Consider the following 143,246-nt stretch of genomic DNA (forward strand, 5'->3'; position numbering starts at 1 on the left):
GATTTTAAGTGGTGTAAAAATTATGAGGATCTGAATCGGTTTAAGATTTGAAATTAGGATAGTCATTTTCCTGAGTCCCATCTGGCAGATCATTGTTCCCTATTAAGTAGCAATTTGGAAAGAAATGCAGGGGAAAAAGTCAGATTGAAATATTTAGAAACATATTTCTGAAGCGTTTAAAGCTGTCTTTGAAGTCTTTGGGAAATTTATCAAATACATCTTTTTTTTTTTTTTTTTTTTTTTTTAGGACAACAACAATTCAACAACAATTGCATAGAAAAGTAAGGCATTGAGAAGATGAAAACTGATCCTTTATAAATACAAACCTTAATCCAAAAGTTGTTGCATATTTGGTCAGATAAAAAGCACAGTCACTTTTGTTGTAAAGATACGGATTACAAAATGCACTTTAAAAAACATTCTAGCTACTTTGAGGACTGGTCTAGATATGTAATGAAGCAGCAGCTTTTTATACACTGGAGAATAACATAGTGCTGGTTCTGGAAATCCTCTACATTCAGGAAATGCTGTATTCCTATGGGGACAATGGGGGAATACATATTTACATGGATACAAATAAAGCAAGTGCAAAACCCATGACTCTCCTACATTCTTTCTCCCAGTAAAAACAACATACATGAGACACTTTCACTCCTCTGCTGTTGCTCAGATCTCATTTTTTGCTCATTCTCATGGAGAAAAACAAAACCAGGACTTTGTATTTCATTGCAAGTATCTTCACAAGCAATTCCTCTCCTGGCAAACTCGACTTCCAACACTCATAACTGACAAAAAAAAAAAATCTGCCTGATATCTGCCCACTCCCACTGCACTCTCAGACTGTTTACATATCATGAATGATGATTTTTATTCTACGTATATTTGATGCAGAGTTTATAGAAGCTCATCCTGTATTCGCAGCCAAAGCTCGGGTGGAAAAATGGAAGTTAAAAAAAATACACACATACACACACAAAAGACAAATAAAAAGAGATGATCTTTGAGTTCCAACATGAACTTCACATGGTGCATCTTTGATGGAAAATGCATTAGAGTTGTTCACCCCGCAGACAAGATATTTGTAGGCCTTTGGTACAATGGCAGGAAGGCACTGTGGTGAAACATTCAGATAACTGAGGAAAGAGAGAATTTCCTCATGTGCAAATATGGCTATCTTCCAGATAAAGTGAGAACAAATTGCTCACAAAATGCTATTAACTCTTCCAAGGCTAAGCTCGTGCTTCTACAGAGAGAAATTGTACTAAGGAACAGAAATACTAATACTGGAAAAACTCTGCTCAGCAAGGACAGGAAATAATTTAGTGCTGTATATATTGAAATTCTTCAGCCTAGCTATATATTTTAACATATCAGTTTCCTTTTTAAAGAGACAACAATGCACAACACTACGCCTGAGGATGCTCCTTTTCTCCGGAAATAAATACAAAGGTGGTTGAAGCTGAATTATTTAACTACTGTTGCACGGAAAAGCAGGTGGGGCAGCAGAGCCTGAGCTCGTGCAGCTGTGGCTGCACCCCTAAAATTCAGAATACACGGGGTGAAGGCTCCAAGCTGAGCTGCTGGGAGGCAGCACAGGAGGGACCCAGCTCTGCACGGGGTGTTCCTTTCTAACGTGGATAAAATAAAAAATGCAGCCACAGAGAGCAGGGCATGGCCTGGGCTGGCAGGGACCTCAGGCACACCCAGTGCCACCCTGCCATGGCAGGGACTGTCCCACTGTCCCAGTGTCCAGCCTGGCCTTGGGCACTGCAGGGACCCAGGGGCAGCCACAGCTGCTCTGGCAATTCCAGATTCCAATTCCAAAATTAGGATTTTTATCCTAATTTCTGATTTAAAGCTGTTTGAAGCCATGCCCCCCTTGTCCTGTCACTGCCAGCCCGTGTAAATAGCCCCTCTCTGTGTGGGTGCATTATATAAATGACATTGTGCGCTGTATGTACACAGATTAATACCTATGCATTAAAGAGGAGGAGGGAATACAGCCAGTGCAAGCATGGCTAGAGCACCTGTAGCATATTAAAAACCCCTTCCCCAAAAAAACCCCAAACAAAAAAAAAAATCAGCCCCAAAAAATGGAAAAAAACCCTCCAAATCCTAAAAAAACAACTTCCAATCAAACAAACAAACAAACAAACAAACAAAAAAAAAAAAAAAAGAGGAACTCCCCAAAAATAAATCAAACAAATGAAAACCCAACCCTCTATAGCAAAGGGCCTGAGGAACACATGAGCACAGTGGAAATCTGGGGTATTTTGGCTGCAGGGCTGTGCCTGCCTGGCTCCCCCTGGGCCCTGAACAGCCTTTGCTCCAAGGTTTCAGCTACTCCTTCCTTTGGAGGTTAATTTAATTAATTAAATTTCAGCCTCAACAATCCAGAAGGCAGAACTTTAACACTGACCTTTTCCTTTGCTCAGATCCAGCACTAGACTTTACTCCCAACATCCTTTTCTAAATTGATAGTATCCAAAAATAAATATGCAAAAATTATTTCCCTAAATTGATGAATTGCTGCAGACAATCACCAGAGCAGCAGCAGCAGCACATCACAGATCTGAAAAGACCTGCCTGGGCTTCTTTGAGCTTCTATTTAAAATCCAGCAAAAGAGAAGGTTCTGCCACTAATGTGAAGATTTTTTTTTTCTGTGGATGGGTTTCTGGGTTGTTTTTTAAATTTGTCCTATACTTTACAGGTTGGATCATGGAAAACGTTTGAAACATCCAAGTGTGAATCTGGGAGATGCATTTGGTCTGTTCTTTTACTCAGCTATAGCACAGAACTTCTGACAAGGCAACTTTTGGCCTTTAGAATATGTCAGAATTGTCTCATTCATCAGACTGCACTAAAAACCCCTAATATGTGTCAGATTCTGGCCCAGTGACAGCTTTGGACAATCCAAAATAGCTTTTTGAGGCGTGTGAGCCAGTCAGTCCTGCTGAGAGCTCTCTAACAGGAATTCCCCTCTTCAGCGAGGCTGGGCCTCACTTTTGTTTCTGTAAAAATCAGCAATTAGAAAATTAAAATGAAAAAAGGCCATTTTTAAGGCTTGTCCAGGGCACCTGCAGGGCAGAGCTCACCAGAGAGGCACCCCAGGAGTTCTGGGGGCTGGGATACAGGAACTCATTCTGGGGTGAAAGATCTGAACCTCACAAAGCAGGGACAGGGGTGCCATTAATGCCAGGGATGTGCAGGGCTCTGGATCTGAGCTGGGCTGAATCTGGAGTCCAGAGCTGCTCTTGTGACATTCAGATTTCTGTTCAAGAGCCAAATTTCAGCTGAGCCCCAGGTCAGGTGTTCTGAAGAATCTCATGCTTCTGTCCCCACTCTAACCCCAAGACCTTGCAGAGTTTAAGCACCAGTTTTTAGGGGCAGAAAATACATTCTTCCGATGGTCCTGAAGAGATTTCTGTTGGACCAAGCCATGCTCTGCAGGGACTGTGCAAAATCTTCCTTGAGACATTGGGGAACCAATTTTGAGGCTGCTCTGCTGTATTCCCATCCCCTCATTCCTGCTGTTCACGCTGGTGCTCTGCCAAGTTTACTGTGACACCACTGAAAACTGGATGAATTTCACTGTGCTCTAGAGCAGAGCTCAGGCTCTGCATTCCCAAAAATATCAGCATTCTTTATTTATAAAACCAGGAAAGATTACTATGGAATTCCTAAAATATTATGGCTATCTTTTACTGTACACTGGTTACCCACTCAGAAGCCTTTTATCCCTGACTCCCCTAAATATTCTAACTTGTACAACTGCAGGTGGCAGTGGTTACCTGGAATGTGCTAAGCAGGAGTCAGGACAGGATATTCTAACACACGAAGCAAAACATAACAAAATGCTAACTGCCATGGAAATGGACCCTTTCCAGGAATTGCTGGTAGCTTTGCAAAGCTAAAGAGGCCCGGTGAATATAAATAAGTGTCTATTTTCTCTGGAATGTATGGCTTCTGCAAGATGCAATTATTTTCCTCTGCAGCTCGGGTGAGTACATGTTCCAGCTGCTAAATGAGACAAGTTATGAGCCAAGAGCAGGTTCTACATGAAAAGAAACAGCAATGATTTGTTAGAGAGAAAATATCTAAGGTGTGTTAATCACTGCCTAAATACTAACAAGGATCAATCATAAAATCTTTGGGTTTACTGTGACTCCTATATATTAATCTCTGGTTTACCTGGGTTTATTTTACCTTAGGGCAGGCATTACAACTGCTGAATTGCTCTTTTCACTGGTTGGTTATGAGAATCCCTCTCCTTCAAATTCCTATCCAGTCTGACAAGAAAAATGAAGAAAACTCCTGGATTCAGCAGAGATCTCCTGTCTGAGACACCAACCCCAGTGCTCAGAGCAAACTGGCTTTGACCCTGGACTGGCTGAAGGCTGAGCGAGCTTGGCTGCCTCAGTTTCCTACAATAATAACATTTCTCAGGAGGGCTTTGAGACCTGGAGGGCAAATCCCTGTCAGTGCCCTGCAGGATGGTGTTATATTCCATGAATACATATAATATAACTCTGTTCCCACCCCCAGTGCCCAGCCCAGGCCCTGAGCCCTGCCCAGGGACGGCTCCTGTCTCCCCCCATGGATGGATGGATGGATGGATGGACGCACGGACAGATGGGCTGCAGCAGGCTTGAAGTGTTTCCTCAGACAGATGCTCTGTTCCAGGAGAACAATGAGGTCTCTGGATGGAAGGAAGGGTGTCCTGCGTGCTGTTTACACACAGAGGTGGCGAGCTGCTCAGCCAAGGCTGTCCTTGGTGCCAATTCATTGTTCCTTGCACTGAGTCTCTGCCTGGAGATGAACTGCAAAGGAAGCCAGAGGTTGCAGGGGCACTGGAAGGATCTAAGAGGTCACTTGTGGAAGGATTTGGTAAAAGTTGTCTCACAAATCTCTTCTTCTATGTCTGACTTCTGGCAGGGAGTCCAGAAAATTCCTTCCTGATAATTTCGTTAACTGGGAAATAAAAGAAAGAGGAGGAAACATTAAAGCACTTCCAACATCAGGACAAGTAAAAAGTAAAAGCAATCCTTGGTAAGTCAAGCTGCAAACATCCCCTCTGCATTCGTAACTCAGTTTTATTAAAATCTAAATAATAAATAATGGTCCTGTTTGCCCAGCTTACACATTTTTGGAAGGCAAGGGGGAAGGAGGGGAGAGAGGGGGTTTCACTGTGCTCAATGTGATTCAGGTGCCATAAAACAGAGAGAGGGGTGTGCCCAGGGCCTGTCACACACACTGCCTGTGCCACAGACACTGCCCTTAGCCCAGGGGAAAAGGAAGGAACAGCTCTAGCTATCCAAGCATTTCAACACTTCCACCGGGCTGAACGAAAAATACTTTAAAGAGAAAAAGGCCAGGTGTGGAGGAAATATAGGGAACAGTGACGAAAACACAGACACTGCAATTCAGGTGGAAATGTTTGCATTTGGGTGGTTTATGATTGGTATTTTTTAATCCCACTCTAGACTCTAGCTGCTTTACACCTTTATTATCATTTATTTGCAGAGTAGAGCACAAACACCCTGCACTGTTTGTGGGAGAGGCTGGGACAGGCTTGTCAATAAAGCTCAAGGGAAGACACTGAAGAACGCTGCTGTCTGTTCAAAAGTCAGAACAATATCACTTTAATTACCACAGCCAATGTCTCCTGGCAGCTTTTCACACTTGCCAAAAGCACCCTCTGGCACCTCCTGGAACAACAATTCTCTCTCTAGAATTCAGGTGCTCCCTAGAATTTAGGTGCAGAAATCTCTGCACTTTGATTAGGAGAGCCCTAAACCTCGAGCATTTGATGCAGAATCCAGAACTGCATTTTTGGGGCTCCATTTCACCTGCAGCCCTTTGGTGCTGTATCCATCACATGGAAACTGCTCAGTTACTCTGACTAATTTGCCTTTAAACAAGAACACTACATTTTCTAGGTTTCAGACCCCAGATCTAAATGATTTCTCCCTGCTGATATTTAAAGGCTGAAACAGGGACTAACAAACCAAAGCGGGCCCTCACCCAAGACTGATTAATCCTCAGGTTTGCAGCTCTAAGACTCCTCTATATTCTATCCAATTTCTAATAAATGTTTATGAGAAACGTTAATTAACACAGTGTTAATTAACATAGAATTTCCCTACTTCCCCCTGTCTAAAAGACCTGGTGCCCAGTCTCTGGCAAGTCTCTGGGAAGGGGAGCACATGAATTAGTTTTTAGTATTTACAATTCATGGTTTGAAATCCCCTTCCTCTCTGCATGCTGGGATTTGTCTCTGAGGAAGTTAAATCTGTATTTTTGCAAAGCTCCTGGATGTGGGGGGCTGTACTCCAGGAACTCCGTGCTCAGAAATGCCACCAGTAACAGTCCATGGCTCAGCTTTGCCTAACTCCAGCTGGAGATGCCTGATTGAGATGCCAGATTGAGATGATTTGGGCAAGAAAAGCAGAATTCCTGCCCAGCATCCCACCTGCCAGTGCCAGCTGCTGGCTCTGGGCTGAGCTTGGCACAGAAGGAAGGTTTGGGAGCTCGGGAGGGCTCTCTGCAGTGCAGGGCAGCAGCCAGAGGGAGGGGAGGTCGGTCCAGCCTGAGCAGAGCCTCCTCTGCTCGCTCACAGCTTCCTGCCTGCTCTACCCAGGAAATGACAGGAGCAGCTCTTCAATGGAAAGTTTTCACAGCCTCGGCTAAAAATAGCAGTGAGGTAAAAAGAAGTGGGCACCCACTCTTGGAGGGTCATTTCCTTTTGAGAAACAAGTGGGCTGAGGCTACAGGCAATTTATTTATCAACACACTTGTTTGTGCTACCAAAAATACCACAGATGAGTTTTACCTATTCCTTTTACCTATACAGTCATGGAAACAGCAGAGCCAGCAGTCATCTGCCTCTAGGAAGGGTTAAACATGAAGTGAAACACAGCATATAATTCAGTGGAGCTCCCTGAAGAGGCTCTGAGGGTCCAGCTTTGGTTGTTCCCTCTTTAGGGCCGGCTCTGGGCAGGTGGGATGCTGTGGTGAAATGCTGACTCAGCCTGCAAACTTCACTTTCCCTCCCCTGAGGCCAGCAGTGGCTTCTGTGGGCTGAGCTGACAGGGGGCTGCAGCCTGAGCAGGGCTGAAAGCTGCAGGGGAACAGTGTGAGCATCAACCCCATGGACAGGCACGCCCAGCACTGCTCCCTGCCAGCTCTCCCACATGGAAAACTGGGCTTTTTGTGAGAACCTGAGTGTCCAGAGCTCCCTGTTATCCCTGGCCTGAATGTCCCACAGTCACCCTGAGCTTCACCCAAATCCAGTCCAAGAGAGGAGTGTTAGGTGCAGGTGAGGCTGGGCCTCACTAGAGTGTGTCAGGGCTTGTCCCAGCACTAAACCCTACAACCAGAGTCCCTAAAGGCAAACAAAATGTGAATTAACAGCAATGATCCCAAGGCATGGCTGGAAATCACCACCAGCCCGAGGCCAGTGAGGTCACACATCCCTGGGGATCTGCTCCAGGACTGAGAGCACGTGTGCCCACAGCCAGGGCTGCCCCAGAGACCTGGGCTTCGACAGAGGGCTGCACCAAAGCAGGAACTGAGCCTGGAGCAAATCTGAACGGACCAAATCAGAAACTGAGCCTGGACCAAAGCAGAAACTGAGCCTGGAGCAAACCAGCAAACTGAGCCTGCACCAAACCAGAAACTGAGCCTGGACTGAATCAGAAACTGAGCCTGGACCGAATCAGAAACTGAGCCTGGACTGAATCAGAAACTGAGCCTGCACCAAATCAGAAACTGAGCGTGGACCAAGCCAGCAAACAGAGCCAGGACCAAATCAGCAAACTGAGCCTGGACCAAATCTGGCTTAACCAAACCAGAAACTGAGCCTGAACCAAACCAGAAACTGAGCCTGAACCAAATCAGAAACTGAGCCTGGACCAAACCAGCAAACTGAGCCTGAACCAGATCAGCAAACAGAGCCTGAACCTAATCTGGCTTAAACAAATGAGCAACCGAGCCTGGACTACATCAGAAACTGAGCCTGAACCAAATCTGCCTGAATCAAATCTGCCTGGAGCAAATCAGCAAACTGAGCTGTGCCTAAACCTCAGAGGAAGCCCAGAGCATGTGCTGAAGCTGCTCGTCTGAACTCCCAGCTATCTCTTCTTGGCAGTGTGGTTAAAATGGATCTCAAGTATCAGTTGTCATTATTTGCTCATTTCTAGCTGAGAGGAACAGGAGATGATGTGATTAATAAATAAAACATTGTTGTTTAAGGTGCCTGGCACTGGTTGCTCTGGAGCACACCACTATTGATCTGGTTAATGAGAGAACTGATTAAATGAGGCCACAGGCACATATGCAAAGATAATGAAAGATCAAATCATAAAGAAAGATATTGAAATCACAGCTGCCAGCAGCCATGCAGGTCAAGGAAACGCCTGCCTGGGCACCCTCAGCGTGTCCTGTGTCACCTCCTGCTGCTGTGGGAGTGGGACAGAGCCCTGGGGTGCCAGGGAGGTGACCCAGGGGCTGCTGGATTGTGGGGGCATTCTGTGTCCCTGGTGGGCACCAGCCCTGCCCCAGGCCCCACTGACAGCCAGGCCTCCCTCATCCTCCCAGCTGGAAACTGGGGTGTGTTCCTGTGGGTGACGCTGGGCTGTGTGCCAGCAGCCCAGGGACAGAGGGAGCCCCTTGAGGTGGCAATGGCACCCTGTGAAGGTGCCACACCCACACCCCTCTGCACCTGTGCCACCCCACGGATCCCTTGGGTACCAGGGATGCTGTGGGTGCCCCACACAGGTGGCAATGACCCTCTGGGGACAGCTCCACCTGTGCCACCCCATATCCAGGGATGCCCTGGGTGCCCCACACAGGTGGCAATGACCCTCTGGGGACAGCTCCACCTGTGCCACCCCATATCCAGGGATGCCCTGGGTGCCCTAAACAGGTGGCAATGACCCTCTGGGGACAGCTCCACCTGTGCCACCCCATATCCAGGGATGCCCTGGGTGCCCCACAGAGGTGGCAATGACTCTCTGGGGATCCTGCAGCAGTGAGGCTCCTCAGGAAGGCAAAGCTCAGCCCAGTGGCTCCTCCCTGCAGTGCTCCGTGTCCTGCCATGGCCAGCAGGAACTGGGACACGCAAAGCTGACCCTGGTTGGCACAGTGCCCTCAGACCTGCCCTGCCTGGAAGGATGGGATCCTTTAGCCCAGCATGCACAGCCCCACCTCTCCTTCCCTGCCCACCAGGCCCCAGCTCTGCGCTACACAAGTGGGGAAGAAAAAGAATATTAAAATTAAAAAAATTAAATATTTTAAACCCTCCACGCCAAATAAAAAGGGGCATGACTTCTTAATTGAAAAACTAAATAAATAAAGGTTAAGAGAAACACACAGCTGGAGAAAAGGCAGAAAAATACCAATTACCTTTCTTTTTGATTGCTTGGATCAAAGATCACAGTCATTCTTTTTCATATAATGTTTTGTATCCAGCTAAGGTGTGTATCTATCAGCTCTGAAAAAGATTTGCAAAACCATTTTTGAGAAAAAAGGTAACCTTTGACCTATGCTGCATGGCCAAGTGTTACAGCTTTCAGCTACTCTTCCATTTGTGGGTTAATTTCATAAAAGGACATTTCAGCATATACAACACACAAGGCAGAATTTAACCCCTGACCTCTCTGTTTGCTCAGATCCAGCACTAGATTTTACTTTTTTCCCCTCTTTTCTCAGCTGATATTATCTAAAAACGGATATTCCAAAACTTACAGTCCTGGACTGATGACAAAAGGTGAAAAGTTGATGATTTGGTCTGACACTCCAGGGGTGCCTGGGACCTGTGAGTCAGGTCAGACTCAGACTCGTCACTGCCTTTGCAAAATTCACTTCTGTTGTCACCCCAGTGCCCAAATAAGACCCAAAGTCAGTTCTTTTCAATTGAGAGATCCAACCACAGTGGCTGTGAAAATCAGACTTTGCCTTAATTGTACAGAACTGGACAAAGAAATCATGAAAGTTACAGTCTTTGCTTCAAATGCAAATAAGATGAATTATTTTCCTCAGGAAAAGGCAGTATTTAAAATTTTCTGCCTTTTTAAAATTGATTAATCTTTTAAGATTTCTTTTGAATTCACCATGAAAGCATTTGGCACTCCTGCAAAACCATGTGGAAAAAATAATAAAAATTTGCAATATTAAGGAGCAAAAAGTGCTTCTTAAAAAACTAAGTTTTGAGTGCAAGATTCAGAAGTGTCTTTGCTGCTGGATTTCAGGTGCCTATATATAGAAAAGCAGTATTTTGCTTGGCTCCCAGGGATTGTGCAGCCACGTATCATGCCCTGGAACCTCCCACTCAGGACACAGCCTATTTTATACTCCGCATTTGGAAAATCAGCTCCTGCACACAGGGAGAGCACAGCGACTCCCTGGCTGGGAAACACCACTTTGGGTGCTCCAGGCACAGGAGCCCAAACCAACAAACTGTGCTGGGGAAAGAACTGGGAGCGGTGGGGTTGTTTTAGAAAGCAACAGCAATTCAAGGCTTTGTTCTGGAAAATGGGGATACACAATCACTGAGATGTTCTCAGTGTAAAGGTTTAATTACACATCAAACCCAGGGCTCCCTCCTCACTGAAATAATGCCAAGAGATGCACCCTGCATCTGTGTTCTCACCTTTTCTGTAACCCATGGAGTCTGTGTCACCTGAGAGCCTCCTCCACACCCTCCAGCCCAGCAGCAATCAGCTCACCCCCATTAATTAACCAAACTCTTGGAAGAGGTTGCTGACCTCAAACTAAGTGGCAACTCATGTCCCAGGATGCATTTTTGCTGAGGGAGTATCAATAGACTCCAATCCCATTGGCATCTTTCCATGAATTTAGCAACATAATACAGATATCTGATGAAAACAGCATCTAAATAAAATGCATATTTTTGGCTAAAGCCCATCCCAACTGAAATCAATATCTGAACTGCTCTGGATTTACAGGATCTGGATTGCACTATGACATTTCAATATCCTTCCCTTATATTTGAGCACAGTGCCAGAGCGAGGTGCAAAAATCAAACAATTGGTATCTTTATATTGTCCTACCCAAATTTAACAGGAAGCTGGGTGTGCCTGCAAGAAAAGAGCAAAAAATAAAGATAGCATTTCTGCTAAAAAAAATGCAATGCCCTAAACACACTGTAGATCAAAACTAGCAGGAAGGAAGTACTCAAAACACAAATCTGTCTGTGACACCACCTCAGAAACACTAAGGGTTCTCTAAGCACTTTCATTATTGTCACTGTACTTCCAGACAAGATCAACAGCCTCAAAGCTGGCAGGAAAAGTGACCCAGAGGGGAACGGGGGGACTCCAGGCTGGGAGCTCTGTCATCATCCTGCCAAAGGGCCTGGCCAAGCATCCCTGAAGGACCAGACCTGCTGCAGATCTGCTTTGGGCTGCAAAACGCACAAAGGCTGTGAGGTCACACTCCTGGAACTCCAACAATCCTGCTCAGCTGAGAGAAAACAGCCTGAGAGGTGACAGCCTCCACAGGATGAACTACGCCCTCTGCAAATGCACTCTGCTGTGCGTGGGGATGGGGCAGAGAGCAGCATCCCCAGGAGCCCTGCAGGAGTGCTTTAAAGTCCTTAGGCAGGACTTGAGACCCTTGAGAGCCCAAAGCACCATCAGGTGCCAAGCTCACTCAGGCAGCAGGAGAGTTAGAGCACAAATGACACAGAAAAGGGGGCAGGAGGACAATTACAGCACAAATGACACAGAAAAGAGGCAGGAGGACAATTACAGCACAAATGACACAAAAATGGGGCAGTAGGAGAATTACAGCACAAATGACAAGTTCTCCTGCAGAAACAGCTGCCAAAGGCTGCCCTATGAGCTGGAGGGAACGGTGCTAAGGCTGATGGGTGCCATTTGTGGTGCTTTCAGTTATTTCACCCATTTGATCCCTGTTTGAATCTACTGAGTTAAGTTTTTGAGGCACTCTTCCATGCCCCAGGGAATTGTGATATTGCAGGACACGCATGCCCACACGAGCTGGGATTCTATCCTGGCTGCTGGCTGCAACAGCACCACAAAGAGCAGTTCCTGCTCCAGTGTGATTTCCTGTTTTCTCGATGGATTTCAGCATTTTGTCACCACTTTTTTCATCAGGCAGTTCTGAGACTGGTGCAAGCCCTGCCTACACATGGACTGGAGGAAGAAGGGAAGGGGCACCTTCAGGAACAAGTTCATGTCCTTTTCCTCCTGTCCCAGCAGGCTTCAGCAGATGCCTGTGGGCAGCCCTTGGAGCTGTTCTGCAGGCTCAGAGCCCCTGAGCTGGGTTTAGGGGGCTGTGTCAGACACTTGGAGCACAGCTGGGAGAGGCACCCCAGCAAACTGGGGTGTTTCTGCTTCTTTCAATCTCATTCTCTGCACCCTTTCTCTGCACAGAGCACTGCAGACACTGACACCAACCCACGGATGGTGCTCAGGGTGGCACCCAGGGCCAGGCACTGCCCAGGCCCTTCCCAGGTTACTGACCAAGGACTGGCTCTGAGTATCAATGTCAGAACTACGTGGCATGAAACGAAAGCTCCTGTATTCCTGCTTGCTAGGATGGTGATAAATATCCTGTGCTTTATCAGGCAAAGCCCTGAAGTCTGTTTGGTCACCACACAGGAGGCAGAAAGGGGCTGCAAGGAGCTGAGCTGGCCCTGTGCAGCTCCTCCACCAGTGTCAGCAGCTGCTTTGGGAAGAGTACCTTGAAAGTGGAAAACTAGATCAGCCTGGGTGTGATGAGGAACTCCAGGCCACCGTGGATTTGGTTTGTAGTAGCTTTCCATAACAAAGTCTTTTTTTAACTGACTTTCTTTCTGCTCACATATATTTAGATCTGACTTTCATTCTGCAGCACTCTGATGCCAGAGAGTTTTGGCTGCAATTGCAAGGGAAGGGACACGTGTTTGAGTCATGGAGTTGGCTCTCCCTCCTTGATACTTAGCGAGTTACTGAGAAAAGATGAAGTTTGTATTTAGCTTTAGTTTACATGCAACAAGACCAAGTAAAATATTCCAAGTAGAATGAGCACATAATAAATAAATACACAAAAACTTATACCAGAAGGGGATGGAGTTCATTTTATAAACCATGTAACTTGGCTAACCCATGCACAAATATGAGGCTGATGGACTGAAGCTTAGGAAGCACAAGGCAAGAGCCCTCATTTTGTCACTGCTAACTCTTGACTGTGCTGCTGCAAAGCACAAGGGTGAAGTTGCTCCTGTCTGGTTTATTGGGCATGGTTTGGACCGCAGGGATTGATCCAGAGCTGCTGAGATAAGCAGTGCCACTTGTACTAAGACACATTTCTTTTAGATCAAAACCAGCACAAGCAGAGGAGGCTGGTGATGCAGCAGCACCTCATGGTTTAAAACCTGATGAAATTGGTGTTGGACACCACAACACCTCTAAAACAGCAACTGCAGGAAAAGCACACGAGCAACACCTCTCTATCCACATGTCACTGTGCAGTTTCATCATTCTCCTAAAGTTAACCTATTTACTGGGGCAGGATGAGTCATTCAGCAAAGTGATTCAAAAACAGAGAGAGAAAAGGGAATGGATGCAAGAAAGGCATTTTTACAGGAAATAATTGGGGGGAGGGCAGAAGAGCTACAGCACGTTCAGGATTAGCTGAAAGTACATGATAGGCAATGCTGCTGCTTTTTTATTTCTGTCACAAAGGAACAACCAGAACAAATATTTAATTGAGGGGAAACAAACCATGTAACAAATGTTTAATTAAGGGAAAACAAACCATATTAAGCCTTCCCTTTAGGCAGTTGATGAACAGTCAATAATGGAATCTGTTTCCCTCCCTTGAGCTCTAGTGCTTATGTCTATTAATCCACAAAACTATTTACTGGCTCTGATTCTCTGGCATCTTATCTTGTGCTGTGTCCTCACTCTGACACGTCCCCTCTGAAGGGCTGAGAGCCCTGCAGAACCCCAGCCTCTCCCCACTCCAGCTTTCCCTCCTGACATGTCTGACCTGAATCCTGAGCCTGGTTCTCAGGGGAAGACAGCAGAAAATCCCTGTCCTAAGGTAACAGGGAAGATGCACAAGTGGCCTGTGAGGAATTCTGCCAAGCAAACCCAGACACGCAGATCTCCCTGTGCCTGCAATTCCTCTGCTGGACAAGCAGCCCCAGCCCAGAAACCTGCATGAGGCATTAGCTCCCATCTGCCTGATTGTCAGCAGGGCCATGGGCACAGCACCACTCTGAGCAGGGGAACACACAAAATCACTTTCACACACAAATTATTTCTTCTATCATGTCCCCACATCCTTCCACAAATGAATATTTGGGGGAAGATCCTTCCCCCCTTTGGAAGTGCCTCCAAGGGCAGAGATGGGCAGCAGCTCTGCAGTCCTGCCAACAGCAATCCAGCATTGGGGGCTGCAGTTACTGCTCCCAAGGCAGCTGGAAAGCATCCAGACCATGAAATATTTAACTGCTTACTGACAAGAGTGTTACAATTCACATCTAATAATGTCAAGGAGGTGCCACATACAAGATACTGTGTGTCTGCCCACATCCAGCTGTTTGCTCTTATTTTGCACTCTGACTGGAACTCCTTTGAGGGAGGAACTGCTTTTTTAACTTTAGAGTCAAAGCAGCATCTGCCACAACAGAGTGCTGGGGTTTCTACCATAAAATAATGCACTAATAAAAATACTATACAATACTATGGGGTGTATGTATAAATCAGAGACCACGAGACAGACCTAATTATAAGAGACAGGGATAACTGGAAAAAGGAGTGCAAAAGACCAGATACTGTAACTGGTTTTACATCTTGCCTCAAGAAGGCCAGGAACATCTGACAGTAAACAGCTTGAGAGAACAAGAAAAATGTTATCTGCATCATCCAAAGCCTTCAAACTTTCAATCTGAATCAATGGCATGAACAAGAAAACTTTTGTTTTCAATATGAAGAGAAGATTAAAGAAAAGAAAAAGCATTAAAGACAAGAGAAAAGAAGAGCTACCAATTACCAGAAACAGAATGAGCTCCTCCATGTCCAGCTGAGGTTCACCTGCAGCTGAAGTGCAGCCCATACTGCTGAGGTTGGGCAATTCCCAACCTCACCACAACAGCAATAACCTACATTTGCTCAGAAATTAGCCCTCAATTATTTCCAGATCTCCCTCAATTAGTTCAGATATCCCAATTCCAGATCAAGATGTAGGAACCACCACCCAAAGAGACTGCCCCAGGGAATCCTGCCTGGGATTTCATGATGAGCCATGCCCAGTTTTCCAGCTGTGAGGTCTGGGAGCTGTGTGGACCCCAGGCCAGGCAGGAGGAGGTGAATCCTGTGCTCAGGCAGTGTCCCAGGGGCACGCTGCAAGGTCTGGGGTACCTGGCAGGCCCATCCTGATCCCTCCCCAGCTGTGTAACCACGTTCTCCTTTAAATACAAGTGTGCTCAGCCAGCTCACAGCTCTGTGCCTCATACTGAACCTATTACTCTGCATTTAACCATGCACTGCTACACTTCCTGGGAGAATTCCAACCCACCAACAGCGGCCTTGGAACCACAGCATGATAAAACACCCTCTGCCCAAGAGAAAGATCAAACTTGCTTAGGTCTGACATGATCTCATTGGAGCCCAGCACACACTCAGCAGCAGTTGGCCGGCCAGGAATGGGGATTCAATGGGAATGCTGTCTGTCCTGCTGAGGGAACCAGCCATGGACAGCTGGGGCACACAGCAGCAGCAGGGCCAAGGGCACATCCCCAGCCATCCCTGTGAGCAGTGCTGGCAGGAGAAGGGCTGCCAGCAGGACAGAAATGGCCTGGTCACACACAGAGCAGGGCCAAGGGCACATCCCCAGCCATCCCTGTGAGCAGTGCTGGCAGGAGAGGGGCTGCCAGCAGGACAGAAATGGCCTGGTCACTCACACAGGGCAGGGCCACCACACGGAGCCTGCAGCAAGGCCATGCTCCTGAAGGGACCTGGGAGCTCATTCTGAACTGGAGCACTGGGGTCACACACCCAGCCATGTGTCACATCACACACACACAGGGACAAGCACGTGTCACCCTCAGGATGGGGCACAGGCTGTGCCCAGCACCTCCAGGAACACCACAGGGAGTCCTGAGCAGGACTGGGAATGGCCTTGGGATGGCCTAAGGGAACAGCTTTGGGATGGCCTAAGGGAACAGCTTTGGGATGGCCTAAGGGAACAGCTTTGGGATGGCCTAAGGGAACAGCTTTGGGATGGCCTAAGGGAACAGCTTTGGGATGGCCTAAGGGAACATCCTTTGGGATGGCCTAAGGGAACATCCTTTGGGATGGCCAAAGAAAGCAACAGGGCGTGTCCATCCTGAGCTGTGTCCCCCCAGCTCGAGAGGCTCAGACACTTGGCCATGGGCTGCAGGCCATCTGCAGAGCCTGTCCCAGCCAGCCCTGACTGTCCCCTGGCACTGCAGGCCTGCCTGGCACGGAGCACATGCCACGCTTCCAACCACACTGGAGTTGTGCCAGAACAGGCCTGGTGAAGGGGAGGGAATGTCCCAGGTACTACAAAAATGCCACATCAAGAGACCTAAACATGGCAGTGATGGGAAAAACCATCCCCGAGGCTGTGTGCTCCTGCTCTTCTGCCAAGAAGCTGAAATTTGCTCAAGCTGAAGTGGGTGGTTAAGCCTTGGAAACTTCAGAGCAAGTTCATGCTGCTGTGGGTGCTGGGAGAGGGCAGGAGCATCACAGAGCTGGAAACTTCCCCTGTTTTGAACTGACAGCAAGCAGAGGCCTTGGGAGAGCCCCCTCAGGCAGAGCTGGGCTATGTCTCATGGCCAAGTCAGCAGCCAACATCCTGTTGGTGGGCTGGGAGTGTGCTCTGCCCTGCCTGGGTCACACACGGGGCTTTCCTTGGGGTCCCCTCGGCAGCACCGTGAGCAACCCCTCAGCATGACTAATCAACACTGAAAATAATCACCCTGCTTGTCTTTGGGCTGGAAATCACCACAGGGAGTGGACAGAGCCAGCAGAGTCCCCAGAGGGTTTGGTCACTGCTGACCCTGGCTGGGGGCGGGATGACCCCCAGGAGAGAGAGGCTGCAGCCCTCTGGCCACAGTTGCTGTGACTCAGGAGGGTGGCTGGCCCCACTGGGGGCTCCCCCTTCTCATTCTAGGTGCTCAGAAACACCCTCAGCTGTTTTCTTTCCCTCCCAGGGGTGTGAGGTGCCCAGCCTGGCCCTGCATGGGAAGGGGGCAGAGAGCAACTGCTCTGGGCTTGTGTTAATTCTAGAATGCCACCTGCATCCAGCTGTCAGCCTTTAGGAAATCTGCTGGCCTTTGTCTGCCTCGTGTGGCTGATGCTCCAGCTGCACACCCTGGCAGCCAGAGAGGTTGCTTGGAGGACCCAGACAGGAAAGGCTGTCCTGAGAGCACCCCGGGGCTCCCCCTCCTCACTCAGGTGGGAATGGGGCTGTACTCCCCTCAGTCACACCAGGGGAGTGGGGAGGCTGCACAAATACGTACTCATCAATGAAACTGCAAACCATTAACGCATTGGTACCCACTTGCTGGTTTTCTGCTTTTATGCAGCTGGTTTTTTAAAATCCCATCTTGTGATGGGGAAAAGCAATGCTATCTATGATTGAGAGAGAGGACAGGCTGGATCAGAGTGCCTTGAAAGGGCAGGGCAGACTGCAGAGTTCGGAGGAGGTGGAGGCTTGCTGAGACTTATTTCCAAGGAACAAATCTTTAACGGGGTGTGGGTTATACATGTGAAAACAGCGTGATGAGGTTAAGGGACAGAGCTTTACCACTTGAACAATTCTTCCATTTGACAGCTGAATATCAAATCCCCTACTTTTATCCACAACAGCTCCAATTCCACACTCAGTTACCCAGGGACATGGACAAAGCCATCCAGCACTGAACAGTCAGGTAAATACAAACCACCACTAACTGCAGCATGATCACAAAATTTGCCTTCACATCTTTCCTGAGCAACCACAGGAACGATGTGGGGTGATTATAACTCCTCATTATTTACTAAGCAAGCTATAGAAGAAAGTCCAAGTGACAGCAAAGTGCATTTGGAGCAGTGCTGTGCTGGGGGTGCTCCCCTGGCAGGGGCAGCATGGCCCTGGAGGCAGCGATGCTGTGCAGGGCCCTGGGGGGAAAAGGGAGGCAAAATCCCCTCTAGAGAATCCCCAACTCCTGCCGATGCTAAGCACATTGTACTTAAAATTAAACTAAGTAGAAAAGAAAACACATAGTGTGGGCTGCCTGTAAGGTCACTGAGCCAGGGAGAAGGGACTACTTTAATTTCCCTTTTACCTGGAAAGAAAAATAAACTGGAGAAAAAAAACCAGTCCAACAAAATAACCCCACCACCTTTTCTAAGGACTGGAAAAAACCTGTCTGAGAGGGGAGATAGGTGCAAACACCTCGTAGAGCACGGGCTGTTTTCCATCCCCAGCAGAGGCCTTGCTGTGCTCCCAGCTGGGCTGGACACAGGCAGAGGGCTGGGCGAGGAGCAGGAGGACGTGAAGCTGGCTGTGCTGTCCAGAAGATGAAAACACTACTGCTGTTTATAGAGGGAAACCCAATTCGTCAGCCCAAATGAATTCCTGGGCTAATCCATGCAGGCTTCATGTTTTCCACCAGCCCCAGCCACTGTACAGACTATCTTTAGGAGGCACAGTGTGTTTGGAAAGGAGCAGCTGGAAAGAGGGGATGCTTATGCCAGCTTGGAAGGCTCTCTGCTATGGAAAAACAGGAATGCTCTCTTGGGTCTCCCCACAAAATTAAAGCATCTTCATCCAGAGCAGAGCGATGCCAAGCACAACAAACAAAAGCGGCTTTCCCCAACTCTCCTGGGCAGCCTCGCTCGGGGCTCACAATGGTTTCCATAGAACTTGTTTTGCTATCACAACAAATTCGAGCTGTCCAGCCGGGATGGCCGCGCTGTTTTCAAAGACAAGAAAATTCATTTCCTCACTTCTTGCCCTGCCAAAGCATTTCTGCCTCCGTGCCACAGACAGGGGCTCCCCAGATAACCCAGCGCCCGAGGGGTGGTGGGAGAGACCCCAGAGGCACTCAGGGGCTGTGCAGGCTGCCCTTTGCTAATCCTGAGAGGTTCTGTGGCGCTCAGGAGCTGGGCAGGCTGTGCCCTGTGCTACCCCTCATCCTGCAGGCTCCCATGCTGCCAGCCTGAGCTCGGGCACCCACGTGGACCAACACTGTGTGCTCACTCAGGAGAGCACGAGTGCCTGGTGCTGCTCACACAGACTCTGACACTACAGCATCACTGCAGCCTCACTGGCATCAAGGGCTGGATCATCTGCCAGCTTCTGGCCCCGAGGGCTGCACTGTAATGTCCCTGTGGCATCATTTTCCAGGTTCTGGCCCCGAGGGCTGCACTGTAATGTCCCTGTGGCATCATTTTCCAGGTTCTGGCCCCGAGGGCTGCACTGTAATGTCCCTGTGGCATCATTTTCCAGGTTCTGGCCCCGAGGGCTGCACTGTAATGTCCCTGTGGGATCATTTTCCAGGTTCTAGCCCCGAGGGCTGCACTGCAATGTCCCCACAGGAGAGGCTCCCTCCAGCCCCTGCACTGACACTGGTGCTCAGCAGCAGCATCTGAAAGCAGAGATGTGTCCCTGCATGACAGACTGCAGGAGCATTCAGTGCTGCATCTAAACCAAGACTGTTATCTGAACAGCCTGAAGTTCTCTGAAGCCATAATCTTGATCTAAAATTTACATTGGTTTTGAAAAGCTATTAAGTGTAACCAAGAAAAAAACAAAGGCCCAGAGATACTAATTTCTAAAACAGACATAGCACTAGTTTTGTGTTTTAATAACAGCCTATAAAAATTGTCCTGAAGAAAATTTTTTATAAAAAACAATGGCATTTTTAAGAAAAAGAAACATATCTTACAACACCACTAAGTTATTTGAGGGTATGAAGCTGCAGGATGGCTTCAGAAGAGCCCTCATGAAACCCAGCCTACCTAGCTGAAAATCAGGGTCTACCTGCTGGAATCTTAGATGCTGCAATCTTGGACTCCTTTCCAAGGAAAGAGACAGCACCCACTCAAAGCAAACGAAAGAAGCAATCAGATAAGAGAAAATGTAATGCAATTTTAAGGAAGAAAGGTACACAACCGAAACTACAATTAAAAATGCAGCTGCTAAAAGTTCCCCTCGTGTTTGCCTCAGTCCTGATTTAAGCCTGGATCTGCCTGATGTCTGGTGTGTCCAGGCTATTTCCAGCCTTTGCAAACATCATTTGTACAGAATTAGAATGACTTCATCTGCAGTGCCTTGAGCTGGGGCACTTCCCTGAGTCCCAAGCTCAGATTCCTCTGCTGGTGACCAGGGGCAGAACTGGAGGCCCACAAGTGGCTGACGAAAACCCAGCTGTGGGAGGAATCTGACACCAAAGGGATGCAGTGTCTGCTCCAGCAGCCAGGCCTCTGGCCCCATGGCTGGGGAGTCTCTGGAACCCAGAGCCCACCAAAGAGCTGCTCATAATGACAGATGCTGAGCCCAGGGAGGTTTAAATGTCCCAGTACTTTCACCACCGACCCCCATACTCATGAAGTGGTTCCCCCTTCTTTTAGTCACTCTCACTCTTTCCAAAGAAACTTAAAAACCACCTAAATAAACCAGCAGCCATCCATTGCAAATGTCACAGGAGTCATTCCTGTGTCTCACTATTTGTCCTACATTTGACTCCATTCATTCAGGGCTGATGAAGTCATCCATCATTAAGAAACCAAACCAAACCACATCACACCACAATTTGGGAACCTTTGACTAGACTGCCCTGGCAGAGCTGGTCACAGGGAATGATTGCAAACTCACACTTCTCTAATTCACTGCTGCCTTTGCCCTCCTTGCAGAGATCAAAGTCACCCCTGAGGAGGGACCACGCTGCTGGCACAGCTTGTGCAGGGTCCCAGCTTCATGCAGAGCTCAGGGTCTGGTGCACACCCAGCCCTGTCCAGTGCCACAGCCAGGAGCAAGGGACAGCCCCTTCTGCACTTTACTTCCACACCTGACAATTATCCACGTGGAAGAATTCCCCCTCAGGTGCAAGCCTAGCACTCCAGCATCCACAGGCAGAAGTCAATCATCCTTTTCTCACTACATCTGAATTGTAATCTCACTCTAGAAGCAGTGTTTGTTCAGCTGAAGGCAGAAGTTAGTTTATATTTTGGAGTGCAAAGTTTCCAAACTAAAAATCCACAAAAGGACATGGCTTGGTTAAAATGGGAACTGTGTGGATTAGGAGAACGTGTAAGAAGATGAGGAGTGTCAGCCTTGTTTGTCACTGGGTCACCAAGAGCTGCTCGTGGGGAAGCTCTGTGATCCTCAGTGGTTTAACTCCAGCTAACAGTAGCTGAAGATTTAACTCTTTTATACCTAACACTGGCTAAATCCAACTCAGACCAAGTTCTCAGTCATTTGCAGACCATTAGTCATGCAAATTTGTAGGGATCAGAGTTTTAATTCCAAACAGACTGCAGCATCCCTTGGAGATGTGCACACAAACTGGAGGATATGAATGCTTGCAAAATTGGGAATCCTTGGATTTCAGGTTTTTGCACAGACCCCTCTTAGAGCGAGGAGTCATCTGTGAAATCCCCAGCTGGATGCATGCCCAGATTTCTGTGCTTGCAAAACTGCAGCATGGGGACTCAGTGATGATTCAGACACAACTGCATTGTTTATACATTTTAGGTTTCTCCTTGGTAAACACAGAAAAAGCTGTATTACAGAGCGAGAGTGTGAAAGCCAGCACCTGCCTGAAAATCCAAACCAGCAGCTCAAGTTTGATGGTCTCAAGTATTTGTTCTTCCCCCATTGATCCCTGACTCTCCCCTGGCACAGGGGATGCGCTGCTTGCTTTTCACATCAGAGGAGCTGCAGTGACCTGTTAGGTCATGGAGCACCTCGCACAGCCAGTGCAGGATTGTCTTGTACATCTGCTTTAAAAATGCCTCTAAGCACTCACTGCATCCAAATGTGAGCACAGAAGTCTCTTGGAGCTGGGAGGAAACAGCAATAAAAGGCTTGGGCAGTGTAAGGCCATACCAGCTTCTGCTGGGCAGAAAAGCAGCTCTCACTGCTCTGAGTTCTCACAAGAAAAATAACTCAGATGGGAAATTCAGATGATTCATCCTCATTTTCTTAATTTAAAAATGGCCAGAGATTTATCAATAAATACTGATTACAAATTATTATTATATTTCTAGATGTATAGTTAATTATAAACAAATTACATTATTATTTATAACAAACTATGAAAATCAGGTGGAAAAAAACAGATTTTAAGCTAATCAATTCTAGGTCTCCATTCTTGTGAGACAAGAGGTCTATACAGACAAAAAGTCCCCCACCAACTATCCCTACTCCTTGGCAGGAGGTGACCTGAGCTGAGAAATTCTGCTAGTGCAAGTAATGCTGAGAATCCAGGCATTTTTCTACAGTAGAAGACTCCATAACTGCCTTTCAGTTCGCACCATAAAAAGATTGTAGATCTTTAAGATGGTTATTCTTGCCAAGCATTTTATTTCACAACAGTTAAAAAAAATGTGCAGATGTTTTCCAAACTTTTCCGAGCAGCAAGGCTCTGCAGCTGCTCCCAGCATTTCAAAGTGCAGCTCAAAAAGGACTCGAGTCCTTTTCAGGAGCCATTGCAGGAGGAGCTGAATCCTCCCCATTATTACATCGAGCTTTAAGGAGAGAAAAGCCCTTTCCCACCTCTGCACATTCCTAGCACGAACTCAGTTTGTACCAAACGAAGCTGTGAGGAGCAGCAATGCCAAGCCCAGGCGCTCAGGGCTCATGAGTCAGGCCTCCAGCAATCATGAGACTGGTTTTTCAATCATGCAATCAACCTCCCGCCCCAAAGTTGCATCAGTTTTGTCTGTCTCAATTTTGAAAGCCCAAAACACGCCACTTGTATTTTTAACATTTTAGTTTTTTCTTGGATAGGACGTAAGAAGATGGGTAAGAAAAGCTACACAGGGACTTTTAAATTGCTATTAATATTCCAAGAACTGCAATGAAATTTGCAAAGAATTAGCAAAAGCCTCGAGCTGCCATGTGGACGTGAGCTATTCACTGATTAATATTCAATTACATCATGCTCATTCTGAAGGGGAGCTAAGAGGATTTTAGGATTTTCCCTATTTGTGAGGGCAAACACCCCCTTGCTGCAGGTACAAGTCCCTCAGCAAAGCCTGCTCCTGGACATGAATCCAGCTCAGGGCTTCACCTGTGCTGGGAGTTACTGGGATTCATCCTGAGGGGCTCAACAGACCAAGCAGGCTGAGCTCTGCAATTACTGCCACAGAAAAATCCCTTTTATTTCCCCATATGTCCATATTTACCCTATCCGCTACCCCAGGAGCAGGAACCAGCCCCCTGCCCGTGCACAGCCACCCCAGCACAAAGCCCTGCTGCAGTTCCCTGGCTGTGCTGATCCCAGGCTCTGACACCAGCAGAGCTGTGTCTCGGCAAGGCTTTTCACCAGAATAGCTGTGTTAGCAAAATAAAATTAAAAACCAAAAAAACCCAACCACCTTAACCAGCCCAGCTCTGTGGTGAGCTGCTGGAGTGTAACACAAGCCCTGCTCGAGGTTTGCAGAGAGCACTTCTCTGGCTCAATGCAAAATGGAGAATTCAGCACCAGAATGAGTTCATCCCCTTTCCTACCTCACATGGTTTTGTTATAAACCATTTTCTAGCTGCACACTTCTCATCACCACAGTCCCCATTTTTAAAAACTGCTGTCAAAACTGGTACAGCTCTGACTGCACTGAAAGAATTTCTGTGTGAAGCAGCCAGAAGATCCCTTTTCCTCACACCTGCACTTGCTCACACAACAGCTTTGCTCTGTCTCCAGATTCATCCCCAAGAAATGAGGATGTTTCTGCAGGCTGGCCCCAGTGCCAGTGACCCACCAGCAATGCTCACTGCTGGGATGCACCTCCTGCTCTCTGACAGGTACAGCACCACAGGAGAGAAAGGAGCCAGCAGCTCTGCCCGTCCCTCCCCTCAGTGCAATGTGATTTAACCACCTCCAGCACAGCCAGTGCTGCTCCAGCTCCTGCACACCTGGGGGCACCTGGAAGTCTGGGATTCCCCAGGAAAGCCACAGTTCCACCACTGACTTCTTGCCTCAGCTGGAGCACGTCCCTCAAAACCTCTGATCCTGCTTCACCCAGCTGTGAGAGCTGGGGACAAGCCTGTCTGCCTCCTTCTGTTAATCCATTACCATTTCCCTTCACTGGAGTGAAAAATGTTATTGTTATTATCCCTTTAAATTGAAAGTGGATTGAAGGAATCAAAGTAAATGTACGGTCTGTTTTGGCAGATGCCTCCCAACAGATGGGTGTCTATGGTCTCCTTTGTAAGAGATGTCTGCTGCCTGTGATTCAGACTGTCTAAGGAATGCCATGAGCCTGGACTAAATGGACAGCAAGTCTGGGAAAGGACTTTATTGTGGTTTAGAAGCTTTCAATTCCCAACTGCACGAACAAGTTCTTTTTTTCAAGTAACTCTTTGCCAGCATTTCAAAACTATCATTGCAAATGGCCTGCTGCCTCCCAAAAGCTGAGTGCTTTCAGTGATAACAGCCAGCCTCCAAAGGGGGACGTGCCCTGCTCCTCAAACCCCTGAGCTGGGCTTTGGTGCCCAGGGAGAGGCAGCGGTGCCCCCGTGCAGCCCTGGGCTCCTCTGGGCTCTGCGTGTTCCTGCGTGCTCCACAGGAAACGCTTTGTCACACAGCGCCTGTGGGCACTGCCTGCACCAATTACAGATTCCTGAGCTCCAGAACAAAGAGGTGCCAGTGGAACGATGGTTTTAATCACTGCGTTCATTTTCTTCCTTCCTCTAGTGCTGATTTGGGATGTAAGGGTTTTTCTTTTCCTCGCTTTGTTTGGGTTTGCATGCTTTGAGGCTGCTGGGAAAGGGCAGTCTCCAAATGGGGCTGGATTTGTCTGAACTTTTAAACAGAGAATTTTTGCTAGAGGTGAAGAAGAGGAGCAGATGGAGCCTGCTGTAACAATACAAATACTTAATTCATATTCAGATATGCAAGTGTAGGGATTTTTCTGAGAATCCATGTGTGTGTTACTAACACAAATTAATTAATGCTTAATTGTACAAGAGGGAAGGATAAAGCACTTTTTAATGATGGTAAACTGAAGTGCAGGGAAGTTGAATACTTTGCTGAAAGACCAAGCTCAGACTGAACCCAGACCTTCCTCCTCCCAGACTGATCCTTCTGCTTCCTGCCAACAGACTTGAGAGGTTTGGGAGCAGAACGAAGGCTTTTCCTCTTTTTACATTGCCTCTAGAAAAGCAAGGCACAGGACAGGGCATGGAGATCCTGACACAAACCCACAGAGCAGTGATCCAAAAATAAAGCTGCAGTGTACCGAGGGAGGGCTGCAAGGTCCCAGCAGAGAACAGAAAATCTGTAATAATCTGAGTCAGAGCTCCAGGAATGAGCCTGATGAATACATAGATTTGCTAGAGTGTTTGAGCAAAATGTTTTGGAGAATATACAGGCTTCACTCTTAGTCAAACTCTGCCTGAGCAGAAGTGACCACACCTTCTATGAAAAGGAGCTCTAATTAAAAACAGAGCATGGCTTTTTTAGATGCAAGTTGTTGCTCGAAACTGAACCCCAGCCCATTTGTAGGACTCAAATTCACCTCTGTCTAAAATGCCAGCAGACAAGAACATTCCCCTCTGCCCTGCCCTGCTACTTGACTCTGTGCATGGACACAAAATGGAAACAGCTACAAACCAAGCTAAAATCTGCCCCTAGAGCCACCAACCTCTGTGCTGTCTGTGCATGGGCTCAGGACAGGGTTTAGAGAGAAAAGCAGCTGCTGTCAGCCAGCAGGACCCTGCCAGAGCAGCTCCAGAGCTCAGAGGGTTCCCTCTGGACCCCCCAGCTGCCAGAGCTGCCTGTGCCACCCCTGCATCCAGGGCAGGGCCAGCAGGATGCTCAGGACGTGCCAGAGCCCCCAGGACCGGCTGGCACAGGGAGCTCAGCCCTGCAGCAGCACTCTGGGCTCTCACAGGGTTTGGTGCAGGTACTCCTGCCCAGGAGAACAGAGCTGCCCAGAAAGGAAAGCTTCCTGCTGGATGTGAAGGAAAGATGTGGATTTCATGTCACCGTACCGGGGGACAGACTGAGGTTTTCTTGCACTGAATGAAAGAACACAGGAAGGAAATGCAGGGATGAGATGTAACACACTCTGAGTGGTGCTGGATGAGCAGAACTGCACACTGAACACTCAGCTTGTCATGGAGGGGATCTGAGGTCCTGGGTGGAGTGAGGACCACACTGCACATCCTGCACAGCCGCTTTCTAAAGAAATATCTGACGTGTCTCGAGTTTTCTGCGAAATACCTGAGCTCACTATAAAACATCTCTCTGATCAGCAGCCCGATAAACCACTACACAGCATCTGCCTTGCTCCTCTCCTCCCCAAAGGACATCACTGTGCACCAAAAATACTTTAGAGCTGCTGTATCCAGCAGACTTGGGAGTGTCAGATGTGGTTAGGCAGTTACTATCTGAATAATGGCAATCATTTTTCTTTGCAAAGATCTCAATCTAAGGCAGGCAAGCTGATAACACTCAAGCTACACAGCCATGATCTGTGTGTGGAATTGAGCCTCGTGTCTGTGTCCCAGAGGGGGAACAGGCTCGGCAGGAGGAGCACAGTCAGTGCCCCAGCCCTGGGTCACCCCTCTCAACCCTGCCCCACCAGGGGACTGCAGACAGTGCTGCAAAGAACTACATTTGGGGCTGGGTTTGTGCTTTAAAGAGTTAATCTCAGTGCTCTGAGGGCGCTACAGGAACTACATTCTATTTGTCAACATATTGATGTGGTTGTTTGGGCAGCTTTTACCATCGTGGGCGGTTTGGTTATGAACAATATTGAGATGAGGCCTCGGCTGAAAGGAGCTTATCACTGTGTCACCCCATGGCTTTCACTTGCATTTGAGGCTGGTCCCCGCTTGCCAGCTCTAGCCTGGACACCTGAGGCACCCCCTGGCACTCAGGGACACTCCTGCACTATCCTCACTCCCCAGGTAATTCCACAGGAATGAATCTCTGAGGCACAGCTGTGTAACAAAGGATCCCCTGTCACTTTTTCATGAAGAGCCCCCTCCTCTGGGGACTCTTCCCAGTATTTGCTATCAGAAAGTTACAGATCTATCTATTTTACAGAGAAATATGGAGGGGTATGTGTGTGAAGGCAGTCCTGTGTGGCAATGCTGAACTTGCAACTGTCCCTGATGGGTGCACATCCAAATCCACCCTCTGTGACTGGGGAGTGGAGCTTTCCCTCCTGCAAGCCTGTTTGGCACCCTGGCTGGGAGGGCAGGGCTGGGAAGCTGCAGGAGGCACCACAGCCTGGGCTGAGGCTGCACAGAAAGAGGAGAAGAGGGGCCAAAGTCTCCTTTCACAAAGCAAGTGGCAGCTCTGCGCATCTGCAGCAGGGCCAGGAACCAGCTACAGCTCTGCTGAAATGGTCCCCAAGGGCTGGGGAGGGCACCAGCTGGGCACCAAGCACTGCTGGCACATGCAAAGCCCATCTGAGAGCATGGTAAATCCTTGCCATCACCTGCCTTGGGCTCCAGGCTGGTTTGGCTGCACTCAACGTGGAGAGCCCCCAGGCCTGGAGTCCTCCTGCAGAGGGGAGAACAGCTCTCACCTTTTCAAGGCAGGTTAAACGTGCTGCATTCCCAGTGCTTTGTGCCCTGTGGAGCAGTGAAGGCTCTGAGCAAAACCAAGCCATGCTCTCGGGAAGGACAAATAACATCTTTTACAGCAGAGGGAGAAGACAACAATGAGGGGTGCTGGCAGCAGTGACTCCAGGGAGCAGAGAGGGGTGCAGAGAAACGACAGCATCAGCTGGGGATGCTCTGGGCACTGCCAGGACAGCCCAGCACCCTCAGTGTGCCCACCCTGAGAGGCACCAGCTCCAGGAATGGGGAACTGCCAGTGTGGGACATGCCCAGGCCCCTCCACACAGCTCAGGATAGAAACAAAGCCCAGAACCCTGAGGCTGTGAGTTAACCACCAAGGCAGTGAGCAAGGGCTGCTGAGAGCAGGCACCAGAGCAAAGGGACAAAGCTGGATGTCAGCAGAACCCTGGAGAAAGGAGAACAAGGCAGGGGCAGGAGGAAGATGGGGGAAGGCAGGAAGAGCAGAGGGAAGTGAGAGATTGCCCAAGGGCAGCAGCAGCAGCAGCATTGGCCCGTGCCAAGCCTGCCCGGGCCAGCGGCAGCTCCGTGTCTGTCCGTGGAAATCACTGCAAGACCTCACAGCTCACTTTATCTCACAAGAGCTCTCTGGATAAAAGGGATTTAAGGGCAAAGCCTCTATAATCCTTTGGGTTTGCTTTCTTTTAATACCATAAAGCACAAACCCAAACTTTCTAGTCAGGAAAAACATGGCTTTTGTTATGTTCTGAGTCACTTTTCCCCAGCAGCAAACAATGTGGCTTTTCAATTCAAGTCCCGAACATTTCAGAATGAAATGCTTTGCAAAGCCCTAAAGTAAATCACAATTCTCCAAGTCACACTTCCAGCTGATATAAACTCACTGAGGTCAGTAAAGAGACTGCATGTGGCCCATCCTGCCTGGCCTGACTTGATAAAGCAATCTGTGGCTGAAATCAACTGAAGATGATGCAGCCAGCCAAGGAGAAGCCTGGGGTTTCATTATTAATTGCTGCAGTTCTGCCTAAAGGCTACCTTAGCAGGAAGGGTGAGTGCATTCTGGGTGAGCTGTGCTGCCCTTGGGTGTCACTGGCCTGATGCAAAACTCAGCAAAATTAACTTTGCAGTCTATCTTAGGAGTTCTTTTAAGTGGACTATGGCCTGACTTTGAAGATAGAACCTTGAAGTAAAAGCTTTCTCCTTTCTTTCTTTTACAAGGTGTGTACCAAGTATTCTTAGAAATGTGGAAAAATCTCTCAGCTTCTCATTAAAATTACCCTAAAAAACAGTGCTTTGTTCTCCTGTCAGAAAGATTCTCTTGCCTTGTTATCATGCCCAGTTCCCTGAATGAAAAGTGAATATCCCAAGTTAAATGAATCTCCTGAATCTCCTGCTCAGAGAAAAGAGCCAGTAAAAGCTCTCCAGACTTTACTGTGATGGCACCAGAGCTGCATCACCCCTCTGCAAACACAGTAACAGAGAAACCATCCAACCTCTGCCCACAAACCCAGCAGTGAAGGCTGCACACGGAACAGAGCACTCAGGACCCAAGCTGAGGAAAGCAAAACTTTCACAGACACAATTTCACCATTACTCCCAGTAAGTGCAGTAAAAATCCCAAATTGTTGGGTGCTTGGAGCACATCCTGGTGCACACCAGGAGATCCAGCCCACACTGCCTGCACTGAGAGGGGAGCAGAGCCACCATCTGTGGCAATCGGGTCTGTGCTTCCTGCACAGGAACATCCTGCATTTGCAGCAGTGTTTCCAGCAGCCTCACTCTGCTCCCACTAAAATCAATGTTGGGTTTGCTGCTGCTCTCCGTGATTGCCGTGTCCAGCTGCACTATTAATTTTGCATTGATTTCCTCCTGCCAGAAACATGCTTTAATAAAAGAACCAATCAACCAGCCTGCCAATGGCTGCCTACCTAAGAATAAGCAGGATATGTTCAAAGAAAGCTTTACTCTAACTTATGTTCGTTCCTAAAGGCTAAATCAGCTGGCTCACAACAAAGGAACAGCATTGTTTAACTTATCAATGTCCCACTGTTCATCTAGAACATCTGCAATGGTTTTGCCTGCAGCACTACCCCATTCATTACAGGCCTTGATAGATTGCTCAATGGGCTTTTTTTTTGGTACAAAATGTACAAGAGCATTTTACAAAGTGGACTTTGCCCTGGTATGAAAAAATATAATAAAATAATGAAGAAGTAATTTCAGATCCGCCATTTTCCAAACTGGCAATGGGACCTTTGGCAAAGGGAGACAAAATGGGACCAGCTCAACGTGGCACAGAGCAAGCAGAGGGGTCCTGCGGGTGAGTGGCCAAAGTGCTTTGCCATCAACCAACAATGCACCTAATGAGAGACCCAATCCAGCCTGAAAGCACAGCAAATGCCCACAGCCACCAAGGGGGCCACGCCAAGCAACAGCAGCATTGGGAACTCCCACCTCAGCCCCCCCTCCAACCGAGCAGCCCTGAGAGGGGCACAGCACTTACCATCGTCCAGGTAGGCCTGGTCCAGGTTCTGCTCCTGCTTGATGGTGACTCCTGCCGGCAGCACGTCCTTGTGCTCGGTGCCCGGGGGCCCGTTCTTGGCCGCCCTGGTGCCCGGGGCCGCCTGCTGCTGGATCACCGTGGGGAACGAGCCGGGGCTCAGCCTCGGCGCCTGGCCGCCCTGCGCCTGGCCGGGCCTCGACGCGCCGCCCGCGAAACTCTCGCAGCACATGATGTGCTGGAACTCCTGGTGGCTGCCACACCTCAGCTGCTGGTTGGTCGGGGAGTAGTGGATGACGGGAGAGGGCTGCTGGTGGCCCGGGGAGGGCTGCAGCACGGCCGAGCTCTGCGCCGGGGAGCCGGCGTGCACCAGCACGGACCTGTGCCCGTCCCCGAGCGCGGCCGGCGTGGCCATCAGGCCCGGCTGCTGGTAGCCCAGCTGGCTGGGGCTCAGGCTCTTGCTCCTCTGGTAAATGACAGCCGGGCTCTGCTGCTGGTACCGCGAGTCGGGAGAGGAGAGGCCTGAGCGCAGCTGCTGGCAAGGAGCCATGGTGGCCACGAGGCACGAGGGCGACTCGGTGGCCAGCGTGTGCTGTGAATAGTAAGGCTGTGTTACTGTCCCCAGAGCACCGTGCACTGGACTGCAGATTAGGGCTGGATCATAGTCATCAATGGGCTCTGTTTTGATGGATGGTACTAGAATAAAGCATGCAAAGGATGTTATTTGTAACCAGCTGAGGAGAAACAGACAGGTTTTCCTTGAAGCAATAAGAGATTTAAGCCTTTTACAAGATTTGTGTGTCTAAATTCGTATGTCACAAGCACTGAGTTTAATAAATCACCCACATGCAACCACTGCAAAGATTCTTCAAAGCTAAGAGGTTCTTAAAAAATCTTAAATGCACTAATGAACGACAAATTGCTAAAGCTGAAAAATTCAACACTTCAGCTCCTGTTTTAATTCATTTAAGGGCCATTCTGCAACACACACAAAATAAGAAGTCATAGATAGGTGTTTCATGCAGTATTTCCATCTCAAAGAAGACTGAATCAACAGAAATCCCAGGACATAAACAACTGCCCATCTTCCTGTCAAACATCCAACCAGTGACCAAAGGCAGAGCTGAATATTCTAGAGCTTTTGTTTCTGCTGCACAAAGTTCCCTCAGTGCTGAGACCTGAAGACCTGTCTGACACCATCATTTAAAAGACCATGATTTAGTAAGAGTACTATGAATCCTGGTGGGGTAAATGATGGTCCTCTATATTTCCAATGATTTTTTGGTCAAATCTTCCCCAAAACTCACTACAGAAACACCACACAATGGAAACCATGCAGTGGTCATGCAAAATTCCTGTCTGGAAATAAAGCTTCCTCCTCCTAAGTGGTCTATTTTAGGTTTTATATTGAGAGAGAAGTGTGCTTCTCAATACTGTTCCAGAGCAGAACAATTTAGCAACTGTACAAACCCTTCACACTGGTGATACCCTATAGAGTTCACAAATTCAGGGAGAGGAGCAGAGATTTTCAGGCTGGAGGAGACCAAAATAAGAGTCTGAATGAATGTTTGCCTTTCCTTAGAGACAAGTCAAATTAAGACATCATTTGAAGCTTGCATAAAATCTGGTGGGGTTATTTTATGCTTTCTGCTTTCCACAAACACAATACCCTGGTTTTCTCACAAGATTTTCCCCCCAGCCAAAGCTGAGAAATTCTGGGAATCTCATTAGTAATCCTGTTGCATTTATTGTGACACGACTCACCAATCCCCCAGAGGAAGAACATCACAAAAGCATTCATATTTTTCTCAGCTAGCCTCACTCTGAAGACTCTATATTGCTTGCCTTCCTCCATCCCAGGCCCTTTCCCAGATCTGATGTTTTCTTATTGCTGGACACGTCAGAGAAGGCAACACTGGTGGTTTTCAGGGTCACACCGTGTCCCAGACTGAGCCTGTTCCCACTGAGGCTCTTGGCAAAGTTCCACCAAGTGAATGAGGCAGCATCAGCCCATTGCCAGAATAACAGATCACTGACACCCCAAACTGATGGAAATTCCTGATCATAAATCACAGGCATCTTTTAAACCAAGCAGCTGCTGAGGGCTAAATTAAATTAGCAACATTTAGATCCTCAAAGAATGGCAAGAAAACAACAGAGCAGAAAATCAGATCCCGCTCATGAACTCAGATAACAAGTCTGTCCCTGAGAATTACCTGGGTGGTAGGTGAAATGCTGGGGTTGGCTTCTTTTCCTTTTGCCATTGATGACATAGAAATTCACCTTGACGGCTGTGCGGATGTGCTTGTTCCTGTACTCGGGAATTTCCACAAAAAGCATGCTCTGAAATAAATACAGGGGACAGCAAGGATCAGCACTGAGGCTGGCCAGGGGCTGCAGGGCAGCTCCCCTTGCCACACCTCCAGCCATGACAAGGGGAACTCCCTGTTCATCTCTATAAAGAAGGGTATGAGAAGAAAGGGGCAGATGGTGGAAGCCCAGATGATTTTTGGCACTGACAAGTTGGTTTCTACGGACTGTATCCCTCCTGCACTTGGAGAGAAGTCTCAGCTACAAATAAAGCATGAAATGGTGACAAATGCAGAAGCTCTGCTAATCCCACAGTGCCTGATAAAGGAGTGTGCACTGCACAATTCCCTCTTTTTGTCAGAGTAACTCAGTTATGCTGTAGGCTTTGGATTTACCCACAGGCAGACCCTGCTGCCTCCAGGGCAGGCACAGCCCATGGCAGAGGCACTGCTGGCTCCTGAGATCTCTGCCTGCCCAAGCAAGGTCCCAGCAAGGGAAGAGAGGGGCTCCTTCCCTCCAAAGAGCACTGGAAATCCTGCAGGGCAAACCCTGGATGTGCTGCAGCAGCCAGGGCTGGCCAGGGGCAGCATCCTGCAGGGCCTGGGCTGGCACTGCGGGTGTGCAGGGCAGCATCCAGCAGCCCTTGGGGGGCTCTGCTGCAGGAATCAATCCCTCCTGCAGCATTTGGCACTTGTTCATTGTGGCATTGCTGCTCTTTCTGCTCCTGATCTGCTCCTTGGAGGCTCCCCTTGAACACAAGCTGGAGAGGACACCCCCTGTTTCATACTCACAGGCTGGCTCTTGTCTTTGTCCACTGTTGCCTCCATCTCCCAGATCTGCTGCCCATCTACAAGAATATCACAACATTAACCTCACTGTGGGTTTTTTTTTAAATCAAAGAACTTATAAAAAAAAAGAGAGACATACAAATCAAGGGCATTAAGTTAGCAAAGCTCTCAAGATGGACTTGACTTCAAGCACCTTCCCAATCCTCACTGAAAGCCCCAGCATTTCATTGAAACACATCACTGAACACTTCTCTTGCCAGGAAAGAGCTCACATACATATTAAAGTTCAATGTTTATGTAGAAATTAGCCACACTGAGGAATGAAATATTTAGCACAGGTGCAACACCTGCTTTTTACCAGGCCTGAGTCCAGCCAGCCTGACTGGTGGAGGGCACCAGGAGGTCACATCACTTGTGAATGGTCACCCTGGGTCAGCAGCTCAGCAAACTCTGCTGCTTTGAGCCAAGACCTCTTGGATTCCCACAGAATGCCCCTGACAGCCCTAAAGCCGTGGCAAAACACCAAATATTTACTGTACTCAGTGCAAAAGCACTCCACTGCACGTGGGACAGCCTCTGCCCTGAACCCCTGCAAGCTTTGCTGCCCTTAGTTATTGCATCCATGCAGCTTGTCTCCATCCTGAGTCACACAAAATTACATTTATAGAGAAAATAAAATGTGATCCCCCTGTATGGAGTAGCACCACAGTAACCCCTGTGCTGTAAGAGTGGATCAGCAGTGACAGGACATTCATTTACAGACTGGCTGCTTCCTCTGCTGACAAATATTCCTTAAGTATAAACATATTTTGCAGTGCTTTCTTTCTTTTTTTTAGATTTTAATCTTTACCCCTTTGATTTTCATATTCCATTGAGCCTTTCAGCCAAGCAATTTGCAAAAGAAAAATACTGATGGGAGGGAAACAAATTGCCTCATACCTTTCTGAAAGCTTGCTTTTAAACTGTCCAGGGGACACATATCCCAAGGACCTGATGGGCTGGGAATGCTGCAGCCAGGAGCTGCTGCCTGCTTTAGGGGAGCAGCTCTGCCTGCTTTGGGGTCCCCACACTGGGCAGGACAAGGGGGAAAATCTCCTAAACCCAGTCCTTCTCACAGAGCTTTGTATTTTTCCCAACTCTTGGAAGTTCTGCAAGAGCTGCTTTTGTCCTCTATTATTTAAGCACTTCTGCTTCTGGCAAAAAGGGAAATGAAAGAGTATTTTTAAATGCGTTTTGCATTTCTTGTGTTGTTGTGCTCTTTGTTCTGTGCTGGGCCCAGACAATGAGCTGACAGATGTGCCAGGCTCTGGGGCAGCCTCTGCCCAGCTGTGGCCAGGACGCAGCCCCAGGGTCCCTTCTGGGACACAACTCACCTGTCCCACACCTGGACAGCTCTGCTCACACCCACGGGGACAGGAGCTTGTCCTGGAGCTCACAGCTCTCACCCCTCCCTTGGGATGGCTCCTGGGGCTGCTGTGGGGCAGGGGGCACCAGCCCTGGTGGGCTCCCTCAGCCAACCCTCCCTGGGCAGTGGGCACAGCCAGGGAACAGCTGGGAAGAGGCTGTCCCAGAGCCTGGCACATCAGGAGAGCCCAAAGAGTGGGAGTGTGGCCCAGCAGGAGATCCCAGGCTCCCAGCTGCAAGGAGGGAGCACTGAACAACTCTGAATTTTCTCTCTTTTTTTGAAGTTCCCTCCTGTGAGTTGTCTTTTCTACCGTGGGGCTGAGAGGCTGCTGGGGCTGGGATGGCCTCAGCAGAGCTCTGTGTCACTGCCCACCCCCAGGGACTGCTGCAAAGGCATGGAAAAGATCCCATTATTTAATGTCATTTAACATCAGCCTCCACTTTGGCCACTGCTATGTTCCATCTGTACCCCTGTTAATGCAGCCAACTCCTTGCTGCTGTTGAGACAGAAACAGGGAAGGGAGAGCCAAAATACTGAGGGGTTAATCCAGCAAATCCTTTTCTGATTGTGAGGCAGCAAATGCTCAATGGGGAGATTCGCCTTCTAGGTGAGCTTTGAGAAAAGAAACCAGCACAGTGTGTGAGGAACCTCCCCACAATCCCAAACATCCCAAAGAATAATTTTTTAGAGTTCTCTGAGGAAAACAGGAGGGAAAAGGAAACAAGAAGACACATAATAGAGGAAGAGCTCTGATAGAGACACACATGGGAGCTGTCTCAGCAATGCCACATGAAGATGTCCTGACAACGACAGCCAAGCAGGAATATTTGACACTGCTTTTGCTCCAGGCAGAATGTTTTCATCTTTGTTTCTGTACTGCTAAATTCAAACAGTCTGTGCAGATACAACAGCACTAACTTCACAAAGAAGGTGGAAATCAAAAGGATTTGCTGGTCCAAAATGCATAAACTAAAGTAGAAACGGGCCTCCAAGTCATGTGCCACATCCAAGGAGCCTGTGGAACACATGCAACCACAACCACAGGGGATTTGATTTAGTAACTGAGCCACTGAAACTGCACTAAAAGCTAATGAAGCCAACCATAAAAATCAAATGATGTTCAGGCTGAGTCCAAAGCCTGTGTGGGTCAAAAGTAAGAATGAGAAAAGGCAAACAAGAAGTAAATGTATTTGGGGCTATCATTCCAACAATGATAGATGCTTCTGTTTGGATATATTCCATATTTGTGGCAGCTGAACAGGTTTCTAACAGATCAGACAGCAGCAGCAATCCCTGTTCTTTGAGCCCTGTTGGATTTAAGCACTCTGCAGTTCACTCCCTGACCTTTATATTCAATATGATGATGTGGCTCCATCTGTCTCACTGCTTCACTTCAGCTCGAGACAATCAATATTTGCTTTTCCTTTAACTGCTCTGGATGTGCACATTATGGGGAGCTTTTGGCAGGAGGGTGAGGGAGGCTGTGAGGAAAATGAAAAATACAACTGCATTCACAAGTCTCTCTACTTTAACCTATTCTTTTTCTGGGTAATGAAAAGAAAGCTTCTGATTATGCATACCCTGGGAGCTAATGGAGAGCAGGAGGAATAAACTGAGAAGTCTCAGGATCATTTCAGGAAATTCTGAATAGAGAAAACCTGCACCAAACTATCAACACATTTATCACCTTTACAATGTGCATAAATGCAATTTTTTTAGGAGGAAATTAAAGTGGGGGCTTGGAGAAAGTCCTCAACAAAACCAGGATTCTGATTGTAAGGATGTACTGAAAATCCCAAGGCTGATGTGACAGTGGAGCACAGCCCCTGTCACAGCAAAGGCCCTTCCCTGAACCCAGGTGATGCCTGGGCACCAGAAATGTTTAGCTCTGAGCAGGAGGCTGTGCTCGACCCTCCAGAGATCCCTTCTGGCCTCAATTACCCCATACGTGCCACAATGGGGCAAACAGCTCCTGCTTGGAAACACAGGAGACTAAACCCAGCTTGATTAATAATTTAACCCAAAGTCTGCAAGTGCAGATAGCTGCTTATTGCACAGAATTAAAGCTGCCTCAACATGGGCAGGACAGAAAGCTGTAAGGATCACTGAGGAGCCCAGGGCCAGGTCTGTGTGTGTGGTGCCTTTCAAGCTGTGCCTCCAGCACAGGGAATCCAAGCCCTGCCTCTGGAAAGGGCAGCACTCAGGATGATAAAATATTCCTGGATTTAGACCCTGAGGTCTCACCAGCCATGGCTGCCTCACGAAGTATTTTTACTGTTGTGGTTCCCTGCTCATTTAATGGTTTGTCTTAGTTGGCAAGTCTTTAACACCACAGGTCAGTGAAATGTTCAGGAAATAGAGATTTTTGTGCTGCTTCAGGGCTATGAGACTTAGCATTAAACCCTGATGAGAGATCTGATTGTGTCAGCACTCTTTGGGGAATGAATGAGTTGTTGGAAGAAAGTAATTCTACCCTTCCTAACCCAAACTGCCATCATACCAAAAGTCCTGCTTCAAACTGGGGGAAATCAAAACGTCAGGCTGCATTAGGAACATTCTGGGTGATTCTCTGCAGCCCCTTCTAGGACCCCTTTTAATTAGCCAATTAAAGCTTTTCTGAACCAGTTACAGCCTTTACACATTATTCAGGATCCCTTACTCATGACTTTGGGGTCAGTAACTAGCAGGGAAACAAACTCACTGCTTTATTTGAACAAGCATGACTGATGGACTGAGAGGCTCAGGAAATGTTCTTTGCAGTTCTCTGCAGCTGAAGACTAAATGTACTATTGTGCTGATTCTGCATGGGATTCCACGCCTGCATGTGATTTTGGGCCTGCAAAGGTACACTGCTTTTCTGTCAAGCATTACACAAATTACTTAATGAACAACCTGTTACTGGTTCCCCAGAGAAAGCCAGCCTGGTCACCAGAGGGGCAACGCTCTGACTGCACAGTTCTGAACATTTCTGCACATTTCTGCACATTTCTGCACAGTTCTGAACATTTCTGAATATTTCTGCACAGTTCAGTTCTGCACAGCTCCCCCTGGGCCTGCAGGAACTGTCCCCATTCACTCTGATTCTTGGAAGGACTTCCAGAAAAGCACAATTATCTCTGTCAGCTTTTATCAGTAGATGACAGACATCTCTGGAACACAAAGAAGGGTTTTTAGAGCCACCCCAAGAACAAAGGGAGGGCAGTGAATGGTTTCCAGTTGGACAAAACCACTCTGGGCAGCAGAAACCTTATGAGGAACCCTCACTCAGAGTCTGTGCTGCTCTGGACAAATTCCAGACAAATTCAGGGACAAATTCTGATTTCAGCTGGGAACTTACTCTGCTTCAGGCCAGCACAAGGCTGCTCAGCATCTGGTCCTGAGCAGTTGTCTCCCTCTAAACTCTTACTTCAAAACCATTTTCAAACTTTACAGCAACTCAGCATGAGTGTATTTAAAACTCATGAAAAGCAGAACCATTAAATTTATTCCTGAGCTTCATTTTCATGGATTTATTTTTCTTTCTGAAGCAAGACTGCCCACTGCAGTTAATAGAGCTCTGTTTGTTGAGAGCAGAGGCCAGTGCCTTCACTGCACTGAGGACACAAGTTTGAGTCACCAGGGCTGGACATGCAAGGCAAGGTCTGGGAGGTAAAAGGGCAATGGATTACTCATCCCCCAGCCAGCCCAGCCCCAAATCTGACATTTTGCACAGTGAGAACAAGTCTAGAGGCGAATTCTCCCCATCTATTGTTGAGGAATTCAATTCCCATTAAAATAAAACATAAATACAGTAGTTGAACAGCAAAGCATAAGGAACAGTATTTCATTCCAGAGCTCTTCCAAATGATTCCTTATGCCAATTCATCAGAATAGATTTGTTGTTTTTTTAAGATTATAAGTGTGTTTGTGTGTGTGTGTGTATATAAATTATTAAACAAAAGCTTCTCTCAAAATAAAACCACTGGGAACCTCCATGTAATAAAATGAGTCACACCAGGATACGATGACTAAGTGGGAGAACAGGGAATTCCACTCCCCATGCCAGCTTTCTTCATGATCAATTTTCTGTCAACAGGTGATGGGAGCTTGTCTCTCTGCCTTTTGTTTATGCCAAGAATTATGATTATTTTTTAATATTCTCCCTAAACAATTAAGCTGAATAATCAGGACCAGGCACACTTCCATCAGGCGCTCCCATAGTAAACAGTGAGCCAGGGAATCCAGGCCAGCAGTGGCTGCCTGTGTTAATAAGGATTTACCAGCTGTAAAATTCCAAAATCTTGTGTCATACGGGGAAACCTTCCAAAACACTGGATTCCACCCTGTCTCGCTGAGTCTCCAACAGCTATGGCAACTCCGTTTCTGCAGCCACACTCTTCTGCATTTTTCTCTGGGTGAGCCCTGGATTTTTTCCTGTTTTGCAGTGTTTTTTTGGAATCCCTGTTTTTTTGGAATGCCCCGTAGGATTACAAGAACACCTGGGGAGGCAGCATGTCCCAGCCAGGGGGAATCCTTTGAGGAGAAAGGTTTGCTGGCTTTCAGCAGCTACAGCAGCAAGGAGAGGCACAAGGTGCCCCATTACCCTGGAACTTTCTAATTTGCACAGCAGAACCTGGCAAACCTATCCTTCTGATTAATACTTGTTACCCTCACATTCAATATTCAAAGTTGTTTATTTGCTCAAGTAGCAAACATCTCTTTTGAATGAACCTGGGAAAACACTGATAGTTTTTTAAAAAGCTTTCTGTCTATTTTATCATGAATTTGCCTGAGGAAATTGCATCATTAATGTTGCACTATTAGGTTCACAGAGTTAACTCTTGAAAATCATTTGCTATTTTCTGCACTCCCCAGGAGGTTTTGGATCATTCATGAAACTGTCTGACTTCAAAAAGGGATTCAGCTCCCTGTTTGGAGCACAGTGAGGATCTGACCTAGCAAAAAGGGGAACACTGCTGCAGACAGAGTAGGAATTTCCTTTCGTGTCTCCCACAGAGAACACGATCCTACCATCAAACCCGCACAGCAGCAACCTTCCCTCCACATTAAACCTGCCCTGATGCCATCCCACCACCGTGTCCTGCAGTGCATTGTCCTGCAGGACTCCTGGGATCCCCTGGCACACGTCCCATGGCTTGTTTCCAGCACGTGGGGTGCAGCATTTGGGCGCTGTGCACACAAAACCTCAACCAGCACCCAACCCTGCAGCCTGAGCCTGCAGCCAGGACACATCCAGGGGTGTCCAAGCACCTCTGCTGGGCTCCAGAGCTGGCCAGATTTACCTTGTCTCGTTTATGTTGTTATTTTGTGGATGTGCACACCTGGGGGCCCTGGCAGCTGCCCCAGTTCAGAGGGCACAAGCAGCACCTCCTCTCCTCACCCTGCCTGGCCCAAGCTGGAGATTTCTGGTGGAGCCTCTCCAAGGATGGACGTTGTGTTTGGGCTGTTCCTCCACCACCCACATTGTCCTAGAGATGATTCACCATGTCCATGTGGCCACCAGAAGAGTTTGGCAGGGGAAATCACAGCCCATTTGCACTTTTCTCCCCGAGAAACACAAACCTCCTCTATCACTGACAGCTGAGCAGCAGTAACCAGTACACAACTGGGAGTAAACACAATGCAACCAGCATCTGACTTGCAAATTATTACATGACAATTAAAATAAATAAAAGGGGGAATTCCAGATCTTGTCTTTTCTTAACTGCACTGTAAGATCTGGGCCCCAACCAAACACTAACACCCTCGACCTTCACCCTATTCCAAGTCCTTGATAGCTCCAAGACTGCTTCTCAAGCTTTGCCTTCCAGATCAGAATTACAAGAATAGACTCCAATCCAGTTACTTCCCTGACCTACTTTAACTTAGCTGGGCTCAGTTACGTGTCTCCAAGTTCAGATCTTCAAACTCCATCAGCCAAACTCTGCCTTTGTGTGCTGGGCTTAAGGAATTCATGAGCTCCCCTGGCTCACAGCAGCTACACTTTATGATCTTGCATCAGCACGAGATAACCATTAGAAGAACTCAGAACTCTAAGGCCTGCGTGCAGATAAACTTTAGCATTCAGAAAATTAATGCTATTTATGCATCAGCATTTCAAACACAAGCACTTATCCCTCGCAGCACTGAGCTCCAGCCCCTTCTCTGTTTCCTGCTGCCGTTTCCTGTCGTGAGGCTGAGCCCGAGCCTGTCCCAGCCCTGTCCCCAGCAGCTCCTGCCACCGCCTGCGGCTCGCGTGACACGCCACTCGCTGCACACTGACATCCCCCACAATGCAGGAATTGTCCTTCTGTTCCAGGTATTTCTATGGAAAAATGTGCTATCTGCACTTCTGTGAAACGACAAAGCAAGCCTGCTCATTACTGCTCATGGAGACGTATTTTTGTCACAAATGTGACCAGGTCCACATTCCTCTGCCTTCCTAACGGTGGGTGAGGAATTGTCTACAAGATCCAGAGGAAATGGACAGAGGTTCTCAGGGTTCCCCAGAGGGATGAAACCTAATTTACAACTGTGACCCCAAGCAGCAGCTCCCTCAGCTCTGTAAAGCACACGAGCGATGCCCTCCCAGCACGGCTTCACCCGGATCCAAGAGCACCCAGAGTCTGTGGAACAATGAACAGCACAAAATCTGGCTGTGCTAAAATACTTGAAGAAAGATTTGTTTGGGGGGAAAAAGAGCCCTCTCACCCTAAACCCTGGACACCCAAGCCAAGGAGCTCTGTGGAGCCTGGTGTGCCCAAAGCTGTGGGATGTTTGCCTTCACCGCTGCTCTCACCCTCACTGTTACCAGCACAGCTAAAACTGGTGGCACAAGTGGGAAATGCAGCAGCACTTGCTAGCACAGACAAGGCTTGTGAGCTGTTAAAATGAAACTCTAAACAAACCAAGCTTCCCCTGCGAGCTTGCTGCATCTTCCTGCCCCGCCAGAGGTGTGATTGTCTCACAGGCTCTGCGGCGTGCTCGGGAACAGACACAGCCTGCTGCAGCTGGGGTCAGCAGAGCTGCGCTGCCACCCACCCCAGCACGGTGCCTGTGGCTTGCCCTGCCCCTGAGCAGCTCATCAGCACTTTCTGCACGGGCTGTGCAGGGCAGGGGAGCCGTGGGTGGGTGACTGCTCCTCCTTCCACCCAGGCACTGCTCCATCAACGCCTGGGGATGCAGAGCTGGGCTCGCTGCTCTGGGCTCCTGCAGCCCAAGGCAATGGCAACTATCAACAGAGATGTTTAGAATGGTCTACAGTGCAGAATGAGGGAGGCTGAAAGGCTCAGGCGCACAAGATCCTGATTTTCAGGTGAGCTGGGACACTCATCAGCCTCTGACAAGGCAGGCACAAAGCAATTGTCAGTTTGCTGCACTCAGCCCATGCATGACCTGCACATTCAGCTCAGCTTCTTAACCTTCCTCACCTTAGGATACACCTATTAAACAAAGCAATCTTCATTTAAAAGCCCTTCAGGCACCTCTGCCAGAGGTGCTGCTGCATTATGGAACACACTCAGCACAGAGTCCCCCAGATAACCCACTGCAAACCACACAGACCTCTGATTCGGCCTGAGGAATTGACTCTGGAACTCCCATCCTCCAAATCCCCCTCTGCCAGTCATTTACTCAGAGTCCAGCAGACTGAGACTGCCTGCAGAGGCCGAGGGCTGGGGAGAGGCAGGATATGGAACACCAGCAAGCAAATCCCTGCTCCAGACTGGGCACTGCCGCTGGGATAAGTCCTGTCTCTCCCCTACCAGGAGGGAAAAAAAGAGGAAAAAACCCTGCAGTTTCCCCAGCAGCGAAGAAAAGCTTTAGATTTAGTGTGGAAAATATTGTTGTTCTTTTTACTTTCTAACATCCCTTGCAGCCAGAGCCTTCTCTGCTCTCCTATGGAAACAGGGGCAGGGCGTTCGGGACGTTTCCTCGAAATGGCACCAAGAACTGCCTCCTGTGAGTGGGTCATCTCCTGCAGCTCCTGCAGAGCATTCTTGGGACAGGTAGCACTGCAGGCTGCCAAGATGTTCCCCAGCACCTTCCCCAGGCGCTGACATGGTGGAACAGTGGCAGCCCAGGGGGAAGGAATTAATCCATGGGCTGAAAGGAAACAGAGCGTGCCAAAAGAAATCCTCTGACTGCACAGGCTCATCTGAACCTCCACAGCCCTTCAGAGCCTTCCATACCTGCACAAACAGCCTGGCTTGCTGCTGCTGGGGGAAGGAGCTGGCACCCACAGGATGCTTTTCCACCCATGTCACCAGCTGGTGCCCATGTATGTTCATTAATGTACATTCATTTTTGGCTCGATTCTGACTTTTTTCCAATGGCATCACCCCATAGATCATGCACATGTTGCTCACTTGGACAATGCAATCTCAAACTCCTTCAAGTCACTGGATATATCACTTAAGGTACCTCTACCTCAGTTCACTGACAGAAAACTTCCAAGGACCAGGTTTTCTTAACAGCACAAAGGGAACACAAAGTTTACAATCAAAAATATGGAAGGAGAAGGGATTGATTCATCATGTATAAAAATAATTTTATATAAAAAGACACAATATGTTTGCTTTTCTGCCACAGATTTCTAGAGGGAAGAAAAAAATCTTTGCCCGTGGCTCACATCAATAAAAATGTTCATTTCAATGATGATTTCTATGGTAGCATTCACTAAACATGAGATTAAACAGGCACAGAGGATCATGTAGTGCTCAGCTCCTTTCTCTGCTAACAAATCCTGTCCCTGCTGATTCCCAGTGCCTGGATTCTTGTGAAGCAACAACACAAACAGTTGCTCCCAAGTCTAACTTTACTCACATGGTTTTACTTACATGAACTTGAGTGGGACTACTCACTTGAGAATCATGACACAAACCTTATGATGAGATTTGGCACTACAGCTTTGCCTTATCCCGTTAGGGAAAGTTAGGAAAAACCTGCCTTACCTGATGTTTTTTCTGTGAACACCACCTTGGACTCTGCTGTGAAATTCTGTCCAGTGAGGATCATCTGCTGTCCTCCATAAACCAGGCAGCTGTCAATGTCTTGTCTTTCAACCATTGGAAGCTCATGAGCAGACCTTTGGGCTGTGGACAAATTGCAAACATGAATGAAACCAGCTCTGTTTTACCAGGACTTTCCAAATCTTCCCAGAACTATCCACAGATTGATCTTGTCATCGTTACCATCCCCTGACTGCCAAAGCAGCTTCTCCGGGGCGCTAAATTTAGGTCCGAGAGGGAAAAATAAACTTACTCAAGGCATTTTATTTGGAAACATTCAGGAGTTGGCTGCAGTGGTTCAGCTGTGCTGGCCCTGCTCCTTGTCCTTGAGAAAGGACAGCTTGGATGAATGAGCTGAAACTTGCCCATGCCTGTTTCCAAATCAACGGCCAAATTTTCAAGTGCAGGCACACTACAGCCCTAGAGCCCAAAAATTCCACCTGCACAGAGGATTCCACTGAATAACACTGAATTCCTTCAGAGGGGGAAAAAATAAAATGAACCCCTTTTCCAAATCCCAGTGCTTCCCACAGGGCAGGCCTGCACAGGGGTTGCCAACAACAGCTCCATCTCCGGCTCCAAGTGTGGGCACCGAGCCCTGGGGACAGCCACGAACCCCAGATGTGAGCAGGAGGGGTCACACCAGGACTGCTGCAGCCCAGGGCTTTCCAAGCACGTTCTGCAGGAGCCTGAGCATCTGAGGAGCAGGGCCTGTGTCACAGACTGAGCCTGACTGTGACAGGCAAGGGAAGCAAAGGTAGGGTGGGATCCAGATGGACACGGACGGCAGCAAGGCTTTCTAAGGTCTTTACTGTTCTTGGCCATGAATCTGGAGCGTGACTTTAGCAAGTTATTCTCTCTTTCCCTGGCCAGAAAATCAGGAGAGCACCATCTCTCCACCTGCCTTTCTCTGATGCCATTAAAACAGCCACCGCATGGTCAGAAAAGCCTTGGAGAGCCCTGGTGACCATCCCTGCAGAGCCATCCCAAGTGTCTGCTATGGAGAGGTGAGAGCTGAGGGAAGTGAGGATGTGAGAGCTGTTCCCTACAAACACAGACAGCTGGAAAACATCAGGAGCTTCCCTGTGAGCAGACCAGGTGGGCAGCAGCTCGGGGCTGGTGAACTGCGAGTTCATGACCTGCACTCCAACTCCTCCAGATCCATCCAGCCCAACTGCAAAGGCCTCCAGAGGCTCCAGCTCATCTCTTTCCCAGCTGCCTTGGCTGGATTTCAGCTCTCCCTGACAGAGACCCTGAGCACTGGTGCCTTCACTGAACGCTGGCCGCGGAGGCAGAAATGAGGGAATGTGATCCTGGATGTGCAGGGCTGGCCCTGACTCACACCCAGGCAGGCTGTGACCTGACCTGGCACTGCTCTGCTGCTCTGCAGCCCTCGCAAACACCAAATTCTCTCGTCACCTGGAGAAAATGTTGGAGTATTTGCTGAGAAAACTCAAGCATTAAACCTTTCACAGCAACTTTTCTAGCTCTGCTGAACCCTTCAGACACCAGACAGAGATTTGACTCTTATTAAAGAATAGAGGTAATTCAATAGTTGTAGCTTTCTTATGCCATTTGAGAGGCATTTTTGAAATCTATTTGAAACTACTTTAGGACTCATTGTTCTTTTCAAGTATGTAACATCTGGGCTAATATACTGCCAGTTAAAAAATATATATTCAGATTACTTTCAAAGACACTGCTAATTTCTTTCACATGGCTGTAGGATTAATTTATTTCCCAAAATACTAACATTTTTGATGAGTTCCTAATTAGATTTATCACAAAGACAGATCTGTAACCACAAAGGCTTAAGAGTAAATAGCAATCATTAAAAAGCATGTCTACAGCAGTCAAGAGAAAACATTTAAGTATTTAAGCATTGCCCTGGACACTCTTTATTGCTATTCAATCACCAAATTTCACTTCCAAAACATCCTAAGTCACCGAAATTCCAGATTAACCCACATCTCTTTCCAGCTTTGTTGTGTTAACAGAGAGCTTGGTACCTGCCACCCCACAGATCAGTGGTTTCCAAGGCATTTTCAGCGTGAGGAAGGACAGATTTTAGCCTGGAAGTGACACTGACCCATCTCAGTGACATTTGGAGCTGGCGTGGCTTTGGGCACCCCAGAGCTGTGCCTGCCCTGACACAAGAGGGGGTGTGCAAGGCTCCTGTGCCTCAGATGTGCTGCACAACAACCCCACCTGGAGCACTCCCCCTGAGCTCCCCGTGCAGACACCACCGAAGGGTTTCCCCTGCCCTGTTCTACCTGAATTCCTCTCCTCCCTTTGGGTGGTCTGAAATCCTTTTCCAATAATGAAACCGCAGCCCCTTTTCATTTTCCAAGGTCTCTTTTTCTCACCCAAGTGTGTAAGAAGGCTTCACCCCCTTCCCCATTTCCACCAGCACAGAGGTTCAAGGTTCAGTGTGGAGCTGCCTCAATAGGATTATTTTTTTTTCCTCTGCAAGAAATATTAATTGCTAATAAATCCCCTTCCTCTAAGGCTCATGATGGGTGCACTGCATGCAATAATTTCACACTATTCCTTCTCTTCCCCCAGGGGTTGGCACTTCATAAAGTGACCTACAGCTACCGGAGTTTATGAGCTTTGAATAAACAAAACACTGTTGATTTAACCAGTTGGGGTGTTTACTTTCAATAGCAACAGTTACTGACACAAGGCAGCAAAGCAAATGCTATAGAAATACTCACACTTGGCCTGAAGCAGTGTGTCAACCTATTAACAGGGGACATTATTTTTCTATTTTATTTGACTGTTTGCAAATCAAGATGTCATGGATTCGTGGTGCCAAGAAATACAATGCATGCAGTGACACAAGGCAGAAAGGGAGGCACTGTCTGAGCCCTGCAGCCCCTCCAGGGAGCTGGGCCTGCAGGGAGCAGGGGCTGCCACAGCCCCCAGGCTCCCACTGCTGCCAGCTCTACCCTGTTCTAGCAGCTGCAGAGAAGCTGAGGGTGGGCAGCAGGCTGAACATCTCATGGGGATGCACAACTGACCAAGGGACTGTGCCAAGGCAGGCAAAGGTGGGGCTTGCTTCTGCCCCTGCCCACAGCATCCATCCCTCCCCTCCTCAGCAGAGAGGAGCTCTGCCTTTCAGAGGAAAGGGGGCATTTTGAGAGATGTGATGACCTGGAGAAGTCTCCTGCAGCTCCAAATGTCCCCCACGAGGGTGTCACCCACTGCTGCTGGGAGGTGACAAGGGACAATGGCAGCTGGAGCAGCCTGGCCTGGTGGAAGGTGCTGCCCATGGCAGGGGTGGGACTGGAGGAGCTTTAAGGCCCCCTCCAAGCCAAGACATTCTATAATTCTATAATTCTGTGATGACCTCCTGCTCTCTCCCACACCTGCAGACTGACTCCAGATCTCAGGTTCTCTCTTGTCCCCACTGCTGGCAGTGAGACAGCAGAGATTTGATCCTTGTGACACCTGATCAGGAGCAGGGCTGAGGCTCAGTGCAGCCCAGTGAGGACAAAGCCACTGCTACCTGTGACTAACTCACAAGCCAATAAACCAAAATTGTGGCAGTTTAGGAGAGGTGGGGTCACAGCTGGCACCCCAGAGCAGTGGCCTCACCAGAACAATAATTCAGATCTTCTCTGGACGCCTCTGTCCTTACCCTGCCCAGAGCAGCCCCAGCTCACCCCAGCCTGCTGGAAGCCTTTGAGCTGGGACCCACCACCCCTGACATGTCTTTGCAAACCTCCACAGGCTCTTGGTCCAGCCCCTGATTCCTGTTTGGCTTGAGAAGAGCAGCTAGAGCAGGATGTCTGCTGCTAAAGAAACCCTGACCCCTGGAAGCAATAGCAGAGGTGTAATTTGTTATGGGATTAATTCTTCCGCCTCGGTGCAAACCTCAATGAGCCAAAGCAAATATTTCATTCCTGCTGCCACACTGGGTTTATTTACCACGAGCTGCCTGTGGTAGGATTGATAGGAGCAGAGCTGCTGTGCTCAACACTCATCCAACAATTAATGTTTGAGAGACTTCGATCCCCTCCATCACTCCCTGAAGCATCCTGGGCTCTGCAGTGGGAGCAAAGACAAAGCTGGGCAGCCATGGATGCACCAAGGGCAGGAGACATCTCCAGCAGCCAGGGAGACACCAGCAAGGCACCCTAGAGAGGAGCACATTCTGATCAGGACGACAGGATCATTTCCCTCCTGGTAGGAGTGTGGAGCAGTGGAAGATGTACAAACCAAGTAAAAAAAGCTAATTTCCAGCCCTCGTGGGGAAACCTTGAGAATGTGGTCTCAACACTCTGAAAAGAAGAACACAGCGTGACTGACAACAGTTTCTAATTTGCTGCCAGCAAGACTTAATCAGCAGTTTGTGCAGAGCCATCCAAGCAAAAAGCACCAAAAATAGAGAGCTTTTCTGCACCTCCTCCTCTGCAGATAATTTATGATGTCCTCGCAAAGGAGAAGTGACAAGCAGCCATGGCAGCAGTGTCAGATAAGTGTGAAACTTTCTATGAACTGCAGCCAGCTCAGCAAGCCAGTGTGTGATGAATGACAGGGCAGCCGTGGCCTGGGTTCCCTTCTCTGTCACTCATCCCTGTGGGTGTGCACAGCATTTCCTTCAGTCCCTGGGCTGGATGTGCTCTGCTGGAATGCTGCTCTGTGTGCTGGGCTGTCTGCTTGTACCACAGCAGCACCAAAGGCAAGAAGTGAGCAGGAGCTGACCCACAGCAAGGCTGGCATCCCCTTCACTCTGACTCCAGCTTTAAAGACTGAAATATTTCAGCTGCACGTTCAGAGTGGCAAATGTTGTCAGAATAAGCTTTTACATTCTGTGCTTCAAGAGAGAGAAGGTGTTCTTTAGAGAAAGCACCAGATTTTCTGTCAGCTGCACTGGCAGCCAACTGTGTGACTGTCTTGAAGTTGAAATGAAAGTGGGAAAAATTAATTTAATTCAACTGGAAACCATGAGACTCCCATAATAATCAGGGTTATGGTTAAACTTGCAAAAAGGTATCTTCCAAGTGCAAAGAGACCATTTGTTTCTGCTTTTCTATCTGAATAAAGCAGGGCTCCTTCTTGCCTGCTGCTGTGTTCCAACAGCACAACTCCCAGCTGAGGAAAAGCACTCGCTGCCTTGCCAAGACAACATTCTTGTACATGACTAGCTCTTTCCTCTGTAGTTATTAATGTGTCACAAATCATAGGCTCAGATTGTCTCATATTATGGGAAAATCTACTAGAAGGAGAGAAAAATAAAGGAAACTTCCAGGGAAATTGATTAAAGGGAAATAAGAAATTTGACCCAATTTAACGGAACAAAATACGGTCAATAATAGAAACTATTTACATTCCTCTAGATGGACACACGGTTCTTTAGCAATAAGTTTTGTTTGTTTTGCTTTTTTACCACCTCGGAACATCTATTATAAGAACAAGATTTTAGTCCCCTTCTCTCGTGCCAAGTGCAATTTAAGTTTGCATTTTAGGGGATTAATGAGCACAGCTCAGAGTCAGCAAACATGGACTCTGCAAAGCAGGAGCTGTGACAGACTTTGGGAAGGTTTAACAGGATTCATTAGAATAAAAACTGGAGCGCAGTGTAGGACACCCTGAGCCTCACACTCAGACATTTGCATGGAGCAGTTTTGGGTTGCTGACAGCACAGAGCACAACAAGCTGCCCTGCTACCCTGGATTCCATCCTGCTCCTCCTCTGCTCCAGGATGATGCAGTCCAGGAGTGCAAACAGAGCTGGGGCACCCAGCCTGACTCCCAGGGGTGATGACAAATCTGTCCCTTGGAGAGGCAGCCCAGGGTTAACAATTTCTGTAACACCAGAGCCCACCCACTCCCCAAGGAACGAGCTCCAGCGCTTGGGGAAAGGCAAAGGAACGGAGCTGATGTTACAGAAATCATCCTCACGGCTCAAAAATAACAGGCTGCAGCGTCCAACCTCTCCAGGGGTGATTTTGTACATGGCTGTGTTGGAAGGGCCAGGTGAACTCAGTCACCCTCACCTGCAATGTCACCAACAGCTCTGTCACAGCCCTGCTGGCCCACAAGAGCTCACCCAGCACCTGCTGGCTCCAGCCCAGAGCAGCGAGCTGTCCCACCAGGGACAGACCTGGGGACATGGCAGGGATGGGGAGGAGCCAGGCCAAGCTCGGGGTCCCCACATCCGCCCTGGGGCTGGCACTTCACTGCTCACCTGCAGCACACCAGGAGAAGGGACGTCCCTCACCTCTCCAGCACACACCTACAGCAGCATGGTCTCCCACACCTGCCTGAGCCATGGTGCCACAGCTCTCAGAGGGATTTCAAATGCCTGTGCCTCCCCAGGGGCTTCAGGATGAACCAACAGGCAACAGCAGAGAAAAGCTGCTGAGTGCTGAGGGCCTGTGTGGGTCTGAGGTCCATTTTAAGGCACAAGTGTTCATCTAACCACACATCACCCCCTGTCCTCCCACACAGCTCCTGGGGAGGAGCCTGCTCCGGGTGAGGCTCTGAACCTGTGAAATCCCCTCCGAAAATCTGTCAGTGCTGAATGTGACACAGATGAGGTGGAATCAAAGAGCCCTCTGAAAAGCAGCTGTTTCACAGTTCTTGCTTCACTGCAGCTAATGATCTGCTGACACTGCTGGGAATTCCTGGGGATCAGCTTCTGGGGAGGAGAGAGCTCGGATGCTCTGTTGGTATCCTGGGAAGGGAAATGGGCCGTGATCCTGGAGCTGCTGCTCACCAAGGCTTCCCAGAGGGACAGCATTTCTGCTACCAGACAGGGGGATCCTGAGGAGAGCCCCTGGCATTAGGGTTCTCAGCTGGCCAGGGCAAAAAACACCCGAACAAACCAGAAAACAAAGGGGGAAAAAGTGAATCCCAGCAGCACAGAAGGTGGGACAAGAAGAAAACATCCCCCAGCCCCAGGGCCCATTCTTGGCAGGGCACCTGAGCCTACCTGGGACTGCCTGGGAGCCCTGCGAGGTGTGCAGATTGGCTGGGACAGGCTGAGGTTACACCTCTAAAGAGATCTAGGAGCACTGCTAATGCTGGCTGAGCCCCCTGATGTTTTAACTATCTTCCCAGAACCAGGCTGAGATAGGAAGTGCTACTGAAATGCAAAACCAGTGCTAAATATGCAACATACACACTAAATGGCAGAGGCTTAGTACTCCAGATCACTTCATTCCCTGCTTCCTTGAGTGCAGAAAAGCACAGTCCTTAACATATCTCCCCAAACTGCCTGTATATCTACTATTCCAAAAGTAAAACTTTCTCATTTTATTTCCTTGGGGATCAAAATATAAAAGTACTAAAAAAAATACTTTTTTTTTTTCTTGTAGGAGCATTGCTGTCTTCTATGCAGGCAATATTTTAATAGTTTAATTATAAAAAACTCCACTAACAATAAGCCACTCATACTGGTATCTCCACCGTTGGCTTTTTAATACCCCTAAGACTCATCAATGCAAAGACATCTCAGAATAAATGCCTCAACACCTTAACCAAGGCTCTGCCACAGCACTCACTGCACAGGCAAATTAGGTGTGTGCACACAGCTCAGAAAAATGTGATTTATTCTGCAAACCATGCCTGGATTTCTGCTTGAAACGCAGTGATGGGCACAAACACAAGGTGCCATTGTGGAAGGCTCCAGGAATGCCTGGCTTACTCATGCTTGCTTTTCCTGAGGAGAAGTTGAGTAGGTGGGGGTGATGCGTGGGGCTCCCTGTGGGATCCAGGCCAGCCTCCCCTGTTTTCCTGCCTGCAGGGTGTAGGAGTTACACCTGGAGCTTCCCCAGCCCAGGAGCTCCTCTCTGAGCGCTTCCTTTGGCAAATGGACCTTTGTTCCAGCAGGGACAGTTTGGGGTGGAGGCCACTATTGTTCCAGCCACCTGCTCCCAGGGAGGAACGGGACAATTTCCTATGGACAGAGGCGCTGGCTGCTCCCACTGCTGTCCCTTCCCCATCACAGTGCCCAGACACTTCACACAGCTGCTAAAATGCTCTGATAGTTGGCACCTTCTCAGAAACACTGCCAAGAGATCATCCATAGCCATCATCCTCTCCCAGCCTGGCCTGGGTTATTCACTTGTGCTGCTTTTTTAGAACTGCCGTCAATAATTCATCAGCCAGTTTAATTTCCCACCCAGAACTGGCTCCTCTCATTCTAAGCAGCTGTATTTAAGTAAAGTCTGCATCTCAATAAATACAACTCACACATGAGAGACTCAATGGCTTTCCTCACATGACTTTTGGCAAGACAGGTTCTGCTAAAGGGGTGAGTCATTCAGCAAAGGCAGAGGAAAACTGTTCATTATGTATTTGTGAAATCCCCAAACCACAAAAAGGCACCATTTAACAACAAAAAGCATCACAGGATGCACAGGAACCAGTAAAGTAGGTAGAACCCTTCCAGAAATGACTGTGACACGGGGGGCCTCATCAGAGGCCTCTCTTTCTCAGGATCCAGTCAGTTATAATGAGTGGGAGGTGCAGGTTGTAAGCTCACACATTTATGGGATTTGCACTTCAGAAATCAAAACTGCCAGTTTTCTTCTGTCCCTCAGGGGAATACCAGAACCACCTGTGCTTCAGCCTCCTGAGCTGTGCACCCCTTGGCACTGACAGCTAGAAAAAAACAATGACCAGAATGCACCTGACCTCAGAATCAGAGCTGTTCCTCCGCTCCAGCTGTGCTGCTGCCACAGCTCAGACCAGAGGACCCTGGTCACTCCTCTGGCACAGGCTACAGTGCTTGGAGACAGCCCAGTGTGAATTCAAACCTCCAGCCACCTGCCAGTTCGTGGAGGACGAGTTCTGATTGTGCCTCCACTCAAAATAAAGCCAGGAAAACAGACAGCTTGCACAGTTTACCAACAGGGACAGCGCAGGTGCGGCCCTACATACACTCTATGCTGCTCCTAGGAGAGCCAGCAGGAGCCAGCAGCAATGCACTGATAAATGAACTCTGCAGAGGCCCCCAGACTTGCAGCGCAGAGCTTGCTGTCCTCACAAGCCCCCCAAACCTCTCCGAGGACAGGGAGTGCCTGGAGGGAAGGCAGAGCCGCAGCCCCCCAGGCAGAGCTGGAGCTGGCACAGGGAGCTGTGAGCGGGGATTGCCAGCCCGGAGGACAGCAGAGGAGCAGTGCAGGGATACTCACAGCACTCGATGGGGTTGGAGGCCGCCTGCAGGGACACCACCCTGCCGCTGGGCTCGGGGATGTGCACGCGGAACACCAGGCGCACCCGCGTGTTCTTGCGGCCGATGTCGGTCTCGCCCTTGCGCAGCTCGATGTCCGCGTTGCGCAGCTTCAGGATCCCCGCGCAGTCGATGCTGCAACACACACAGAGCCCGCTCACTGCGCTGCCCGGGGCCTGCTCCCTCCCCGGGGCTCGCAGCAGCTCCGGGAACGGGCTCTGCTTGGGATCCACACGTTCCCAGGAAGAAACCCCAAACGAGGTGCTGCTGGACCTCTCCCTGCTCTCTGGCCACAGCAGAGCTGCTCTCTAAGCATTAAATCCCCAAATCTTGTTTCCCAGTGCTAAGCACAGGAGAGCAGCAGGCAGAGCCCTCCCCAGGGCAGGAGCCTCCATCAGCCCAGCTGCCAGGGCCTGCCCAGCATCCCTTCCCTGCCCACGCCTGTGCAGGGCAGCTCAGACCCGTGGGCAATCACAGCAGCTCAGGCAGCTGGTTACAGAATCCCCACTGCCTGCACCAGCCAGGCACGTGGAATTCAGCTCCAAAGCAGGGACCACACTGCTGTCTCCTCCTGACTGCTGCAGCCTGGCCCAGGTCACTGTGCCATCCTCCAAAGCCCGGGGACATTGAATATCTGCTCTTGCCTTGCCTGGGAACATTCTCCCATTCACTGTGTCCCTGCACAAAGGAAGGGTGCAGGGAGCAGGATGGGGCTGAGCAGCAATGAAAGGATTAGGATTGTTTAAATCAGCACCGCAACTTAAATTTGGTGTAAGAGCAGATTGGCTTCTCCAGAGTCCAGTGTAACCTTGCAAACACGCCTGTGTTAGGAAAATGTGACAATTGTTTGTCAAACTCAGCAATAGTTCTCAGAACAGGCAGTGAGCACTGCTATTAAACAGGCACTGCCAGCCCATTTTGTTATCAGTTCTAAAAACACATAATTTCTCTTCTCTTGATATGAATTAAAATCACATTTGGGGAGGTATAAGCCCCAAGCTGCTTCCTACACCCACACTGTTCCTTGCCCTTGCATATGTGCAGGGGTTTATTATTCCAGGGTTCCTTGTTAGGAATGAGGTATATTTTCTAAAAAAATATGAAGAAAGAATGTGGATTTTGCAATGAAGTAGGGGGGGCTTAAAAACATAACTGCTCTGCCAATTTTGTCAGGCTCCTCTGAAGGATGGAGATACAGCTCTTCTCTCTGCAGAGCAATCACTCTTATGCCTGGCACACATTCAAGCCTGAAGTTTTCAGACTGGTGCCCGCTTCATCCCTCTGCCTCCATAAAACTGGAAGGAGTAATACAGACAAGATGTGCCTGTACTTGCTTTTCTGTTAACCTATTACAAGAGGAGCTCTCATGGCCAGAGCACTTGACCGAGTTCAGAAGAGATGCTTTGTATTCCATTAAATGTTGTAAAATGCATCCCAGCCCTGTTCCTCACAGAGTCCCTGCAGCACAAGGACCTGAGATTTGAGTCTTCTTTTCCTGAGTGCACTGCAAACCCATTCTGACTGTGAGATGATGAATTAGCGAGACACTGGATGTCCCATCCCTGAAGTGTCCAGGCCAGGCTGGACAGAGCTTGGAGCAGCTGGGACAGTGGAAGGTGTCCCTGCCATGGCAGGGGTGGCACTCAATGGGCTTTAAGGTCCCTTCCAACCCAAACTGTGATTACAGCACAGTCACTGCAGAAACTGGAACACTGAACAGAAGTGCCTGCATGGTCACCTGCTGGATGGGAACTCTCCCAACAGCTTTAACCCAGGTGCTTGTAGCTGGTTTTGTAAAAGGATCTTGCCCTCACAAACCACCCCAACGTGCTGGAAAGGGGAGTCCCTCCAGAGCATCACTATTCTTTTAAGTGATCACTATTCTTTTAATCTCCTTTCCAAAGAGAAAGAACTTCAGCGCCAACTCCATGCGCCTCAACCTTGCTAACAAAAAGAAATCTACTTACGTTGCTTTCATGTTGTTTTTGGGCTCCAGGGGGATCTCTAGCACCTTGGTGTTGCCAATGATCTTCTCGTAGCTGGTGGTGGTGACGGTTTTGCCGGTGATGCGATGCACCTGGTAGAAGGCGTGGGGCTTCAGGATGCGCTCGTCCGCCGTGCCAATGAAGATCTGCAGCCCCAGGGGCTTGTTCTCCATGTAGCCGTGCAGCTGGCAAGACATGGAAACTGCTGTCACACACTGGGCCTTCAGGACACCAAGGAGGTTTGCAGACATGTGCAGATAAATGTAGGTATCTGCACTGATTCACTGCTCTTGAAAACTCATCCTTCCCCCAGTGCTGGTTCACCTTCAACCATTCCTCTGGCACTATACTAAAACACCACCTGTACAGGTAGAGATGGCATTTTGGGTCTGGGACTGAACAGCACAAGGATGGCTTAGTTGACCTCAGAGCCTGGGGTTTCTAGGCCTCAAGGACACACATTATTCTGTCTTCTTTGTTGTTTTTTTTTTATAAACACCATTTGCTGCAAGGAAACCAGAATGCCTCCATAGAGCAAGAGACCAGGAAATTTCTCCTTCCTTATTAACGTTCAAAATTACAAATCAAACCATTCTAAATTTCTCACATAACCAAAAATGAGAACCAGACATTTATCTACCACATAGCCAGGGACCGAGCTGAAAGGGAACTTTATGGTCTGAGACATGCTAAATTTGTTTTCAATTACTCTGTCCACACACAAAACCTTGATGAAGCCATACAAAGCAAATAGTACTGGAAGATCAGAGAAAAGGAAGATTAAGCTAATGGTATTCATGGCCAAACCAGGGTTTTATTCCTTTTTTTTTTTTTCTTTTCACCAGTCAGCAGGAGGTATCCTTGCACAGAAGGATTAATTCCCCCCTGGAAGGGGACCACATGCAGCATCAATGCAGTGCTGGCAGCCTTCCTCCAGTGTGGCAGATGTAAGTGACACTCACTCTGCAGAGCCACCACTCACCCAGCACACATTCTGGAGGCAGCAAAGCCAGGGGCTGTGCCCCAGAGACCCCCAGGCAGGGCTGAGTGAGCAGCCTGCCCTGGCATGGACAGCTCCATTAAAGGCACCAGGCCCTGGTTTTGTAGAGCAAACTGCAGAGCCCAGCCCAGGCACAGCCCAGACCATCCCACACCTCACTGGCAGTGTTCTGGAGATGGGCAGGAGGGGAATGGGGCAGGAGGCTCTGTGCAAACCCTCAGCTGCTTCTGGGAGCCAGGGCAGGAGCAGGGAGCCGGGCTCAGAGCACCAGGGCTGGCACTGGAGGCACAGCATGGCCAGGAATGTGAAAAATACAGCAGCAGCCACGGGCACATTCAGAAATGGATAAAGCAAATGGGAGATGAAAAGAAACAGAGGCCCAAATGACAGATCTGCTGGGAACAGGCACTGATGGAGGAACAGCCCCTGCTGATCCACAGCCCAGATCCACTGGGAGCCACACAGAAACTCACCCTAAGCACAGGGCTTTCAAAATCCAGCCTTTCCTGGCCTTCAGCAAAGCCCTTGGATCACCAAAAGCCATCCTGTCTGCACAAGCAGTGAGGGAAGAGAAGTTTTTGAGCACTGAGTGTGTTTATTGTCATGCCTGACAGAGTAATTCTTGGTGGAGCCAGCTACAACAAGGAGAGCATCCTTTGGACAGGAGGGGTTATTACAGTGACAGCAAAGCAGCTTTTGCTCTCCCCTCTGCCCTGGCAGAACAAAATCCCAGAGTTATGGGTGGGAGGCTGAAAGGGAGGAAAACAGATAATAAATTACAAAAGAGAATCTGCCCCCAGTGAGCACAGTCAGTAGCAGCTGTAACAGAACTGGCTACATACACAGGGTTTCATACTGGCCACCTTTAAAAGTCATTTTAAGTTGTGTTTGCTCATGTACAGAATGAGTTCCCAAGACAAAACTGCTCATGGTTGTCCAATAATGTGCATGTCTGTGGGTGTGTGTTGTATGAATGCATACAGACTTAAAGAAGAGAGGAATTGATTCCCTGTTCACTGGCACTGTCTGTATCATCTGCTGGCCCAGGGGCATAAAACACACAGTAAAAGGCCTCCTGATCCTCCACAGAACCAGATTTTAAATCAGTTTGGTCTTTTTTTGTAATTTATGGTATTATGGCAATGCTGTGGGATGATGTAATTGTAAAATCAGAATAGCATTATAAAATCAAATACAAAGAGAAAAAATATATGTAAAAGAGTCCAGTGTCCCCATTTAAAAGGGTTTATCCTTGAGCTAATTGACTGCATTTTCAGGGCTAGTATAGGTGATCATTTACCATAACCATTTCCATCTACCTTTCACTTGCTATGAACACAACAGGATGACTAAGGAATTAAAAAACGGAGATGAACAGCTCAGGGAAACACTCCAGGAAATTGAAAATCAGAGTTTTACACTCATCTTCACCACCAATTTAGCACAGTTGGGGTCATGTCACAGCAGCTCTCTCTTTACCAGCACCAGGGAACAGCAACTCTCCCCCGCTCAACAGGGACAGAACATCTGTGCTGCTTTTGTGTAGAGAAAATTCTGTGAGCTAGAATGACAGAACCCATCAGAGCCATGCTGCAGAGATATATCTCTTCTTAAAACTGAACTGCTGAGGACTGTCACTGTCAATAAACACTCACCTCCACTACACCAGGCAGTTGCTTTAATATTTAACCAAAGCACTGATCTTTTCTTTGGAGAAGCAAAAGTGGAATAAATTTGACCCTTAAACAAACTTTGAGAAGTGAAGATTTAAAATACTTTTTAAAATTCTAACTTTGAAATTAATTTTTTCCTCCCTTAGCAACAACAAAGCTGCTCTAAAATCTCTGTGTTTCAGAGTTGTTCTGCTCATCAGAACTGCTCCCTCCAAGCCCTGTCAGGGGAGCACCAGCCCCACACCAAGGTGTGCCTTCACTCTTTCTCACTTCTCTTTCCATGAAGAAAACAAAATCTGGATTTCAGTTTAAAGAGAGTGAGGATCAAGAAAGATTTATGAATACAGAACTCTGGGAGGAAATATTTTTGTGTATTATAAGGTGACCTATTCACAATAAAACTCCCCCAAACTGTATACAGATCGAGTTGGAAAAAACCCAACTCCTTTGAGTCACATTTGCCACAAGGGGAAAGAGAAGCCAGACATGATGTGTACCTTTCCATACTCTATTTTGGGACTTTAAGATCCTATTTCTTTCAGTTGAAAGATTTTTCTTAAACTTTGCTTTTGCCTAACTCCTACAATATTAACACAGCCAGACATAGGCTGGTCTGTGACCTGAGGAAATGCAAAGCACTTTGGCAGATAAACAAATAACATCATTCCAAAAACAAGGAGACTTTTCTTGTTAGGTTTGCTGCTATGATTTGGTTTCTAAACAAAATGGAAATGTGTGGCACGATTAAAAGCATCATCTCATCTCTGCAGAAATCAAACTCATTCTGCACTCCATCCATGGATCAATACCAGTCAAATTTGGGAAAGGGGAGGATTTGAGTGTCATTTGCAGATGGCACCTGTGCAATTCTGTATGCAAAAACGAGCAGATGCGCCCTTGCTGCTGAGTTTGTTCAGCCACACACCCAACACCACCCTGTGATGGCCCTGGCACTGCAGCCATCGGGAGCACACATCAGGCACATGAAACACACCTCCTGCCCTGTTCCAAAACTCAGGTCTCATCACAAACTGAGACCCCAGCTCCAAATACACAGAACTCAAACCCAGAGGTGTCAATTCCCTTCTAAACCATTCCCTGCCCAGTGCAGAGATGACCCAAATCCTGCACCCATGCACTGGCAGTGCCCCTGCCCGCGGGGATGTGAAACACAGGGTCAGTGCTGGGCTGCACAAAGAGCAGAGCTCTGCACAGGGGAAGGCTGCAACACTGCTCAGTTGTGCTGAAATCAAAGGATACATTGACAGCAGAGCCAGAAAGCAAGGCAAATTCTTTAAAGATTCTGTAGGTGATCGCCTGTATACAACAACATACCTATACAGGGGGAAATCAGTGCAATTTTGAAATTTAGATCTTTCAATCTAGGATATGCTTTCTTGAATTTAAATATTATTACAATTTATATAGAATTACATTATTAGCAGGAAGAAGAGAGATTCATAGAAAATAAATAACTTTTTTTATTCTTACCCAGAAGCCAGGCCAGAGAGGGGCAGTGATTTCCCAGGTCCTGCAGAGGGTGAGCAGCCAAAGCTCAGCGAGAAACCTGTGGTGCCTTGTGCCCTGCTGCAGGGGATGGTGACCACATCCTGTCCTGCTGCAGGGGATGCTGCCAGGGAATGCTGACCCTGTCCTGCCAGCACCCCAAACTGGCACTTCAGGCACCGCTCAGCAGCTGCAGCACCTCAGTTCCCAGCAGCATTACATGCTTTGCCTTTTCACTGCTGGGCTGCAGAGCCCAATTTTCTCGGGGATTTCTGGTTTAGCTGCTGCACATCAAAATGCTCCGTGCAGAGCTGGCTTTGCACGCTGAAAGCAGCAGCATCTGCAGCTGGTACTGTGCGCTTGAAGTGCCCCAGTAAGAGCTGCGTGAGCCCCACTGCTCTAGAGAGTGCAAGGGAGTCATGTATTTCCCTTTCACCCCAGCAGAGCTCTGCCTGTCGGTCTTTCTCCCTGGGATGGACAAAGCTGCATCTTTAAAGCACTTTCCTGTCTAGACAAGGCAAGCCGTGGCCAGGAGCAAAGTATAAACGTGGGGAATGGATTCTCTAGGGTTGGGGCTTTTATCTGCTCGAAAGCACTCGGCTCGCCGGTCTCTGAGCTCAGGGTAAGCCGGGTTTGGTCCGTGACCGTGGATCCCCGGCTGAGTCCCCTGGAAGTCACCGGGGATGTGCATGTGTGTGGCCAGCTCGGCGATTCACACTCATCCCAGAGCCGGGCGAGCAGCGTTCAACGAGCAGCGAGCACAAAGCCGTGAGAAATCGCTTCCTCCGGGGCTCCCTTCCTGCTGCCGTGCCCGAGATGAGCGGGGCTGCCCGGCCAGCGGGGCTGCGGTGTCCCGGCTGCCTGCCCTGCTCCCTCCGGCACCGCCAGCCGGCCCCAGGGCTGCCCCCGAGCCCTTGAGACCCTCCGAGATGATGCTCCGGTCCCCCCTGCCTGCCCTGCTCCCTCCGGCACCGCCAGCCGGCCCCAGGGCTGCCCCCGAGCCCTTGAGACCCTCCGAGATGATGCTCCGGGCCAACTGCCCCGCTGCTGTCCCCCCTGCCTGCTGCAAACAGCTCCAGCCTCGGATTTGGATCGTTAATCCCCATCGTTAATACCCGCTGACCACAAGGATTTTCTTGGGGAGGTTTTGCTCAACAATACTCGTAGCGAGATGGAAAATGTCACTGCATTGTCTCAGGGAGAGTGGCATATCAATAACTGTCAGGAATTCAACAAAGACCTCGTCCAGCCACTGTATCATGTAGCAGCTCCTCTGCCTGCTTCACTTAGAGCTGACATTGAGCAACAAAGCCCAATCCTCTCACATGGTTTTGTTCAATTTAATGTACTTGGGACACTGCAAAAGAACTCAAACCAGAAGGAAATCTTTGCCTTAGTTTCTTTTGCTCCCTACCAAAGCTGTCTAAAAAACCCTCTGCAGACAATCCTTTGAACATCTGATTCTGCTAAATTATAATTTTTTTATACTCAGTTTTAAGTGTTTCTTATTTTGGTGACAGTTTAGTCAAAATTCCAAGGGTTGAATCTCACTTGCTCTGCTGTTCCTTACAGTAAATGACAACCAGACTCCCAGTGTCTTACTGGGGCTTCTGCTTTCAGATGGGGATAATATAATAATAATTAATGTCTCTGTCTGGGACACAGAGACAGCAGCCCCTGGAGAAAGCAGTCAGGAGGGTTTGCTCCTGACTGACCTCACACCACAGTGTAAGCAAGTTGTTTCCTCTCTGGGCTCCAGTTTCCCTGCCCCTGTGAAGAGCTGCTCCTGTTTTCAGGATGCTTTGGCTAGCTCAGATGACACTTTAAAAGAAGAGGCACAATGCATCTGTCTGTGTACAGGGAGGAGGGTTTGGAGCTCTCATCTTCACAGCTGGCTAAGAAAACCAACTGTGCCATTAAAGCACTTCCGTGCACACTCATGACAAAGGAGCTAAACCTCCCCAGCACGACAGAACTCACTGTGCCACCAGGAAACCAGAGGGTGAAAATTTGATGATTTTGACAGAATCACACTGGGGGAGTCCCTCAGCACGGGGCTCTGGCACCAGTTAGCAAGGCTGGACCCTTGCCAGCTGTCAGAACAGCCCCAGCCCAGCTGGAGCAGAGCAGAGGGTGGCAAAGCAGAGCTTTTCTAAAACCTCACCTTCCTCTGCCACACTCAGCTCATCCTTCCCCAGGAGCATCCCTCTGTGCCAGCCCGGCGTGGCACAAAGCTTGGCAGCAGCCATGGTGACAAGGGCACTTCCAACTGCACAGACATCAGTCTTGAGAGAGCAAGGGAGAGCTGGAGGCTCAGCTGGGCAGGGAAGCCCGTGAGCAGAGAGCTCTGGTGGGAGTTTACAGGACACTGCCCACCCTGTGTGAATCCTCCTGAGGATACTCCAGCAGGCTCTGGATGGGGTGAGCTCTGTGCTGGAAGTGCCCACATCTGAAATTCCAGCTTTGCTTTACAGCACACTGACTCCACATGCACAGTCCTGCAGTGAGAACCTACAGCAAAGAATAACTAAATCTTGGTTCTGCCTCTTCCAGGAGTATTTGTGACCCACAAAACCTACACATCCCCCTCAAACCAGCTGGTACACGCTGCTTCCCCTCACCTCTGCCTCAACTCCTCTCCATCAAAAGCAATGTATTCTCAATCAGGCTCAGAAGTTTCAGTGAGAGCTTTTCATTCACCTCCACTCAGAATTACAGCCATGCTTGCAGCACAGCACGGGGCTGCTGACCTACTCTCACATTTGATGGCATACTGGTTCTGAAGAGGATTTCCCAGATGCAGCTGAAATCTCTGGTTTGGCCACTGCACATCAATCCCTGCAGCAGTAAATAAACCCAGGGCCCAGAGCTCAAAGCTCAAGAGGCCCCTGCAAGGATCCCACAGCGCAAACAAGCCCTGCAGCCCCGCAGTAAATCAGGTGTGAAAGGTGCAGGTGCTCTGTCACACCAAACCCCTGCAGGAGCCAAGCCCAGCTCCAGAGCAGGCCAGAGGTGGCACAAAGATGCTGTGCAGCACCAGCAGCTCCAGCACAGCCTGGCCTGGCCCTGCCCTGCACAGGGGCCTGGGGAAGGTGGGGAAAGGACAAACCCAGCTCTGGGATGTGCCCTGGCAGCAAACCCCCCCGGCTGACAGGGCTGACGGGGTTTCAGCAGCTCAGCTCCAGCCCGCCCCACGTGTGAGAGTGCGAATCACCCCATGAGCTGTGATTTGGTTTTGAGTTTCCATCAAAGGCTCTGGTTTCACTAACACACCAATGAATTAGCTGAATGTTGGAAGTCACATACAGTTAAAAGTCAGAGCCCCATGGGAAGCCCAGGCTAAGAAACAATGTCTCCTTTGACTGCGAAACCACAAGAAAACACAGACGGCAAAATTCAAATATAAAAGGAAAGTGGAACATACGTTTGTTATTGTAAAGCAGCTCCTGTGAGCTCCACTAACAACTCTGCCATTCCAGCTTCTTTTTAATAAGAAAAATAAAAAGAGGCAGTGAAAGCCACCACAATTTTTAAAGTTAAACCCAGGGGAGCATTGGGCTGGCTGTGCTGAACAGGAGCCCCTCTCTGCACAGCTTTCCTGCTTGGAGAGAAGCAAGGGGAGCCTGGCACACAGGGGTGGAGGGGCTGGGGGTCCTTGTGCCTGCCCCTGCCCTCACCTGAGCCCTGGGGTTTGGCAGCCCTGCTCTGCATTTGGATGTTATACCAAGTTAACAGTGGGAATTTAAGCTGTGCCATTCCACTCCAGGGTGTGCTTGCTCTGCCACCTCTATCCCAGCTCTTTGCACAGGAGCAGCCACTGCCTTTCCCAATGGACAGGCTCTTGCACAGCCCTGACTGGAGCAGTTGGGTACCAATAAGCAGCTTTGGTGAAAAGAGCTGGGAACCAAACGTGCCTCCCCCTCCTCTGTGGTCTCAGTGACCAGGGGGACCTGCAGGATGGAAGGAGCAGGGAAACTTCAGCTTTGTCCTGGCTACAAAGCGTCTCCTGGCTATTCTCAGCACCTTAACACCCTGAGGATACACACACCCCTAAAACCTGAGCTTCCCTACAGTTAACACGAGCTGTAAACTCCTCCCAGGAGCGACTCAAACACCTGAGCTGGGAGCCTGTGCTCCTCCATGGGACTCTCCACAGCCCTGAAATCAGACATGTGAGCATTCCATGGCCTGCAGGGCTTCTCCCCCTGCTCCTGGCACAGCCAATGTCCCCTCCCCGTGTCCAGCTGCCCTGAGGCTCTGACCACCAGCCCTTCTCCTGCCATGCCTGGAGTGCAGAGCCTGGAGCGCAAACTCGAGCCGTGACGCGTGAAGAAGAGGAAGCAGCATCAGAAAGATAAACCACAAGATAAGGCTTGGAGGATATGAGATCTGCTGGTCTGCAGCTTCAGAGCACCCAAAAGAAGAAATCTGCATGCAAAATGCATTTTCCAAAAAATAAATATTGCCAGGCAGCACCGTGCTGCAAAAACCAGCCAATATCCCTTCTGCCAGCAGGTTCAGCTGGGTAATTAGTCATGTGGAGGGTTAATTGAAGGCTTTTTTAAAATCAGATTTGTTTCAAAAGGGATTGTATTTTAGAAAAATACTGTTTACATCTAACAAGAAGACAAAAGTTAAACTTCACAGAGAGGAAAGAAAGAGAGGGGGGAAAGAAAAGATCCCCTGAAGCCAAATAACTTCTGACATGAAAACTTTGGATTTTACTAGCCTCCCCCAGTCTGAGATGTCATAAACCACACAGGTGCAACTATCTCATTACTTGGCATCCATATGAACCGGGTTATGTTCAAGTGAACACAAATTCAACAAATACTTCCAGCTTTACAAGAAACCTTCAGAAAGAAACTGTCCATATTTTCCCCAGATGCAGGCCCAGCTGTGCAGAAGCACATCTGCTCAGGGAACTCAAGTGGACATTTGAATTTATAGTTTTAGATCCTGAAGCTTGATGGCAAATTATGATAAAACCAGCAATATTGGTTCCTGTCCTCAACAGAAAATCTAAATGCCTCTTTGATTGATATTGATTGCAGGAAGGAAACAAATTCTATTTGCCCATGTCACAAAAACTCCTTCACTGCAATAAGGACCCTGTTGATAGGAATACCTGGGGAGGGTAAGTGATACTGTAGTTGCAGCCAAACTGAGAAAGGAGCAAGTGCTGATTGCTATCATTCCTGCTTCTAGGCAGCTTCAAACGCACCACAGGAGGCTGTGAGCTTGTCAGACCCAAACCAAAATCCTGCATTTCTGAGGTATGGCAAATGGGACTGCTGTTTATTATTACCCTGCACCCTCTACTCAAATACCCAGGCCATACATGTAAGTCCAGCTCCATCAAAGCAAACAAATTCATTGATTTAACAATTTATGGCTTGATTTTAAAAGGGGGTGAGCCTGCAGGGGAATACTGAACATATGCTTGAAGTTAAGCACAAATCAACCCAGTGAAATTAGTGGTATTGATCACATGCTTGAAATTACACATAAATGTTAATGTTTTCCTGGTTCCTGCAAGCCCTGAGTGTGTCAGGAACATCTGTGGGGTGCAGCCAACTTTGTTTAGTGAGGGCTGAAGCTGTGGCTGACCTGCTCAGCTTCCACACATCATTCCAGCACTCTCCCAGTGACACAGCACAGCCCCGACCCTAGCCTGGCTTTGGCTTTCCTTCAGGAAACATGGGCTGAAAACAGGGGAAATGAGGGAAATGACTGATGTGCCCCCACTTGGCCACGCTGCAGCTACTCAGCCAGTATTTTATACCACTCTTTGAAAGGTGAAGGAAAAGCTGTTCACACTCCAAACAGAAGAAGGGTTCAGCTCATTCAGCTCTCAGGTCAGCAAGGGGACGAATTCATTCTCTCCACCATGGCAGCCTGAATTTTGCTCACTTGCTTCAGCAGTGACTTCCCAGGCACCTCATGACAGTCATGCCAGGGGATCACACGAGGTTTATACAGCCCAGAAAAAGCAGCAAATACATTGCCCACATTTCTGAGCTTTCAGAAGCCAAACCAAACCAACCTTCCCAAAGTCCTGGACTTCACCGCGGCTCAGCTCACACCCTTTAAGCACATCCAAAAGCTCACAGGGCGCTCCTCTTTTAGGCCCAGCCCCCAGCGAGCATCTCAGAGATGATCTTGCCCCCCCTTTTCCTGAAGGAGACCCCCAGACCTTACCTGGACCACGGGGTGGCCCCCGGTGGGAGCCTTGACGGCGCCGCGGCTGCCCTCGGTCTCGTAGTGCGCGCGGTGGTGGGGCTTGGGCTGCACCTCGATGCGCAGCTCATAGGGGCCAGACTGGCTGCACAGGGGCCACTCCAGGGGAGGCAGGGACTGCACGGGCACGCTGGGACACAGAGAGAGTCACACACCAACAGGGAGACTCCTGAGAACCTCATTTCCCAAAGCCCGGTCCCCCCTTCCTCCCAGCGCCCCACCTGAAACGTTCAGGAGTCTGCTTGAACTCCCATGAGCTTCTGCTGGACTGCTCACACCTGACTGCAAGCTCTGCTGAGAAGGCAACTTCTGTGGGCCCATCTCCTTGCTGGGAGAGTAAGATATTTCTGTTCTTTAAACAGAAATATCTGTAGCAGTTACATTTTTTCAAAGAGCCCCTCTTTTACCTAGCTCTTCTTTTTTCAAAGACCCCCCTCTTTTACCTAGCTTTTGTTTATTAAAAGATCCCCCTCTTTTATCTAACTTTTGCTGTGTGTCTCTAATTTGGATCACAGCATACATATTGTGAAATATTAACTCCATTTGCCACTACCTACCTGTTGTGTAAATTAACAGTTGTAAGATTTCCATAAATATGAAAATGCACATCAATAAAATGCTAAACATTCTTACCTGGTACTAGTTTTCCTGTTATGAAAATACATAAGGGTTTATGACATGAAATGAATACACTGCAAGGTACAACTAAAGCCTGCACTGGATTTTAAGCCACTCTCACTCTGTGAGCACAGGCTGCTGCCAGGACCGGTCTGACAAGCCAAGGAAGTCACAGCCTGTGCTCTCACACTCACAGTTTATGTTCAGCAGGTCAGGAACACCCTGGGCCAACCTCAGAGCCAGGAGGATGGCACTGACAGGGTGCCAGCAGGGACTGGGAGCAGAGTCACACACTTGGTACCCTCGGTCCTGGCAGATGCCACAGAGCCAGACAATGGAGGGCTGAGATTTGGGCTAAGGGACAACTGACAAAGTGACAACCAATGCTAAGTCACCAGAGCTGACCGAATGCTCAGTCTGACCTGGAGCAGTGAGCTCTGTTTAGAATCAGGCATTATTTAAAGCATTTTTATCACAAATTTCCATTAAGAAGTGACTTTACAAATTTTAAGAGCAGCAGGATGGCACCAGAGTGCTCAGCCTTTGTCAAAGGCTGTCTGCAATCTATTTACACAAATCATTTGGAAATTTATAGTGTACTGTGCTATCAATGAACCTCTTTGGTGATGTTTCTTCAGAGCCCTGACTTTTTCCTCTCAGAATCCTAAGGGACCAGGCTCCTATTAACCAGTGCTGTCTCTGGGCACTCAGCTCTGGCCTGCAGCAGGATCTGCCCAAGAAAACCCTCCCTAGGGATCATCAGCCATGACAGAGGACACCAAACCAAGAAAAAACATGGAAAAGACACCCACAGGAAGCATTACATACCTGCAGATTGGTATGGCAGGCACCAGCTGCTTCGTCCAGGATGGAGGAACCAAGAGAATGGATTCTGGGGCCGAGTTTCTCCTGTCCTCCTGCTCACAAGGCCCGTGGAAGTCGACAGTCTGAAAGACGTGACACGGAATGCTGTTTTTGTGGGAAGCCACGGGCGAAGGATCGGGGCTGGTTTTCCAGATCTTGGTGGGGACGCCGCAGGAGGGATCCGTGGGAAGGCTGCTCATAGCATCCATGGCAAGGGCAGCGCTGGCCAGCTGCGTGTAAGTGGCTGCAGAGGTGTCCTCTCTCGGGGGCAGGCGAGGAGAGGGCTGTGGAGAGGGGCTCCGCGACTGCCGGGGCGAGGAGCAGGGCAGCTGGGCGCTGTAGAGCCCCGTGCAAGAGAACCTCCGCTTTGCACCTGGCGACGAGGACCTTGAGTTGGGACAGGGAGATGGTGAGTGGCGTCCCAAGCAGGCTTCCTCCGTGGTGCTTGTTCGTGGTGACATTATTGGAGAGGTTCTAGGAGAATAATGAGTATGGATGTTTTGAAACTGCGGACAAAGGTCATCACTAGGACCATTATTTGGTGAAACACATGGAGACGTGCAAGGAGATACATTTGTCTCTGAAATGAAACTTGCAGAGGAGCCGCTACTAGCTGGGCTCAGACACAGTGGTTCTCTGTAGCCCTCAAAGCCAGGGACAGGCAGGGTAACCCTGGGGCTAGTGGTGGCTGAGTTTGGCTGATGTTCTGCCAACAGAACATCTGTGTCTCTGCTGCGGAAGGGCCCCCCCGAATGGATCAGTTCATGATATGGAGTTATTTCAATCCTAGGGCTCGGAGCAGAGGCCCCTGCAGCGTTGGCAGGGTTTGTAGGTGTTGGCCCTATGCTATCTGGCTGTCCATATCTGCCCATGGGATCTGCAGCAAGGCTAGGAAAAGGCAGGGGGCATGGCTTGAGGCCACAGTCCAAGACATCATGAGCGTATGTAACTCCAGAGGGTGGGCTGTTGGTTTTATGTGGAGTCGGTTCTTCTGGAAAAAGAAGGGTCTCTTTCAGACTGTAAATATTGTTACAGAAGCTGAGCAATCATGGATTAAAAAAATGCATACTTATAAACTGGTTGTGATCTGATATTAGCTTATTATTTCATTCTTTTTCACTGCAGTTAATGCCTGTGAGAAGTACTGGATTAAGAGCCAGGGAAGCTCAAGCGCTCAGGGCAGGTGCAGCATGGACAGAAGCACTGCAAACACCTCCAGCCAGGCTCCTGCTGCCTGAGCCTCACCTGAGGGATCCCCTAGGCAGGTGAGCAGCGTGTCAGCCCCTCTGTCCACAGCCTCCTGCCAAGGACACCCCGGGTGCTGTGACTTTGGTCACATTTTGCCAACCAGGGGCTGGACTGAAACCAGCACATCACAAAATCATTTCCAAACAGGTCTACATAAAACCAAATGTTGAGGAACAGCTTTTGCAGAAGGGAGAAACACCTTCCTTACACAGCCAAACCCAGCCAGGAAAGGCTTCACGAACCCAAGCTGAGCTCAAACTCTTACACTGAAAAGTCAGATCTGTGTGATGATTTGTTTGGCTCTGCAACATGACAGCAAGTTTGGTGACAGGTTTCATGTGAGTCAGAAAACACATTCACAAATATTTGTTAGAGAAGAGACAGGGAGGAAGAATCCAGCCCTGTGGTTAAGGGCAATCCCATTCCAATTTCAGCCCAGGGAACATTTTCAGACAGGGGTTATAAAATACACAATAACAAGTGTTCAGTAGAGCTCCCTCTCTGCTGGTACCCAAACCCCTCAATTTTCAGAGATTCCCATTTTGCAAACTCTGCCCAGGCTGCAGAGCACAGGGATGCTTCCAGGGAACACAGAATTCCCACCAGCACTGCAGAGCCCAGCTCCAGCCCGGTCCCAGCACCTGAGGATGTGCAATGGCAGTGGCATCCCAGAGAGCAGAGCCATGGCAGGCATTCCCATGGACATCAGCCCCTGGAGCTGAAGAATATTTGTCATGACACAAAAACATGCAAAACATTACCAGGATTTGTATATGTTTTTAAAGATTTCAGTGTTTCCAGCAGGAAATACCAGAAACAGCTCCACAATTTGGGATTAATTCACCCTATCTGCTCACTCTGGGCACAGATCAGTGCATGTCACAGGCAGAGGGTTTCATTTAAATATTTAAATTACTGCTCCAGCATTTTGTCTAACTCCTACATGACATTAGACAGCAATTCCCATGAGAAAATACCACACAGAAAGCCAGGCAAGAGCTGACTGTGCTTTCTGCAAAAGCAGCAGAAGTTCCCAGTGAAATTTCTACATGCAGAGAGATTTTGACTTATTTTCAGCGGGCTTCTGTTCATTTTTAGGAACTGCTGAGCCTTTGTGATCAGTGGGAAACCCCAAGAGCCGAGCAAACAAACCAACACACAGAATGGCTGGGACAGGAGGGGAGCTGCACACGACAGCCCAGCTTGCACATTTCTTAAGGTTCCCTCTGGCTTTTAATCCCAGCACACAGCTGGTTTGGGGATAGGAAAACAGCAACGAGTCACTGAATTGCGAGCCAAACGTATTTTTAGCGCCGTTGATTTCAGAGCTTTGGCACTCAGGAGCAGTGTGTCATCCCCATCACTCAGGTCTGACACATCGAGCCTCGAGATCGCTGCTGAGATTCCCTTTGAACAGAACTCATCATGTCTGCACGCTGAGCAGAGAAACACACCCCCACGGCCTCAAAGCATGCTCTGGGGACAGCCAGCCCCTTTCCAGCTGATGCCAGGGGGCAAAACCAGCCCCAGGCAGGGCCAGGCTGGATGCCAGGCTCGATGCAGGGTTTGTGCACCAGCAGGAGCAGAAACCTCTCCAGGCTGAGCAGCTTCACCTCAAGGAACAGGTGAGCCTGTCAGCTCCCTCTGCAGCACACCCACAGCTAAAGCTGCTCCCCACACCTTAAACTGAATTAGCTGTGCCAGGTACAACAGGTACAGAACCAAAACTCAACACAGCCAGCAGCAAAGTCAGCTGGGGGAGGCTCATGTTGGGTATGGGAAACGCAAATGTATTGTATGTGCATGTGTAATTTTAAAAGTTTGCTGAATAAAGAACGCACCCCTTACTCACAGTGACAGCCCATCAAAACCCGGGCTTCAGACAGCCCACATTTTCCCGGCTTACCCCTGAAACAGCGCGTTTCAAAGAGCACTTTCAGCCTGGCACTGCCCCACGTTGCAGGTGTGAAAAACAGCGCTCACACACACACACACACACACAGAGCAAGCCGCAGCCTGCCCTGGCAGCGGGACACAGCCCAGCAAACACCCCCAGCTCCAGCAGCAGCGATGTTTATTGACTCTGCCCGCACGGCAAGCTGTCAGTGCTGCCCGTGGGCACGGCGGGGCACACACCCTGCCCTGCCCGGGCCGTGCCGTGCCGGGAGAGGCCGGGCCTGACTCACGGGCTGGGCTGGGGCTGCGGGAGCTGCACAATGCCGGCACTGTCCCGCTGCTCTGCCCACGGCTCTGTCCCCACGGCAACGCCGGGGATGCTGCAGCGGCTCTGACCTCACCGCGCAGGGATGCGGGCACCGCGCTCAAACAGCGACGGCTGCTCCCACAAATAAACGCCCTTCCATGGAAATGAGCAGGAATGCTGCCTGTTGCTTCAGCAGCAGGGGACTGGCTGCTCCGCTCCGGCCAGCTCGGCTGAGGTCAGGAATATGCTCGAGGAAAGGGCAGGGCAGAGCCAGCAGCCCCGGGAGAGGAGCATCACCAGCAGCTGCTTCTGTGAGCAGCGTCCAGCCCTGCCTTTGTGAGGGCACAGGATGCTGGCCAGCAGCTCGGCTGCTTTCTCCCTGCCCTTGCAGCTGCCATGGGGACACAGAGCCCAGGACACAGCAGTGGCTCCAGGCAGATGGCCCCAGCACCACTCAAGCTTCTCCCTGAGCTGCCAAGGTGAGCTTGGACAGGAGCTCAGGGCAGCAAACCTCACAGTGCTGGCCCTCTGCCACACTGGGATGGCAGGAACAGCCCTGCCACCCTCCAGCTGGGCTCCCAGGGAGGGAGAGCCCTCACAGAGAACAGGTACGGCATGGATCAGCCCAGCAAAGGTGTTTTCCAAGGAATGAAGCAACTCAGAGATAAGCTTTGCTCCCAAGGCTGTGCCAGCATCCAGAGTTCATCCATTTCTGCATATAGCACCCCAGAACACAGACTGCAGTACTCCAGCAAAGCACTGTTCTCTCCACTGCTGCTCTGATGGGTATTTCACAGACAGCCCTCAGCACAGGCAGCTCCAGCACTTCCCCCCTCCCTGCACTCAAGCACTTCCCAGCCCGAGGTTTCACTGCTGATTCACCTTCTGATTCAGTACCAAAGGATCCTTCTGCTTTCACAGGGGGGTAAAGGAAAGCGAGTCTCACACCCAGGCAGCGCTGGCACCTCCTCGTGCTCTCAGTCAGCTCTGCTGTCAGCAAACATCCTTCCCTGTGTCACTCACTCCTCTTCCTAGAGCAGTGTGATGCCCAAGCCCTCTGCGATCCCACCCAAGCTGCCCACAAGCTGCCAGCTCTCACTGCCCCTTTTTCCCACAGATCTTACACCCATGACTGTATCTCTCACCACAGCAGGGCCCTGGATGCTCCTGTACTGCAAATAACCACCAAAGAGCTCCCCTGGCCAGGCCCAGAAAGGGTGCAGACACAGCCCCACCAGCCCTGGGGAAGCCAGGCAGCCTCCTCAGGGAAGAGCCTCAGGAGTGCCCTCAGGAACCCAGGGAGAGCTGAACCACAGGCGAAAGAGATCAAGGGATTTCAGTTCCAAAGGACACGACCCTTGATTTACCAAACTGCCTTTCGCACATCTCTAAATGGCGGAAAGGGAAAGGCTCCCGAGGCTGCCCAAGGCCAGGGCCACAGCAGGGTGAGCACACACGCCTTGGGGACGGCCACCCTGCGCTGGTCTGAAACAAGGCAGCGCCTTCAAAGCCACCACTCAGCCAAATGTGACAATTAGCATGAAATGAGGGAATAAAGGCCCACCCAGCAGCTGCATTCCACGCCGGGCTTATCCAAACCATGCTCTAGGAAAAGCTAAAGATAGCCCTGTGCAGGCCAGGGGCACGAGCTGGGCTCTGACCTCACATCCGCTGGCTGCAGCTCCTGGGATTGAACTGGAGTCCCTTATTTGCATAAGGAAAAGAGTCCATTTGCTTTTTTTAATTAACCTGCTTATTGTCATTTGAATGGCCAGTCCAGAGCTTCTTTGCATTTTTCAAAAGCTGAGCTATCTGTTATTTACACTAACTGCTTGGAAGCTCCAAGTGAGAGCTGGTTTCCTGAGTGAAATCTGGAATTCTCTGGTAGATGTGCATATTTGTTTCCTTATGGCAGCGCTGAACACTGCCTCCTGTGTTCCTGAGCCAGCCCCAGGACCCAACTGCATGCACTTTCAATTTTTTTTTCCTTTTAATAGCTTTGCATCTGGGGGAAGAAAAAAAGGAACAAGGCAAATTATTCAGGGCTTGACACCTACAAGATGTGGCAATGTCCCTGGGAGTCTGTCTACATACAAACAAGCATTTGGAGGAATATTAATATTTATGGGTGCTCCCTGCTTCCCCTCCCTACACTACACACACAGGCCTTGTAGATCCATATCACCAGATGCAGACTCAGAGTGTAATCAGCTACAGCAAGGCCTGAGCCTCCAGAAAACACTCCTTCCCATCTGCATGCTTACCTGCTGTCAGGGCAGGGTTTCATCTGGAATCTTATTTAAACACAGGTTTTGTCTGGATTTGCAGAACACCCCTCAGAGCATCAGCTCCCAGAAGGGCTGAGCTCAAGCATTAAAAATGAAGTGGCAGCTTTACCTCTCAGCAGATCATCCCCCAGCAAACCCGAGGGAGCTGCTGGAGCACAGCACTGTCTGCAGCTCAGCATTTTGTCTCTCAGCAGCCAGCAACAGGTGTGAGGGAAGAGCACACCCAGCAGCCATCAGAACTCGCTCCTCTGGGAGCCCTGTTTGCAGGAGCTCATTTGGAAACGCTCATTAACTCACCTGGCATGTCTGAAACGAGCTAAAATTGGGGCTATCGCTGATACCACTACCAACACCTGCACAAGAACTCTGCAGGGAATGCATCCCACACTTTTGTGCTCAAAGGACACATAAAACATCCTCAATGGCCAAATGAAATCACAGCTTCCCCTTGAAAGCAGCGCATGCCTTGCCCACACTCCCAGATCCTGTTCACCTGGACAGGCCCCTGAGTTCAGCAGATGTTTCTTGTTTGCAAATCCTGAGAATATTGCTAATTAAAGTCTGGCAAGTAAAGGTAAAAAGCACTCTCAACAGCACTGCTGCTTTTGGAAATGGCTGGCTTCAAGAGGAACATCTAATATTAACAATATTGACTGCAGGGTTTTTGTTGACCCTTCATTTCCCTGTTGCTTTTATATCAGTCCATGGCACACACAAGCACTACTGAATGCCAGACACTTTCAGGAAGGATATTCTGGCATCCCCATGACAACAAGTTGTGATATAGGTCCTACTTTTAAAACACAGCTTTGGATGGATACTGCCAAATTCCAACCTTTCAAAAAATTGTTTATCAGGAATAAATGTTCACCCCAATCCATTCCTAGAGCCACAAATTTACATTTTCCTGCATTTTTTAAATTTCAAAAATCCCTTTTAGCATGCTTATAGATGTGTTATTTCAGGATGTGTCATGAGCAGTGCGTGGAGCAGCCCAGGCTGGGAGGCAGGAACCAAATGCAGGAACCAGACTGAAGAGCTGGGACCCACTCCTTTGGTTTTGGTTCCACTTTGAATCCTGCTCTACACAGGACTGTTTGCCCAAGTGCAGTTCAGATGAGGCCAGGACTGCACATGAACAATGAGCATCAGTTACCAGCAGCATGTGGACAAAGCCCTTGCTCAGAAATTGACCATTTTCTGCTCTCGTGTAAACACGCTTTAATCTTTTGTACATTAAAGCTTGCGGATGTATCCTGGATTGCTTACAGACTGGAGCTGCTGCCTTTTCAAAGCCAGGGAGAATGTTCTCCAGATTACAATGCTCATATATATGGTTGGGATCTTTTTTTTTGTTTTAATGCTAATGATTTCCATCTTTGGAACAAAATTACTACTAATTATGGTTTCCAGTCATTCAAAAGTGAAGAAAGCAGGCTCAAGAAGGAAGTTACTTCTACAACAAGCACACACTGCTCTGCATTTATGTGGTTTGAAGATTAAACTTTCTACCCCCACCTACGTATGATTATATTCTGTAGAACTTCCCACTAAAGGCTTCACAGCAGCACTGTGTACTGTAAAGATGTGAACACACCAGCATCTGAAGCTTTCACTGACATTCAGTGTATTTTCATTAAAACCATTAACCCCTCCCCATCGTGGATTTATTGTAGCTTATTTTGATCTACATGAAACCTTGGAAGAAAATTCAGCTTTGTCCACCTGATGGCATGGACCATCCCCAGTAAGCTTCGATGCTGGTGCACATTTGTACACTTAAACAAGGACAGAGAGAATAAAACTCAGCAACAAGTCTCCATTTCACTGATGACACCACAACTCAGGCCTCAAAGGTCTCCTCCTTCAGAGGAACACAACATCTCTGAGATGCCCCGGGGAAACATCAGCTCTCCACTGAGCAGAATCCAAACCAATGTATCTTAGAGACATCCCAACAAATCATTCCTCTGGGTCCTCTCGGCTTTGTCTTGTTTAGACAAATCTATACTTTATGGGAAGCATCCCTGTTTAGTACCATCAACAGACCGAACTAAAATTTAGAAAGTCAGGGAACACTTGCCGCTGCGCTGCTCTTTAAGTATCACAGCAAAAGCCCAGAAAAGCAGAACAGCCTGCAAAGCTTTCCTTTTTTTTTTTTTTTTTTCTCAATTCTAACTTAAGCTGGTGCTGTTTGCCCCTAAGCTGGAGCCATGGCTGCGGGCGGGTCGGGCTCAAGGCTGGCAGCAGCTTCGAGGGCAGCACAGAGCGGGCTGCGGCTCCGAGGGCAGCACAGAGCTGACAGCAGCTCCGAGGGCAGCACAGAGCTGACAGCAGCTCCGAGGGCAGCACAGAGCTGACAGCAGCTCCGAGGGCAGCAGAGCTGATAGCAGCTCCGAGGGCAGCAGAGCTGACAGCAGCTCCGAGGGCAGCACAGAGCTGACAGCAGCTCCGAGGGCAGCACAGAGCTGACAGCAGCTCCGAGGGCAGCACAGAGCTGACAGCAGCTCCGAGAGCGCACAGGGCCGACAGCGGCTCCGAGAGCAGCACAGGGCCGGCAGCGGCTCCGAGGGCAGCACAGGGCCGACAGCGGCTCCGAGGGCAGCACAGGGCCGACAGCGGCTCCGAGGGCAGCACAGGGCCGACAGCGGCTCCGAGGGCTGCACGCCCCAGCGCTCCGGCTGCCCGGGAGCTGCTTGGGCACGGTGCGGGGACAGCGAGAGCCCGGCCGGGCTGTGCCGAGCGCCTCCGCTGCCCTGCCGGCTGCACGGCATGGGGACAGCGGCGATGTGCCCGGCCGGCCCGACACTGCAGCCCGGCTCACACCGAGCCGCTCGGTGCAGCGGCCCCGGGCAGGCACCTGCCGGCCCAGCAGCACCGACGGCCGCGGCCCAGCCCCGCCTGCCGGGCCGGCCCCGAGGAGCTGCCGGGGGCTCCGCCGCGCCCGGGCGGCCCCTCACCAACCTTCGATCGGCTTGTAGTCGTAGTCGTAGTCGAAGAGGATGGAGAAGTCGAGCTCCTCCTGCGGGCTGTCCGGCCGGGCCGGGCCGGGGCCGGGCCCCGGGCCCCCCTCCTGCGGGCCGGGGTCGGGGCCGGGCCCGGGCCCGGGGCCCGCGGCGCTCATGGCGGCCCGGGAGCGGGGCTGCCCCGACCCGGCGGAGAGCCGCGACCCGGCGGAGCCTCCGGCAGCGAGAGCCGGGCGGTCACAGCGGGAAACGGAGAGAACAACGCGAGGAAACGCCAAGAAATAAATGCCCTGGCTGGGGAGGCTGCGGCGGGCGCGCTGCCCCGACGGCGGGTGCGGGCGGCGAGCCCCGGGCGGCACGGCTCGGCCCGGCACAGCACAGCACAGCACACCACGGCACGGCACGGCACGGCACGGGCGGCAGCGGGGCAGCTTCCTGCTCCTCGCAGCCACCTGCGCCGGGGCCGCCCCCGGGGAGGAGCCGGCACCGGCCCGGCAGCACCGCACGGGCCCCGCGCCCGCGGCAGCAGCACCGGGATAACGGGGCTGGCCCGGCTCGGGGGCTCCACAAACGGTACCCTTGGCCGAGCATCTCCGCCCTGGTGCCCCTCGTTCGCTGTGACCGGCTGTCTGCCCCAGCCCCTCTCTGGAGGGCTGCAGTGTCCCTGCCCGTGCGGGCTTCGCGCATGCCGCGCCACGTGCTCCCTGTGAGCGCAGGACAGCCTCTCCCAGCTGGGGCACCTTTACAGGCACCGACCGCCGTGCACAAGGGCTCTGTTCTCCTCCTGCCTCGCTCACAAACAGCGTTTCAGAGGATGGGCGCTCGCCGCGGTCCCTGCTGACCACAGCCGGGTGCTGCCAGCTCCCCCACGTCCCCAGGCACTTCCACCACATTGACTGCATTCATCCCGTGTGCCCTGGCCCTGCACGGGGTGCTGGCCACTGCCCCCGACAGCCTCCTGCCCCTGGGACAGCCCTACCAGCAGCAGTGACTTCGCTCGTGGGTGACAGGGGACCCTGGTTTGTGTGCTCAGCCAGCTGCGGTTCCCTCGCTTACCTGTCTGTGTGCTGCCCTTTATGAGTGTGCAGATGGCTGTCATCAGGTCTGTGAGTTTGAAAAATGCTCCCAGTCTGTAGACAGGGCAGGGAGGCAAAGGCAGAAGGACCAAGATAATTTTAAAAGTATTTTGGTGTTTACTTCAGCTTGTTTTTATTTGCTAAGCCTGTCAGCACAGCGGCATTAACTGCAAGACAAATCTTTAAGTTACGTTACTTGTGCAAGGTCACAGAAAGTCTGTTTTAAAGCACACATGAACCAGAATCTCTGCAGTGGGGTTTATAACCTACTGCCTTTCTCATTAATGTGTCCAGCCAAGTAATGACAAATCATTCTCATCACACCCTTTTGCTCCATCCTGTGCTCATCCAGAGGACAAGAACTCAGACTTTCCCTGCAGTTTGCAGTCAGGTTCTTCACTGAGTTCTGGAGAAGCCCAGGACTGGCAGGTCCCCCTGCAGCTTCTGGGGCACCTCTGGGTGAGCAGAACCACCACACAGGGCTGGGCTGAGCAGCCAAACCTGGGAGGCTGCACCAGGCCAGGTGGGCAGCACTCACACCAGTCAGGCCTTGTGGCATTCATTTGTTACTGGAAGGTGCCAGGGGATAGGGAGAAGTGCCTGTCAGAAAGGGCAGGTGAGCCTGCAGACAGAATGTTCACTGAGGTATTCACTGGCAGCCCTTTGGGGAACCTGTGCTGCTCTCTCTGACAGCCTGGCTTGTTCTGAATTGTTTAAACATCTATTAAACTGGATTGTTTGTATCTGTTATCCAGTGATCCTAACCCTTTGCTGAGCACTGGCCTTTTATCATCGCCTCTTCTATTTAAAATTCATTAGAAAAACAAAATCTACTTGCTGATCTTGGCTTAGCACTAAAGAGAGCTGTCATCCTCACAGCTGACCCCACACGGAGCACGACAGGAGAGCATCAATTGGATTAGCCTCAGAAAGAAATGGCACAAAAACTTTGGGCTTTTCAAGTGAGATACAGGTGATTGGCAGGAGGGCATGGGGAGATGACCCTGACTTCTGCTAAAGTTCTATCCCATCCTTTACTTCCCATGTGAAGCTTCAAATTTTTGCTCAGCTACTCCTGTGATTAGTAATGCCCCACAAATGGAAATTGTACCTTTTGCTTTCCAAGAGCAGCGTGTCAGTGCTGGCACACAGAATCATCAGTCCTGCCTCTGCCCAGGAGCGAGGGCGACAGGACAGCAGTGAGAAAAGTGCTAGAGAAACGCAGGAATTAGCTCAGCTTATAGGATTCGGGGATTTTTGCCCAGCAGCCAGCCTGACAGATGTCGGGGAGCAGGAGGCACCAGGCTGTAATGCAGAGTGTCCCTGCTGCTCCTCCCTGCAGGGCACACCAGGACACCCTCCATACGGTCACTGCTCAGAGCCTGCAGGAACAGAGTTCCCACATGCTCTGAGAGCACTCAGATGTGGGTTGGAGTGCTCTGTGGGCTGGGTTTGCACCTACCTGTGTGTTATTTCCAGCAGAAATGTTACAAATGCACAAAACACAGATCTGGCCTAAATATTAGAGAGGCGTGAAGGCGTTGGTAGTGGCAGAATCCAGCTCAAGTGACAGCTGCAGTTTTTGGAGCTTTCCAAAGGCTGAGTGGAGTTTGAGCCCACAGTGAAAATAAAACATTATAAATTAAGTTTTAGCTGTTAATAACTACATAACTGACAAATACTGCCCACAGTCTGTCATTAATAATTAGTGGTGAAGGAAAGGCAGGGAAGCTCCTAGACTTAAATAGAATGTGGGCTCTTCAGCACGGCATATACACTCAGAAACATCAAAGAAAAAACCCCAACAATGTGACAAATGCTTCCCAAAGCTTGATTTTCACTAGGGCTGGAGTGAAAGGCTGCAGTACAGTGCCCAAAACACAGAAATACTGCTTGGTGTTCCTAAATCTCAATCTTTTTCACATCAGAGCCTTCCTTTCCCCGAGGATCCTCCATGCATTTCTCCTGTGTCCAGGGTCATGGAGCTCTGCTCAGGCTCTCAGCACCCACCCTGGGATCCAGGAGTCAGCCCTAGCTCTGGGGTTTTTCTATAAAGCTGTTTTCACGAGCCAAAAAGGTGTTTGAAGGACTGAAGCAAAGCCTGTCCTTGGCAGCATTAACAGAAATTGCAGCCACGTATGCTTGCAGCAGGCTGCACGCAGAGCAGGGCTGGAAATCACTGTGCTGCCATTTCAGGGAACTGCAGCACGGGAGCAGCCCTTTTCCACATACTTGGATCCGTGCTGCCCCTTGGCAGGGCTGCACTTCAATAAAACTTCAGAAGAATGTGAATTCTGGGCTACCTAGGTGCTGGGGGACGGGGAATCCAAAACCAGAGCTACAGAGAGCACTTCTAGTGTCATACTGACTGGGAGTTAGAGAGTGCTCCACAGAATTCTCAGTGTTTAAATGCACTGCCAATGTAACTTCTCATTTTCTATTTTCAGTCTCTACTAGTACTGCCCCGTGTTCCCTGCACCAATAACTTCACTAATGCAAGGGAGCAGAGCATGCTCTGAGGTGAAGAAATTCTGTTTGATCTCAGAAATGTCTGTGCTAATTATTATTTGTCCCACATGATACATAATTTACTCTGGACCTCTAATACTGCAATACTGTCACATTAAACTTTTTAAGAGAAAAAGAGGTAGAGAAAGTGGATTAAGAAAGCTGCATGTCTATTTAGCTGCTAAACCCCAAAGAAAATATGAGTCAATGCTGTCTTAAAAATCTAAGTGTTCTAATGGTGTATGTGGCAGGCATTAGAAATTTAACAGGCAACTAAAACTTGCACATGGACTTAATCCAAGCTCTTTAAAATGAGCTCAGCCTGTGAGTGACTGGTTGCTTGGTCTGGAGAGTGGGGAGTGTTATTAGAGAAAAAAAAAAAGCAGGGAGACAGAAGAGAGAAATATCTGGTAGTTCCTTTGAGAGGCATGGGCACACACGCTACTTTTCAATTTTGGGGTCAGCTTGAGTCAGAGATATTACCCCCCAATTTCAAGCTTAAAGTGGTTTGGCAAGAAAGGACAATGGAAAAATTGCTCATATCTCCACGTTCCCATTAAGTTCTGAAGTCTGCTGGGCAAACCAGAGGAATGCACATATCATAGTTTTTATAAAAAATAGATTAGACCAGTAGTGGAAAAGAAGTTCTAGGATATTATTATCCTTGGCTATTTTTTAAAAAATGAGTGATGAAATTTCACTCAGAATATCTGCTGGAATATTATAAAAGAGTGCTCCAGTTCTGACAGGGTCCCATCTGTGAATGTGATTCCTGCCCTGCACGAAGGACTCTGCAATCATTTGCTGGCTGTGGCTGCTGTCCCACAGGACAGGCTGGTGGAGAGAAAGGTCAAGTGACAGCCCTGGGAGCCCAGGGTGGCACAGGGACCCAGGGGCACCTAGGCAAGGTCTCTGCCCTGGCTGAAGCCCAGCTCAGGGAGCAAAGCCACCAAAGCAGCTTTTTGCTGGCAGGGTGTTTGTGCAGAGCCCTCATTCCTCATCCTGAGCCTGCTCCAATCATAAAAGGGGATGAGGGCTTAAAATTATTAACACATCATCATTTACACACCCTGCATTAGTAAGACTCCAACACTTTGTTGTGGGTGCAGGAATCCTCCCAGAGGCAGAGACTGATCCCAAAAATGCCATGTATTATTAACCCCTTGCAGTTTCATACTGCTTTTTCCTTGTGGAAATGCTGGGAGCAGCCTTGTGACACAGAGTGTGACAGTCAGGGGCAGGGATTGCTCCAATCACTCCTGCACCACTGACAGGGGCAAGCATAAGGCAAAAATACATTCTGGGCCCAGGAGCACGTTCTTTCTGGAGCATCTCAAGGCTCTCTGTACAACTGATTGCACTGCTCCACTGGCTACTGTGGTCTCAAATATTCCATCTGGAAACAAAAAATACAATTAATGCTTTTCCTTCTGGGTGTGACTGCAGGGCCCTGGGGAGAGCAGAGCTGCCCAGCACTGTGGTGGTTGTGGTGCTGCCCGGAGCTCTGATGCTGCTGTCCTGCAGCAGGTGAGGTCCCCAGCAGGAGCACGGATTCTCCTGTTCCCTTTGCTCTGCAGAAAATAACTTCCATGGCTGTTGTGAGAGTGACTAAGAGCAGCTGGAGCGCTCAGCAGAGAGGGAGTTTTGTCTGGAGAAAGCCGAGGAGACACGAGGCAGGGCAATGGCCTGATCCTGAGGCGGTATAAAGCCACTCGAGAGCCTTTCCATTGGCTTGTCCGAGAATCGGAGCTCTCGGATGATCCCCTTTGGGTGTAGGTGTTAACGAGTATGTTTTGGCAGGTGCCCGGGGAGCTCGCTCCGGCAGGAGAAAACAAACAGCGGCTACCAAGGGCCCTCAAAGCGGCCGTGCCGCGCTGCCCCGTCCCCCGGAGCCGCTCAGCCTCCGCGCCTCTGACTCAGCTCCGAGCGGCGCTGCCAGCGGGCGGGGAATGGGGAATCCGGGATGGAGCGGCGGGACGGAAGAGCCTTCCCCTGCGCCCCTCCTGCCCCTCGTGCCCCTGTTCCAACCGGCAGCGCTGTCACAGCCGAGCCCGCCCGGCTCCGAGCGCCCGGGGAGCGCCGGGCTCGCTGCTGCTCGGCTGCGCTGCGGGACGGGGCTGGGGGCGGCCAGGGCTGCCCCGCACCGAGCATCCTCCGCCGCACCCGGCCCTGCCCTGCCCTGCCCCGGGCCGCAGCGGAGGATGCCCGAGGGAGCCGCAGCATCCCCGAAGGCTGCCCCGTCCCGGGCTGGGGAACAGCCGCGCTGCGGAGCGCCCGGTGCCTGACAGCGGGGCAGGCTCCTCCTCTCGCCGCGCTCAGCTCTCAGCTCTTAACTCTTAACTCTTGCCTCCTCCGTAACCCCGCACGCCGCCCCCAGCCCCGACCCCCGCCCGGCCCGGCCCGGCCGCGCCCCCGCCCGCGGCCCCGGCCCCACCGGGCCCCCCGCGCACCCCGGGCGGGCCGAGCCGAGCCGAGCCCCGGCCGCCGTGCTGCCGCTGCCTCCGCCGGGCCCGGGCAGCGCCCCCGGCCCCAGCCCCCGGGCCGGGCGGGCGGCGCAAGGGTTAAGCGGCCGCGTTAGTCAGCGAGACTCCGGGCTGATGGCTTGGATGAGCAGAGTCCCTCTGGCTGCAGTTTAAAGGACGCTGCTCCAGACGGATTTGTATCGCCGTGGCGGATCTCTTCAAAGCAAAGCAAACCTAAAGGCGGCCCGGTCCCTTCCCCGAGGGCCCTCCTGGCCGCGAACCCCTCCTGCCCACCCGGCTGCCAGCGGGCCGGAGCCGCGGCAGGACAGAGCGACACGCACACAGCGCCCGGACGCACAGCACAACACCCTACCTTGATCCATAGGCCTCATGATGTGGTGGTAGTGTACCAGCCTGCAGGCAGTTTCTCGCTGCATCAGGAATTTCAAAAAAAAAAAAAAAATCTATAGCAGAAAAAAAAAAAAAAAAAAAAAAAGGGGGAAAAAAATCGCCTTTAAACCATCTTCAAGCAGTGCCGCCCGGACAGAGGGAACCCCTCTTGCTCGCCTCCTCAGTAAGTGTTTGGAGGTGCAAAGAGGGATCCGAACTGGGCTGAGCGTGTTCCTGAAGTGAAGTCAGTTCTCTGCTCTGAGATGAGGGTTACTAGAGAGGGAAAGGCCACTTCCTTCCCTGCTCCGAGTGTTTATAGTCTTTGAATGCTGTAAAATAACGGGATTCCCTCACTGTTTCCTCCTGTTTATCCCAGTGCCATGGAAACCCCTGGATCCGCTCCATCTCCCAAACTGAGGGCTTTCCTGCAACTTCACACTCAGGAATCCATGACGTCTCCCAGCTCCGGGCCAAGGCAGCTCTGCGGCTTTCTCAGTCTGCAGCACAAGCACTTAATTGTTGAGCAGAAAGTTAGAGAGCGAGTAAGAAAGAAATATGGATGATGTTAAAAATCCCAGTGTGTGCTTTTTAAACAAAACTTGCAGGAACTGCAAAGCCTTTCAAAGCAACGGGGCTTCTGTGCAGAAGTTTTCCTTCTTCCCAGCAGAGACAAGCTCAGGCTGCTGCTGCATTTACCTTTGAATAAATCATTCAGAAAAGCGAAGTCCCCAGCTTATATTTAATGTCTTTTAAATTCAGCAGCACTCTATTAATACCCATCTTGTTACTGGCACCGCTTTTGGCTTCTAATTACCACTGGCTCAATTCTTCATACAAAGACGAAAAGAAAAATTAAGAATCAGTGAATTTGTTTAGTGGCATTGCACAGACCTCTCTCTGTTCCTATTTTTAGATCAATTTAGGAGAGGAGCAACCCCATGGATTTCCACTGATACACGTGGAGCTTAGCAAGAACGAAATAGCCAAGGAAGCCTCCGAAACCAAGACAACCCGTGTGTGTTTGCATGTCCGATGTATAAACAGGAAAATAAAGCAAAAGAAAACAGGAAAATAAAGCCGGGGATGTCATGAACCGCGGCGGTCTCACAATGTATGGTTTTCACCGCTGAGTGAGGAGCATCTGCCTCTCTCTCCGGCTCGGTGTCTCCGTGCGGCTGCACTTGCACGGAGCTCATTGCTGCAGGGATGCAGGGCCACAGACAGAAAGGATTCCCCGGGAGGGGCAGCTCTGCGCCCTCGGGGAGAGCGGCCGGGGTCAGCGGAGCCCCGGTGAGTCACGGCCGCCGGGCTTGGCCGGGGCAGCGCCGAGGGCTGCCTGGCGCCCGCCCCGCATTTCCATTCTTCGCTCCCTCGCTCCCCAAATCCACTCGAAGGAGGTATCGCAATCAAACTTTCTGCTGCTCGCGTTTGTTGTCCTGCAGGCTAGCAACTGCAGCAGCCCAGGGAAACTCAGCGCACCTCACTTTCCTATCCTTTGTCATCTTTGGACACGTCGGGGCGGAAATCCCTTCCCCGGCCCCGTTATGCAACCGGCCCGGGGACCCCTCCGGCCACGGCTGCCCCGAGCCCCGCAGCGGGACCCCCTCGCACCCCGGCTCCCGGAGCCTTTTCCTGCCCGGCCGCAGGGCTGAGCCGCTGGCCCGTGAGGATGCTGCTGCTCAGCCCTGCCATGGCACGGCCCAAAAGCTGCACCGGACCCTCAGGCTCGGACCTGGAGGCTTTTCCCTTCACAGCCCCCTCCGAGAGCGGCTTCGAAACGGGCGAGGTCCCGCAAAGCCCCGGCGCTGCTCGGCAGGCGGCCCCGGCATCCCCCGGCACAGGTATCACACCTGAAACCCCCGCACCTGGCACAGGGGGCACACCTGACACCCCCGCACCCCCCAGCACGGGTATCACGCCTGAACACCCCGGACCCCCGGCACAGGGGGCACAGCTGAGACCCCCAAACTCTGGCACAGGTGGCACAGCTGAGACCCCCGCATGCCCCACACAGGTATCACACCTGACACCCCGGACCCCCGGCACAGGTGGCACACCTGACACTCCCTCACAGGTGGCACACCTGAGCTCCCCGCCGGCTCTGAGCGCATCCACCACCGGCAGCAGCACAGTCAGAAGCGCTGCTGGGCAGCAATCACGGGAATCCTGTTTGGGAACAGTTCAGGGAAACCGAGGTTTCCCAAAGCTGCTGCTTTTTGTGGAGAAAAAACCCCGATTTTCATTAAATACTCTTCAGGAGAAATAAGTAATTAGCTCAGCCTCGCTGTGCTCTGAGCAGCGCCCCCAGTACCCCCAGTCAGAATTGCCCTGGGGAGCACAGGGGGCAGTGGGGGCACCGAACAGAGCCGGGCAGGGGCGAACCGGGGGCGAGCAGGATGGGGGGGCACAACCCAGGGGCACCTGGCCAGGGGGATCCCGAGCGGATTTTGGGCCACCCCGACGGAAAGCTCGGCCTGGAGCCTCCCACGCGGAGCTGCCGGCCCCGGGCACGCAGGTTGGCTGCCCTGGGCTGCGCCGTTTAAAAATACAATGTCTTTCTTTTAATAGCCCGGTTTGATGGGCTCCCGCTAGTTCACATGACAGGCTTTTCCTAAAATATCTTCTTCCACTAAGTTTTTTCCAACTTAAAAGTGCTGAATCCTGCTGCCCAAATTAAACTCAGTGCAACGCGAAAAAAAAAAAAAAAAAAAAAAGAGAGAAATAAATAAATAAAGAAGTGAAAGAGGGCTGGCGGCTGCCTCCGGACTAGCATTCCCCAAACCAGCATATGACACAACTGTAAGATTTCCAAGGCTTTTGGAGAGTTCAGCGAAAGAATCGTGTCCTCCACTGGCTGCAGCTTCCCCGCTGAGTTAAACTTTCCTGACGGAACCTTTCTCCATCTGGCCGCGGCTCCCGCGCGTTGTGAGCGGCCGCGGAGGAGAGGGGGATGCAGTTCAAGTCTTATATAACTGTGCAGCCTGGATGCGGGGGCAGAGACTTTCCCTAGAAACGAGAGATTTTTATATATATATAGTTATTTTTAGCTTCCTTTTTCAAAGGAAGGCCAAATACCTCCGACTTTCCTTTGCTTTCTTATTTTGGTATCACTAAGGGATTTTATTTTTGGAGGTAGGGAGCTATTAATAGCTAATATTTTTAGCTATTTATTCCCTCTTTAGGAGAATACTTCCTCTTCCTTTTAGGGGCACATTCTGGACCGCATCCCTACCCCCCAAAAACCGAGCCAGCTCCCCCCCCCATGCCCCTGGCACCCTCTGGGATGTGCCCGGCAGGTGCCTGGCTTTGGGGACAGGGCAGAGATGCATCTGCTGGCCCCGACCCCAGCAGCTCCGGCTCGGGGGAGGATTTGGAAGCTGAACTTGTCCCCGGGAACAGCGCGGCTGGGGCTCACCCCGGGCTCACAGCCCAGGAGGCCGAGCAAGGAGCTCCGTGCCCGGCCGGGGAGAGCTGCAGGAGCCGGGGAGAGCTGCAGGAGCCGGGGAGAGCTGCAGGAGCCGGGGAGAGCTGCAGGAGAGACCGGGGAGAGCTGCAGGAGCCGGGGAGAGCTGCAGGAGAGACCAGGGAGAGCTGCAGGAGCCGGGGAGAGCTGCAGGAGAGACTGGGGAGAGCTGCAGGAGCTCAGGGAGAGCTGCAGGAGCCGGGGAGAGCTGCAGGAGCCTGGGGAGAGCTGCAGGAGCTCAGGGAGAGCTGCAGGAGAGACCGGGGAGAGCTGCAGGAGCCGGGGAGAGCTGCAGGAGCTCAGGGAGAGCTGCAGGAGAGACCGGGGAGAGCTGCAGGAGCTCAGGGAGAGCTGCAGGAGCTCAGGGAGAGCTGCAGGAGCTCAGGGAGAGCTGCAGGAGAGACCGGGGAGAGCTGCAGGAGCTCAGGGAGAGCTGCAGGAGCTCAGGGAGAGCTGCAGGAGCTCAGGGGGCTTGGGGGTCCCAGCCCCAGGGGGGTCCCTGACTTATCCTGGCAGCCGCCCACAGCATCACCCTGCTGGAGGATGAACCTCCCTGCCCTGCTCCACGCAGGCATTTGGCAATACAACCCATTATTTTTAAAAATTATTATTATTTCTCATGCTCTTTGGGAGATAAGGCATCAAGGTTTCCTGAGGATGTGCTCTCAGGCCATTGGGGCAGCTGCCTGGACTTTATCATCAGAGACTTCATGGAGACATCTCTGTTTTCCACTTGCAAAAGGTATTTCAGTCTCACAGCAACAATAAGTATTTTTGACAAAAGCTGCTGGCCCTTCCAAAATAAACAGTGCTCTCCCCGAGTGTCCCTCGCACCCGAGGCTCCCAGAGCAGCCTCCACACGGCTGTGTGTGCTGCAGAGCGGGGCTGAGCAGGATTCCCACCCTGGGCTGTGCCCTCACTGCCCTCCTGGCTCCTGCAGCCCCAGCAGTGCCAGGTCCTGGCTCCTGCAGCCCCTTCCTGAGCATCCTCACAGCCTGGGGCTGCTTCGGGCTCATTCCTGCCCGTACACCTGTCTAAATCACCTGTACACCTGCCTAAATTACCTCTTCTCAATGAAGGACATTCTTCTCAACTCTCTTGGCTGAGTTACACAGTGTTGGATCTTCACTGAGCTCCACTGGCCCAGGGAATCCACCCACATGAGGCTCTTCAGGTCTGGAACCAGAGCTGCTCCAATTTCCTCCCAGTGAGAGCTGGCTTTTCATCCACCATTGGACATTCTGCTTTGGGAAGAGGTCTGCAAGCAACAGCCATGAGAGACAGGTGTCAATTCTTCTTCTTAGCCCTGGATTTTCAGGCCCAGCTACCTGGAAAATTCCCATTATTGGTTATATCAGGACTAGAACTGGCTTGTGAAGCTCCTCCTTCCCTTTGGATGGTGCAGGAGGGAAGGGGAGAGGAGCAAACTACAGGCCAGGCCCTGCAGGTCCAGAGGTGCTGCATCAACCCACGGCACTCCTGAAGCTGCACCCAGATTTCTGTCCTGCCTGCCCTGCCCAGTGGAGCTGGACACTCTGGGGTCTGTCCCTCAATGTCGCTGCACACAGCAGCACAAGGGAGAGCTGCTCCCTTTGGTACCTTTCTCCCGTGGAAGGGGAGCAGCATCGTTCATTAATCAGCTTTGTTTCACATAAATTCCCAGGGAATTGTAGTTTAGAGTGATATTCTCCAATCTAAAGACAGCCAGCCACCCCCTGGCAGGGCAGTGCATAAACTGATAGCGTTTATTTCAGTTACATTGAGACATAAGTTGGTTTAATAATAATAACCCCACAAATTAATGAGGTTAAACACCTGTGCATTAGGTTCAGGATGGAAACACTGATGCAGTCATTCATTATATCATATGATGGCTAAACTAAATGAAGACAATAAAGAAAGGTTATGACTGTTTTGAAAAGGTGCCTTTAGTCCTTTCATATCAGCACCAGGGCAAGGGAATCTGATATTATATCCTGAACAGAATTTATAATTCATTACTGGGGCTCTGGCCACACCCGGCAGCTAATCTAGAATTTCACACATTTAATGAACTTCATACTTGAAATATGTGGTCTGTAAAATCTGATTTACACTGTTGTTAAAATAGCTGACGTTTGAAAGAGAATATATTTTAAACTATGTATTTGTGCACAAAGTTTGTTGTGTTTTTTTTCTTTCCAAAAACCCCAAACCCATTCATTAATTCACCCCAACACGTATAAAACCTTCCCCGCAGTGTAATTTCTGCTGCAGTATTTCTTTCAGCACCTCAGATTTACTCTCCCTGTTTCTTTAGGAGCCAACTGCATGCAGTTACGCAGAGGGGCAGAGAGCCCCAGGGTGAGCAGAGCTGACAGCTCGGCCTGTGATGGAGTGCAGGGGCTGGAATTCGTCCTTACCTGCCACCTGCACACAGCTCTGCCCTGGGCCGGGCCCAGCCAAGCGTGGCAGCTTTAGGGGATGTGAACACCTGGCTTTGCTCTCACCGAGCCTTTGTGGCACTCTGCTCTGCAGGGAGGATGAGCTGGGGCTGGGTAAACCGGCTCTGGGCTCCTGGGGACACCCGGGGATGCTGGCACCCACCTGGCAAACACAGAGCTTCCTTTCCTTTGGAGGCGGTTCATGGAGAGCACAGCGCCTGTAAGGATCAGCTCCACGCCCCAGCAATGAGCACTGGCAAGAATTCAGCTTGAGCAAAACCCGAGGGGGGTGTGAGGGGTGGGTGAGGGTGACCTGTTCCTTTCCATCGGCCCCGGGTCTTGCAGCAGACACCAGCTCTGTGCTCACATTCCATCTGCTTTGGGAGCTCCTCTCCTCAGGGGTCAGTGCTGCCAACAGAGATTGCACTCAGAATTTGTCTTCTGGAGCCTCTCTAGGAAAAATCAGGTATTAAAATCTGACAGAGGCAATGCTGGTCCTTATAAATTGCCTTTTATTCCAAACCTTAATCTCAGAATACAAAGGTGCAGTGGAGTTCTGCCTCTGTGGGAACCATCCCTTGCCTTTCCCAGAGCTTTTCTGAGCACAGCTTCTGCCCATGGCAGTGACATTGCTGCTGGAGCAGGGAAATGCCTCAGTGAGACCATTACAGGGCATTTGATTTGTTTTATTTTTACTAGGAGTCCCGCTCAATAGCAATTTGCATCACTTTTTGTCCCAGGTTGGTGGAATGTGCACCAAAGGAACCTGAGGTGAGGTTTAAAGGCAGCAGAGGCAGCACAGGGCAGGCACAGGAGTGCCACAGCTCCAGCACGGCTCTGTGGAGCAGATGTGAGGCTCAGGAGTGAATCTGCTGCCTGCCAGCAGCACAGGGCACGACAGCCCTGTGTCCCAGGGCCACCAAGGGGTGCTCTGGGCTCACTGGGCACCTCCACTCATGCCCTCAATTCATCCTGGGGTAACTCTGCTCTCACCCTGCTAAACAACTCTCTGCATATGGTTAAGCTACTCAGAGGGTACATTTAAAATAAAATCTGTTTCACATAAAAGGACAAATGAGAATGACTATTAGCCCCATCTTTACTGCGTTAAATTCTTTTGCACAGCTTGTTCTTGTTACTCCTCCTTTCTGAGGGAATCTGAAGAGCAGACAATATTCTGCCTTACGTGGACAATTCCAGCAAGCCAAGAGTGGAAGGCTTTAAGGAGGGAACGCAGTGATTTTAGAGCCCTTTTTGTAACCCACTCAGGTCTTGGCCACGAAAGGAGGAAGAGCAGCAGAGGGAAGGACATTCTTCTCACAGACGCTGCAAGAGTTCATCATCTCCAGCTTTAATTACAGCAGCAAATTTCAGAGATGCACCATGTAACGCAGAGACCCCACAGCTCCCAGAGCTTTAGGCCATCAAATGCCCATGGCCTAAGGAGGCCTCTGCACCAGCTTTGGAAGTGCCCCTGAGCAGGTCTGCGGCAGCACTGGGTGCTGGCACTGCCCAGCGTTGCTGTGTGCCTTCCCTGCTGCACACAGAGCCCACAGCTCCCATGGCACTCACCTTTACACTCAGCACAGGAGTGATGTGCAGCTGCAGCTCCAGAAGGACACAGAAGAGAATCCACTGAAATGTTTGCATTGGGGATAATCAACACTCCCAGTCAGAAGGTTTTTAGAGCCTGCAATCACATTTCTCATTTAAAACCAGACATGTGAATACTCTGTGGAAGAAGGAACTTTCCTGTAAGATTGACTCCTATGTTTAAAGTGCTGAGAAAATCTTATCACCAAAAAGAAATATTTTTCTGCTTCCTGCGCGCTGCCTGTGGGGCCAGCCCAGACCACTGGTTCTCCTACCTGGGAAAGGTGAACAGGAGAAGTTCCCTCCCTCTAGTGCAGATGTAAGATGATTATTTAGTGCCACAGCAATTATTCAATGCCACAGCAATGCAGGGGAGAAGAGGCAGTGGCTGAAGGCGAGGACACAGCAGCTCAGTGAGGTTTTCCTCTCCCCAAATGGTTCATGTGCAGATGAGGCTCAGGGCCAGAGCGAGACACCCAGTTCCAGCCAGCACCTATTCTTTCTCCTCAGAGAAAGGAAAACCAGACACACCAGTGTCTAATAGAACCCCAGTTTGGAAAACAAGGCCACTGGCATTCTTTGGTAAACCCAGGCTGAAAACTTACCCCAGGATGTGTGATCTTCCAAAAATCTGCCAGCCCCTGTTGTCTTCAAACTTCTTGCATGACCACAGCCACATGAAGAATGAAATGAAACCCCATGGAAATCTTTGACATTTCTACTATTATGCAATGTTTGGGTGAAAAAAAAAATTGCTGAAATTATCCTTCCCTTCCAGAGTAAGTTTAGAAAAACTATTTCTAGCTTTTTTTAATTACACGTTTCACCATTAAAAAGAAACCGTCTATAAATTAAAGGAACCACTAGCCAGGGCTTATGTAACCCATTTAGAGTGGGAAATTGGTAACACTTGGGAGCAAAGTCTGTTCCTGTGATTTCTGGAGCCTAGACCATTCATTTGATGTATGCAAACATCACAAAAATGGTTTATTTAATATTTGCATTAAATACTTTATACCAAAAAGAGTTAGTCATTAAAAAGGGCATCTGTGTCCTATAGAATCTAAAAGAAACACTTCCATAGATGGCCAGTGATCCCAGGGATAGCTCATCACTGCTTCCAACAAACAGTCTCCCACGTCAGAGATTTACTTTATCCAATTGCACTCTTAATTTTCTTGTTTTTAGGAGTGTTTATGGCTCTATTACATTTTTGTAGAAAATCGCTGTAGTGTGTTTGTACTCACAATTATTGATGTTTTCCCTGTGGAGAATATTCAGTGTTCAATCCTGCCTCTCCTCCTGGTCCTGCTCCTGGGGCTGCTCTCGTGCAGAGCCACTCATGGATTCAAATGTGCCAGGGATGAGAACACGGCCAGCTGCTCCTAACGCTGCTGCACCCCTGCTCTTCCCAGGTCTGTGTTCAGTGACAATTCCCTGCTCATTCCCAGCAGGGGCTGCCAGCAGCAATGACCACTCCTGTTAAACCAAAGCTGGCTCTAGAAAGAATTTAACACAGCAGCTCTGATCACCTCTTGGAGATGCATTTCCCACCCACAGGTACAACCTCCCTGCGTCCTGACAATCCCCACACATCTGGGACTGCCCATGCCAGGACTAACCAGGTGCACCATACAGGGGTGAAGTAAAGAAGTTGCATAAAATTTATTTTTTCCACCTTGTTTTACAACATTCCCTTTGAAGGTCTTACACATCTGCGACATGTAACTCCACAGAACAATAAATAATTGGCATTCATGTTTCTCTTGACTCAGGATATTTACAGGTTGTTTAGCTGGATGACAGGTACAAAACATCGGCATCACAGTAAATACCAGTTTGACACCAGAATCCATTTCCCCATTAAAAATTAAATTAACTTAACACTGAGTTTTTAAACAATTTTAACAATGAAAACTGTTCTCAAAGGCATATAAGTACACAAGTTGTCGTAGGCAGTAGTAATGGACCATATTGGCAAAGCTGTGAACCACAGGATTTCATGCAAATCATAGAGTTTAACACTTATGAAATAACTAATAATAAATAAAGAGCCCATCGTGCTGAAATGGGCCCCAGACAGTGTGGGACGAGCCCAGTGGCACAGGAAGAGCTCAGGACACTGAGCTGCACAAGGCAGGGCTCACATCCCTGCTGGGGCAGAGCTCTGCTGTGCAAACCGGGGCCCTGTGGGGCAGCAGAGCTGCAGCAGCTTTCCCACACAGAAACCCCAGAGAGCAGCTGCAGGGATTCCCTGGCCTGGGGCTCCCCGACAAACCCAGCTCCCCCCAGCACCACTCCCAGGCAGCTCCAGAGGCCCAGGCTGTCCTGGGCTGGGCTGGGACGGCTCTGGGAGCACAGGAGGACACCCTGCTGCAGCCCCCAGCACACAGTGCCCACCCCAAGGGGACACCAGGGACGGTCCTGAGCACCCCTCACCTCAAACAGCCCCGATCAGACCCTGCACAGTCTGTGGGACACAGAATGTTGGGTTTCCACCGCCCCACGAGCTGAGCCGAACAAATGTCTGCAGAGGTGAACAGGACAAGCTCTGCAGAGGAGAGAAATGCAGAGGTGAGGGGATAGGGAGGGTGTGACACACCTGGAATTGCTGCGGAGTGTGCCACAAAACCTCACCCTCAGCAGCTCAGCACGGGGTGCTGGCAGCCACAGGCAGCAGGAGCACGGTGAGACTGCACCGGCAGCCAGGGGCATCACCTGGGCAGCCCAAAGCACACAGGTCACACAGGAACTGCTACAGCACATAACCCACACAGAAAGGAACAGGAAGAACACTAAGGCCACGAACAAGATACTGCACAGAAGAATAAAACAATGCTTCACTCCCCAAAAGTACAAATTATGAGCATACTAGAGGAAAAGATGAAATTTCCAGCAGAGAATCCATTTATTTTAATGTACAGTAAATAGGAACATGTGTATTAAATTTTGCTTTTAAAAACATTTTTAAATAACTTATGAGAAATGGATTGCAAACATAAAGTGCTAAACTTGAAAAACAGAAGTGTTCCTCTTTCCTGCTGTTTGTTAGATGGCAGTTTTAGTCTCTGACTGCTTTGAAAAGATGTAGTATATATCCAGGCAGAAATGACTTCTGGATTTACTACCTTGTGCAAAAACACAAACTGCAAAGAACATAATCCACGTCCCAAAACACAGCTCTAGATCACTATCAACTCTACTAAATTGCTACTAAACTTATGATTCAATAAATACAAATGAAATCACAGTTCACTCCCTTTCTTGGTGTAAGCTAATAGTTTGCAAATATGGTCCACTCAGTGTAAACTGTATTGACTTGAGGAAACAGTGAATTCTACCATTTATATGTCTCAAATATTTACACACAGTAGCTTGGCACTGTTGCTGTTGCAGGACATTGAGCTACCAACACACAGGAGAGGGGCAGGGCTGGGCACCAGAGCCCAGGGGGACTGGGCTGCCCAGTCACCACCTGGGGCCAAGAGGAATTCTTGCTTCTTGTACTTAAACTAATGAAAGCAAATTGGATGGGATATTGGGAAGAAATTCTGCCTGGGAGGGAGGTGAGATCCTGGCACAAGCTCCCAGAGCAGCTGTGGCTGCCCCTGGATCCCTGGCAGTGCCCAAGGCCAGGCTGGACAGGGCTGGGAGCACCCTGGGACAGTGGGAGGTGTCCCTGCCATGGCAGGGGTGGCACTGGATGGGCTTTAAGGTCCCTTCCAACCCAAACCATTCCATGATTCTGTGAAATGCTGTCTGGGGACTCCAGAGCAGCGGCATGGCCAACACTATCCTCTCATGATGAAGACAGCCTTAAGGACCTTTCTGGCAAAACGGCATTAATTAATTAAGTCACAGGAGTTTGTGAGCCCAACTGCCAGAAGGGAGCCCTGGCTCTGCTCTGGGACAGGAGCTCAGGCCTGGGCTCTCTCCCCCTGGGCAGCCAAGGAACAAGGGTCCCAAGCAGTGCCAGCTCCACCCGTGGTTTCTCTGATGTGGGAAGAAGACAGCAAGCAGCTAATTTAGCACAGACTGAGGAGCCTCAGACAAGGATGGCTGCCTCTAAAAGCCCATCCGTGCTTGATGCACCAACCCAGCTCTAAAAGGTCCCTGTAAGTCTCTGTCCTACTGAGAAGCCCACGTATGTGTGGCTCTCCTCATGAAATTATAATGTGGACTAAATAATTATAATAATGACAGAACTCACTGAGTTTAATTTTTGAGAACGATAAACACATAAATTTGCTCTGCACTCAGCCTAATGCCTTTGTATGAACCCACTCTTGTGATTCAGGTTTGGTTTTTAGAGCCAAGCAAGTGCAAGGCTCCAAAAACTTCCTCTCTGCAGGGAGCATGTCATTAAAACATCCACCTAGGAGTGCCTCTGCTTACTTGCAGCTCATCCTCAAAGATTCACACTAACAGGAAACAGATTTCATGGAGCTGTGAGGAGTAGCAGCTCTGTGACCTCTCCTTTCAGTCTCCAAGGATTCAAGACACGTCTGCCACATTGTCTGCAGAACAGTACGAGACTCTTCTCACGTTGTCGACACATTTCAAGGATGATCAACTGCAAAGTTGTGTTCCAAAGAGGATTTGCCTTAGTTTAGATAATTTTCTCCTACACAAATAAATACAGAGTGAAACTATTATGTCACTGCTCCTTCTAACAGGAAGCACGAAAGCTAAACAAAACTGAATTTTCTCATTTTGAGCTACCACTTTTCTGTCTTTATCAATGGCTGGATACCTCCAAAATCACTGGGGTGACCACATTTCAACGGAAGGAAAATCTCAGACACGCTCAGATTCTCCAGTGTGTGTAGATCCGACAGGCTGGAGCCCCATTATGGAAACAACATGCCATAAATCAGGAATCAGCTGTCAGCAGTGTAGTGCATCACCTACATTAAGGGATTTCCAAGATGTAAAAAGAATGTAACTACTTGAATCAAAAAAGACGAATAACATAAACTTAACAAAAGGTAACACAATGCAAGGACAGCGTGGACACTTAAAAAATTCACTTCAAATTGTCAAATGTAAATCCCAAGGTCAGGTAGCAGCTTCCACAGACTTTGAACCATGCAAGAGAAACCCATTGCCATCGCAGTTCCATGCATTTGACCCCAGTTAAGTAGAACAAAAGTGCCAAGAACTGGATGAACTCAGAGCCTCCACCCTCCAAACAGTCCCTTGTGGTGTTGGGGTCCCGTCCAGGGCAGTCTGGAAGTGCCTCACCACAGCAGCAGGTACCAGAGATCACCACGGGGCCCTGAGGGACAGGACTGTTCATTGGGGAGCAGCTGGGGTGTCTCGGGGCCCTGGGCAATGCCTGTCTCTGTGTGCCAGCAGCAGCGGCCCTAGGACGTGAGCTTCGAGTAGCTGGGGGGAGAAAACCTCCGTCTCAGGTACTTGAGGACGTAGAGGGGCAGGCAGCTCACCAGGGTGATGACAGTGACCTTCCACAGGAACGACAAGGTGGCAATGAAGTAAACATCTGTGTGGAGAAAGGAGCACAGAGTCAAAACCACAGGGAGATCCTTCTGGGAAGGGGTGCGGAAAGGCAGCTCAATACCCCGCTGCTTCCTTCTGCCTGTGGGACGGGGTTGGACCCAGATCATCTTTAAGCTCCCTTCCAACCCAGGCCATTCTAAGAATTTCACAATTCTTAAAGCTGCCCCACCTCCAAGATCAAAGCTCATATGATACCTGGCTCCTCACTCCTCTGCCCTGCTCTTCCCCAGAAGATGCAGAGATGTGCTGAGCAGTGGGGTGTGAGGAATGTGGCTCTCACAGGTAACTGCCCTCCCAAACCCCACCTGGAGCAGGGACATCCTCCTGGCACTGCCAAGCACTGTGTCCTCCTGCTCTGGGAGCTGCCCCTGCTGCCTGGCTGAGCCCAGCAAACACAGCTCCTGACCCAAAACATCTCAGAACCTTTACAAAAAGAGCTAAAGCATCGTTCAAAATGGAACTGGAATAACCACATGCAAGAGACAGATCCAGCCAGGGGTAGTTATCCCTGTTGTCTCAGTTAGGAAAGATCTTTATGGAAGAAGCAGTGACATCTTGTGGCTCCTGAATGAACACTGAACAAGCCCATGGGTCTGATATTGGCAACTCGACAGTTACTGGGGGAATCTGGAACTCCCCACCCTTCTTCCTCTAGCCAGGGAACAGAATTAGCTCTGCTTCAGGCAACTAAAACACCAACAACCAAACCCGTAAGAGAATGGTCCCAGTGAACAGATACAGTAAGGTAAGTTTTAGGAGGCAGCTCCTTCTCCCATTTTAAAAGACCAAATCTTTGAATCCAACAACAGAGACTTCAACCTTTCATGTCAAATTCCCACATGGAAATAAAGGTCACTGCTACATGAGAGAGCTGACATGTGCTGGAGCTCAAAGAATGGATGAGATTCATTGGGTATCAGCACACCCTCCTGACCACCTTTACCTTCTCTAGCATTTTGCTGTGGGAAGAAACCATAAAATATCTTCCAAATGCCTTCAAATCCCACAGAGCTTACTGTGGCACCACTGTCACTGTGCCTGCTGTTGGCTCCACCAAGAGCCTTCTGCTCAGCTCAGTCCTGTTACCATCCAGGCCATGAACTGAGTGGAGGAGAGCGTGAAACCTCACCAATGAACTCGTGCAAGAAGACCAGGGAAGCGATGTAGCAGGAGAGGCTGAGCAGCTCAGCCACGATCATCAGCCAGTGCCACGTCTGGATGGTCAGTGCCACCATCAGCAGCTCGGTGAGGATCAGGGACGTGAAGGAAATGGCAACAATGTGCACAAATTCGGATTCAAAGAGGAGGAGAGCTCCATACATGATGATGCTACCTGCAAGGGAATGGAACTATTTCAGTCAAACACCAGGCTCAGCTCTCAAACCCACAGTTAGGTCCTGGAAAGGCTGAAACAATCCTATCTTGAGGCTGTTTTTCATGAAACCTGATGAATGTAATGACAACCAATCAGTTACTATTTAGGAGACAGAACTGATGAGAAGGCAGGGAAAAGTTACAGCAGAGGTACCCAAAGTTTTCTAACAGTCTATCATGTTCATAGACACATGGAGATAGGAAATTAATACATGCTGTTTTGGCAACTGGAGATCTCTAACATCATGAAACCTATCCTCCCACAAAAGCACTTGGTCACTACTCAGAAGCTAAAAGATATCAAATTCTTCTATATCCTACCACACTGCCTCATGCCAAGAGGCAGCCAAGTGTTGAAAAGCTCAGTGGATACAAGTGAGGCTCAATTTGCACTGCCTGAGCTGAGATCTCTCCCCTTTACACCTCCCCTAAGAGGATCCCATTAAAGCCCTGCTAACGAGGCATTGTTTGTGCTCCGATGCTGCCTGGCCAGGGCTGTGCAGGCCACCTGCACAAATAACTCATGTGAGCAGCATGAGTAATCCACACCAACATCCATCACTCGGCTGCCTCCGGAAGGGAAAACCTGCGAGGGAACCCAGCTCCAGCCACAGAGTTCAAACCCAGCTGTGAACTTTCCAAACTTTTGGGCTGCTCAAGTTTTGGTCGGGCTCATCTCTGCTAGCAACTGGCCCCGTTGTTTGGCCGCTGTTTGCTGGTTCTTGAGCACAGCACTGGTGAAGTCACTTTAACCAAAGCCTGTAACCAGAGAGGGCTCTTAGCTCAAGGAGCAATCTTTCCCCCCATGCATCACCCCCTGGCTGCAGCCTTCCACCACTTGGGAGTGTTCTCTCCATGCCTTGGCTTTGCCATTGTGTCACTCAGCATCCCAGGCCCTTGATCCCTCTTGTAGGATGCCTGTGATAGATTTCAGAAAATAAAGCTAATGGAGATTTTACACTCCTAGATTCACTCCCTGCTGAGGATGGCAACATTAATTACATCTGTAAGAATTACCTGCTTATTTTGACCCCTTATTCTCACTCTTGTTGATAAAGAGAAAACAGGGAATTTTGCCACTTCAGCTTTTAGCTCCACATTATTGACCTATTTTCTACAACTCCCTGATTAATACCTACAGAAACCATTTGAATTTGAGAGTCCTTGATTTTAGAAAAAGACAAAATGAAAGAAAATATCTTCTTAGATACATACCCAAATTACTACAACCACTGTTGAAATGCATTTTAATTAAGGCATTTACTTAATTGCTTTAGCAGCCTAATTAGAGTGTATGAGATATGATCAGGAACGTGAGTTTGGCTGTGACCCTGAATCACAGATACCTGTGAAGCAACCAGAACTCTTGGCACTTCCATTTTTGGATAAAATACAGAAGGCTACAGAGGCTGCATTTTCCGTGTTGACAAAAAACTACAAAATCCATAGACTGGAGAACTTCTCCCAAAAGAAGGGGAGGGAGAGTAATGAGCTCTGCTTTACAGAGGGGTAACTACAGCACTGCAAGGAGCTTGCACAGAGTGACAGTGGATGGCTCGGATGGGAAGAGGCACAATGGTTTGAATTCTACATCACAGCGTTGACCAATTACTGCCAATATTTGGGTTTAGATAATTTTTTCCTTTGGTAACACTACCGATATTTTCCAAGACGAAAAAATATATATTCATCTCTGCAAGGATGCTTTGGGAAATTCATTTCATGGCTTACTTGACTTCTGCAATACCAAAACTCAGATAGCCACACACACTACAACATCTAAAGGCACAAGCAGAAGTTGATTTCTTACCTTGATAAATGCTTATCAAGACCCAGATTAAAAATGTTTTGTATGACAACGGTCGTCCCTGGGTGGGGGAAAAAAAGACAAAGCTCCATTGGGGTTTTCTTTTATGAAAATTCACTTATTGATCAACTTAGAAATCAATAAAAGAACTGGTAGGTGCTTTGGAAAAAATAAAAGAAAATAAAACAAATCAAGCAACGCTGAGGTAGTGTCCCTTTATTCTCATTTTTCTGGATGCATGGAGGGGCTGTGGTAGCTCAGGGCTCCCCAGCACAACCTGGCCCTCAGTGCACACACAATTAATCCAGTGCAAAGATGCCTCAGGAGTTGAATCACCATGAAATAGAAGATGTGTGTACGCACATCAATGTGAATACATTAATACTGTATTTCTAGACACACACAAATCACCCTCATATTGAAGGCAGATAGATTTTAAAAACCCATCTCCAGCCAACACAGCTATACCAGCACAAAACCCCCTATGTTTAGACCAGGCCTAAGGATGGTTGAAGAATTAGTGGTTTATGACATAAGAGACAACATCCAAGTGAAACCAGATGGAGACTTATTGAGGCTCTGGAAAAACAGGCAGTGCTTCTCAGAGTATCTGTTTAACAGCAATCCTTGAGGGAAAGGAGCTGGGGAAGACTCAGTCCACCCTCTCCTCCAACTAAGAAAGATGTTCCCAGGCTGCATACCCCAGTTATTCAAAATATTTTCCAGGGAGGAAGAAAAAATAATTAAAAAGGAACCTAAGACAAGATCTACCTTCCTCATATTTCTATGGTAAACATAAAATAAAGTTTTCTTTGTTTAAGGAGAGGGGCCTGACATAGATGCTAAAGCTACAAAAATGGCACAGCAAGCAAACCTTTAGATCATGCTGCAGTCAAATTTCTACTGCAGAAACTCTGGGATAAGCCCCTGCCTCCATCAAATGAGCATATCCCTTCCCCTCTTCCCTTTTCTGGCCTCAGGACAGTGCCAAATCCCCAACAATTTCTCTTTTCCCTTTATTATGGAACAAATTGGTAATATTAAATCCCCAGAATTTCCCACAGAATGGAACTTCTACTTGCCCAGCCGTTTTTAATAAATTGCATTTCATGCAGCATTCAATAAACAACTGCCAGAAATTCTGGTTCTATCTGTGGATTCAAATTTGACTTTAACACAATTTTGCCTGAAAAAGTTCTGGATCTCCTGGCAATATATTTGACTTTACACATTTACAGTTTCAAATCAAGATGAGGATCTTGCCTTAAAGCAAAACACACAAACAAGAATCTCACACACCTTAAGAAGATCTTTGTAGAGCTCTGGGTACAACATTGCAACTTCAGATTTCACATCCTTGTCCAGGACAAGAGAAAACACAGGAAACATGGTGTAAATTGTGGAGTACCTGGGAAGAAGGCAGGAAATCAGTAAATTATCTCAGGTAGACATGAGCAAACAAATGCTAGGCTCCAGAAAGGAAATACCATATTCTTTAAGTACCCAATAATGTACACATTATAAAAACTAGCAAATGGAGCACACCAGAGTTTTGCAGGTAAGGAAAAGCCATCAGGATTGGCTTTTTGAGTGAGTTTTGATCAGGAACACTCAGACAAAAGTGACTGGTTCAAATATTGCCGTGGGTTCTTATGGAGCCAAGGATTGACCTGTGCCCATCCAAAGTCTGCTCTAGAGCTCAGGTGTGATTCTGTTTGCATCAGAAGGCAATGGAGATGAATTTGCTGGTTTTTAAATTATGTACTTGAAAATATAAGAAGCCATGCTGGGATTACAGTTGCAATGCTCTGTTTTAGAGAGTTTTTGGGCAGGAACTAAGGTTGGGTTGTCTCTCTTCCTGGCACTGCCTCTCACTGCTGTGCAGACACCAGCCCAGAACAGCTGTCCCTCTGCTTTTACTGGGACCAAGGGAACATTCCTGGAGGATGGGCTGCTTCACAAACATGACAAACCATCCTGCTGGAAAGGTTTCTGCAAGTGTCTGCACTGAAGGGGGCAAGGCTCACACCCAGCTCCTGAAGCAGAGTGGAGATGTGCATGGCTTGCATGTTCATCAGGCCAAAAGTGTTCACTGTGCAGAGGTTCTCCACATTACCAGTAAAAATGAGCTCTTACCCAATGATGAGGAAGCCTTGGTAGAGAGGAACTGAAGCAAAGTAAAACACTGATGAGAAAACAGCCTGGAAAAGAAATTAGTTTTTTAGGCACTGAGATACTGCAGTAAAAGTAACAGCCTAAAAATACACTGTTCAAACTGGAACATCCTTGCAGTAGGTTCTCCCAACTCCTGAAATAATGACAGACTAATGGAACATCAACCCCTTCTATTCCTTTGGAGCAGTTGCTGGTATTTGTCCAACACCAGGAATTTTCTCATGTGCTTTCATATCAAAGTAACAATTTCAAGTCCTAACCCATGAAAATTTTCAGGAGAAGAAATAGCAGCATTGCAAATGAGACACAGGACCTTTCCTTCATGATTTGGCTTCTTCACCTCTTTTGGAAAGCCCCTTCTGGCAGCCCCTTTACCTGCATGGTGCTGATGCAGAGGCTCCTGTGGATCACAAACTGGCTGAGGGCTGCAGACCTCTTGTAGCTGTTCCTTCCATGGACCATGAGCAAACGGCCCAGGTGCTTGAACTGAGTGATGGAGAAATCAGCTGCCAGTGATGCCTGCTTCCCTTCCTGGGAACAAGGGCAAGGAAAGGCACAGTGAGATCATTCAGCACTGGAAACAAAGAATATTGTGTTATTATTATTGAGTTATCACTGACAGAATTTCCAGGAATATTTGCACTATGCTAGGTGAGGGAGAGCATTGCCTCAGTACTTCTCCTTCCACTGTGGGTTTTAAGCAAGGAGCAAAAATATGAGGAGAATTCCCATTTGAACCTTGGCCTCCAATTCTAAGCAGCTCTGGATTCTGATTCACAACACACATGTTAACGTGACACTCCTATCAAGTCAGTGCTGAACAAATTCTCAGTCTCAAAAGTTCACACAATTTTGGCTCGCTGCAAGGAGAGTCTGTCTGCTGCTGCCAATCCAGTCCTGCAGCTCCACACAGCCCCAGGTGCAGGAATCAGAGCTCCAACCCAGAGTTTGTTTTGCAAACAATGTGAGCAGTTTTTAATTGTGCATGTGGGGTATATCTTATCAGTGTAATTATAACTCCAGCACCTGGAGCATCAAAAACCCCCAAAACTAACCATGAGAGAACAAATTCAGGGATTCTGTCAAGAACCAAATAATGAACTTAAACTCCCTTTACCAGTAGTCTCCTTTACAGACAAATTATTTCTCATTATAGGGCTACTGGTCTGATGATGATTCTTGTGGGAGCTTGTTCCCTTTCTTGCACAAATATCTGAGGATTCATTTAAGAGTTGCCTGAAAACTGGCCACAGAAATTCTCATTAAAGATGAGGTAATCTCACCTTTCCTTCAACTCCAACACCACAGTCAGCCTCCTGAATCATGCTAACATCATTCCCTCCATCACCTGCAGGGCAGAGCACAAACAAAACTGGGAGTTAAGCAACAGGGGCAACCTGCAACCCCACCAAAGTCATCTGCACCACACTGGAATATTATAACACTTAACCCAGTCAACAAAAGCAAGATTTTAAACAGAAGTCATGAATTCAAGCTCTTAAGTTTTGTTTTAATGGACTCCCAGATGAGTGATTGATGTATCTCAGTCCCAGATGGTACCATTACATCTCCAATGCTGAAAGCGGGTGGCACCATTACATCTACAATGCTGAAACACAGCTCAGATTAACAGTGGCACTTCACCTGATCAGGTTCAAGCTCTGCTTTGCAAAGATGCCACCTGAAAGGCTGATGAGGAGTTTGGTATTGAATTTCCACATGCAAAATTTCGATCATTTTCTCTATGACCCCACAGAACCACCACTCGCTAAATCAACCATCTCCAGGGGTGTGAGATGAGTGAGAGCTCACTCAGAGAGGAGATTCCCGTGTGCCCGGCCCTGCTGCGACTCACCCACGGCACAGGTGAGCTTGCCCGTCCTCTCCTGCAGCAGCCGCACGATCTGCGCCTTCTGCGTGGGGGCGCAGCGGCAGCACACCACGGCGGGGCACTGGCACGCCAGCTCCATGAACTCGCACTCGTAGTACTTCAGGCACACCTGGGTACGCACAGCACACACTGGCTTACACCTGCTCTGTGGGCACCGGCCTTTCCCCGGCCCACCCTACTGATGCCTTGAGAGGCTACCTAGAACAGAGCCTAGGCAGCAGGGATTTAATAAACTAAACTATAAATAAACTAAATAAACTATTTCAATAAATACTTTAATAATGTAGGGATTTATTAAAAGGCCTTCAAAGGACACACCTTGGGTAGCACAAGAGCCTGGCCATGGCTCTGCCCAAGATGGACCCTGAGTCACAACTTTTCACACTTTGATAAGTTTTGATCCATTTCCATATTGTGATTAATTGTCTAATTCCAGCTCCAGGTTAAGCAGTCCCATCCTCCCAGATCACTCTCCTCAATTCCCTGCTGTTTACACTTTTTGGGCCTGAAGCTGCATTGGCTCTGGGGCTGGAAAAGGATTGTTTTGTGTGACTGAGCTGTGAGGCTAGCCTATAAACTGCACATAGACGGGCTAGCACTTTATATGCAGTTCAGAGTTACACACTATGCAGTGCAGAATCTGGAAAATATGAAAGCTGACACTTGGGGCATCAGTACCTCCAGCGAGTCCCCCGAGATGACCAGGGCACAGTCGTGCTTGCGGCGGAAGGCGTTCAGCTCCAGGTGGGCTTCTCCTCGGTTTGTCACCTGGGGGAGGATGGAACTGAGCAAGGTGTGCTCCACTGGGGTGAGAAAACAGCAAAGAGCCCCATAGGGAACAAAAGTGACAAAGCCAGGACAGGCAGCACACTGAGTCAGGGCAGCAGTCACAGAAATGAAAAGTCAGGGTAGAAAGTTGGGGCAAAAGAATAAAAATACCCTGCTGGAAAACAGTTGGGATCTCACAGCCCTGCCGTCCCAGAGCCTGGGCCCCTTGAGGCATTGCCTGTGGGTGTTACTCACTAGTCTGAATATATGGATGTCCTGTGTCCGTGTCACCAGATGAGCGTTCTTGGCCGTACACGTGGCCGTCTCCAGCTTATCCCCTGTCAGCATCCACACCTAAAATCCAAACATTTCATGTGTTAAGTGAAGCTCAACAACCACGTCTGCAGGACCTCTGCAAGTACCACCTGCCCCTTCAGGCTTATAAAAGGACTGTTAAAATACACGTACAAATTATTCTTCTAAAAACCCTTATTTTAAAACACGCAAGAAAATTCTCACACGTGAAAGAAAGCAAAGCTCTTACAGAGGCTGACACACAGAGGAAGTTACAAACTCTGGGTAACATTTTTCCCACCTGCAATATTTCAAGATTCTGCTGATAAACCCATGAAATGCAAGTAAAAAAATGTATTTGTGTGTTAATGTGTCCCTCCCTGGCCATTTCTCAACCGGGCCCTGCTGCAGAAAGATCCCTCCGGCCCAGCCTGAAATGTGGATGATGCAACTGGGGTTAGCTCAGTGCTGATGTGTACGTCTGGAACACACTAACTTGCTTGAGGTTTTTTTTTAGATTTTTTTTTTTAAATCTACACTGCTCCTTTTATTTTGTGCTGGTGAGGGGAGGGAGTTAGAAAGCAATGTCAGCAGCAATGGCTGGGAATTCCTTCTCCAGTGTAAATATATCACAGTGAGTTTGGTTTTTTCCACTGGTGTTTTTATTCTTTCAAGACACTGCCCAAGAATATTTAATGAAAAATACAAAAACCTTAAGAAAATCCCAAAACATCAACAAAAAAACCTACACAAAGACTCATTCATTTGTTAAATAATCTGAGGTTGGAAAGAGATTTGACCCTAACAAGACAGTCATGAACTGCAAGACCCCCTCCACTCTGGGTTTACTCCTCACATGCAATGCCCCGATGAACACTGCAGTGCAAGGGGTGCTCAGCACATCCCGCACCTCCAGCTCCAGCCAAGGTGAGGAGAAGGGGAAGCAGGAAAACTCTTTGGAGTGCTGGGCCAGGACTCCAACATCACTGAGGAGCTCTGATTCCCCTGGTCTCACCTCTCTGCTGAAGTGTCTGTTGTTTACAGGGGTGGCCCCAAACAAAAAGCACTTTTGGAAGTTCATCCCAAGTATTGAATTCCCTGTCCTACCTCAGCCCCCAACACACAGCCCTGCTTTGCATTCACAGCACAGCTTTGGATTTTTGCTCACTTTGCAATTTAAAGCAGAGAAACCACAACCAGGACCTTTCACCTACTTTGCTTACCCAAATCTGAATACTTAATCCACTTTTTTCCCCCTTTTGCAAGCCTGACAAATTTTTCAGAGAACCTACACAGGCACCACAGCAGCTCCCTCACAGCTGGGCTGTAGGTGTGGAGTCACAGATGCCCAGAAAGCTGGAAAAAAATATTCCAGTCCCTGATTCTCTTGGCTCAGACTCCCCTCTAGTGGCTACTGAAATGTGGATATCCACAGCTCCAAACCCAGCACAGGGGTTCATGCAGCACAAAGCAAACACAGCCCAAACCTGCCTTGTTTCATGCAACTCCCTGAAAGAAGAACTGCCCCTAAATCTCCTGTTGGACCCTCCTTGTGCCCACCCAATTCCTTTCTGTGCAGGAAGAGATGAAAAGCACCAGAGGTGCCACACTCATGTGTTAAGATTTACCACCTGCAGCACGTTCTGTTCCCACAGCGATGTTTAAAACCCTCACAGGGCCCCCCAACATGTAATGCACTGCCCGTGGGACAGTGCCATGCACTCCAGAGGGTCTCAGTGCCCCTGCTGGAGCAGCCCTGGGCCAGGCAGACCTTAATGCCAGCGTTCCTCAGCGTCTCCAGCGTGGGCCTGACGTCCGTCTGCAGCTGGTCCTCCACCCCAGTGAGACACAGCAGCTCCATCTCCATCTCCAGGCTCTCGATGACCGTGGCCACCTTCAGGGAGCGGTCGTGGACGCTCAGCTTGGCCTGGACGTAGCGTGCCTGGGGACAGAGTTGCCTGGGTTATATTCTGGTTATTCAGGATTCAGGAACTGCTTGGGAGGGTCTTCCCGGGATAAACACTTCATACCTATCACTTGAAAAGCAACTTTGATAAAAAGAATACCAAGATATTTCAGAACAACAATTCTAGCAGAGAGTTGGGAGGTGAGAGGCAGCATTATCACAAGAGTTTTGTGAGAATCACTCCAGTGACTGTTTAAAATAAAAACTTACTTCAAAGTCTTGGTACTGCTCTTCTGTCAGAGACTTCTTGGCCACGACAAGAACCCTGAGGCCTTCCCGAGCCATGTTACCACACTGCAAAGAAGGATCACATTGTAAACCATAAACTGCACTGAAATGATTTATGCACAGCAGAGTGGAGATGGCAGTGTAAGATAGCAGGTTAAGAAAATAACCATCCCATTTGAGCAACCCCAGTGAGTCTGCAATATCTGATAAAGTGCATGATAAACTCGAGAGGAAAGAAGGGAGCTACAGTGGTTTGTGACCTAGCCCAGTGGTCAGGAAGAAAAATGCCCTCACTACTACACCAAGGGGGCAAAATCAACCCCACTGATTAGATTTTCTCTATGTCTAAGTAAAAAGGGACAAGTCTGTGATTTGTAGACTTCACATCTTTGGCAACCAACTCTTTAAAATAAGCCCAAGTTATTATTATTTCTCTGAACGCTGGAGAATCAGTAAGTGAAGCTACCTTTTGAGGATGCCCCTGGATCCCTGGAAGTGTCCCAGCCAGGTGGACAGGGCTTGCAGCAGCCTGGGATAGTGGAAGGTGTCCCTGCCCATGGCAAGGGGTGCAATGGGATGAGATTCAAGGTCTCTCCCAACCCAACCCAACCCAACCCATTCTGGGATTCCATGAACTCTGTGCCACCATTACTGCTAACCTGACAAACACACCCCAGCACAAAGCTGCCAAATGTAGTTTTGAAATCAGATCCTTCAGGTTAAAACAGATCCAAACACAGAATCAAGCCCAGGACAAATCTGGTGGGTGTCAGTCAGTTTTGAGCCAAACCCATTTTATTCCCAGGACTTATTCCACATTAACTATGCTGAACTCGCCACTGACACCCTTGTTCCTGTGGGTGTATCTGGCTGAGGACTCATCCCAGGAACTGCCAGGATCAGAACCTTCTGTCTTGCAGCCATTTCAGCAGGGAGTTGGACATTTGAGCCCTGCTGCAGTGGCCTGGAGCAGAGAAGAGAAGAGCAGCCCCCCGTACCTCCTCCTCCAGCCAGTCGTTGTACTGCACGATGCCAGCCATCACCACGTCTGCCCCCTTCATGTAGAACGTGATCTCTCCTGTGGATTCATCCTGCAGACACAACACAGCACTCACACAGCTGGGGGGCAAAGTGAGCCAGGAATTCTCAGCACAGCAGGCACAGAGCTGTCTGCTCGGGGCAGGGAAGGGCGACCAGCTCAGCTCCTGCTCTGGGGCCAGGAGATGCCCACCCAGCTCCTCCCAGCAGGAATTCCTGCTTTAGACAAGGGGGATCAGCTTTTAACCAGCATCTCCACAAAGACAGACCCTCCCCAGACAACCCTGAGTGCCTGTGCCTCCAGAATAACCTCAAGCCCTCACCTTGAAACCTGACTCCCTGCTTACCTGAACAACAGGACAGATGCACAAAGCTTAGCAGAGTGAAAATCACTCTGATTTACCTGCTCTGTTACACCACATGGAATATGCATAATTAAAGCTCGTGCTTGCCACAGAAAGCTTAGACTGCTGCCTGCCTTATCTGATACAAGGAGTTTATAGGCTGCAAGCAAAGCATATTTACATTACTACAAATTAAAAGGTCCCTTCTAAGCAGGCAGATACGTAAGGAGGCCACAGCTCTGAGTATTACAAGCTAATGGAAACACTGGCAATTTCCTCAAAGGAGACAAAATTATGAGCAAGGAACAAACTGCTCTGTAAACCTTGACAGCCACCAGGGATAGGAGGAAAACAAACTTAAAATGCAAAACCAAAAAGCCCAGGAAGGTCTGAAATAAATAGCTGTGAATGAAGGGACCAAAGAACTTCAGGAATAAGAAAAGCAAAGTGGACACTTCATTCTCTCACCTAATATTTGGGTCAGTCTGTTCCACCGTTACAGAAATTAATTTGGTGGAGGTTCTCACACATGGATAGGTTAAAAGCCCCAGGTTCTGTGGCCCTGGCAAAACAGAGTTTAAATCCATAGCAAAAAAAGAAAAATTGGCAAAACGTAGCACCTGATGTGGACACTAAAACTGCAAAGAAATAAAGTGTCTTTGCTGAGGAAATGAAGAAGCAGCCAAGGATAATGAAGCTCCTTTGCTGAATATCTTTGCCAAGCTCACAGAGATATTCACAAGGAAGATGCTCATAACTGAGTCCAAGTGTGGTTTTCAATGTCCTGGAACATCCAGCCCTCACAGAGTGATACACATCCCACATCCCCAGAGGAAAATGGGTGTCACTCTTCCAAAACAACCAGAATCTGTTTAAATAAAACACACCACTTCTGGCAGTAGCCAAAGGTAAAGGTTTATCTATGAAATTATTTGATTAAAGAGTGTCTAACAACATCTCTGTAGGAAGCTGAATAAAGACTGCGCTTCCCGTGCTGCAGAGCTGGCTTAAGATAGTTTAGATTTTTTGTCCAATATAAATACTGTATCAGCTATCTCCTAGCATTAGTCATTTCCTCTGCCCGAGTTCAGGAGGAGGTTAGTGCGTTCTCAGATCATGGCAAGATCACTCTATAAATCTGCACACAGATTTGCCAGTTACATTGTTTTGGGGAAGCATCTTTTTCCACCATGGTCTGCCTCTGGCCACGGTTCAAAGGCTTCTTTTCAATTCCAGATATGACAATTGCACTATCTCTGCTCTACAACAAAGATCATTCCACATGGGTAAGGGGAAAAAAACAAAGCAAACGAAGAATGGAAAATATTGTGGTCAAACAAACAGGCCTTCTTCAAAGAGGAAGATAAGTCAGTGCACACTATGATGACGAGGCTGCTTGGGTAGAACAGGATTTCTTAGAACTGAAATAATCAGGTACAGAAATGACAGTTGAGTGCAAGGAAACACTCAGATATTGTAAAAATATCCCAAAGCAGGCAGCATCTGCCACTTGTTTTCACTATTAACTATTGCTTCATTGACTAGAAGCTGTGTTGAAGGAGATCATTTCCTAGGGGCACAGCAGACAGGATGTGCAGGGAGATGCTGCCTGCAGGGCCAGCACTGCTGGGCTGGACACAGGAACTGCTCACACTGTCCCCAGGCTGGGCAGGAGGCCTGGCAAAATACTCACATTCTCTCAAGAGCCTGAAAATTGCAGTTTGTAAGGACAGGCAATCCCTGTGCAGGTGAGCAGGAATGTTTCCCTTTGGGTCCTGCTCACTGCAGTGCTGGGGGCAGCTTCATCTCCCTCCCTGGGGGTTTTTTCTTCTGGATGCTTCATTCTGTTTTTTAAATAGGCAGTACGGTTTAGGAGATGCACTGAAAAGGTGAACACCCTTCAAGCTGTGGATCAAACCAAATGGAGTGCCTACACAATCACAAATAAATGTCTAATTAAAGCAAATTTTACTTAAAAACTATCTATTTATAAATGCTTTTTTTAAAATGGAAATTAAAACTCTGCTTGAAGATACGATTTTGGAATATACAGAAATGTGGCAAAGTAATACCCAGGCAGTCAAGGTCTGCTACTCAACCCTAATTCTGCACAAGGCACACACAGAGCTGATTTTAGTGGCTTGGAGCCGCCGAACGGCTACAAAACAAAGACAATTCACAGAGAGGGACCAATGCTCCTTTAAAGGTATTTACAGTCAGGATCTAGGCCTGATGTTGCTCCCACTGACCACAAGTGGGAGTTTTGCTGCTTCTGCCGAAAATACAAATGGCAAAATCAAACAGAGAAATACAAACTAGAAGCCTTTTTATTCCTAGAGGGAGGAGAAGATAAATAATAGGTAATTTAAAAGGAATAAACTTCAAACCAAAGAAGGGGAAAGAAAAAGGAACACTCTTACATTCATAATAAGAAATTTTCGGGCATTCACTTCTGTTGAGCATAAAACCACAATTTAATGAAGCTCACCCTGGTTTTGATGGTTTGTCCACCTCTTATACCTTTGATAAAATAGCATTTCACCAAAAGTTCACACTTGCAATAAAAGCAGTGGGAAGGGAAGTTCTTTAGTCCTCCCTCTTCTAGTAATAATATTTTTATTCTAGGCCATGAAAAGATTGCCCAGAGTGTTCCCATAATTTTCATTATAGAACTAGTTGATTTGAAGAATTTACTCTTGCTGCACTGCATACACACTGCACTTGCTGCAGGTATCCCCTGCAGCACAAGGTGCTTGTGGGAACACTCAGCGTCTGTTCAGTGCACCCTGTGGCTCTCTGGACTCCCAGATGTAGCACAGTGATTACTTTGTACCAGCTCAGCCTCTCATCTCCCTTGCCCTGCCATCCCTGCTCCTGGCCACGTGTTCCTACTCCAGAGCCTTCCAAGTGTTTCCCCTCGTGCTGCCCAGGGAGGGAGAGGATTGCCTTGCTGATAGCCCAGCCCTGGCTGGCTGTCCCACTGGGCTCTGGTGACACCCCAGAGCAGGAGGCCAGCCCAGGTGAGCCCCAGGTGTGGCTGGCCCCAGGCTCCCCCAGGTGTGGCTGACCCCAGGCTCCCCCAGGTGTGGCTGGCCCCAGGTGCCCGGCACCGGCAGCCCTTACCCGCACGATGATGCCCATGCGCTTGCTCTCATAGGTGAAGGGGAAGATCTGCAGGATGGTGAAGTTGAGGATGTGCCCCCCTGGGCTCCTCAGCTGCACTGAGGACTGGTCTCTGCCCACCAGGGTCAGGCCCACGCTCTCTGTCCACTGCACCAGGGCCACCTGAGAGGAGAAGGGCATGGTGAGGGCTCCTGCCACAGCTCCCGAGGGCAGGGCTAGCAGGTGGCGGCAGAGAACTCACCAGTCATTAATTCACCAGTCATTAGCAGTGCTATCAAACACATCCACTGACAAACACAGGTGCTCCTCCATGGCTTTCCCAGTGGCTTTTTCCCAATTTAATCCCCAGTTTTCCCTTCCTGCCAGGCTTTGGGCAGCCCAGCCCATGTCTGATGCTGCTGTGGCACTGCCCACGTGTCCATGGTCACCTCCTGCCTTTGACTGCCACATGCCACTGGACACCAGGAATCTCCCCATGGAAAGGGTGCTCAGGCCTCCCTGGCAGGGGCTGCCCAGGGAGGTTTGGAGTGCCCATCCCTGGAGGTGTCGCCAATTCCTGGAGGTGGCACTCAGAGCTCTGAGCTGGGCACAAGGTGGGCACTGGGCAGAGTTTGGACACAATGGGCTGGGAGAGCTTTTCCAATCTAAATGATTCCATTATTTCATTCCAAAGGACAGCCCTCAGCACGGGGCAGGCACTGCAATCCTCACCCAGCCCTAGGGTGCCCAAACCTCCATGGGGACATCAGGGAAACCCCTTTACAAACACTTACTTTTGGAAAGAGCCATTTCCCAGCTTGCTGTCTATTAAATTAAGAATTCAAAACAACACATTCAGCCTGGATTTACAATTTCAAAGCCAGAGACACTAATGCAGCACATTAAAAATTCATATTAAAAAAACCCGAACAAAATGAGCTCTGTGGTATTCTCTGTATGTTCAGCAGTAACAGCTCATCAACAAATTTCAGCAATTTTGCAGTGATCAGCAAGACAGCTGAAGGCTGGCTCTGACACTTCTTAGCAGAGAACCCTTCTCCCTAAACATTAAAAAAACCAAAAAACGCCCCCCAAAAAAACCCAGATTGTTCAAGGTTTAAGTGAAGTGAGGTGGGCATCATTTTGATTGCAGCCTCTATTTCAGGACCTAAAAAACTGAGTTCTCTGCAAGCTTTCACTCAATTGCACCCAAACCAAAGCCTTTATTTTGCTTCCCCCAGAGTGCCCAGCTCAGCTGACACATCCATCTCAGCCCGAGCTTGCTGAGATTTAGCTCCAGAAGCTGTCTGGGCAGTAACAGATGGAGCAGCAGCTGACACGAGCCCATCTATCACTGGCCCCCAGAAAGGATCAAGGGATACTTTCCCTAAACAGACATGAAATACTGGAAGTGTTTTACAGTGACATTTTCAAAGGCACAAGAGTGCTGGGCACATGGTTGCTGTCGACTTGAAGGTTAATTATCCCTTCTGCCTTTCAGGTTCTGCCTCTACTGCCACAAGCGACCACAAATACCTCAGTTAAAAATGGAATTGATTTTGGAAAATCCCATACCAGAGATACAAATTAAATCAGAACCTGTAAATACTTGCACTGCGTTGAGATTTTATTAATGAATTGATACATTTGGGACTAACTGAAGAAGCTTTTGTGAACTCGGCTCCTTTTCATCCAAAAGCTTAAAAGAGAACCCTAAACCAAACTTTTCCTTTCATAAAGTAGTCTTAAATTGTCAGATTAAAAAAAAAAAAGTAATTGAGTTGGCTTTGCCTTGAAAAACCTTTAAGTCATTTTGAATCAATATTTGGCTTAACATTAACAAGTTTGTGCAGGCTTACTCCCAAAGATTATGACAAATCAAAGGCTCTTTCAAGCTTATCTTTCTCAAAAGTTTCTTCAAGCCATCCTCAGTGCATTAAAGTGTGCAGTTAGATAATCGTCCTAGAGCAGCCTCCCAGAGCAGAGATGGAGCTTGGCTTTCTAATGCTCTGGTTAATAAATAATTATTGGGAATTATTCCCAGCATGATGCTGCATGACGTTCAGTGTGTGAACAGCCCTGGCTGTTCTGCCTGTGCTGGTGAGCTCCAAATGCCTGGGCTACAAACCTCTGCTCCAGCCTGGTAAAGATCTCCTCTGCACAGACACCTCCTCCCTCCTTCCCTGCCATCCCATACAGCTCTGAAAGCAAAGCCTCATGCAGAGGGACAAATGGATGGGCAGCACATCGGAGGTGTCATGGGGGACATCAGCACCCATGGCACCAGGGGACACCAGCACCCATGGCACCAGGGGACACCAGCACCCATGGCACCAGAAGCACTGCCAGCTCTCCTGCCATGTCTGGGCACTGGGCTGGGCTGGGGAGCACATCCCAGCTCCAGGTCAGACAGAACAGGTTTGCTCTGCCCCCTGTAAAACTCAAGGTGCTCTCAGCCACAGCAGAAAGATGAGAAATATTCAAGATGCAAAAGTGTATTTACAGCTTAGAGGAAGGAGAATTCAAAGCAGGCTTGAGATCCCTTGAACACCTTAAAGGGAGCCCATGCTCACTGATGAGGGAAACCAATGAAGTCCCTGCCAGCATTTGCAGCTCCAGCCAGGACAGGCCTGATACAGATGTGAACATTTCAAAGCACAGCAGCCCCAGCAGCCCAGCACAGTACCCTCCAACTCTGCTCTCCCCGACAATTAAATTACCCAAGCCACCACTGAAGTGAGTATCGACTAATAAATTTCATTCTAAAGAGACAAATTGATCCTTGTGTGCCATGAGCTGCTCTGCAGGGCCCCCTCTGGGTTGCCTAGGCAGGCAGCCAGCAGGCAGAGACCAATCGATCCCACACCCTTTCATGTCCTGGCAGCTGCCGCCCTTGTCGGGGTTAAAGACTGTTTGCCCAGGAATCCCAGCCCTCTTATCTCTGATCAGATTATATCTATTTCATTTCCCCTGTTAGTTACTGTATGGCTACAACTGACAACTGGCTCGCAGAGCCCCAAGGCGGTAACTGATACCTGAATAAAGATACTTCAAGACTTCTAAATGGCAGCATGCACAGGAAACAAATTTAGGAAATCCTGCTTTCTGTTACAGGAAATGAATCCTATGCCAACTGGTAGAAATTACCCTTGCTGTTAAAGTAAAGAGAATACAAGTTTTTGTACTCATTTCATAAACTGACCTTCCCTGCCATGGCAATATTTTATTGATATAGGATTTCAAAGGCTGGCTTTAACAGGAGTCCAAAGCCATTCCCCTACAGGGAATGTTATTTAACAGCATTACTCCCTTCTCAAGGGCTCCACTTGTGTAGCTCCTGCATTTTGTACCATCTAGGATGACATACAGAGCACGGCTAAATAATATTTGTATATCCAAGACCTACAGACAAGATTTCCTCGGTGCAGCAAAGCATATCTGATTTCTGAACCTGCTGTAATTCTCTACTTAAGAAAAGAAAAAAGAATTTAAACAATAATCTTGGAAGGATTAGTTATCATGCTATAGTAAAACAAATAAACAATATCCCCCGGGTATTTCAGACAAATTGCTGTATAAATATTTTAAAGACAGAACAGTATAAAGAGGAAAAGTAAAAGAAAAATCACTGACTTCACCATATACCACAGTATATATGTAAATAAACAGAAATCTGTGCAAAAATAGCCTGTAAATGCTTTAGGAGAAAAAAAAACTTAGATGCAGATCACAAAAATGACCATCTGGAAATCATTCAGAACTCGTTTCAGTGCAAAGGCAGTTGTTTTCTGTACACTGCCTTGTCAGGGGAGAGCAACCCTGCCCCAGCCACGTGGGACAGGACAGGACAGGACACCCTGCCCAGGGAGGAGGTGCTGCTGGCACCTCACTGCAGCCCAGCCATGCAGGGGCACTGCAGAAATGCAGCCTTTGCATGACACACAGAAGAAAATTAATATATATAAATATATATGAAACAAATGAATTGCCTACTGTGGGAGAAAAACACCATAGGGAAATTCTGAATGTATGTAAATGTGCAAACCAGCTCTGTGCCAGTCTTTCAGCAGCACAACAGCCCCAAAATCCTCACTCAGTTGGGCTTCCAACGAGTGCATTGAATTCCATTTCTCCAGCAATGAGGCAAGCCAGCTTCTTTTGTGATGGCAAAGGTGGGAAGGTTATTAGCAGAGGCAAAGCTGGTTTGTCTGAGGCAATACGTGGAAAAGCCCTTTGAATGTAGTCAAAAGGGTGATTTGATCTCACACTGTCAGTGGGGTTCTCAGGGGAAATCTCAAACTTCAGTGTCTCTCCAGCACAGAGCAAATGTAATTATACATATTGATAGAAAGCAAAATGTGTTACTTTTGTTGCACTAAAAGGTGTATCCAAGAAGCATAACCAATATATGAAACCACATTTTATTCCTCCTGTCTTTGTCACAGAAGGAAACAACACTATAATTATATTTCCCAGATTTTGCAGGGGGTAGCAAACAGCATTTAAACTGTAAGTGCTGAATTGAATGTGATTTCCCAAATGCTCAGTAAAGGCCTCCAGTGAGTGTCTGGAGAGCTCCAAAGCTTCTCCCCAGTGTGCCACCTGCACAGCCCTGGCTGCACTGGGAGCTGGCAGAGAATGGCAGGGCCCAGCTTTGCTCTCCAATAACCCTGTGCACTTCGCTCCCTCCCCAGAACTAACCTGGGCACTGGCTCTGCCCACCTGCACGTGGGATGTGCCATGCTTACAGCGATTCCCAGCTTTTCCCTGGTCTGGAAGGTCACACACCTCGCACAGCTGAGCTGAGGGTGCATTGCAACCCTCTTCCACAAGCTGTCCTCCCCCAAACGAGATAAGATTGCTCATAATTTACCAAACCTGCTCAAAGGGAGTCCCAGAGTCAAAATGAAATATATCTAGGACAAAAGGTGCAGAAATAGGGACAAAATTCTGTGATGCAAAGGCTTACAGAACAGCCAGATACCAGCCTGGAGCTTCAGGCAGAGAGGCAGAACAGCTGAGAGTGCACCGACAGCCTATTCCCAGCTTATCAGAGCAACAAACACATTACAATATTATCCCCTTCACTAACCCTGAGCCCTTCCCCAAGGAACCACGGGGTTTTTGCAGCCAGCGGGGTCACAGGGACATTCTGACTGACCTCGTCGGGGCTGGAGGCCTGGTACACCCTGCAGGAGTCCTCGTAGTGGCGCTCGGCCTCGGCCTGGTCGGTGACGCCGTTGCTCTCGTAGACGGGGGTGACGTTGTGGCACAGCGCGATGGCCTTGACGGCCTCGTGCACGCGGCTGCTCATGCTGCGCCGCACCTTGGTGGCCAGAGACAGCCCCTTCACGGCCGGGGGGTCCTGTGCCTGCTGGGGGACACACAACACGCTCTTATTGAGGGAAAAATGACATTTGGGATCAGTTTGTACGGACTGCGCAGGCCCGTGTCCCCACAGAGCAGGCACGCTCTTATTGAGGGGAAAGATGACATTTGGGATCAGTTTGTACAGGCCCGTGTCCCCACAGACCAGGCACGCCCTTACTGAGGGGAAAGATGACATTTGGGATCAGTTTGTACAGGCCTGTTGCCCCCAGAGACCAGACATGCTCTTACTGGGGAGAAAAATGACATTTGGGATCAGTTTGGGCAGGTCCGTGTCCCCACAGACCAGGCACACTCTTCCCACTCTGCAGCCTCACATTTCTCTTCACAGAGAAGAGCAAGGCACAATTCTTCCCAAAAATATTTCTGGGTTTTGCATTCTCTGAACCTCAGAGAAAGAAAACACAATTCTTATCATTTGCTGTGCCTGTGTTTGGGCCAAAGTGGAACGCAACATGGAGATTGTTTACCCAAAGTCATGGTGTTTCCTTGGCCTGTCAGGGCCAAGTGTGTGTGTGGGGACAGTCACGAGATTCTGGGCAGTGTGTGCAGAGTTGAGTGCTTGGCAGATTCAGTTTTGGATGTATAGCATAATACAGTATAATAAAATTAATTAATTAGCTTTCTGATATTGATGGAGTCCTCCTCATCATTCCTCCTTTGTCGGGGCCCTCACAGCATTGCCATACCACCCCTCACTCAGGCCATTCAGGAGTGTCCCAGAAGTGTACCCTGGGAACACCTCAGTGCTCCTCCTGGAGCATTGCTCCTGATGGGCCCCAAAAGATTGAAGTTTTGGGACAGCACACCAAGAAAAAGCCCTTTAGCTGCAAATCCACCAAAAGGGGACACACCAGCCTCAAAAGACTCAGCGAAACCACTTTTTTACTCCACAAAAGACCAGTGGTTTGGGAAATTTAGAGTCACTTGGGTTTCATGTGCAAGAGAATATAATTGGTGAAAACACAAAACAGATGACTCGTATGGAGCTAGAAAATCTTAATTACATTCATTTATTTTTTAATACTATTTTTAGTATCAGAATGGGAGTCTTCAAATAATTTCACAATTACTAAATTATCCCAGTTGAAGAAGGGACACACAGTGATCCAGTTTCCTGCTCTGTTAACCTTTAGTGTCAAGAGGACAAAAGTTTCACTTCCAGGTCAAAGGGCCACAACATGGTAAAAATAAGAGCAAAGAATAAGAACTACAGTTCAAAATGAATCATTGCCAGCAAATGCTTCTCATTATAAGTAATCTCACTTGGTAATTATGAAAGTTTTATGAGACATATATCCATTACCAGGCTAATTCCACATGTTATTTTCCACACTAGTGATTAGGACCCATAAGATCTTCAAATTTAGTATCACTGCCCATCAGCACTGCTGCCAAAATCCAACAGCAAACCCTCAGCTGAAGTGCACTCAGTCACTGCTCACACACTGGACTAGTCAGTCACCCAAAGGGTCCTGACAAATACTGGGCACTTTGGCAAATAATTCATCAGTAGCCAAGTTTTGTCTAGACATTCAGTATAAAATGAAGGCAAATAAAGCTGAAGTCTGAGGGTTTTTTGTTTTTTTTTTTTTTTTTTAAATACAGTTCTGTCATTTAAGGGTCTCAACACAAGAGAAGAACTAAATGCTAGAAGAAGAAAGAAAAGAGATAGCTGGATGTTGAAATAAAAGTTATTTTAGACTCAGACCTCAGCAGCAGGACCCACTTGCACATGATGTGGAACAACCCACAGAACATAACGAGCAATCATGACATCATTTATCAATTAAGCATCCAGTGACCTTCAGGCTTTCCCAAAAGCAGCTCATAAGCAGATCCCTACCACATGAATTCCCCACTGGTGCAGTGATGCGGAATTTTGGGCACAGGGAGCCAGGGGATGCAGCTGGTTGTACCTGTGTGTAAATGCTGAATATGTGGCTCTGCACCTCATCCATGGAGTCCAGGCCATAGGCCACTGTTCCCAGGTGGAGCCTCTTGAAAACCATCTCGTTCTGGGTGAGAGTCCCTGGGAAAACAGCACCATGGGGTGGGATCAACACCCCCTGCCCAGCACACCTCCTGTCCCTGCTGTGCCCCCAGCACACAAACCTGAATGTGGGCCAGCAGCTGAACCCATCACTGCAGCACTCCCAGCACAGCCAGGGCTAGCAAAAAACCCAAAATCAACAGACCTGAGGGCTCATTCTCCTGGGAACTGGGGGTGTATAAATAACAGTGAGATTCACCCCACAGTCAATGCCAACAGGAGCTGCAGGCACAGTTCTGGTCCCACTGGAACCAAAAAAATTGGAAACTACTTCAGTGGGACCAGGATTTTATGTCAGACCAAGCTTTTCATTACAGCTCAGGCCTTCAATTCAAGCTCAGCTTCAAAAGTGTAAGGGCAGCAGCAGACAGCTTCTGCCTATATATATACGAGTTATCTTAACCTGCCTTTGAAAACCAGCTCTAAAAAGTTGATTTTAATTTTATTTTTACCCTCAGCTTTGTTGTAATAGTGTGCTTTAAGTATTCCTTCAAGTAGTATAATATTGTCCTACCTTAATTATAACATATTCAGAACAAAAAAAAGCTCAACTTTTTTTTCAAAACCTGATTAAATTATATTGTCAAAGTAACAGGAAATGCATATTTCTTCCAGTCCAAAGAAATCTCACATTATCCTCTTTTCCTGGCCAAAAACATAACAGAATCCAAACAACATGCCATGACTCAAAGCTGTATTTTCTGCGCCAGTACCTGTTTTGTCTGTAAGCAAATAGGAAATCCTCCCCAGCTGCTCAGGGATGGTGCTGGACCGAACCACAGTGCCAGGGATTTTGGAATCTCTGCGGATCACCCAGCTGTACACAATCTTCCCCATGTCCAGATTCACACGTAAACTGCACAGGACGAAAGAGAAAAAGGAAAATAAAAATTATCACCAGGTAAACTTCAAAAAAAATCCTTGTGAATTGCCACAGTGCAATGAAAGGACAACGAGTTCCACAGTGAACCTGAGTGCCAAAGGAGAGTTTCAGGAGTTTGTTCAAAGCTAGTGCTCTGGTGCCAATGTAATTACATACACTGTCATTCAAAGACAGATGGCAAAATTGAATGAGAAGAGCAGATATGATCTGAGGGGAAGGTGGACAGAGTAAGGACAGTGATGGATACCAGAGAGCAGATTAAAAATGGAACTGAAATGAATCCCAGTCCTGCACTAAAGTTACTAATCTACTTTCTAACACAGTACAATTTAATATCAAAGTTTCGTTGCCCTCTAAATGCATTCCCCTACATTCTGTATAAAACACCCTCCTTTTCCATTTTTTACTTTGTTCTAATCACAGTAACCAAGTATTTCAAACACTGAGAGAAGGGAATTTAAATGCCTAATCCACAGTCTGAGCCAGTGAATGGGTTAATAAATTGAACAAATTCAGCAGAAACTACAAAGCAATTCTTATGTTTGAGCTTCATTTCTACTTCTGGCCTGGCTGAGCTGTGCAATGAGGAACAGTAAGAGCTCAGGTGCCCGAGCAGGCAGTGCTGTGCTGGGAGCATTCCCAGCTGTCCCCTCACCTGATGGGAATGATGTTTGAGAACAGCAGCAGGAACCTGATGATCTGCAGGTACCAACGGCCTGCGAAGTGCTGGAGGGCCACCATGACCAGGGACACCACCACCAGAGCCCCAAACAGGATCTTGGTGAGGCAGTTCACCTCCAAATCAAAGAGGCCAATCTAGGACAGCAGGAGAGAGATTTCAGGCACACAGATGAAGGTGTCAGCTCAGTGCAATATTCACACAGAAGTGAGCTGCCTCTCCATGCAAAGAGCCATTCCCACTAGTCAGCTTCTCTTCTTTCAAAACACTACAAACATATTTAAATTTATAATCAATACTCTTGCCAGCTTATTACATGAGATTTCCATCCCTCAGAAGCTCAGCAGAGGATGCAGAGGTGTGAGAGGGCTCATGCTGCCAAAAGCTGCATAAACACCACTGCACTGTGTCTTAGCTGTGCTACAATGGAAGAAATGCGGCAAAATAAAGCTTTTCTATTCTAACAGGGACTGTTTCATTATAAACATATAAAACATTGTTTGACAACCTTAAAAAAAAGTCATGACATATGCATAATAGGATGAAAAGATCCTATAGAAATCCAGGAGAAATAGCTTCTGTTCTGGTAACTATCTTAAATCACAGGCTGGAAAATATGAGTTATTCCTATTAGATTGTCCCTAGAGCGTGTATATAGAGTATTTAAAGGATCTCCTTGTAAAAAAATAATCTGTTTCTGCCCTTTGTTATTTATTACAAACCTGTTTCTTCAGCATACCTTACTTCTGGGGTTGGAGGTGTTCATCACACTGCGCAGCTCCCTGCCCGTGTAGAGGACCACTCCCACCACAGTACCTGCACACACAGAGGTTTTCTCCATAAAAACACTCCTCAGGTGGAGAGCACTTTCAGCAGGCTAATTTCAGAAGCAAGCAGAAATTCAAAAAGCTGGAATCTGCAACACCACACCTATGCAAACACAGACTGGAACAGGAGACATCCTCGCAGGCAGTAATTCAGTCTCGGGGTTGGACTTGATGCAGCATCACAGACTCCATCAGCTCATGGGAAGAGCAGCCAGCTCTGCTCTACCTTCCCTGACCCCCTTTTGATCCACTTGTCTCTCCAGACTATAAATTAAAGTTGGTGGTGATGGAGGATTTCTTGGATTTCCTCCCACCAGTTGGAATTCCACTTTCGTGCTGCCTTCCACCAAACCTTCATTGTGTATCCAAATTAAACCAGCTCTGGGCTAGGGGTATTTACTGGCAAAGGTTGAAACAATCAGAACAAATCTAATTAATTCCAGAGCTCAACAACAGAATTACCTTATTTTAAAATCTACAATTTACTTGAAGTGTTATCTAAATACTGTTCCTACCAAAAGTGAATCATACCAACTCCTACCTTCCTGGAACAGATGGAGCTGCTGGGAGCCCATCAGTGAATTTGAATGCTCTGTCCCACAGTTGCTAAAGAGCTGAGAGCAACCAAGTCCTCAATTTTCTTCTTGCAGTAACATAATTCACCATTAAATACAGGGTTCCTATGGGTTTTCTCTTAAAGACTTTGCAAAGAGCCATGAAGAAAAAGCTGTCTACCATCAACAGTTTAAAGCTGCTATTGCCCAGAGTTAGGAGTCTGTAAAAATGGAGAAAACCAACTCTAAAAAAAGCACTACTGCCAATACATTGCTACTTTATACTCCACTGTTCCCCTGCTCTCACTAATGATCAGTTTTAACAAGCTGCAGGTGACTTATTTTTAAATAAGGCTGATTCAAGAGAGGTGGTTTCTAAAAATATGCTGAGAAACATTCCTTTAAAAAACCACCCCCAAAAACAACAACAAATCCTTGGAGCCAGATGGCAGGTGGTGGTAAGATCATCACAATTCAGATCAGCAGATGGCACAGCTACTCCAAATCCACTGCAAACAGTCAGAGTCAGACCCAGCCCTCCTGCAGCAGATGGAGAAAGACACATTGCTCTGCTTCATCTTACAGGGGCTGCCCCATGAGATGGCACCACAACCCGACAGCAGAAGAAAAATAATATCCACATTTTCTCCTAACAGAAATAACCTACAACATGCTATTTGTTATTACCACACGAGAACCAAAATCCAGTATTGTATTGATAAGTCAGTCAAAATGAGAGGAAGCACCTGCCAGGACTAGAAGAAGCTTGCAAACACATTGATCTGTGAAAAAGGAGTGTTTCTAGTTGGTTTATGGCAATTCAAACAGACTCAATTGCATAAACCCTTTGAAATTCTATTTGCAAATGCACTGTCAAGTCTCTCCATTTGACAAGTTTAACTCAGGAGCTGGACTCCAGAACTGCACTCTCCTCCAGCTCCTGCCCAGCAAACACACTGGGCAGGAGAGGAACAAGGCTTTTACTTTGACAAGCCTCTGCAGGGGGGCATTGATTAATCTCAGGCCTCGGGAGTTTATCGTACATATGAGTCAAAATCTGTCAAAGACTTGATTTTCTTTCCTTTCTTAAGAGTATATAGGACAAACTCAATGGCAGCACTTACCTGGAAATCTTTCATCTCAGCTTCTGTTCCCAGAATCCATTTGACACCATTTCTGTTACAGATTAGGATGTCAATGTGCAGAGCAATTAAGTGCTATTCTGCTCCTAGATGCTAAAGAAGGGCCCCAAAGGCCACTTCACTTCTTTCTCATCTAGGAATGTCCAAGAGGCAATTAGATGTCAGCTCAGCTCCCCAGAGGTGTTAGGACAAGGGGGAAAATCATTCCAACTGCTAATTTCTCCAACTGACAGAATTATTATTCCATCACAGAAATACCTTTAAAAATTGTTAACATATTCCCTTAAAAACAATTTTTCATGGGTCTCCACCTTACCTGATGCAATCACTGTGCTGGCCCACAGGGTGTTTTCTATGCTTAAACTTTCATTTACTGGAGGGTCACTGTCCTCCTACAATGGGAAAAAGAGAAAAATAAACAAACTTGTCAGTAATGGAAAAGAGCAGAGGATGAGAGGTGTCCACAGAGGTGTTTGGGGAGAGATGCTGGGTGAGCTGGCTGAGGGATTTCTGATAGGATGGAGAATTTTCATAAACCCTGGTGACTCTGTGGTTGATTTCAGGCCCTGCCAGCAGACTCACCCTGGTGAAGGTCCCCACGAAGTTGTGGATGTCAATGTTGGGCTCCTCTGCGTAGACGTAGGAGCGGATTTGCAGCAGGTCCTATCAAACAGACACATCCATCAGCCCTATCAGCTCCTATGAGCCAGCCACAGCTTAATAAGGTACAGGAGTTTTAGCAGAATACTGCTCCAAGAGTTACTTGGCATGGTGTAGAATTGACTTGATATCTACTGCAGCCCAGGAGTCCCCCAGAAAACACACCTGGAGCAGCAGGGCATTTCCTGGGGTGACACCTGAGAGACTCCTGGGACTTATCTGTGCCCAGGAAAGAAACCCCAGCCTGAAAACAGGGCTGCAGCATGCCCAGGTTTTCAGGGAAAGCCTGTCCAAGCTCCCAAGCACAGAGTGGCAGGCAGGTGCTCACAGAGGCCGTGGGCAGGCGCTGGGTGCAGGTGACGGGCAGCCGCAGCTTCCAGTCGGTCTCCCCGTCCAGCTGGTCCGTGCGCAGGAAGCAGGAGCCTGGGGAGGGGAACAGCAGTCAGGATCCTGCCACCTCTGTCCTAGGCACACCTACAGGGGTTAACTTCCCCTCTAGGACACCCACATCCTTCTTTCTCTGGAAACACGGTCTGATTTGCACTTGTTAATAATGGAACGATGACGTTCCTGCACCACATTCCTTTTCCTCCACTAGGACAGAATTCTCTGTGCTATACTTTTTTTAAGACACTTGAAATGTTCCCATTAATCTGTTCTCTAACCCTTCTGATCAAACATTTCCTTATCCCACACTTAACAAAGCAAGCCTGAACAGTAAGTAAATATATCTAAAATGCAACCAGATTCATTTACCCTGGACTCAACCCCTACATTCTTTGATTAGAAAACAAAACCAGAGTATAACATCCTGAGAAGTGGTGGTCCATAAAACCACTTGAGTTCCCCCTCTCTAAAATTTTACTATTATCTATTTCTTTCACATTTCCAAAAGATAATTTTCTCCAAACAACCAGTGAAAGGTTAATGGCTATTTTGACAATTGGTTCCAGATGTTTACCATTCTTCTCCGACGTCCTCAGGAAGATCATGTCAGCAGGGACCCTCTGGTTCTGGGGGGAGAAGAAAGGCCATTATTGTGCAGGCAGCCCTGCACGCGTGTGCAGCGCCTTCCCCAGAGCAGCAGAGGCACAAAGAGGATTCCTTTGTCAGCCTGGAGCCTGGGATTCAGTTTGCTTTGAATCCTGAACTCGCTTCCCTGCAGAATTCCAAGTGCACGATAATAACTGGTGCCAGCTCCCACTGACCAGACCCAAGGGTTAAGTTTACAAAAGGGCTGGAGAGTAATTCTAGAAGTATGAAGAAATCTTAATCTAGTGCTGGTTTCCTTTCAAGGAGTCCCATGTTAGCAGAAAGGTTGTATCTGGAATCTGCAGCTACCAAGTTTCTCATTTTGTACTGAGTATTTCCATACTAATGGTTTTAGAGGTCACGGCTCTTCTTGCACAGAGTGGGTGGGGAAAACATAAAATCAGTGGATTTTAAAAAAACACATTAAAAGTTGTAGAAGGGGGGAAATATACTTGTATATATCAGTACCTACAAACAGATCACCTGGTCTCCCAAAACTGCAATGCTTATACCCAAAGAAACACCTGGGTGCTGCATTTGTTCCAGGTATTTAACCTGTGTCCAACAATCACAGAAAGGATAGGAAAGCTATTTATCTTGCTATAAGTAAAAAAATAGATTTTAGGCATACCTACACATTTGCCCTCATTAGTAAAGATCATGATGTTATTGGTGAGGTGGGATATAAAGTGATTAAATACTTAAACTTGTGTTCAACACCTGATATTCTAAGCCTATTGTAAAGTAAGTAGGAATTCAAAAGATCTCATTTTCCACGGTCTTGCAAAAAAAATACAACCAACTTTACACAGGGAAGATGAATATAAAGGCAAACCTTTTCCACAATGATGAGGTCACCCACTTGTATGTTAGAGCTCTTCACCTTGACAGTCCCTGCAAAGGAAAGGCGTTGGTGTTAGACCAGAGCAGGACAGGGTTTGGGTGCTGTGTGCTGCTCCTCCCCTCCCTTCCTTCCCCTGCACTATGGGGCTGAAAATGGGAAATGTTTCCACCACAGGGACTGGGCAATGCTGCCCTGGAAAGATTTCTGAGCCCACTGTCCCCACTAAGGGATGGCTCTCCCAAAAAGGGCTGGAGCCTCTCCTGACACCAGCCCTGGCTGCAGAAAGCCCCAGCCACTCCTTAGTCATAACTCTGAAACAACTCCTTATATTCCTTTTTGTAGTGCCTAACTCATGAATTCAAAAACACCTTCAGCATCAGGCAGGTGCCAGAGCAAGAACAGAAAGCTACAGCAGGGAACCATCAAATCCAACTCCTTTTCCTCAGGTGCCTGGAAATGCAAAGCTCAACTCTCAAGCCAAGGCCTGGAAGTACAATGGTCCTTCCAAATTCCAGCCTCATTTCCTGCCCTGCTGCAGCTCCAGTCCCTGGCTCAGCTCTGCCACCTCTCCTCTGCCTCCTGCAGGACTGGCCAAACAAGCAGAGAACAGGTCCTACAGAAATCATGTAAATATTTATTCCTGTGCAGCTGTCAAACATTTCCCAGTTGCTTTAAAACAGGGGATTAATTTAACAATTGGCTAGTAATTTCAAATCATTAGCCAGCTCTAGATTTGGCTTCTCAGACTAACTAGTGATTTATAATCAGTTAATTTGAACCCTGCCTCCATGTGTCTGTTATATTTCAACAAAAGCCTCTTTAATCTGCTGTGATTTGAGTGGAAGTGGGGGAGGCACGTGGAGCTCACCCTGGCACGGACAACACTCCTACTGTACCTCAAAATTCACGGGCTAACTGGCCAGATAGCAGCTCAGGGGAAAGCAGGAGGGGGAAGGGAGGGGGAATAGAAATTAGCACAAAGCACAAAGGTCACTGGGATTTTACTACTGGCAGTCCCTTCATTAGCATCCTTCTCAGGATATGCTTCAGTGTTTCTGCTCCAAATTAACAATGAAAGCCATTCTGGGCTGGGGCAGCCTGCTGCTTTGGTGACACACTGTGTGCCTAACAACATGCTTCATCACTGCTGCTAATAAATGCAGACTTCCTTGCATGCTGTAATTATTCCTACAAATTATAAGCAGTCATGGCCCATTTCACAAATATCTCATAGGTCTTTCATGGATTCTGGAGTCTGCCTTGTGAGGGTTTTTGGTTTAAAAAAAAAAAAGGTAAACAAAACGAATGCTGGGCTAAAGACATCTCTGCCGGGGCAGGAAGCAAACCGGGGATTAAGAGTCCATTACGCTGGGGCCTGAAAAGAAAAGCTGCACTCCAAGAGGATCAAAAAAAGCATCCCTGGCAGTCTTGTGTATGGGCTATACAAAGTTAGGTACTATGACACTAAAAGGATCTGACAGATAACATCTCTTCCTCCCCTTTTAATACGGTTATTCACAAAGCAACAAAAAGTGCTTTTGAATATTCTCCTGTGCAAAGGGAGGGGGGAAAAGCCCGAGTGCTCTCCCCACACAGGCACAGCCACTCCTGGCCCAAAGTGCAGAAAAGCTGTGGATTTGTTTAACCATATTTTCTGTATTCTCTCCAAGATCACAAGGATTTATCTGGTGACTATCAGCAGAAGCAGCACTACCTGCAGGGTTCAGGCAAACTTACTTTTTTAGGTTTTCCTTAACAAGGTAAAAAATCATTCTGCAAAAGAGAAATTAATGCCTGGACAAAGCTGTAACGTGATGATTTCCTATCATTACGTACATAAAAGCCTTTGGGATCATTATGCTGAAAACAGCATCATCTGCTGTAAAATTTTTCCAATTTGAGAAAACCCAAAGCAGCTGGAGCAGATTTGTCTTGCTCAGGAACCCTCCCAACCTCAGCTGTTGGAGGGTAAAACAAAGAGGGGACCTTTCTAAGCAGCACACGTTTTTCTAACTCCTGGATAAATGAGATGCCCTTTTTAAGTAGCTAATTCTGCTTCTGCAGCCTCCCTGGCCCCCGTGGGTGACATCTCTGCAGTGTGCACACACGTCCTGCTAAGAAGGGCCAGGACCAGATGTTTCCTTTGACTCAGGACTCCCATAAAGAACTTGCTTGAATTAGTTTTATTTTGATCTTGGGAATTCTGTAATTCCCTTTTCTTTCTGTGGGGAAACTGCCACCTAAACATCAGATGTTTTCTCATGCATGTTTAAAACCAGCTAATAAGCACAACTGGTCCATTTCCCACAACTGCTCTGTTTAAGTAATTTGTAATTATAAACTCCTGGTTTTGTAAGTGCAACTAGAAATGTTTCCTCTAAATACACACAGGTTTATTCAGCATTTATATCACTTTCAGTTTGTACTTCCTTAAGTTAATCAGAATTGAAGTTGGTGTTTATCACTTCTTAAAAGGAACTAATCTTAATCTCTCATTCAAAAAAATCTATTGTTAAAATTTGTCTGGTATTTGTTTCATTCTCTGCTACGCCCTGATTTATCTTTCTTAAAGACAAGAAAGTAAACATAATCAAATGCAAACAGTTTGCACCAATTTAAGCTATGGTTTTTGAAATTGTCACCAAATTTGCAGCATGATGGATGTACCAGGAAGCAGATAATTTCAAGTAATAAATATATTTGCCAGAAAAGATTCCCCTTTTTACCCTGTGAGCATTTACATCAAAATTTCACAATAGATCTGCAAAGCTGCACTGAAGTACAGATCCAAACAGAGGTTTACTAAAACAAGTTAAATGCATCTAAAACATAAAAAAGAAGAGGGGTGGGTTTGTTTGATGTGCTGCACCAAACTTTCGGCTTTTGTAGCCTTATGCTGTGGAGCAGGACTCGCAGAGTTTGGGAAAATATTGGTTTTTTATGGCTGGTAAATGCCAATGATCTGTATCCTAAGTAGCACCCCTCAGTAGGAGGTCCCTTCCCACTTTTCTGTGGAGTTTCTCTCCATTATGCAGTGTTACCCAGGGAGGGGGGCTGCAGGAGAAGAAAAACAAGCCAGGAATTTGCAAGCACAGTTCGAGCTTTCCATCAAGCACATCAGAACACAGACCCCTGAACACATGGAGGCTTGTGGCTTATGAATAGGGGATTGAAATTTGATTATTTTTTATAACAATCCAAACAACTCTCCTTTAAATGCAGAGCTGTCCACTAAAAAAAAAAAAGAAAAAAAATCTTTCCAGAAGTCTGCTGGTTTTGTCATTTTGGAACATAAATGGATCATCTGGGTAAAAAGATAAAAAAGGTTTAGGGTGGAGGTTTTTGTCATTAGTCTCAGCACAGGGCTGTGCCAAGCCCTGCAGCATGACCTGTGCTGTTCTACAGCAGCAACAAAAGAAAAGCCTGTAAAAACCCCAAGTCCTACTGTCAGCTACACTGAAAATTAATTGTTCACATCAGCTGTTCCAAATTTATTTTGGTATTTGCTGCTTCTGCCTCTGAGCTGGTGACACTCTCCCTTGAAAACCCAGCTCCTTGTATAAAGGGGTGAGATAAATCAACCCCCAAATTTCCATCCCCAGCCTCACCAGGCCCTTCCCTGCTCCCAGGTAATTCCCAGAGGAGCTGAGGTTTTAATCAGTGGAGAAGATGATCAGCTCTCCCAAAAAATTAAGTTCTGAGATTGAGTGAGAGACAGAAAATTACCCTTCTCCCCCAAACCACGTGACAATCATAAATAATTTTCTATTATTTTTTCTGCTCTAAACTATACTACAGTCTCATTCCTGTTTCTGCACAAAACTCATGTTAAATACAGTGGCTTGAGATTTTCAGCTAGTGCTCAGCTGCCAATCCTCCTTGGTTTCTTTCACAAAAATTAGAGAAGTTAAAGGACTGGGGGGAGGGAAATCATTCATGGGAAACGTAATAGCAATATGAAAAGAACTAAAGGAGAGGTCAGGCCCCTTATAGATCATTGAATAGAATCCAGAAGGCAACTCTTTTATATCTTTAAATAGATGTAGTACACCCCTCTTGGATGAGGCTTTTGTTGGTTGCCAAGCATTTTAAGTGTTGTACTAAGAACATGTTATTAAAAGGGGATTTAATATTCAGAAACTCAAACTCCTCAGTTTGGAGTTGCCTCATAACTCCTGGCATGTGAAATATATCCAGCCTTAAGCAATTATATTTGAAAAGCAGCCTTATTCCTACAAATGCAGCATTTTTTTACTACATCACTGCATCTTAATTCAGAGGTATAAACTTTTATAACTAAGAAACTGGAAATGGAAAAGAACCAAAACTTGCTCAAATTCAGTTCATTCCCTTTTTGAAACAGAAGCCTGGCCTCAGCATCTTTGTCATGGTATTAGGAGTAACTCCATAGTGAGGCAGCACTGGATTGCTCAAATGGGAATTTAAATGTCTTTGTTAGGTACAGCACAGCTGGAAACAATGGCCAGAGCAGGGTCAGGCTCAGCTGAGCCCAGCCTGGGCTGTCTCCCAAACGGGGGCTCCAAAGGAGCTCAGGGGGATGGACATGGAAAATGCAGGAGCTGACCCTGCCATCCTCAGGAACCACAGCACTTGCTGCTGACAAACACACACCTCATCATTTTTAGGGTCTTTTTAGGCTCTGTAGGGTGGTGATGCCCTGGCACGGGTGCCCAGAGCAGCTGTGGCTGTTCTGGATCCAGGGCCAGGCTGGACACCGGGGCTGGGAGCAGCCTGGGACAGTGGGAGGCGTCCCTGCCACGGATGGGGAGGCTCTGGGTGATCTTTAGGGTCCCTTCCCACCCAGCCCCTCCCATGAACCCCTCAGCAAACCCAGTCTCCACCAGACCTGCTGAGGAGCCCCCCAGGAGCACCCCCCATGCCAGGGCTCCGTGGCCACACAGCCACGTGCCTGGGACCCCGAGCCCCCTCCCAGGCTGAACTCTGGCTGTCTGCAGGGCTGCAGTCCCAGCCTGGGGCTGACCTCTGGCTGTGAGCTTGCTGTAGATCTGCGAGTTCACCTCCTTGTCCCTCATGTAGCAGCGCAGCTCCTCGGCCGCCTCGCGGATCACGGTGACAGCCAGCACAAACCCCTGCCAGCAGCGCGGGGAGACACGGGAGCAAAGGGTCAGGGGAAATCACAGCTGCCTCCAGCAACAGCCAGATTCATCAGTGCCAATGTAACAATCTGCATTTCCTTTCTCTGGCTGATGCTCCTGAATCAGTGCACTGAGATGTGCTGCTGTGCAATCCCCAGTGCCAAACCCACACCAGCTGCTTGAAAACACACTTGCTGCTTAAGAAACTTCCAGTTTTATCATGGTGCTCTCTCCAAGCACATCTTTATAAAGGTAATCCCCCTAGCAAGTCTTTGTAAAGTTGATCCCCAAGAAAACCTTTGTGGAGTTTACCTGAGTAATGTAAGAACCAGATCTCATTTCACTCCACAGCTGAGTAACTAAGAGTGAGAAATCCAGGGTAAGGCAGACCCCTCAAATCCCAGTGCTCACTACCTCAGAGCCACTGAAGTCAGCACAACTCATGTGGGAGAGTTCTTTTTACAGAAATGTGCACAGAAATCTGTATAAGCCCCTTTTTATACATTCAGATAAACAGAGGATGCATGTGCCTTCATGTGCATGTACATAGACACTCCACCTACACAAATAACACTCTAAAGATATTTATGTGCTCTGCTCATGGTATAATTACATGTTTGCCTGATTAGGGCTTCAGTCCTACTCTTCTGTACATCTGAGCAGTCATTTCATTTCCTCTTGCCATGAGGAAATGCCTGCATCACATCCTTCACTGTATAAAAAATAATTAATTAATGCAAGCCAATTCCTTATGGGCTTGGTATCACAAAGTCATGTTTCTACATGAGGCTATTAGCTCAGACTAAACAGTTAAAACACTCCTCAAGTACCACAGAAAATGAACTTTTTACAGCTTGTGTTGAAAGCTGCAACCAGCTACTGATTACCTCTGTCAATAAGGAACTTTAGGAAGGCAGCAAGGTGATGTTAGAAACTGCAGGTTTCTAGTACTTACACATATCCAAATGTGTGATCTAATTAATTAATATAGCAATGAAATGCATTCATTCATTTACCTGGAAATTCCTGCCTGCTTTCCAAAATAAAACTAAAAAAGCATCAGCTATTTCCAGCTTAGGTTTCAGCTGTTTGAAGAGCCGTCAAACAATCATCCCAAAATATTCCCACATGTTCCAGTTGACTGTGTCATCTCATGTGTCATTCATGGAGATCCAGGCTTTAGAACAAATAGAATTTTAACAGCAGTGTCCCAAAGCTGCCTCCTCTTTCTGGCTTTTACCAGGGATCTCACTGAAAGCTAAACCCTGCAACATGCACAGCACAGGCCTCAGGAAGCAAGTTAAAAATATGATTGAAGGTGCAAACTTACACCTCACAGAAAAGGCAGCACAAGAAATTTTGTCAAACACCAAAACCTTTTTGGAGAAATAAACCTTGAAGGACCTACCAGAGGAACCCAGTATGTGTAAAGTGCACCAAGCCTCATCTCAACCACGAACTGAGAGCAGGCCAAGAGCAAGAAATAAAGGTTGAAGAAGTATTTGAACTGGTTAAACAGCACCTAGAAAAAAAAAGCAGACAAAAAGAGAAGGGAGGATGTTATGCATGTTGAAGTAACCACCAGAAACATTTCTGCATGCTTTCCTAGTGACTAAATGCTGACTTGGGGCAGTTAAAAAGCCGTCCTGGACACTCAGGACACTTCTGTGTCTGGTTTGCTGCTGCCCTAAGGCAGCCTTGGCATCAACTCCACCAAACACAACCCCATCATTTTCTCCAGCTCCCGATTCTGCACTTATCTCCTGTAAAACCACTGAAAAAATGGGGAAAGCAGTGGGGTGGGACGATGAAAAGCAACTTTAGCCATGCTTACCCCAGGGAGGAAGGTAAAGAAGTTGTACTTCTGGTTGTTGATGACATTGCGGGGGTACCTCTGCTCCCTCTTCTCTGGGTGCCCGAGCCAGACGCTGCGAGGCCTGGGGTCCCTCCTGCCACAGCACCTCAGGCACTCACAGCACCTGCACAGGGACCAGGCACTCGTTAATGAGCTCATTTCTGACACACCTGGGGTCACACACACCTCCCCTGCATGCAGCCCCTGCCTCAGCTGCTCCCCAGGCGGTGCCACACAACCACAATTTATATAAATATAACCACTATATCACCACTTGCCTCTGAAAGTCTCCATTTCTGTCACCTCTACAAACTATTTTTGCTTGTAAAAAAACAACCTAGAAGATTCTTCCCCCCCCCCCCCCCCCCATTTATGTATTAAATCCACACTGAAAGGCAGCTGGTTGCCAAGACCAGACAAACAGCAAAACTGGTGTTAAACACTGAAATTCAGAAACTCTACTACAGAAATGTATTTTATGAGCTGGATACCTTTCAATTACAGTTTGCTTTTGTGTTTGTAGGTGAAGACCTAAGACAAATAGCCACTTGCATCCCAAATATATTGGAATAGAAGCTACTATAAATGGTGTTATTTGGATTCCAACAGAATATAGATATGCTCTACAGAAAAAAGGGAGAAAAATGTGTTTTTCCTTCCTTCACAAAGGTGAAAAGGCTCCAAAATGAAGCTTTACCCAAGGGAGCAAATCTGGTGTCCACACAACCTATTTGATCACAATGTGCTTTCCAGTTAGGAAAAATCAGTCAGTCCTTGCAATCAGACATCTGAAACCATTTACCTTTGTTTATTTTTGAGGCTGGGCCTCTTACAGGCATTGTACTCAACAGCAAAATAGCCCCACACCTATATCATAATATTTACAATAGGGTGACCCCTTGCAGCATTTCCCCCACAAACACACTTGTTGCTGTAAGAATGGGAATTTACAAATGCTCTGCTACTCCAGGCCTTGAGAAACAACCTAAAAATAATGCAGCTCCAAGAAGATGCAAGAAAGGGCATGGGAGAATCTGCTGAGTAAAAATAACAGGTTTGTGAAATCCCTGCCTGGCTGGAGCCAGTTTTTGCAAGCTCCTGAATTACAGGGAAAGCAAACTGAAAACCTAATTAAACAAACAAAAGGAAAACTTCCTGCCCAGCAAGTTTTGAAGGCAAATATCAGGAGCGTGGATGCCAGAGTAAAGAATATCCAGAATTTCTGCTGGGAGTCTCCTCCACAGCCTTACAGCACGAGCTTCCTGTAAAATATTTAATTTAAAAACTCCCAGTGAACAGAATACTACAACCAGCACTGGGAGCCCCAGGTTGCAACACTGGGACTGGGGAGGTTCCTCAGCTCTCAGGAATCCCATTCCATCACAGCCCTGGAGCTCCTGTGTCAGGGAGGAAGATCCTGACAGCAAATCCTGACTCTTACCCCAAAAACGTTCCAGGACTTTTGTTCTGCAGGCACCAACTCAACCCCAGTGCTGGTGTTTAACCCTCAGCACTCTGTGACCGTGATTTCCCTCCTGTGCTGTGCTGTGCTGGGGGGGCTCAGAGCAACCCACCACCCAAACCCTGCTCCAGCAGGAATGCTAGCTCACAATAACTGCTCCAGTGCCAGCCCAGGAACTGCTGAAATCACTTAAAAGTGAAGTTTTGGTCAGAACAGAGCAATTTCTCAAGCACAGAACCATGTGCTCATTCTTCCAGGCAGATGTTTATCACTCCCCCCAAGGTGGCCAATTGCCTTAATTTTTAATTATTTTTAAACTTTTCAGTGATGTCTTAAACTTCACTGGGGAAGAATCAATAAGGTTATTAGTTCTCCTTTTCCCCTTTTCCTCTGGAAACTGAACAACCTTAATGTAAAAAAGAAAAATTATTCATATGGGCACCAGAAACAAAGTACTCTGAGCACATACAAATGTGTTTTCAGATTAGCTTTGGTGCCCATTAAATAACAAATCCTTTTGACTGGAGCTGTCAGCTTTTCCCAGTTACTTTATTTATTCCTCCCTGCAAGAGTTCTGCAGGCACTGTGTAGTTCTGTGATCTGCTGTTTCTCTGGCTACCACCCCTGTTTTTAAGTCCCAAGCTTACAGATGCAGATGATGAGGGAAGAGGCTTCATTACTATAAAATTCTCTGCTCAGAGCAAAGGTAGTGGCACAGGAGGAAATTTCTGGCAGAGAATTATTTGCATTAGCAGGAATAATAAAATGTTTTCCATCATGAAATCTAAAGACTGCATCCTGGAAAGGGAAAGATTATCTAGAAAAACAGCTGGGAGTTTACATTGCTGCTGAGAAACGCTGATAAAATGAACGTGCACTTTCCAAGAGGAGGAATCACAATGTTACAGAAATGTAAACAGTTTCTGTAATAGTTTGGGAACACCTTCCTAAACACTTCTCCTTCTCCATTTTCCAGCTGAAGGACTGAAGAACAACCCTGCAATAACCCCCAAAGTACAGAAAACTATCAAGTGAGGATAAATAATGAACTTTCAAAATCATCACCTTGCAGAAAGACCATGAAAAATACATGAGGACAGCTTATATAGCACTGTGCAATTCACATTTTAAATCATAACTTGGCAAAAATAACAATGGGAAACAAACTCACAAATCCTCAAACAGAGTCACAACCACTGCAAAGAATCTCTCAGGATGCAAACTGTACCTGAAGCTCAGTCCTGTAAGGGATGCTGCCTTAGTCTGCAGAGGGATCCCAATGAACAGGAGGAACTGAAGAACAGGTCTGCTCTGCACTTCACCTGGGATTATGTTTGCTCACAAAAACACATTCCCAGTGGTGATGTAAGAGGCAAAGTGACTGCCAGTTGCCAGGTGAACAGGCACTAGCAAGAAGCAGGTTTTATTTATAAATGTTTGACAGAGAAGTATTTGAAGATCAAATAAAAAATACTCCCATGTAAAACAAACCCAATAGGAAAAAAGTGCCACTTTTGTAGATGTGCAAACCTACAACCAAACCTGTTCTGAGGTGGCATTTGTCAAATTGGTGCTGATGTTCACTGGCATATTCAGTCACTTCTAAACTGAGCCCATTTCTCAGATTTCCTTTCTGTGACCCTCACGGGCCGTGCCTGGCACCTTCAACACAAACCAACCCCCACGTGACAGCATTCCAAAAGGAGGAGATAAATTTTCCATGGCTAAAGAAAACCAGAGCCACGCATGACCACCTTGCCCTTTTATGCACCTGCCCACGAGACACTGCAGGTGGAACATTCTGGAACATTCCCTCTGCAGGCCATGCAGCTGGTGTGGCTCTGGAAGGGCAGGGGAGCTGCAATTCCTGCAATTCCCAGCTGTGGGAAGGCAGCCAGCCCCAGGCTGCACGTGCCAAGGCACACCCACACAGGCTCTCCCAGGGCAGGAGCTGCCGTCCCTCTCTGTTGGCTCTGAGATGGAATTTGCCATTTTAAACAGAGCCAGCGTACACAGGCAGCACAATGGCTTTACAGCCTCAGCAAGTGTTCCTGCAAAGCTCCTCCTTCCCTCTCCTTCCCCTGCAGCTCTGGAGCCAGGCCTTTCCCACACAGCAGCACGAGCACAGCAGTCTGCTGCTTTAAAAGGAGCCCTGCAGGACTGAGGACTGACACCATGAGCTATTTAGGGGGGAATTTGTGTCATGTGCTGAGCAGAGCACCCGGGGAGCTCCGGGAACCTGCAGCTCCTCCCTGGCAGGACTGGGCCCTGGGCAGCTCGGGCTTGCTCCTACCCCACCAGGGCTGCTGCAGCTCTGCCATCCCTCCCTCCTTCCCTCCTCACAGTGCTCACAGGGCCCCAGAGTGCTGCAAAGCCCCGGGATGAGCAGGGCTGAATTCAAGGCACAACACAGGAATTCAGAGCTCAGCCTTGGTGGCAGCCCCTCTGAAGCTGTGCTCAGGAACAGATCCCCACTCTCCCACTCACTTCTTTAAGCTCGTGCCTTCTCTCCAGCACAGACCTGAGCTGTCTGAGCCATCACTCATCTCTGCAAGGCTCCTGAGCCAGCTCCTCCCTGGCTTCCTTTCAAAGCATGCCAGAAACTGAGGGAAATGAAAGCCTTGCTGGATGGCACCTGCCCTACAGGTGAATTAGCCATTTCTTGCTTTTATTTTAACAGAAACCAAGATTTCTATAGAGACATTCGTGACCAGAAATCTGCTCCCCACTCCAGAAGACCACACCAACAAAAATCTGTCTGAAAAGTCACTCCCGCTGCTGGGGGACCCCCAGAGTAGGAACCAGCTGGGGCTATGGCAAAGTGAAGCCCATCAACACTTGCCCATCCTGGTTTTCATATGCATCAAGGAACATTAATTGGATGCTTTAGCGTGGGTTTTTCCTCCGAAGGAACAGAAGAAAAGAGGCCTTGATTATGGCCTAGGATTTCCAGGCTGTGACACCAGGGACCCCTCTACTTGCTGGATGATTTGTTCTATGGTTTCTAACACTGGTTTGGATTGGCTTGACTTCAATGCTATCCATCGCTTGATCGAACACCAAGAGATCACATCACTAAAACAAGGGTTCCTCATGTATGACAAATCCCACCCCCAAACAATTACTGCACCGAACAGAAACCCCAAATCCAATTTATTTCAACTGCTACTGAGTAAAAGCCCTAGGCAAGCTTCCTTCCCGTGCCGCTGGAATTTTTGCCAGCACTGGAAAGCCTCTCAGTGGCTGCTAATCAGGCAGGATCCCCAGGCAATGACCCATGGCTCGGGTTAGCTGAGGGCAGGCTCTGCTAGCAGCGCTAACCACACTGAACACCCAGGAGGCTCCTGCTGGAGATTACAGAACTCCAGGAACAGAATCCATTCGAGCAGCTTGGAGAAATTTCCCAGGCCCTCACCTCTCCCTGCTCCCTTCAATCACGTCACCAAAGGCAAGGCCGTGGCGGCTGCACCTTGTGTCACTTGCTCAGCGGTACATGTGACACAGGCACCGGGATTGCTGCTGCATCACACACACCTCCCTGCCCTGGGTACTGCTACAGCACCAGCAACAACCCGACAGCAAGGAAAACACCTAATGCTGAATGAACTGTGTAAGCAATGTCAGTTACAGGGCTCTGAACACAAGCCAACAACCAAAAACATAAACAAGGCAAACGTGTATATTTCCCCTTCCTCTAATAGTGAAGATTTCTTTCAATATTTTGGTTTATTTTGCTAACATCACTCGCCACATTTAAAAACCCCAAATTCTCCAGGGACGAATGAAATGCTGTGCTAATTGACAGCCAGGTGACTCGGATACCACGTACACCCTGCTGTGTGCCAACCAACCTGTCTGCACAGTGGTGCGGTTTCGTAATGGAAGACTATTGGAAAACCATTTTCCTTATTTAACTTCCTGCATGGGCACACCGGTATAAACACTTCCCTACGTCTCCTTTAGGGACGCATCGCACGCCCGGGCTACGGCGACACCGCCACCAAGGATATTGTATTGTCGAGCCGATACAGTAAATGGGAGCCGGGCCTTTGTTACGCGCACCGCCGATGGATGCTCCTGCGCTCCTCCCAGCCGAGGCCGGGGATTCTCCAGCCCGGGCTGATTCCACAGCGGGGACGGACGATGACAAGCATAAACCGGGCCGAGCCGAGCCGGGCGGGTGCGGCGGTGCCACGGCCGCGGTGGCACGGCCCGGCCCGGCCCCTCCGGGCGCTGCTGCCCCGCCGTGCCCGCTCTGCCGGCGCTGCGGGCCGGGCCGGGCCGGGCCGGGCCGCTCCGGCCGGGGCTGTCCCCGCTCCCGCAGCCCGCCCGCATCCTGCCGTGCGCCGGGCGTGCCGCGGCAATGGCGTCAGGAGCAACCTGTCAGCGCCTCCCGCCTGCCTCCCCCTCATCCTCATCTTCCTCCTCCTCCTTCTCTCCTCCTCCTCCTCCCGCCCGGGATCGGGCCGCGGCCGCCGCCCCCGTCCCCGCATCCCGAGCGCGGCCCCGCCGCCGCCGCCCCGGGATCGCGCTGCCGCTCACCCGCCGCGGTGCTTGCTGTCCATGCGCTTCTTCTGCCGGACCGGCTGCAGCGGGATGTTGTCGGTCATGGCCGCGGCTGCGGGGCGGAGCGGGGATGCTCCGGCTGCCGGCAGCGCCCAGCCCGGCCGCCGCCGTCTGGCGGCACCGCCGAGGGGCCGGCCCGGCGCCGCCGGCTCCCAGCACGCAGGTGCCGCGCCCGCCCCGCCGCCGGCTCCGCCCCGCCGCTCCCCGCACCCCGCACCGAGCGGCCAGGGATGCTCCGCCGGCCCGGCCCCGAGCGCCGGCACCCGGCGGCTCCAAGGGGCCAGGTGGGGTTGGGTGAGGTCGGGTCCGCTCCGCCCCGGACCGGGCAGCCCCGCCCTGATGTGCCACACCCTGATCTGCCACGCCCTGATCTGCCCCACCCAGCCCCGCCCTGATGTGCCACACCCTGATCTGCCACGCCCTGATCTGTCCCACCCAGCCCCGCCCTGATGTGCCACACCCTGGTCTGCCCCGCCCAGCCCCGTCCCCGGCCGTCACCTGCTCTGCCCTTCACCCCTTGTGCCCTTTCCCCGGCGCTCCGCGCTCGTTTCCCGTTCTCTCGCAGCCTCAGCAGCTCCCGGCCGGCCCGAGACCAACACCTCACCCGGGTGTGCTCTGCCACAACCCCGCTGGGCTCTGTGCTCTGCCTGCCGCAGCTGCGGGCTCAGCTCCCCTCCTGTAGCGCACCCCACCCGCGGCACAGGGATGGATCTCTGCTCCTGCTGCTGCTGCTCCCTCCCTCCCTGCTCGGTTACCTTCACCCCCTCCTCTCAACGCCCCATTCTGGATCCAAATTCAGATGTCCTCTGCAAATACAGGCTCAAATTGCTCCAGCACTTGTGGTTCTGATTTCAGGCATCTCGTTACACTATGGATTACAGCAGCACAAAAACTGCAACTGTCATTCGATGTTCTCCCTTACAGTTGAAGCAGAGTCATCCTGGCATTTTGCAATGAGGACATTTCAGCGAGACAATGAAGAGTTACGCCAGTTTCAGGTACCAGTACTGTTCAGACAGATATTTCCAATGCCATCCTAACTTGGGCTGTCTTGTTACAAAAACTGTTTGTAGAATTGATTTTTAGGCTGTTTGATTTTACATGGAGCTCCTTCAGGTCATTCCTGCCTCACTCCAACATCCAAGAACGTGGGAGAAGGAACCACTGACTGCTGCAAGGTGACTCAGTCCCAGAAATGCTACAGGAGGCGCAAAGGGAGGTCCTGCAGCCTCACACAGAATCTGAGGAGCCAGAAAAACCCTCCAAGCTTCCCTTATGGACACTCTGGTTTTCTGCCTTGTATTGAGACACTTTTGGTTTTTAGCTATAAAATCACTCTGGAGGGTCTAGACCATGCTGTAGCCCAATGGGCTAAACCCACTCCTTGACATATTTGTGGCACAACATTTGCTTTGCTGGAAGGATCCACTTGTGATCTCAGCAGCATTCACAGCAGGTATGAGCTCTCCTGGTTTCCAAGCCTTTGATTTTCATTCTCCTGTTGAGAAGGAATGCCCAAGGGAAAACCTCCAGCCTCAGTCTGAGAAGTTAGAATTGTTAAATCAACTGAAATAAACTGATTTTGGTTTTTTCTGATGCCACTGGCTTGCTTTGATGCTCTATTTTTGCAAGCACAGAACTTCAGGCTCACAAAGCAGCTCTGCAAGCTCCAGAATTAATATTGCACCACTGCTAACTAAAAGGAGCTGAGATATTTTCCATAATTTTAAATCATTATCTATGTTGGTTTGGGTTTTTTTTTTCTCCCAGATGATTAAATTAACAGCAGAGCAAGCAGTTTTATTTCCTTCCTTGTGATCCCAGCAAGGGATTTATCTTAGAACCAGAGCTGGGCCCCTTGACCCCTCTGAGGTTGTGCTGTAGGCAGAGTCCCTCAGACTCTGTCACAGTTCTCACCACTGCACCCCATCAATCCCATTTAGCCCAGGAATGGTTTATTGGCAAGTCCAAGGCTGAGCCCCATTTGAACACAGAGATTGGGTGAAAGCACCAGGCTGTGGATTGGGGTGATTTAAGGCCTTTTCCTGAGCAGGCAGCACAAGCACACCTGCCTTGCCAGCAGGATTGTGTTTGATGAGTCTCCCATGGCTCAGGCTCACACTGACAAATGGAAGCTGATCCTGGCAAAGCCCAGCCTATGGACACACCTGGCTGCAGGTGCATCTTAATCAAACCAGAAATTCCTGGGTCCCTCAGTCTCTGCCACAGTTCCCCACTGCTTTTGGAAGCCTTGCTGCCTCATCTCCTGCCTTTCTTCCCCACAGCTCCACGGTGCAGATCACTGTCCCCTCCTTGTCCCCGGCTCTGCCCCCTGCTCTCTGCCCATGACACCAATTTCTCACCCACACCTGAGGCCTTCAGGGCCCCCGATCCTCAAAGGCAGCCAGGTCTCTGAGCTCCACTGATCAAAGAACATGTAAATAAATTGTGTTTTGGGGAGCAAGTCCTGGTGCCAGTTTCCCACTCGAACAATGGATGGGTGGTTCTAACAATGCATTTACAAATTGCACTCATTACCTGTTTAGTACAATATGCTATAAATTTTGTTCCGTTACAGTTCCCTACTAAATAAATAATGGGGTATTTTATGCATAGGACTATTGTATTTTTCCTGATGAACACAGAGGAAAGTCATAATAATTGTATCCTGTTTGACTTCTTATAAGCTGAAAGATTAATTCAATTTTGGAACTACTTTTGGGGTTGTTTACTTTATTTTTTCCCTAACCATGAATATCAAAATATAGAGAATTCTGACATCTAAGGAGTTGGCTCAGACTAAGGGTGTATGACTGGTTGAACAAAATGTTTGTAATTCCAGAGGCAGCCCGAGTTGTGCCATTATTCTTTGTACCTGTCCTTATCTGATCCCATAAGTGCAAGTTTCACAAACACCAGGGTGCACCCCCTTTGTCTGGAAGCACAGCCCGTTGCAGATGGCATTTGCAGCTTTGTTCCAGGGCTGTGTTTGCAGCTGCCCCGTTGGTGAGGAAGGCAGGAGAAGGGCTTTGGTTGCCAAGGGCAAAGGGGCAGCACTGGGCTCTGCACTGGGATAATTCCCTGCGCTCTGACTCACTCCCACAGTGACAGGCAAAGAGTTTGGTGCTGTGACACACCACTGATCCTCAAGCAGCGCTGAAACAGGGCTGGGTTCTGGCATTCAGTCTCCCAAAATCAGAGCATGGCTGGGGCACTCAATCCCTGAAAATCAGAGCATGGCTGGGGCATTCAATCCCCCAAAATCAGAGCATGGCTGGGGCATTCAATGCCCCAAAATCAGAGCCTGGGCTGTGGCATTCAGTGCCCCAAAATCAGAGCCTGGGCTGTGGCATTCAATCCCCCCAAATCAGAGCCTGGGCTGTGGCATTCAGTGCCCCAAAATCAGAGCCTGGGCTGTAGCATTCAGTGCCCCAAAATCAGAGCCTGGGCTGTGGCATTCAGTGCCCCAAAATCAGAGCCTGGGCTGTGGCATTCAATCTCCCAGAATCAGAGCAAACCTGCCAAAGCTGCCCATTCCCAGCTCTGCACACACACGGAGCCACTGCTGGAAGGAGCACTGAGCCAGGTGCTGCCCAGAGTTTTAGCTTTCATATTTTCCAGATTCTGTACTGCACTGGTATATAACTCTGACCTTCATATAAAGTGTTAGCCAGTTCTCACAGCTCAGTCACACGGAACCAACCTTTTCCGTCCCCAGAACCAATGCAGCTTCAGGCCCAAAAAGTGCAAACAACAGGGAATGAAGGAGAGCAATCTGAGAGGATGGGACTGCAGAACCTGGAGCTGTGATTGGACAATTAACTCCAATATGAAAATGGACCAAAACTTATCAAAGTGTCAAAACTCGTGACTCACCATCCACCTTGGGTGTAGGCTTGGCCAGGCTCTCGCACTGCCCAAGGTGTATCCATTAAGGCCCTTTAACAAATCCCTGCTTTATTTTTAACTCTGCCCAGCCTCTGTTCCAGGGAGCCTCTCGAGGCACACAGGGAAGCGCAAGCCGAGCTGGGACAGCCCTGCAGGAGCCATCAGCAGGGTGGGATGGCTGTACAAGTACCCTCAGCCTCCACAGGATGCATTCATCTTGGAAATTTATCTCTGAGAGGGCTGGGCTCAGACAAGAGCCCTGCCACTAATTGGGGGCTGAAAAACTCCCAGATTAGTGAGCACTGTTAACACCTGCAGCCCCGAGCTGCACCCTTGGCTTTGATATTATTTTGGCTTTTGACAAGTGGGCGATAGCGGATATCCTTTAAGCCGATATTTAATGAAGCCCTCCATAAATCCATCAACACTTGCTAAGGGAAACTACAATAAAGCTCCCACTGCCATGGGCTCTGCTGTGCAGGGAACATTTGGCATTCTCATAATGAAGTTTCAGAGCAGATACTGCTCTGAGGAAGTGCAGTCTTTGTGTAGGATCTTTTTCTTCCTTGCATAATTATATGTTGTGGATCAAGAAGAAAACAACCCTTTAGCACCTAATTTTTAAAACTGTAATAGTCAAACTGTCGTTCAGCTAGGACAGCTGTCAGCTTAAGAAATGAAGAAAGAAAAAGGCTTTCTAGACAAATACACTCCCACTTGTATTTTATGTTTGTATTTTGTTAGTTCTTGACATGATCTGGCTATTAGCTGTAGCTGTTCTGTGAATTCTTGCCATACTGTTTTTGTGCTACACCTTCTGTGAGTGTGATAAAAAATGTAAGGCCATAAACTGAAAATATTTGTTACACATTTCATATGTGCAACTTTTATAAAACATAAAAACCCCAAAATCCCTACATAATGCAGTTATTTTGTCATTTAAGACTGGAAGAATTTAGGGGGAGACAGAAGAATAAGTAATGAAGGAATCTGATTTTTTTCAAATCTGCACTTTGGGACTTGAGAGGGGCGAGTACTTTTAATACACCCAGAAATTTAGGTACCCTGAGGCAGCAAATCACCTGAATGTGTGCTGAACTTTCAGGACCTAAGTAATCAAACTGGTTTCGTGGGAAAGAGAACCAAAACGGCGTGTCAAAAAATAAAAAAAATAAAAAAGTTATGTTAGGTATTCTGAACATGTAGACTGCATGGAGACAAACTTTTCTAAAACAAACTTTGCCAAGTGGATGGACAGGACTGTGCATGGCTGTGAAGCCAACCCAGGTAACCTGATTTACAAATATGCTCTGTCATCATGCACAGGGCTGCAGAGCCAGGGAGTACCTGGGAGAAGCAGTGAACAGAGGATTTCAGGACTGATTCTGTATCACTACTCTGAGAACACAAGTTATTTACCATTCTTTTCCCCACACATTCCTCCTGCATCACCTTCTGTCCACAGCACGCCGTGGTTTGTGTCCCTGGCCCTCAGATTCCCATGGGTTCATAATCTGAGTGTTTGATTCAGCTCAGTTTGCTCAGTTTTGTCCCTCCTGGAAAGGGTGTGCAGGCCTTGGCAGGGGCTGCCCAGGGAGGGTTGCAGTGCCCATCCCTGGAGGTGTCCCAGGAACTCCTGGAGGTGGCACTGAGTGCTCTGGGCTGGGGACAAATAAATAAACAAACATTTATATTTAATAGCATATTAAATATATGCTATTATATGCTATATATTTAATAGATATTGTGAATTTTACTGGATTTGGAGGTTTAGTTTGCTTTCGAGAGTCATTTACACAAATGTTTAGTTGTGTCTGGATTTTGCCCAAGTCACGTATGGAAAACAAGGCCCATGATGAGATCCACCTGTTCTCATTCTGACTTGAGAGTCCCCTTTCTGCACAAAGTAATTGAGTCAGAGAAGTGAATCTTTGGCCTGTGAGATGTGATAATCAGGTATGTCAATAAAGAAGTTTAAAAGGAGAGTGATGCTGCCAGAGAGTGGCTGGGAGTCCAGCACAAGATCGCTTATAACAGGCATTAACAAACAAGTTTCCCAATAAAGCAGCAATCAAAATGCTGCAAAGGACACAGCCCTTTATGTGCAGTGAACTCAACGTGCACAAAGCAGAAGCCATGATAACAAAACAGATAGCATGGTAATGGGCTCCAGGAGTGTGTAATTGCTGGCTCTTTCTGTGCCTCGGAGCTGTTTCCTGTCCTGCTGTGGCTGTGCAGTGCCAGGAGCTTTTCTAGGTCAGTGGTGAATGTGAGCTGAAGTCAAACACGTGAGGCCAGCAGGGAGGCAGGGCAGGGGCAGGCAGAGAGGAGCTCTCAGCACACAAAA

At 48.7% G+C, this 143,246-nt stretch overlaps 2 protein-coding genes across 3 annotated transcripts; both read right to left on the bottom strand.

The window, feature by feature from the left end:
• Window positions 1-4,602: 4,602 nt before the first annotated feature.
• NFATC2 (nuclear factor of activated T cells 2) lies at window positions 4,603-75,685 on the bottom strand. The gene is made up of 10 exons (XM_059481068.1): window positions 75,526-75,685; window positions 66,787-67,813; window positions 65,302-65,470; window positions 54,904-55,106; window positions 52,899-53,071; window positions 43,694-43,834; window positions 33,362-33,417; window positions 32,477-32,603; window positions 30,264-30,956; window positions 4,603-4,972 (listed from the first exon to the last, which is right to left on the bottom strand). The coding sequence occupies exons 1-10, from the start codon at window positions 75,683-75,685 to the stop codon at window positions 4,917-4,919; spliced, it is 2,805 nt and encodes a 934-aa protein (XP_059337051.1). The 3' UTR covers window positions 4,603-4,916.
• A 15,398-nt stretch (window positions 75,686-91,083) lies between these two features.
• ATP9A (ATPase phospholipid transporting 9A (putative)) lies at window positions 91,084-137,125 on the bottom strand. 2 transcript variants are annotated; one of them, XM_059480624.1, is made up of 28 exons: window positions 136,988-137,125; window positions 130,963-131,107; window positions 130,537-130,650; window positions 129,014-129,122; window positions 124,003-124,061; window positions 123,097-123,148; window positions 122,464-122,558; window positions 122,058-122,138; window positions 121,792-121,867; window positions 119,692-119,768; window positions 118,929-119,089; window positions 118,104-118,246; window positions 117,257-117,369; window positions 115,111-115,320; window positions 109,971-110,132; window positions 106,464-106,556; window positions 105,448-105,531; window positions 105,043-105,213; window positions 103,233-103,331; window positions 102,888-102,977; window positions 102,174-102,318; window positions 101,602-101,666; window positions 100,694-100,849; window positions 100,280-100,344; window positions 99,443-99,551; window positions 98,147-98,204; window positions 96,092-96,295; window positions 91,084-94,945 (listed from the first exon to the last, which is right to left on the bottom strand). In XM_059480624.1, the coding sequence occupies exons 1-28, from the start codon at window positions 137,053-137,055 to the stop codon at window positions 94,809-94,811; spliced, it is 3,141 nt and encodes a 1,046-aa protein (XP_059336607.1). In that variant the 5' UTR covers window positions 137,056-137,125; the 3' UTR covers window positions 91,084-94,808. The 2 variants fall into 2 exon arrangements, with proteins under 2 accessions (XP_059336607.1, XP_059336606.1); XM_059480623.1 differs by having other exon boundaries at window positions 115,111-115,323.
• Window positions 137,126-143,246: the final 6,121 nt, after the last annotated feature.

This window comes from Ammospiza nelsoni, chromosome 12 (assembly GCF_027579445.1).
Source record: "Ammospiza nelsoni isolate bAmmNel1 chromosome 12, bAmmNel1.pri, whole genome shotgun sequence".
Taxonomy (NCBI): Eukaryota; Metazoa; Chordata; class Aves; order Passeriformes; family Passerellidae; genus Ammospiza; species Ammospiza nelsoni.

Excerpts from the sequence above, each read along its gene's own strand:
- NFATC2 (XM_059481068.1), bottom strand. The coding sequence starts at position 75,685 with ATGAGCGCCGCGGGCCCCGGGCCCGGGCCCGGCCCCGACCCCGGCCCG. Across the intron at positions 55,107-65,301 it reads GGGGCCACCCCGTGGTCCAG|CTGCACGGCTACATGGAGAA; the intron begins GTAAGGTCTGGG and ends ATGTCTTGCCAG. Across the intron at positions 32,604-33,361 it reads ACAAAGACAAGAGCCAGCCT|AGCATGCTTTTTGTGGAAAT; the intron begins GTGAGTATGAAA and ends TATTTATTTCAG.
- ATP9A (XM_059480623.1), bottom strand. The coding sequence starts at position 137,055 with ATGACCGACAACATCCCGCTGCAGCCGGTCCGGCAGAAGAAGCGCATG. Across the intron at positions 119,090-119,691 it reads CCTCCAACCCCAGAAGTAAG|ATTGGCCTCTTTGATTTGGA; the intron begins GTATGCTGAAGA and ends CTGCTGTCCTAG. Across the intron at positions 100,345-100,693 it reads TCTGCATCAGCACCATGCAG|GCTGTTTTCTCATCAGTGTT; the intron begins GTAAAGGGGCTG and ends TTTCTTTTCCAG.